This window comes from Zosterops lateralis (assembly GCF_965231275.1).
Source record: "Zosterops lateralis genome assembly, chromosome: 26".
Classification (NCBI taxonomy): domain Eukaryota; kingdom Metazoa; phylum Chordata; class Aves; order Passeriformes; family Zosteropidae; genus Zosterops; species Zosterops lateralis.
Window position 1 is genome coordinate 2,372,658 of NC_139786.1, and position 121,499 is coordinate 2,494,156.

The 121,499-nt window shown below is 47.8% G+C and overlaps 6 protein-coding genes across 13 annotated transcripts; 4 read left to right on the plus strand and 2 right to left on the minus strand.

Moving 5' to 3' along the window:
* The first annotated feature begins 495 nt into the window (after window positions 1-495).
* Window positions 496-18,056, plus strand: PTPN22 (protein tyrosine phosphatase non-receptor type 22). Its single transcript, XM_083878501.1, has 21 exons — window positions 496-644; window positions 3,413-3,521; window positions 4,481-4,557; window positions 5,510-5,605; window positions 6,086-6,124; window positions 6,539-6,610; window positions 6,690-6,749; window positions 7,128-7,270; window positions 7,995-8,061; window positions 9,049-9,126; window positions 9,633-9,725; window positions 11,041-11,117; window positions 12,059-12,780; window positions 13,748-13,834; window positions 13,957-14,087; window positions 14,740-14,767; window positions 15,119-15,205; window positions 15,515-15,618; window positions 16,285-16,315; window positions 16,985-17,062; window positions 17,353-18,056. The coding sequence occupies exons 1-21, from the start codon at window positions 558-560 to the stop codon at window positions 17,415-17,417; spliced, it is 2,331 nt and encodes a 776-aa protein (XP_083734627.1). The 5' UTR covers window positions 496-557; the 3' UTR covers window positions 17,418-18,056.
* Window positions 18,057-18,870: 814 nt separating this feature from the next.
* On the plus strand, window positions 18,871-37,547 carry RSBN1 (round spermatid basic protein 1; the record flags this gene model as incomplete). Its single annotated transcript, XM_083878458.1, has 7 exons — window positions 18,871-19,234; window positions 22,763-23,433; window positions 29,260-29,397; window positions 29,785-29,927; window positions 30,807-30,974; window positions 32,034-32,142; window positions 32,770-37,547. 7 exons carry the CDS (start codon window positions 18,871-18,873, stop codon window positions 33,229-33,231), a joined length of 2,055 nt encoding a protein of 684 aa, XP_083734584.1. The 3' UTR covers window positions 33,232-37,547.
* Window positions 37,548-37,610: 63 nt separating this feature from the next.
* PHTF1 (putative homeodomain transcription factor 1) lies at window positions 37,611-51,281 on the plus strand. Of its 3 annotated transcripts, none has more exons than XM_083878481.1 (18): window positions 37,611-37,735; window positions 37,800-37,856; window positions 37,931-38,000; window positions 38,662-38,820; window positions 39,170-39,329; window positions 41,286-41,405; window positions 42,237-42,396; window positions 43,466-43,639; window positions 43,718-43,798; window positions 44,744-44,953; window positions 45,857-45,985; window positions 46,404-46,676; window positions 47,152-47,283; window positions 47,410-47,496; window positions 48,399-48,554; window positions 48,933-49,028; window positions 49,547-49,672; window positions 49,997-51,281. In XM_083878481.1, exons 1-18 carry the CDS (start codon window positions 37,697-37,699, stop codon window positions 50,015-50,017), a joined length of 2,250 nt encoding a protein of 749 aa, XP_083734607.1. In that variant the 5' UTR covers window positions 37,611-37,696; the 3' UTR covers window positions 50,018-51,281. The 3 variants fall into 3 exon arrangements, with proteins under 3 accessions (XP_083734607.1, XP_083734608.1, XP_083734609.1); XM_083878482.1 differs by having other exon boundaries at window positions 43,721-43,798; XM_083878483.1 differs by lacking the exon at window positions 37,800-37,856.
* An 8,296-nt stretch (window positions 51,282-59,577) lies between these two features.
* TBC1D22B (TBC1 domain family member 22B) lies at window positions 59,578-77,343 on the plus strand. 2 transcript variants are annotated; one of them, XM_083878391.1, is made up of 13 exons: window positions 59,578-59,701; window positions 63,390-63,446; window positions 64,390-64,709; window positions 65,518-65,697; window positions 66,178-66,248; window positions 66,646-66,774; window positions 67,167-67,232; window positions 68,092-68,206; window positions 74,640-74,746; window positions 75,086-75,161; window positions 75,436-75,563; window positions 75,750-75,845; window positions 76,314-77,343. In XM_083878391.1, exons 1-13 carry the CDS (start codon window positions 59,646-59,648, stop codon window positions 76,440-76,442), a joined length of 1,530 nt encoding a protein of 509 aa, XP_083734517.1. In that variant the 5' UTR covers window positions 59,578-59,645; the 3' UTR covers window positions 76,443-77,343. The 2 variants fall into 2 exon arrangements, with proteins under 2 accessions (XP_083734517.1, XP_083734518.1); XM_083878392.1 differs by lacking the exons at window positions 59,578-59,701; window positions 63,390-63,446 and adding an exon at window positions 63,934-64,039.
* A 1,031-nt stretch (window positions 77,344-78,374) lies between these two features.
* On the minus strand, window positions 78,375-102,939 carry BRPF3 (bromodomain and PHD finger containing 3). 5 transcript variants are annotated; one of them, XM_083878387.1, is made up of 13 exons: window positions 102,717-102,939; window positions 95,540-96,942; window positions 94,441-94,597; window positions 92,916-93,047; window positions 90,871-90,999; window positions 90,203-90,515; window positions 88,865-89,128; window positions 88,213-88,713; window positions 86,671-86,767; window positions 85,524-85,621; window positions 84,128-84,225; window positions 82,557-82,711; window positions 78,375-80,530 (listed from the first exon to the last, which is right to left on the minus strand). In XM_083878387.1, exons 1-13 carry the CDS (start codon window positions 102,759-102,761, stop codon window positions 80,347-80,349), a joined length of 3,576 nt encoding a protein of 1,191 aa, XP_083734513.1. In that variant the 5' UTR covers window positions 102,762-102,939; the 3' UTR covers window positions 78,375-80,346. The 5 variants fall into 5 exon arrangements, with proteins under 5 accessions (XP_083734513.1, XP_083734514.1, XP_083734515.1 ...); XM_083878388.1 differs by lacking the exon at window positions 102,717-102,939 and adding an exon at window positions 101,869-102,211; XM_083878389.1 differs by lacking the exon at window positions 102,717-102,939 and adding an exon at window positions 97,776-97,932.
* A 6,081-nt stretch (window positions 102,940-109,020) lies between these two features.
* On the minus strand, window positions 109,021-120,119 carry MAPK13 (mitogen-activated protein kinase 13). The gene is made up of 12 exons (XM_083878393.1): window positions 119,554-120,119; window positions 116,442-116,571; window positions 116,028-116,086; window positions 114,870-114,978; window positions 113,827-113,856; window positions 113,350-113,397; window positions 112,318-112,432; window positions 111,902-111,973; window positions 111,350-111,429; window positions 110,833-110,911; window positions 109,782-109,958; window positions 109,021-109,487 (listed from the first exon to the last, which is right to left on the minus strand). Exons 1-12 carry the CDS (start codon window positions 119,670-119,672, stop codon window positions 109,408-109,410), a joined length of 1,098 nt encoding a protein of 365 aa, XP_083734519.1. The 5' UTR covers window positions 119,673-120,119; the 3' UTR covers window positions 109,021-109,407.
* Between the last annotated feature and the right edge of the window lie 1,380 nt (window positions 120,120-121,499).

The window sequence follows — 121,499 nt, forward strand, 5'->3', positions numbered from 1 at the left end:
AGTGTCCAAGGCCAGGTTGGATGGGGCTTAGAGCAACCTGGGATAATGGAGGCTGTCCCTGCCCATTGAGATGAGCTTTAAGGTCCCTCCCAACCCAAACCATTCCGGCATTCTACATTAAAAGTGTGAAGGGGAACTGTGGATTTTTCCATCCTGTTTTATGGATTCTTCCAGTCCCATTCCAGGTTTGAAGCCTTCCTGGTGGAGCACAGCCCCTTGTTGATGTGAATGCTCCACAGCTGCCCCCTGGGTACCCCAGGCAGTGATGGCTGGACACGGGGCTGAAGGAATTGGGGTGGTGGGGGTTTGGTCCCTACCCTTGTCCTCAGTGCTGCCCACCCTGTGCCAGGTGGGGATGGTTTGAACAGAGGGAGCCAGAGCCCTGAGCTCTGTTGTGTTGTCTGACCAGGATTATCTGCTACGCACTAATTTCCTTTGGGGCTGTGATGAAGTCAGAAAACCACAGGCAGCGCTCCCCGCCGGTGCCTTCCGCTGCCGATCACTTGACATGTCCCTTCCCAGGAGGGCCAGGCCAGCCACGCTCCAGCTCCACCACCATGGACCAAAGGGGGATCCTGCTGCACAACCTGGAAAGGGCCCAGAGCAAGAAGAGCAGCCCAGGGGAGTTTGCAGAGGAGTTTTTGGTGAGTTCACTCAAGGCTTGGCTCAGTGTTTCGGTTCGTTGCGCGGGGAATCACTCGGTCGCCTCTCAAACCTGTGACAGTGAGGTTTTCTAGGAGTTTTATAGCAGACACCCAGATGTTAGCTGGGCTAAGAGGAATGTAAAGACATGATAGGAATTTAATAGTTTGCATTTGAACTGTTTGCTTTTTAGCTGATTATCCAAGTGCTTCCTGTTTTCTGCTGGTTGAATGCACTTGTCGGGACATGGTTTCACTTTGCCTGGTAACAGAACTGGGGGCACAGGGAGGAATGTGGAGCCTCTTCCCCTTCTCCCCAGTGCAATCTGTTAGACCTGTGGCACATGAGCTCCTGCCTGGGATCTCTGGTTTTGCCTTGGCTTAGCTTGTCCTTGTTTCTATAGAGCACAGGGTGCCAAAGGCAGCTGTGGGTGCCCCATCCCTGGCAGTGTCCAAGGCCAGGCTGGACAGGGCTTGGAACAACCTGGGATAGTGGAAGGTGTCCCTGCCATGGCAGGGAGTGGGATGAGATGAGCTTTAAGGTCCCTTCCAACCCAAACCATTCTGGGATCTCTGTGCTCTACATCCAGCAGTGCCCCTGGCCCCTCCTGGAAACTACTCACTCCTTGTTCCCTCGGGGCAAAAGCTGCACAAAATGCTGATGGCTCCCACCACCCCCTGTGTTCTGCCTGGCCCTGAATTTGTGAGCTCTCTGATACATTTTTTGGTTTGGGTGGCAGGGGTGAGGCTCAGATGCCAATGCACCATCTCATGGCTAAAGCTGGTGGCTGGAGGTGGCATCAGCTGGAGGCAGGTGGCTCTGACAGGCTGCCTGGGCTGCTCTGAGAGAGGCAGAGACATTGCCCAGCTTTCACAGACACAGGGAAGGGTAAAACTGGTACCTCTGTGGGCTCTGAGATGTGTCAAGCACAGGACTGACCCTGGCAGTGAGCTCAGGGTTACTGAGGGGTCTCCACAAGCTCCAGCCCTGCTCTGTCACACCAGCAAAATCTGGCACTTCAAACACTTGGGGAAAGCTGAGTGCTTGGTTTCCAGGTGTCTGGGGTGGAGGGAAGTGATTAATCTGAGCCTGCAGTGACAGTCTGTTGTTCCATGGAACAAAGCGCTGTCACAGCCTGCTGAGTTTCCCCTCTCTCTGCCAGGGTGTGTGTGAGGCACAGAGCTCTGAGCCCTGGTGCTCAGCCTGCCTCCAGCAGCCTGATGTGTTAATTTCTGATCAAAATGGCAAGTAGAAATGGTCAAGGCTGCATTTTCCTGTTGGATGGGACAAGATCTTCTCAGGGTTACCTGATATGAGGCCACTTTTGCAAGGCAGGCTTCTGCTCCCAAACATGATAGAAACATTCATTCTCCACCCCAATTCCTGCCCTCTCCTCGTGGGACCAAGCATTTTTATGTGCAAATTGTGGTGATGTTGTTATGAAGGATAAGGGTTTTGTTAGGGTCCCTCTTTTCCCTCTGTGCAGTCTCAGAGCTGCACACTGCCCAGGCTCCCCAGGGAACAACCACAGCCCTGAGGCTGCCAAAGCTCCAGGAGTGTTTTGTCACCACTCTCAGACACAGGGTGGGATTTTGGGATGTCTGTGCAAGGCCAGGAGTTAGACTCAATGATTCTTGTGGATCCCATCCAGCCCAGGATATTTATTCCATGGTTCTGTGATTCCCACCTCCTTTTTCACACCTAGGCCAGGTGGTTTTGGGTTAGATTATTCAGGGAGAGAAAAGTCAGATGTTCAATGCCTTGGCTGTGGGAAGACTGGCTTTAGTATGGAGTGATGGCCCTTCCATGAAAGCTTTCCCTGGAAGCTGGGGGTGCTCTGGAAGGAGGTCCAACACCAGAATTGCTCAGAAGGTTACAGGGATGTGGGACATTTCTATCCCACTGTGTCTGCCCCATGTTCTTAATTAATAGAGACCGGACATATGGACTGTCCTGAGCTTCCTGCACCTCCTCCCTGACTCATTCCATCAGATCTCTGAGATTTAACTTCTGTTGTGGCTGAATTTAGTGTTTTAAAACTGCAGTTTAATATTGAAACCCAGCAACCTGGACATAAAAATACAAAAGAAAAAATACAGTGAGAATGGTGCTTTTTGAAGCTGATGGTAAAAAATAGTGTGTGTTATTTAGAAACTAGTAGCAGTGAAATAAAATTCTATGCTTTGCCAGGAGAAAGATGCTTTAACTCTCTGTGAGTGCCACAGCTTTATCCTGAAAATGAAAGAGATGAGAGATTTGCAGCCCTAGGGGTCTGTCCCAGGACTCCTTCTCTTTGATCAGTCCATGGAATCCCTCTGCTCCAGTTGCTTGTGCTGCCTTAGTGACTTGAGCATCGCTGCTTCCCACTACAGACGGGAGCATCCCTACCAAAGTGAGGAAAATCAATAGATTTACCTGTCTTTTCTGGTATCATTTGTTGAAGGTGCTTTGACACTGTCACTGCTCTGATTTGGGTGCCATTTGTGCTGAGAGTGGCTCCCCTGGGCCTCGCTCACTTGTGAGGGCGACGCTTTGTGTCACTTCACAAGGAGACGTGTGGGCCCTGCTCAGCACACACTTTCCATTCTCCAGAAAGTCTGTGCTGGGGCTCTCAGGTGGTTCTGTCTCTATTCTTGCACTGAGGAAAGAATTAATGGTGCCAGCCTTGCTTTGCAGTAGCAAACGTGACCCCTCGAGACCTTCATGCACTCCCCAGCAGTGCGCTGGCTGTGGCACGTCTGCTGCAATTTGTTCCACTCTTTTATCACAGAAGCTGAAGAGACAGTCAACAAAGTACAGATCGGATAAAATCTACCCTACAGCAGCGTCTGAGCAGCCAGAGAATGTCAAGAAGAACAGATACAAGGACATCTTACCTTGTAGGTTGGGGATGGCGCGTGTTCCTACTCAGTTTTTTGTTTTTCTTGCTTTTCTTGTTCTCCATCCTGTGGTGCCCACCTGCATGGTTGGTGTATGTGAGCATCTCAGTGCTGTCTGTTGGCTTTGAGTCCTGCTGCTCAGATTTAGGGCTTTGGCTGCTGCAGTGCCTGCTCTGGAGCACTCTGGCACAATCAACACTGTCAGGCACATGGTGGAATTTTGGGGATGTCCCGTGCAGGGTGGGAGTTGGACTCGATCCTTGTGGGTCCTTTTCAACCAAGAATATTCTGTGATATTTCTACAGACAGAAAAGTTTCTATTCACTAGGAAACACATCCTCCAGTGATTATCCTTGCGAGCTTTCTGGTTAGCACTGCAACCCCCTGCCTCCAGTGGCCTTTGGACAATGATGTCTCTGTGATGTACAAAGCAGACAACAGGCAAACCTTGCTGTGGTTTGCCTTGGCTTGGTGCAATGTTCTCCAAAGGACACTGTCCCAGGGTCAGAGCAGACTGTCTATTTTGTCCATTCCAACTTGGAAAAGAAAGTAAATCACAGAGTCATTGAGGTTGGAAAAGACCTCCAAGACCGAGCCCAGCTTTCAAACCTTTGTATCCAACCCCACAGAGCTGGTTTGAGCCTAGAGTGGGGTTAGGTGGTTTTGGGCTTGGCTTGCTGCATGGTCAGAGGGGATCAGCCTTGCACTGGGGTAATGGCAGCACCTGAAGTTCTCCCCTAAAACCTCCCTCACTCTCCACAAGGGCCTTGTCCATCCCCTGTGTGTGCAGGCAGCAGGGCTGTGGGCGGTGTGGGAGGGACACCAGCTGCTTGCAAAGCCACCCACCCGCCCTGGATGAGCTCTCTGACATGAATACTCCCCCAAAGCTCCTTGTGCTGCCCTCCCTGGGCTCAGTGACCATGAAGGACAAACACTGATTGCTTTCCCTGCCTTTGCAGTTGACCACAGCAGAGTGAAGCTGTCCCTGATTACATCGGACACAGATTCTCATTACATCAATGCCAACTTCATCAAGGTTTGCCTCTTTTGTGGCTTTTTGTCCTGCAAAGGTGTTGGTGGTGCCACCTCAGTGGGTTGTGCCAGGAGGAGCAGGTTGGGGGCTCTGCTGAACCAAAGGGCTCTGCAGCAGTTTCTGGGCTGTGCTCAAGGATAACAGATGTGAGAAGAGGAGGGAGCCCCCCAGAAACCCCCCGTGCAGCACAGAGACTGGGCTGGGGGGCAAGGGCTGCACTGATGCCGGGGGTGGAACAGTTTGTGGTTCACAGCCCCAACTTCCTTGTCGCTGTTGCTGCCTTTGGTGGGTGACAGTGGTGCTAAACTGCCTGTGGCCAGGGTCGCCTGGGCTGAAAGCAGTGCAGAGGCAGGAAACCTTGCAGTGCTGCAGGGCTGGGACCTGCTGCTGGGGTGAGAAATGGGGCAGGTCAGTGTGGGACACTGCTCCATCCACAGATTTGTGAGGTTTGGGATTGTCCTGGGCCTACAGCCCTTCTCTGACTGACAGAGAGATAGATTGATGATAGATAGATAGATAGATAGATAGATAGATAGATAGATAGATAGATAGAAGGTTCCCTTCATTCCTCATGACAGCGACCAGTGACCCAGGACTCTGTAACCCGTCTGCAGAAGAACAGACCATCCCAACAGGATCACAGTTCATTCTTTGGCCATCAGCAACATCAGAGCTGTGGCCACATCATCTCCAAGCTCCCAGAGGCACTGTAAGAACTGGTTCTGGTCTCTGGGAGCAGATCTCAGCTCAATCCCAGCTCCCCAGCTTGGCCCTGTCTTTTTTGGTTTGCACACCAATGCTTGAGTTAATCTGTGTGCCCAAAATTCAACTATATGAAAGTCCTTCTAAATCCTTAATAGGCTTGCTGACAGCAGAAAATTCAGAGAGAGGAATGACTTTATTTATGCTGGTGAACTGTGCACAGATGTGTCCATGTCTGGTTTGAATGTTCCAGGGTGTCTATGGGCCAAGAGCATACATTGCAACCCAGGGTCCTCTCCCCACTACTGTCATTGACTTTTGGAGGATGATTTGGGAGTATGAAGTCCTGGTAAGGTGCAGATTTATATTTAAATATCAACTTTGTATGGTTTTTTGTGGGTTTTTTTGGTGGTTTGTTGGGGGGGGGGGGGCGGGTTTGGTTGGTTGGTTGGTTGGTTGGTTGGTTGGTTGGTTGGTTTTTTTAAAGTTGCCCTTACAGCCAGAAGAACTCTGTGAGCCAGTGAGAGTGTCAGGGTTTCACTCCAGGTGTTGTGTGTGTCCCACATCTCTCCTGTCAGCCTCCTCCCCCTTGTGCCAGGGCAGGAGTCTGCTGGTGGCTGTCCCTGCCTTTGGGCTCTGCTGGGGAGATCCTTGTGCCAGGCTGTGGGTGGTGTCCCAGTGTCACTCATCTGGCAGTTGGGGCTTGGGGGGAAAGACAGCCCAGAGAGTTTCCTTATCACTGATAAGTACCCACAAGAGATGAGTTTAATTTTGGTGCCTGGATAAGAAACTGGTGTTCAGACTTTTCTAAGGAACCTTTTCCCTGCAGGTCGTGGTCATGGCTTGTATGGAGTTTGAAATGGGGAAGGTGAGTAGTGTGTCACAGATGGCCCTGAGTGCCAGGGTGAGAGATGCAGATTTTTATTAAATCCCATTATTGACAGCCAGTTTCTGTTTGATTTAAGCTGGGCTTTGGGTCTCCAGCTGCAAATGGTCCCATGGGAGATGTCCCTGCCCATGGCAGAGGGTGAAATGAGATGATCTTTAAGGTCCTTTCCAACCAAACCAGTCTCTGATTCCATGAAATTCTTTAGCCATTTCTGATAGCACAGGGAATCTCTCTGGAAAGGGAAAACCACCAGTGGCAGCTCCAAGGAAGGGGAGGCTGGAGCTGGACAGCAGCAAGAGCTGAGCCTCTTTCCAGCATCAATTTTGTCCTGAAAAGTGAAAAAGGAGAAGGCACAGCTGGGAATAACCAAACACACCTTGCTTGTCCCAACAGAAGAAATGCGAGCGGTACTGGGCGGAGGTGGACGGCTCCCCCCTGCACTGTGGCTCTTTCTCCATCACCTGTGTGAGTGCAGCCACCTCAGCACCCTGTCCCACCCCGGGGCACCCGTGGAAAATCTGACTCTGACCCCTTTCCTCTGCAGGAGGCTGAGGAGAAGAGGAATGAATATGTGATTAGGACTTTAAAGGTGACCCTGAACGAGGTAAGGAGGAAAGGTCAAGGCAGAAAATGCACCTGGGCTGGCTTTGTTGTATAAATAATATATTAAAATATGGTACATTTTGTGCAGAAAATGTTACATTGCTCAGGCTGCTGAATTAGATTTGACAGTAGTTGAGGGAACAAAGGAAGTAAAAAATTCATTTACTCAGATCTGAGTTTCTGAAGCTGTTTGTCAGTCATGGCAAATCAGACTCCGGGTAAGCGAGGCCAAGAATGTCACAAAACATCTCCTGCAGCAAAACCAACTGCAAACTGCTGCTCTGCCCTTTGCCTGCTGATGCAGATGGGGATGGAGCAGAAATCCAGCTCCCCTTGCCGTGCTGACATCCCTGACCCTGCCACTGCTCTTCTCCTGCAGGCGACCCGCACCATCTACCATTTCCACTACAGAAACTGGCCTGACCACCACATCCCCTCGTCCATCGAGCCCATCCTGCAGCTCGTCAGGGACATTCGGTGCTACCAGCCCGATGACAGGGTCCCTGTCTGCATCCACTGCAGGTGGGTGACACAGCCTGAGGGGTCACAGCCTGAGGGAAGCTGGCCAAACCCATAGCCAAGCTCCTCTTGTAGGTAAAGGGTTCTTCTGAGGGCAGCCAGCACAGTTAAGGGGCAGGGAAGGAGGCAGCAGCAGACCAGCAACAGAATCACAGAGCCGTGGAATTGTTTAGGTTGGAAAAGTCCCTTAAGATGGTCCAGTTCAACCATTTACCCAGCACTGCCAAGGCCACCACTAAACCACATCCTCAAGTGCCACATCTACACATATTTTCAATGGTGACTTCACTACTCCCTATGCCAATGCTTGGCAATGCTTTTGGTGTAGAAATTTTCTCGAATATGCAATCTAAATGTCCCCTGGGGCAACCTGAGGCCATTTCCTCTTGTCCTGTCCCTTGTTAGTTGGGAGAAGAGACCAACACCCAGCTGGCTACACCCTCCTGTCAGGGAGCTGGAGAGAGTGAGAATATCTGGGTCAGAGGCCACCGCCACTGGGCATGTCTACATGTGTCTGGTCACCTCAGGAGGGCTGAGAGCTGTTCTCAGGGCATGAGCTGTGCCTCCAAACCCTGTGCACAGAGCCCTGCGTGGGCTGAAGCTGCAGCATCCTGCGGGTCTGCAGGATGTGTGTGGGATGGCAGGGTCACAGGTGGCTGTGGGGCTCCTCCAAACACCCCAGTCAGCACACTCAGTGCCCACCCCGTGCCCGGGGCTCTCATTGCAGTGCTGGCTGTGGCAGGACCGGCGTCATCTGCGCCATCGACTACACCCAGAAGCTGCTGAAGGATGGGGTGAGTGCCAGCCCTTCCCTGCCCTCAATGCCCCCTGCACCCCTCTGTCCCTGCCCAGCCTCCCCTCTGCCTTTCACCCTCTCTGACTGCACCTTTCAGGTGAAATGGGAGCTCCCCATGGCCTGACTGGAGCACAACAGTGGCCAAAGTGCTGATTCCCCAGTGTCAGTTTGTGCCACTCCTCTCTTCAGGCACTGACAGCATCACACCAGTGGGGCAGAGTCCCCCCTGCACTGCTCCCTCTGGCCAGGCCTCCAGCTCACAGCACATGGCCTTGTGCTGACCTTCACTCTTCAATACATCTTTACTGTCACATTCATCTCTCTGCACTCACACATCAGATATTCAGTGTTTCCAAACCACCTCCTTGCTTTACTCTGACTCTCCAATAATGGTACAGGCAGTAACCCCTGGCCCCAGGGCAGGTGCTGGGACTCAGAGGAGAGCCTGCTGTCTTCTGTTCTACAGTTCCCTGAACCCACCCAATGGGAAATCACTGTCACGTCCTTCGTGCTGCCCACAGCTGTTATAAAAAGAGTATTTTGTGTGGAGTGTGAGACAGGAGAGAGGAGGATGGTTTGTAATAAATAAAATAGCACTTTAGGAAGGCCCTTTGTTAAGAATTATTGCAGTAGTGGATTTCAGACAGTGCTCTAAACTGCATCATGATTTGGAAGCTTTGTGGAATTAGACCTGTCTGTGATTATTTTATCAGAAAAATCGTAGAAATCATGGAAGGTTTTGGGTTGGAAGGATCTTAAAAATCCTCTTTTTCCAGCCCCCTGCCATGGGCAGGGACACCTTCCACAGGCTCCAAACCCTGTTCAACCTGGCCTTGGACACTTCCAGGGATGGGGCAGCCACAGCTTCTCGCCATCCTGTGCCAGGGCCTCCCCACCCTCACAGGGAAGAATTCCTTCCCAATATTAAATCTAAATTTCTCCTCTTTTACTTTAAAACCATTTTTTCTTTTCTCTTTCTCACCAGATCCTTCCAGTGAACTTCAGTGTTTTCAATCTGATCCAGGAAATGCGCACACAAAGACCTTGCATAGTGCAGACCAAGGTTTGTTTGCCACCAGCTGCTCCACGCTGGGACCTCACCTTTTCCCCAGGAGGGTTTGCAGCAGGGACACCCAGAGCAGTGGTGCTGGTGGGAGCTGTTGTGCAAAGTCCCTTTTCTGAACTGAACAATGATTTGGCAGAAATTAATTTGGTAGCTGAAGGTTTCCTTGTGGAGAGCTGGGACAGTGCTCACAGCGTGATTTATCAAATGCTTATGCTGTGAAACCAGGGACTGTCCTGGCAATAAAGTGGGAACTTTTCTCAGCTGAAACAGCCTGAAGAGGAAGCTCAATGCAGAACAGTGTTGTTTGCACACCCAAAAACCCCCCAAAATGCTTCACTATGAACCCTGTGAGAGTTGTGGCTTCTGCCTCTTCTCAGACTTCACACCCTGCACATGGACAGGAAAGCAGCTTCTCTCTGGGGTGGTGCTTGCTTGGGAAAAGGTGGCCATTCACAGGCCCCACCGGGGCTGCCTGTCACATTTTTTGTCTGTCTGGAATGCAGGAGCAGTATGAGCTGGTTTACGATGCGGTGATTGAGCTCTTCAAAAGGCAGATTGAAGCACTCGATGCTCAGAAAGATTCTGCTGCTTCACAGGTAAAACTGCCAGGACAAACATCCTGCCTCTTGCAGCCTGGGCACTCCAGCTCTAACCTCAATTCCTGCTGCAGACCTGGGATGAATCCTCGTATTTTCTGCTCCCCTTGATACCCAAATTGAGTTATTTTGATGTTAACCCATGAGAATCCAGCTTTTCCCCTGAATCACAAACAAGAGCTAGATTTTCTTCAGTCTCAAAACCATTTTCTATTTTCTATATATTTTTATGGTTGTTTAATGTCATGAGTGAATAGAACAGCGTGAATTTTCTATAGGAGTGACTGATTTCCATGGGGATGTGCCAATGAAGCTTGTCTTCCTGGAGTGTTTGCAAGGGATTTTCAGACCAGGTTGGGAAGGTCCAGGTTGGGAAGCTTCGGGATCACAGGGCAGTGATGCTGAAAGTGTTCCCTCATGTGAGGGAATCAGCACTACAGCCTGTCTGTGGCAGGGCACAGGGGGAAATATCTTGTGAAAAACATGGCAAAGTCTCACAAATCTGTTACACCTCTGAGGAAAAGAAAGGTGGACTTGGTGTGAAGTTGCATATTAGGAATAGCCAAAACGTCTTTAGTTGAGGCTTTCTTTGCTCTTGCTGTTCTGTGACTGCTGACATGAACCTCACTGGATCAAATCCAGGAAAGTAATTGCATCACAGCAAAGCCTGGAAGGTCACAGTGAGCTCATTTGGTCAGAAACTTTATCTAAAGAATTGGGAAGGGGATCCTGCGATGGGACTCGTGCCTCAGTCCTGCCATAGGATTTGCAGGATGTTCCAAGCCAGAGCTGAGTGAGAAAAAAAAAACTGGGAAAAGTCTTTTTGGACTGATTAAGGACAGTCTGTGAGCAAAGGTCACACAGGGCTGGGCTGACACAAAATGCAGAGGACGTTTCAAGTCAGGATGTGGTTTTGTAGCTCTTGCCCAAATCTCTCGCCCCCCTAAACCTCCCTGTCCTCTGAGGACACTGTGCAGAGCATGGGGATGGCCACGAGCTGGTGTCACCAACAAAAGCAGCACCAGCTCACCCAGTGTGGGCTCCTGAAGGCAGAGTGTCTGCACAGGCTGCCTGCCAGCTGTTTGGCACAGCTGGATGGTTGTAGGGCTCACTGTACTCCCATTACAGAAAGGTGCTGTCAGGATTTACTCTTCAGGAAGTTCAGTCTGCAGTTTCCAGCTCCATCTTGGTTTCATTTCCCAAGTGCTTTAGTAATTAGAAGTATTTGGCAAAAATCCTCACTCCTGAAGCAGCACATTGATGTTTTTTGCATTCTGCCTCCTCACTCTTGTTTGCAAACTTTTCCTTTCCCTAGGAAGGAGCAGGACATCCTGTAGCCAAGCCAGTCCTGACTCCAGTGGAAGACATTTATGGCCTGAGTTTACTCACCTGGTAAGGCCTCAGCACAAATATCCCTGGTTGGTATTTGCAGTCACCCACACGATTTCAGAGGGATGAACTTTTAGATGTGTGCTTTGGAACGCTTTAACTCTCAGGATCTGCTGCCTCCCTTGAGTCTCACTTTGACTCTCATGTCTGTTCTCAACATAATTCATCAAATCATAAAGGTTGGGAAAGTCTCCTAAGAGCACTGAGCACAACCATTAACCCAGCACTGGCCAGTCTAACTCTAAGCCACGTCCCCAAGTGCCAAACCTACATGTCTTTTGAACATTTCCATGGATGGCATTTCCATCACTTCCCTGGGCAGTCTGTTGCAATGTCTGATCACCCCCTCAGTGAAGAAACTTTTCCCAATTTCCTAATAATTCCTGCTCTTCTCACTGATGTGTCTCAGCCTCTTCCCTGTGTGTCATTATCTGTCTCCTTCTTCTGCCCTGGGCTTTGTGTCACGCAGTGTTTCACATATGAACTGAAAACAGTATAAAACAGCATAAAAAAGTCTCATGAACACGGAGGCTGGGTCATCCCAGCCCTCTGCCTGGAATGCAATGCCCATACACTGGTCCCATCTTCCACCTGCACATTCCACTCTTGCTGCAGGAACTGCAGTCCTGAGGATCCACCTTCCCAATATCAGCAGCTTCCAGGGCTGGTAGGATCTCTCTGGGATGGCAGTGTCTACTTTCTGTAAATAATTTTGCTTTTGGGTTCAGTTTGCTGACATAAAGGAGGCTCCTCTGTTCACCATTTAACAGTGTTGGAATAGAGCACAGTCCTTCCCTGTGCTCCTTGCTTGAGGCTGGGCAGGGCTCTGTATTCCCAAGGGAATTGCTCCTGGGAGCAGCGCTGTGGGCACTGTAACTGTGCTCACACTTTCTGAGCCCTCCATGGCTTTATCCCCACACCACTTTTTTGTGTTTTTACCGCAGCTCAGAGCCACAGGAGGAGGCTCCACACCAGCAGCAGGACGGGCACCAACACCTCCCTCCCTTGGCACAGAGCAAAGTGTCCCTGCCCTCGCTGTGTGCCCTGGGAGGGCAGCACAGCTCTGCCCGGAGAGTGCCCCCCATCAGACAGGCCATCTCCTTCGGGGCTCTGAACTTCAGCAGCTGCAGGAAAACAGCTGCCAGCAAGCCCTGGGGGGCTGGGGATGCCCCTCAGAAATGCCACAGCTGGGAGCTGGAGCTGGAGCTGGAGCCAAAGGGAGCAGGCAGGAGGGGGCCTGGTGCCAGAGCACCTCTGGCATGGACTGTGTCGACCCCTCTGGAGCTGGGGCAGAGAGGAGAAGGATTGGAATGGGATGCAGGGGATGCCAAGCCTGTTTGGAGTCCGCAGTGGCCAAAAGCTGGTCACTCGAGCCTCCAGGATGGATTTTCCCCTGTGGACCTGAAGCCCTCCAGACGAGCAGCAGATGGCCCCTCAGGCCACAGGAACCAGAGGCAATGCCCTCACCCCCACCTGTGCTCAGCAGAAGACCCCTACTTCTCATCACTCTCTCCAGATGACCCCGTGTCCCCCGCGTTTCCCTTTCTGGAGGGGCAGGATGAGCTCCTTCCTTCGTGCTCTGCCAGTGCCCCACTACAGCCCACCACAGGCAGCTCCCCATCATCCCACCACAGTCCCCTGAACCAGGACAGGATCCTCCCCTCGGGTGAGTGCTGCTGGGACAAGGGGACATGTGGGACCAGGTTACTCTGGACTTGGGCATGTTGGAGGGAGTCGTCAGTGTGGTCATCTGGTGTCCAGGCAGGGCTGTAGCTGCTCCTCAGCTACAGGGAGGTGAGGGAGAAGCTGGTTTCATCCTCACACTCTTTTCATCCTGCCTGGATTTTTTTTTTCCCCTACAAACATTTTAAGAGCAGCATAATTTTGCTGTTTGCATTACCCAGCTGCTCTGAAACCACTGTGTCACCTCAGAGCAGCTCTCACAGGGAGGCAGGGGATGATGCTGACTAATTCTTACACCAAGATGCTCCAAAAAGCATTCAGAAAGCTCCCAGAAATGGGAAATTCCACTCTTTGCTGCAGCGTGTCATGCAGAGGACACTGAAATCCCTCTGAGATTGAGAGATCCAGGATTTCAGGGGCCCTGAGCAAACTGGGTGACACCCCTGTCCATGGTGGGGGTGTTTGGTCTAAAGGGTTTTTAAGGTCCCTTCCAACCCAACCCATTCCATGATTCAACACAAGTGTTTTGCCCAGACCTGTAGTCTTAAATCCATCACCTGTCATATGAGGAAGGTGGAATTATTCCTTGTTCTGGTTAGTCCTGGTCCATTTGGACATTTCCTATTGTCCACAGCTTTGGCACTTGCTCCACTTTGTCCTGCCCAGGCTCCTCAGCATTCAATGTCACAAAGACATGCTCATTATCCCTTGGGAAGTCCTGGGAATTGCAGCCCAAGCCAAGCAGCAGCAGAACCACCAGCTGTGTGCCGGGCTCTGTGCTGGGTTCTGCTCATTTTCCTTGTGCAATCAGTGCTGGGAGTTATTTGGATGTTTACACACAGTTTAGAGGTGTTGAACATCAATCTCTAGTGCGTGGCAGGACAGGAGCAGCCCCCTCCCCTACACAGTGCCCTGCCATGCCAGTGACCTGTCTGTGTCTCTCCAACCAGCCCCTCTGCCACAGCCTGATGATGATGATGCTCCTCCACCCCTGCCCCAGCGCACCCCCGAGTCCTTCATTGTGGCCAGTGAGTCTGGTGAGTGATTAACAACATTAAATGTGGCTCTGAGCAGCACTGAGGGCTCATCAGGGTGGTTCTGTAGCGTCTGGCAGTGCCTGGGGTGAGGAATGATCTCTCTCTTGTTCAATTGCTTCTAGGACAATTTCCTCAGGCCAGTTTGGATCTCCAGCTTCCAGACAGAAATCCAAATATTGGAACATCCCGGGAGTGGAGTGGCGAGTCTCACTCAGAGGGGTTTCATGACCCTGTGAGGCTGAGACCATGTAAGGTAACTGAGTGGCTTTTTACCTCTTTTCCAGCATTATTCCTATGCCAATCTCCTTACTACATTCCCTTCTGTGAGAAAGACTAGTTTTGGCACTTTCTACTTGCCATAAATTATTTCACTGAATGGTTTGGGTTGGAAGGGATTCTTAATAATCCCATTCCACCCCCCTGCCATGGGCAGGGACACCTTCCACTAGAGCAGGATGCTCCTGGCTTTGAACAGTTCCAGGGATTTCAGGGCTCAGGATTGGAAAGAAGACATGGCCTCAGTCCAGCCCTTTCTTATCAACATCTACTTTACTCCAAACATTATTTTTTGGGATTCTAAGACCAGTACAGGGTAATAAACACATTGTCCCTCATTTAAAGAAGGATAATGAAGACAGGACATTAGTGTTCTGGTGAGACTCACACAGCCCTGTGGACCTGACCAAAATTTAGGCCTCTCTGGGTCATCCCACAGCTGAGTGACAGCTCTGTGAAGTGGAAGAATGAGGCACAAGTCTGTCTTCCTTTACATGAGTGTGGAGGTGTATGTGGGAGGGTGTTTGCACATCACATCCTTTCCTCATCTTCTCTGGCTTCCTTGTATGCAAGAAAACAACATTTGGATGTGGAAATTTTAAATACCTGCCTTGTTTTTTTGTTTCCAGAGTGTGAAGCTTTGGAGCCCACGAACAGGTATGAGTTTAACGCTGGGATAATTTTTGGAATGAAGATCTGCTTGTTTTTCTGAAACTGTTTTATTTAGTAAAAGTGTTTAGTATCTGTGCAACAGAAAATTGTTGCTTAGTAGTTCTGCAACTACATACCAGAACTAGATAGCTCTGCAACCAAGTAAACTGGTAGTTCTGTGTTTCCTAATCAGCTCCTGCCTTATCCTGTGCATGAGGATGTTCCTTGGAGCCTCCTCTTTGTCTGCATGTTGTGTGTTGCCTTTGAGACAACTGAGATAAGCTGGTTGCTTCTAACATAGATATAGCTATCTTATTTTAAAGCTAGTGACCAACTCTTTTATCTCTGCTTTCTCAGAGACAAAGAGAACCCAGGATCGCTCTAATTCTCCTCCTCCGCTTCCTGAAAGAACCCCGGAGTCGTTTGTTCTTGCTGAGGCAGCAAGTGAGTGCTGAGCTTTTTTCTCAGGATGTAACTGAGGTTTTACACTCACACCTAAACCTGTAGGTTTCTGTGAGCGTGGCCCACTTCTTCAAATAATTGCCAGGTAGTGCTTCAGCACTTCCCTGCAGGAGAGTTCAGCAAATACAACTCACAAGTAGGGAACCTGCAGAAAACACAAGTAGGGAACCTGCAGAAAATTTCTAGAAGTGCTGCATTAGAGGAGATGAAAAGAAAGAACAAAGCACTTGGAAAAAAGCAGGAGGATTTGTGAATGACCATTGAAAATGTATGTATGATGTATGTTCCCAGGTCTGCAGCCTGCAGCAAGAAATTCCTCAGTTCCTGCGGGTTTGGAGAACAAGGGCTCAGAAACATCATCCAAAGAACTCATGAAATGCTTCAAGAGGAGCAAGGTAAAAGAAACAAAAGGTCTAGAAACCATAGAGGGAGAGAGAAGAGCTCTGGCACAGCTGGTGCTGCTCTTTCACTGGTCACTGGGGGAACAGGGCCTGCTTTGAGAGCACTCGTGTTTAGGGCAAGAAAATAAGAGTAATAAAAATATTCTGGTGTAGAATTGCAAACACTCACCCTGTCTGCACCGGGAACAGAGTAACCCAGCCCTGCCCGTGCCAGAGGTTGTGCCTCCATCCACCTGGAGTGCCAGTTGCTGTGGGAAAAAGTTGCTCCAGTGGAGTCTGAGTCTGTTCTACCAGGACAGAACCATCACCAGCCCTCTCTTGTTGAGCCTCCTGTTAATTATCCTGTGAGATTGTACTTTGGGGTGTTATGCTGGGACAGAAAAGCACTTGAGGAAAACAGCAAGAAAAATACAAACTGGAGGCATTTGGGATGACAAGGAAAAAAACCAAAGAGAGTGGCACAAAATTTGCTTTTTTATGAAATGTGATAATTTTACATTTATCAGTGAATTCCCACAGTAGCTGATCTATTTCTACATCTACATTTATCAGTATTTTTATACATGTGCATTTACCAGCAAATTCCCTTTACCACAGTAGCTGATCCACTGCTTCACACATTTTTTTCTAACACCTTTTTTCCTTTTTTTTTTTTTTCAGAGCTTGAGAATATTGAAAAATGTGAAAAAAAGTAAGTCTTCCAGGCTAATATCTTCCCAATGGATTTAGGCAAGTATGTGTGGGACAGAAATACCAAGAACCTGAACTTTTCCAGTGTGAAATTCCCTGCACTTTGGAGCAGGACATGCAGAGCTGTGATAACTGAGCACCTTCTCACCCAGAGAGCTGTATCTGTTGTAGGAAAGTCACAAGGATGTTGTGCTTCCCTTTGAGGACTTTGGGGACAAATTATCAAATCCTTCAGGTTATTTAAACCTACAAATGGGAGATATGGGTGCTGGGAGAATATGAGCCCCTCCCTAAATCCTGACCAAGCTATTTGAAGCATAAATAAGGAATTTCTCATCAGAATCCCTTTGATCTAAAATTAAAACACTCATCTTGAAAACAGGGCTGCTAAAAAGGGTTTAAAGCACTTCTGAGCAAACATTTTCTCAGCAGATACAGCTGCAGGAGTAAATCCACTCCCTGTAAATACAGGATTGCACAAATTAAGGAAGGAATTCTCCCCTGTGAGGGTGGGGAGGCCCTGGCACAGAGTGGCTGCCCCTGGATCCCTGCAAGTGTCCAAGGCCAGGCTGGACAGGGCTTTTCCAGGCTAAAGAATTCCATGATTCCACAAGTTCAGCTCTGGAATTACCAGTGACCAACTGCTCCAGCCTCATTTTTTTATTTCTAGGTATCTGCAGTCCATCTTCACTGACAAAATCATCAGAACCTGCCCCGACAAACTCTTCAAGGTCTTTCCTTAACTTTGGTATGTTTTCCTCTTTGTGTTTTGGTAGGAAGAACCTGGTTTTTGGAAGTCTAAATGCCAGGCAGAACACTTACAAACTACAATTATTTAAAATAATGCTCATTGGGCTTTACATATTTAGTTTTTACACATTTACAACTTTATGTTGCTTTTCTGTCATATCTTAAAGCTTGGGGAAGATCTGAAATTACAAGTATTTTCAATCCCTGTGTTATTTTAAGGGATTACATAATCAGCATCTGTAACATGCAGGATTCGTTGCATTAAAAATACACATAATTTCTTCCTAGGCTTTGCAAATCGATTTTCAAAACCTAAAGGACCAAGAAATCCACCCCCAGCATGGAATATTTAGATCTATTTTATAGACTTGGCATTGCAGATTTGTGAAGCCATCCTGAAATACTTGGAATGCCCCATCCCAGTGAAGCTTCCACCAAAATAAACACATCTAAAGCTGTTACACGGTGTTGGCAGCTCAGGCACTACTTGCACATTCACTGAATTTAAATCTGGAGTTTTAAAGTCGAGAATGTAAAAGCACCAGCAGCCTTCAGTTAATTCACAATGGGATGGAAGGTAAACCTTGGAATACAAGTTTTTTTCCTAAGGAGGGACATAATTTTGTCGTGTTTTGGAATGTGATCACTTCAAAAAGATGGATTTGAGCATAAACTGATGATGGGAAGCAGTGAAGATTATGGAATGAACTGGAAAGCCACTGGAGCAGTGAGGTGGATCAAGAGCCTCTCTCACCTTTGTGGGTCTCCTGCAATCAAAGACACTGAAATGTTTACATTGCTTGGACTCAGTGGGAATTAGCAGCCCAAATTTTAGAAATAATAGAAGCTTTTGTGGGTTTTTTCCCCCCATCTGAGTGAATCAGAGCATTTGTCTGGATTTTGGGGCAATAAGGCTGAAGATGGTGAATTGATCCCATAGAGACTAAACTGGTGTAACTGGACTGTACAATTGGCTGACCCAGCTGCTCTTCTGTCTGGGATAAAAAAACCCAATAAATCCCAAAACACCACGACAGCAAGAAAAATATTATTCTCTTTTAAAACAATGCTGTTTCTAAAGCTTTGTGATTGTCCAGCACAGAATTTCAGGTGGGAAAAGGGATGAATGAGATTTCTCACCAGATTCCACCAACCAAGGTTGGATTTGGGCAATTTGGTCAAGAAAAAATTGGAATGGAAAACGCAGCTGGTTTAAAGCTGGGGGAATAGCCAATATTGCCTTTTTTTATTACTGTAGTCACAGCTTTTCTTAACAGCAGAAAACAGTGAAAGCCTTTACCCAAATTATATTCCTGTTTTTTCCCAGGCTGTATGGGGTTTGGAGCAACCTGGTGCAGTGGAAGGTGCCCCAGCCTATGGCAGGGGGTGAAACGAGATTTTTAAGTTCCTCCCAACCCTTAACATTCTATGACTCAATGATTTTATTCCATCCCACTGCCATGGGCAGGGATGGCCTCCTTAGGCTCGCTCCAAACAGCTCCACATCATCTCCCTCACGGGAAATGCCTCCGCAGCACATCGCAGTCGGTGTCTGGTGGGTGAAGCACTTTAAAACAAGCGACAAACACCATTAAAATAAAAGTTTTTTATCCTTCCCCACTCCCTGCTCCGCTCTCCCTCAGCGCTTTCCCGCCCTTCCCCCGCCGCCCCACGTGACCCGCGCCGCGCGCACGCGCCGTGGCCCCCGCTCCCCCGAACTACAAATCCCAGGGTGCCCCGCGGCCGCGCCTGCGCGGCGGCGCCCGGCGCTCGGGCCATTTAAATGTGTGTGAGGGAGCCCCTGAAATGGCCGCGCAGGTCGCCGCGGTGCCGCGGGCCCCGGAGGAGCCGCCGCCGCCCTCAGCGGACCGGCCCGGCCGGCCCCGCGGGCCCCGCCGCCGGCGGGCGGCACCCGGCGAACCGCCGGCCGCTAAGCGGGCCCGGCCGAGCCATCCGCCGCTGCTGGCGGGGCCCGGCCCGGCGGAACCGCTGCCCCCGCCCGCCCTCCCCGCCGCCGCCGCCGCCGCGGGGCTGTTCACGTTCTCCCCGCTCAGCCTCCCGCCGCCCGGCGAGCGCCGGCACCACCACCGGCACCACGGCGAGCCCGCCGGACACAAGGCGAGGCGCGGCAGCCCCGCGGACGGCGCGGCGGGGCGGCCCAGCCAGCGAGGTGAGCTGAGCGGCCGGGGGGAGCGCGGGGGTCGCGGCTGTTCCCGGGGGGGTGTCCCCGGCCGGGCGGGCTCGGAGCTCCGGGAGCACCTGTGGAGGGGAGCGGGAGGCGGCTGCGGGCTCGGCGGGCCCCGCTCCGGCCGTGTCGTAGCGGGCACGGCGGTGCCCGGCCCCAGCAGGGAGAGCGCGGGGTGGCCGCGCTGGTGGTGCCGCTGTCAGAACCGCCCTCATCGCCGGTTCAGCGTGAGAGTGCTGTAGGAGTGGAGCTTTCTTCTCTCTATGTTTGCTCCAAAGCGTGAGGAGCTGCTGATGGTTTGGTTGGGGTTTTTTTTTAATTTTTAGTTGTTGGTTTTAATAATTGGCCTGAGAAGGGATGTTGTGATTCCGTACAAATATTTCCGAGTGGAGTGTCAGAGGATGGTGCCAGGTTCTTTTCAGGCGTGCCCAGCAACAGGATGAGGGGGAATAACCATAAGCTAAACCACAAAAAGTTCCTCCTTAACGTGAGGAAGAATTTCTTTCAATGAAGGGTGGCAGAGCTCTGGAACAGGTGCCCAGGGAGGTCCTGGAATCTCCTTTTCTGTGATTATTCCAACCCTGCTCCAGGTGACTCTGCCTTGGCAGGGGAGTTTCACTGGATCATCTCTACCATTCCATTCTAACCCAAATTATTCTGTGTCTTTTTTCATTAAAAGGCCAAAATATCTCTGTGTTTTGCTGTGTGTAGTTTTGTTTATTTTTTATTTTTTTTTCAGCAGTACAGGGTGATTGTTTTGGTTCTGCTCAGAGATTTGTTATAGTAAAAAGCTTCTTGGAGAGAGCAACATAGATAAAAAAATAACTGCAAAAAGCTGCTGTAATTAAAAATACAATGTGGTGAATTGTGCTTGAGGAGTGTATGGGTGAGTTTTATGCCAAAGATGCACTTGCTTACAGAAGTCAAGTGTCTGTAGAGTAAACTCTAGATAGGATTGTCTTAAGAACAGACAAAACTATTACTTGGAGAGGCTTTTCTCCACTGGTTAATGCTTCCACACCACTGTGCTTAAATAATGACTATAAAAGCTTCCGATTGTAAACTTCTGCAGTTTTATCAGTGTTTATCAAGCAAAAGTTTAGAGCAGCGTAACTTTGTAGACTGGAGTGTCACTGAGCCACTTCTAACGCAGAATTAAATTAGGCCTCTTAATGGAGGCTTAAACAGCGTGAAAATGAGCATCAAAATTCCAGATTTGCAAAGGGAAAGTGTTTTCTCGTCTGAAGCTCTTCACTGCCTTTTGGGATGGGGCTGTATTTCTTTTCCTATCATTTTTTATTTTGATATATAATCTAATTAAATTACCTATTGCTTTGACTATACCGTGCTTTATCTGTGGCTCCAGGTGACAGTGAACACTCTCACTGTTTTCTGCTGTTTAATGATGGTTCTGGTTCTGTTGTGGGATGTCTGATCATTTTACAGTAGTGGAATTATTGGCCCTGCTGTCACTTTGCCTCTGTGCTGAGCCCATAGTTTAGTGACCTCTCCACAGCTTTTTCTTTTTGTGTTTGAGGTGCTGGAGGCTTTCTATTTATTTAAAGGAATAATTAAAACCGTATTTCCTTCAAGATTGCCATGCATTATTGTAATGTCACTGTTTAGCTCCACTGAATACAGCAATTACTCACTGCACTAGTGGGACTCTGCTGTGTGCAGTGGATCCAGGGCAGCTTTTATCCTGAAAACACACAAGTGTTCACTGGAACCTCCCAAATGCAAGGATTCCCCTGTCTGTTATTAGGATATGGCTTCAAACAGGAGGATACTCTGAATTAAAAACTGTGAGGTTTTAAAAATCTACCTAAAAATCAGAAGGGCTTTAAATAAGCGGCCTGTACTGATCAAATGTTCTTAGAAATGTGCATAGGGAAGTATTGCCAACACCTCAGTGGTTGCATGAAATTCTTGTTTAGTTTCAGTTTGGGATCTCTGGTCCCAGCAGGACAAATCCCTGGTGTGTGAATTGAGCGTTCAGTCAGTGAGTGAAGCAGTGTCTGTGCTGGAGAGCCCAGTGACTGAGCAAACCCTGCCCTCCTCACATCCGAGTCCTGCAGAAAAGCCCATTCCAGGAACCGTTTCAGTTGACTTCAAGTGATACCGCCCTGCTTTTCCTGGTTTCTCTGAAATAGAAACATCAGGCCCTTTGCTGTTTGCAAGGGCTGCAACAGCGCTGTGAAAACTCGTATTTCAGGTCCTAAGACTATTGTACGAAGTGAGGATTAAGCAATCAGCTTTTTCTTTGCTCCGTGAGTAACTCTGTTCCTTACTCCGGGCTGTTATGAAGGTCAACCCTCTCCTGTGAGCTCCGAGAGCAAACCAGTAATGATCCAGTTAAACACTGGTTACACTGGGGAACCTGGAGCTGCCCGTGTTTATCACTCATAAAACAGTATAACATGCTTTTTTATGCCTTTTTTTTTTTTTTTTTTTTAACTTAAGTGCTCTAAGAGAATAAAGAGGGAATACCCGTGTGCAGCTAAAGAAAAGGAATTTTATTAGGACAAAGCCCTCTGCTGAGGGGAAACGGTAAAACTTCAGTTCCTGCCTCTTCAGGCAGGTGTTGCCTTCAGCAGCAGGTTGTTCTCGTCCCCAGGGCCATCCTGCTAACGCAGCTCCTGGAGATTTATGGGCATTGTTGGATGAAATGGTTCTTTTGATTCAGGCACATTAAAATCTTGTATTAGCAATTGAGTTTTTTACAGCTGGAGCATGGAGTTTTCTAATTACCTTTACCCTGTGCTAAATGTTATTTGAATTAGTTTTTATTCTTGAAAGAAGAACAGCTTAAACTATTCTATTTTCCCTGACAGAACTACTTCTTTACATTTTATCTCTCAGCCTTTTAGAGGTTGATTAACCTCTAAAAAAAAACCCAAACAACTGAAACAAGCTTTTAATTTCTTTCTCTCCATTAACTGAATCATTAAGTCTAAGACTGAATCTGTTGCTGTCATAATTTGGGTCCTTTAATTTTAAAAGATCAGCCATCTAAGGTTTACTTAAGTGTTTTTACTTCTAAATGTAAGTAAAGCTTGTAGCTCTTCAGTGCTACTCTGTTTTCTTCTGTATCAAGTGTCCAAAAGCAGGGAAGTGTTCCCTAATGAAAGTCTTAATGTTTAAATGTTACACATACTTGTTTATCCTCTTCCCCTGTGTGGCACTGCCTTAAATGTCAGAAGTTATTAATGTACTTAATTATAGATGCTCTGAAATCCAGACTTCTTTTAAAGGTATTCTAATAAATCTGTTAAAAATGGAAATATTTCTAAAATATTGAGCTAGAATTTTGGAAGTTTTCCTTAATTCAAGGCTTTATTTGTAGAATTATAGATACCCTGATTTTTGATTTAATTGTACATCCAAAAATGCAATGTTTTACAATTGGTCAGTCTCCCTGGGAACAGATCCCTTAACGAGAGGCCTGAATTCTTTTGGGGTGAATTTGCTGCAACTGCACAACTCTAATCTTCTCTTTATTGTCGCCGCCAGAAACTCCAGATGAAAATGGCAAAACCCAGCGAGCTGACAGTCTTATTATGAAGAAGATAAAGAAAAAAAAGAAAAAGAAACACCGGGAAGACGTGAGGGGGAAACGCCTGAAGATGTACAACAAAGAGGTGCAGACGGTGTGCGCTGGGCTGACTCGCATCGACAAGGAGACTCTGTCTCAAGGACAGTGTGACAACCTGGAAATGAACAAAGAATCCTTCAGGTACCTGAAGGATGAGCAGCTGTGCAGACTGAACTTGGGCATGCAGGAATACCGGATACCCCAGGGAGTGCAGACCCCCTTTGTGACACACCAGGAGCACTCTGTCCGCAGCAGTTTCCTCAAGACTGGCACTAAATTCAGTAACTTCATTCACGAGGAGCACCAGTCCAATGGAGGTGCCCTGGTCCTGCATGCTTACATGGATGAACTCTCATTTTTGTCTCCAGTGGAGATGGAGAGATTTGCAGAAGAGTTTCTTGCGTTGTCGTTCAGTGAAAATGATAAAAATGCAGCTTACTATGCTTTAGCCATAGTGCACGGAGCAGCTGCCTATTTACCAGACTTCCTGGATTACTTTGCTTTTAACTTTCCAAACACTCCAGTGAAAATGGAAATTTTGGGCAAGAAGGACATTGAAACAACAACAATTTCAAATTTTCACTCTCAGGTAAGAATTATTCTAAAGCATAAATATTGCACAATACCTAGATCTGATTAATCTCAGTAACCCAGAGCAGCCACGATTTAAAATAAACAACTCACAAATTTGTTTTCTAAGCAGACGCAGAAAGGTGATGTTAGGACTACACTTTTGTGCTGTTTATTTCTGCTTTTGCTTAAAGCTTTTCTGTGCTCCTGGTAGTTGGTGAATCACATCTCAGATCTGTGACCTGAGCAAAAATCTGCACTGAGCATCTTTTTCTTCTAAACTCGGAAAAACACTGAGATTGTTCAAAACAACAGCCAAGTCTGTCTCAAGAGTTGCATAGACTGCAAATGCTAGCACTGCTTTTCTAGTCAGCAGAGCTGGGGTTTGTTTTTGGGGTCTTGGAGTTGTTGTTTTATGCAATGACATTATTTTTCATGTTTTAGTATATCTGATTCACAAAGTTTTAACATCCTAATTGCCTTAGTACCTTATGCTGTTTAGACTTTCTAATTTGAAGGCATTTAGAGGATCTTTTTAATTGCCTTGGAAAAGAAATTTCATTTTGTTTACTCCCTTGGTTTCCATGGTAGGCTTAAGCTAGTTTAAATTCTGAAACTGTATCTCCATGTAACTTAAATGGATGCAACAGTAAAAACTAAGCTAATTTTAAGATTCCCTATGAAAATCTCTTGGATTTTAGTATTGTGATCAAACTCAGAAGTATCTATGAGTATACCACAAGATTACAGTTTAGATAAATTTCTTTTTGATGGAATAAAGCTTCTTTCTGTTTAGTCTGAGAATGGATCCAAACTGCTGATTACCTTTAAGGTCTTTACTCCAGACATTAATTACATTTACTCGTTCACCTGTTGGGAGGATAAACCTGAATCTCTGTAGTGGAGTTCAGTACCACAGGAACACACCTTTAACAACAAACTTTGGGGTGTTGGTGCCTGTGGATGGGCTGTTTGGATCTCTGAAAAGTTTACCAAATGTTCATAAGCAAGCATTGGAAAAACAATTTGTGCTTTGCAGAAAGTTACTGCTGAGTCTGGGTGCAGAGTACCCCAAATCAGGCTCTGGGCATCTGAACCACTGCTCTGTGCACAGCACACACCTGTGTGAAATGTCCACAGATCAGGCCTTACAGTCTTGTGTATTAATGATTTATCTGTGTTCTTTAGTGTCCTGATTGCATTCTGGCTTGAGTGCATGTGGTGACCCCTGAAATGGCTAAACAGAGCCTCTGGAATGTTTAATAATTGCATTTTTCCTCAGTGAACGTCCTGTGAACACGAATACTGGCACTATAAATACACGTGAGGAATGTATGGTAATAAATAAGAGGCTTTGCTGGGTTATAGTCTGCTGGTACTTCAATTAATTCTATTTTAAGTACTGTCTAAACTTGATTAAGATTGAGTCATGACATAAGGTTGAGTTGGTCTAAACCACTTCTCTAAACCCAGCTCCAGCATGACCTGGTTAATCCTCTCTGCCTGAAGTGTGTTAGTGCAGCTCTCCCTGAGCAAACAGAGCAGGGGAGCTGCCACAGGCAGCTGGAGCAGGGCTCTTCAGAGGATACAGATGATGGAAAAGCTGAAGGAAACATTGAAATTAGTGGTGGCTTCACCCAAGTTTTGCTCTGGCTTGTGTTGGAATGGAGAAGGCTCGAGGGCCTGGCCTGAGGAACCTGGATGTTGTGCTGTTGTTCCTTGGCAGTTCTGCTGAGGGATGGACAGATGGGCCAAGCTTCACTTTTCACCCTTCTCTGTGAGAATTGTACAGCACAGAAGCACTTCATAGTTGTGCTTTTGCAGATTGAACATGTTGCACTATTGTAACAGTGATTATTTATCATTAAGTTGCTCCCATTCTGGGTTCCTTCTCTGTTCATGAGTTTGTTTTCTGCACTGACCTGTGCCGAGGGGATTTGGAGCATTAGGGAGTCTTGAATCCTGAAGATTCAGTGTCAAGAAATGAGAATTTGTTCTGTAAACTGCAACCTAATGTGGCCTTTGCACAATATTCAGCTCTTTTGTGGTTTTAAAAAAACTGAATTGTAGTATTCAAAACAAGGACTTTAATCTGAAGGACTTGGTAAATCTAGTGATAATTAACTGCCTTGCAAGGTGAATTCCTTTGTTCTCAGAGCAGTGAGTTTATAGCAAAGCACTCCAATGTGTATTTGTTACATAAATGTTTGCTTTCAGCATCTTAAAATAATTAAGCTTTGGTGTCCTCTGTATTTTTTTTTTGCTTGCATTGGTTCTAATGCTTCAGTGCTGGAGCTCAGCTTTAATGTGGAGCTGTTCACTTGGGCTGAGAGCTTTCAAGACTCAAATCACTGAGCAGTAATTTGTAAGCTTCCCTCACATAAGGGCACACTTTAATTTGGAAGCTCTTTGCAGTGCAGCTAGAATGAACTCTTATTTTCCTTATCACTTGTTTCAGTACAACTGCTTCCACTCAGTGAATGGGAATATATTTAGAGTTTTAAAAAAACCCCTCCACTTCTGCTTTTTTTTCCCCGACTGATCAACTGCCTGATGAATTCTCTCTGTGATCCAAAGAACAGTTAGGCTGTCACAGAGGGTGTGTGGGGGTTCTGGGAAGAGGCCAGGAAAGAGAATTGGGGAAGTAGGTTTTGCATAAGCTGCTGTTCCTTCTGGGAAAGAAGGTGGGAGCAGCAGCCAACAGGTGATAACTGGGTATGTTTTCTTACTCCTGCTGTTCAGAACAGGTTGCTCTGTCCCTGACAGCTTTGCTTCATGAACCACATCACACTTTGATTGTCTGCCCCATGTGAACTTCTCTGATTCTGGAAGGGTAACTTCTTTTTTTAGCAGTAGCTACCAAAGTATGAAATGGAGAAATTATGCATCTGTAGTGCAAACTTCATTTGGTTTGTCACTAAAACCGTATAAACAATGCTCAGTGGTCCTGGACTGTGTCAGATTTTAGTCAAACATGTCACCCTTGCTGTGCTGGCGTGTCACTGCCTTGTCCTCTTGCTTTCTTCCTTGTAGCCAAGTGTTTGTGTGGTTTGTTTCATAGCTGACTTGGCACGCTGAAATATTGTTGCTGTCAACTGATTCATGCTTTTCTTGCAACTGGAGAGAAACTTCTGAGACCTTAACCTCATTTGTCTCCAGCTGATGCCTCATCTGTGTGTCCTCCTCTCACCCTGTGCTGCTCACTTAACCCGTGCTGAGGCTGGGGTGGCTCAGGAACATGCAAATAAAGCACCAGCTCTGGGCCTCTGACAGGAAACACTGCCTCTGTCTGCTTCTGTTCTTACCCAGGTGTGGAAACACTGATAGGCACACGGTGCAGCTGAGAGAAAATGTCTCCATGAGCACTCGAGCTAAATTTAAACGTGCCCATACCTCCCTGTCAGTGTGGAGTGTGTGGGGTGGGGGGTATGCACAGCACTGATGGCTGGTGGCATTTGAAAGGGCACAGGCTCCCTGAGTGCTCTTACTGGCCCCATTGTCCTTTTGCAGCAGGAAAAACAGTGGCAGCGACTGCTCGTGATCCACTGCTGCTTTCAGAGCAGCACAGGGAACAAATTACAGCAAGGGAGGTGCTGTGTAAATAAGTTACTGACTTCTGGCAGCCAGATGAACTGGAGTGACCCCGGCTAAATTCCTAAACAGGAGTTGAACTTTAAACAAAAATAAAAACCACTGAGAGAGGTCTTAATGGATATAACAAAGTGACTTCAGCTATTTCACGGTGTCAGCTTTCTTCCCTGCAATGAGGGGTGCAGGCAGGTGGCTGTGGAGGAAACAGAGCTGAGAGGGAATCTGGAGCACCTGGTGAATGAAAGGCCAAAGCAGTTTGCAGTGCAGCAGGCAGGGTGCTCAACTCATGGGACACTAAACCACCCAGCTGTAAAGTCAGAGCAAAATTGCCCTTCTTTTAGATATTCATTACATCATATTCTCCAGACCACTGGCCTAACCAGGGGTGTTGGTGTTTGCTGCTCAGAAGGAACTAAGAATGAGAGAGAAGCTATAAAAAAATTGAAGTTTTTTATGGCATATTAAACTAGTAGACTACATCCCCTGTGATTGAGATGCTTGAGATGAATAGTACAGCCTGCTGGGGATTGCTGTGAGTTTGTGCCTGTTTTCAGTGTAAACATGTCTGGAGTTTAATTCTCAAGTCTGTTATATTCCTTTAATTTCTATTAAAAATGAGCAAAGCATTGAAATCCAATGTTTCCCTAAAGTGTTCTACTGTTTCCTTTAAAATTCCTGAGTTCTTGTCTATTTTATTCATTGTCCCAGTGCATTAAAGAAAAACAAAGCTTCTCATTTTTCATATCCTTTGAAAGCATTACAAGGAAGAACAGCATATGGAATTATAATTAATTTTAACTCATGACAAACACCTGTAAAATGCTAGTGACTCTCACCAGGTGGTTTCAGTAGCACAGAGCTCATCTCGAAGGAGTCTGTCTGCACTTACACAAACAGTGCCAGGCAGTTAAACTTCACTGGATAAGGACCAGAGCACTTCAGTCCTTAGTTTTTCTGTAGTTACACAGAACTAAAATATTGCTGTGGTGTTCTAGTGCTCCTGCTCTGAGCTGCATTCAGCGAACAGAGTGAGCTAAACTCCTGTAATTATCTATAGTTGCTGCTGGAGGATAAAATTGCAGCAGTAACTCTATTCTTCCTTTATTAGTCTCTCCTAATTTATCTTTAGCAACTGCATGGAGTAGTTTAGTGACATCTGGTTTGCTGGCTAAACATGCAAAACTGAAACTAAACTTAAAGCTGAGCTGCTGCATCCATGTGTCTGTAAGAGGAGTTATAAAATGCATCACACTGTGTGAACATGACTGTTAAACTGCAGATTTACCAGTAATTGTCTGTACTGTGCCACAGTTCTCAGCCGTGGAGAACAGCTGGAGTTTTTCACCCCTGGAGCACTGTAGGGTGGTGGAAGGCTGGGGCTCACACACAGCTGAGTGTGCAAAACAGACTTGTCCTCTCTGGAGCTTGTGCTCTGTAACATCAATTAACTGTGGTATCTACAGAGCCTCCTCTGTGGCCATATGGCACATTCCAGCTGCTCTCCATAGGATGAGGCTGCACAACGCTGGAGTCTTGCCATTGGCTCTCCTCTGGGAACAGGAAATGGGTAAGAGAAGTTTCCAGATGACCTGGGAAGTGAGACAGTGTGTGTTCTAGGGGATGTCCACAAGCTGTGAGATGAAAGTGTTTCTGGCCCCAGCACTGACAGCAGGTTCTAATGCAAATGGTTATCCTAAAATTCTTCTCCATGAGCACTGACACCTCTTATTTCCTCTGGTTTTCGTGCAGTTTTCTGTGTATACTATAACAGTACCACCAGAACCAGTGCATGGAGGACACTGAGGTTTTTCACTGCAGTCCCAGGGGAAGGACCTCAGGGGCAGGACTGAAATGAGGAATGTGCACGTCCCAGGAGCATCCGGTTTGAAATGTAGAAGCAACAATCCAGCTGCACAAACTAGTGGAGAGTCAAAGCTTGCTGGTGAAAGACTGAGTCACAATGAAACCTTGTGTGGTTGTTTTCTCAAGTTACCGTGGAAGTGTTGAATTGTTCCTGAATTAGTCAAATACTCACTTGCTGTTATTCAAACTTCAGAAGGATTTCCTGTCAGTACAGGCAGGACTCCTTTCTTTCCCTTCTGTTCTAAACAGCCCCTGTGTGCATTCCCAAATGCACATCTGCTGAAACAGATGTGGACAAGTCCAAGATCCCTCCCAGTTGTGTCAGATTAGTTTAGATCTCCTGTGAGAGCACTAAAGCTGTGGTTGTGTTGTGTCCCCTGTGTGTCCCCAGGTCAATCGGACGTACTGCTGCGGCACCTACAGAGCAGGACCCATGCGCCAGATCAGCCTGGTGGGAGCAGTGGATGAAGAAGTGGGGGATTACTTCCCAGAATTCCTAGATATGTTGGAAGAATCTCCATTTCTTAGAGTAAGCAGTAACTTGTGGTGTGTTCAGAGCACTCTAGATGTTTAAGCAGTTGTTAGGTTTCCAAGTAATTAGGGACTGTAAGATATTTTCTGTATTGATGTGCCTATTTCAGCTTCTTTCCTGTGTTGATTGAAAGGCACAGAATGAGGTGGCTGATTTTAAAAAAATCAAGTTTATTATATATACATGCAGTTCTACTTCCCTAAAAACTATGCTTGATAAAATTAGCTTGGAATACCTTTTCCCTCTCAAACTTAGTTTCTATACAATTCTTTTGACAGCAGATTTGAACCAATTTTACCAAAGGCATCATTTAATTTTTCTATCTCACCCAGTGTTTTGTGTTATGTATGTTTTGTGGGTTGTTCTGTTCCTATTTTCTTTTAGATGACTTTGCCCTGGGGGACTCTTTCCAGTCTCAGACTGCAGTGCAGGTCTCAGAGTGACGATGGGCCCATCATGTGGGTGAGGCCGGGAGAGCAGATGATCCCCACAGCTGATATGCCAAAATCACCCTTCAAACGGCGCCGGTAAGGTTTGGGTTTCCTTTTGTACTCGAGGCAAATTCTCTGACACTCAATTCTGTGTCAGATTTGAGAACAAAAGCGAAGTATTTGATGTCTAACTGGCTCTTTAGAGGACTAATTCACATTTAAGTTTCACTTTCACTTTGTTTCAAATTGGCTCAGCAGATAAAGGAAATGTTACCCGTGATGGTTATTTTATTTCACTACTTCTGACAGTATCTTTCAGTACTTCTCACATATCCTAGATCAGGGCTTTAAGATTAAAACCTTTTTATTATCCTCCAGGAGACTTAATTCATCTTATTTCTGTGGCAAGAACCAATTTGGTGCTAAGGGCAGGTGGAATGCTGTAAAACAGCGGAGATCCTTCTACTGCATGTGCTGCATTTTAATGCTCAAGCACTTGTAGCACTGCCTGCCCAGGAATTATTGTGTAGTCTTGCTTTCTGTCTCTGAAATTTCAGAGTGTTGTAAAACAAATTTCAGGAGATTTGGAAGCAGGATTTAGAATTTGGAACCAATATTCTAATTGTCGTATCAAGAAGAATTTTTGGATGTACTCCCAAATAACTGAAGCTCAGGTTCTGTAAGATAGCTCTATTTTACATAAATACAGTCTATTCATACAATACATCCTTGGAGGAAGTATTTCAGCACAAGTGAACACAAAAATTATGTGATTTGATTTGTAAAGTTTGATCCCATAACCTGAATTGTACTTTGCTGGTTTTGTTTCAATCTTTCACCAAATAAACACCTAGAAAAAAATCAGCGGGAAGTGTTGAAGCCTGCACCACCCAGAATTATAATATTATTTCAATACAAACATTAATTTTTGAGCAGCAGGGACATTTTTACTGTGTGGTTTTTTTTCCCTTGCAGGTCCATGAACGAGATCAAGAACCTGCAGTACCTACCTCGGACCAGCGAGCCCCGCGAGGTCCTGTTCGAGGACAGGACCAGAGCTCACGCCGACCACGTGGGGCAGGGCTTTGACTGGCAGAGCACAGCTGCTGTCGGGGTGCTCAAGGCTGTGCAGTTTGGGGAATGGTAAGTGCTGCTGGAGTCCACCTATTCTATTTTATTTTTTTTTTTTTTAATAATTCCTTGCAAAACAAACCTAATCAGAAATGGTTTAAAGCTGAAATCGCTGGAATCGTCTGCCCAGGGAGGTGGTGGAGTCACTGGTTTAAAAATAAAGCCTGGACGTGGCACTCAGTGCCTTGGTTTAGTTGATGAGGAGGTGTTAGGTCATAGCTTGGACTAGATGATCTTGAAGGTCTTTTCCATCCTAGTTCATTCTGTGATTCAAAAGCTGCACAGAGCTGAAAACCTCAAGCTGTGTACCTCCTGTTTTTCCATCTTGAGGCAGTAAAAATATTGTAACAGCAGCTTGCAGAATATTTTTGTGATATACAAAAGCCTTAAACTTGGACCGGACCATCAGCCTTGATTATTCTTTTCTTGAGCACATACATTAATTCTACCTTTTGTATCTGTAGTCTCAGAGCTCAGTGTAATTAATTTCACAGCTGCAGTGCTTTCTCAGGTCATGTACCCAGGATATTGCTGTTGACCTTGCAGAGAAACTGGACTTGCATGATTGTAATAGCTAGAAATTGGATAGCATGATATTGCTAAACATTAGAATAAAAGATGCCAGGATTTCCTATACTTCAGTTCACAGCTGTTGAATAAAACTCTTCATTGCTTCAACTTCAGCATTACTTTGTAATTTTACATTTTTCCCTTAAGGCAGAATTATTCTGTCCAGTTATAGAATGGAAGAATTGAGGCAAATTGTGTTTCCTAGAACACAGAGAACTTTGATAGTGGCAGTTTGAACCTGGTTCTCAGGCTTTTCACTATACTGTCCATGCAAACATTACTTCTGTTGTGAGTGCAGCAAAAATGGAGAAAGAAAAAAGGGAAATCTATGAATTATCCCTCTTTTCCAAAATAATACACTATTGAGAAGTGTTGAGACTTTGTGCACAGTGTAACATTGGAGCAGGTCATTGGTTCAATGAAACTTTTTGCTGGGGAGAACAGGAATGCTCTGTGACTCAAATACTTCCAAAATTCTTAGATTTCTCTTGTTTTTCCTAGGAGTGACCAGCCTCGTATAACCAAAGATGTGGTTTGTTTTCATGCTGAAGACTTCACTGATGTTGTGCAGAGACTTCAGCTGGACCTGCATGAACCTCCAGTGTCACAGGTATCAAATCTGCCCTCCTGACAGCTCATTCCTGGTGTTTTGGGAGGAGTTTCTGACAGATCCCAGCTTCTCCCTAAAGTCAGCCCCTTTGAATTCCCTCAGTTCTCTTGGGTAAATTTCCTTGTGTTTCAGGATAAAATTGTTCAGCTGGAAAGGGACTTTTTTGTTTTCCTTTTCCCCCAAGTTGGGGTTCATGCTGTGAGTCCCAGGGTGTGCTATAGAAACAATCTGTTCATTAAGCCTTGTGTGCCTGTTCCTGCTTTTTTTAATGTCTGCTGTTGTCTTAGGCTATGGAAACATCTAAACTCAGTCCTGCCAGCCCAAACAATGCAGCCCATTGTTATTTATAACTATAGAAACCTCTTCATTCTCCTCTCAAGATGTGCATGTCAGAAAAATTGTATTCTAAGAGTCCAGTTCTTTATAACTATAGAAACCTCTTAATTCTCCTCTCAAGACGTGCATGTCAGAAAAATTGCATTTTAAAAGTCCAGTTCTCATTTGAATTTGAAGTTTTACCCACAAAACAGAAACATTCTGATTTAGACATGAATTAACTTGAAAACAGGAAGATGCCGAGTTGTTTGAAGAGTTCACCACTAACTTTCCCATCTCTCCTTCTCCCAGTGTGTTCAATGGGTGGACGAAGCCAAACTAAACCAAATGAGACGGGAAGGCATTCGCTATGCCAGGATTCAGTTGTGTGACAATGACATCTACTTCATCCCCAGAAATGTCATTCATCAGTTCAAAACAGTGTCAGCAGTCTGCAGCTTAGCCTGGCACATCAGACTCAAACAGTATCACCCCGTGGGGGAGACTTCTCCAAAAGCAGAAAGCAATTCAAGCCTGAACAGTGATGCTCCTGGAAACACAGAGGCAGAAGGTGAACCCCAAGGTGTGAGTGTAAAAATAGAGTCTGAAGAACCAGGTATAGAAATTCAGCTTACCCCAGGGGTGCTCTCCTCCTCTGTTTCTTCAATATCAGGACTTGTGCAACCAGATCAGGTGGCCCAGCCCCTTCCAGGTTTTAAAATAGAGTCTGATCAGCAACACAATCCACAGGATCATGCAGGCTCTTCTGTGTGATATGTATATATTCAAACATTTTTTAAACAACTTTTTAAAATTTTGATGTGAAGTTATAGTTTTATAACTGGCTTATGTTTTATTGGAGAAATCTTGCCTATAATTCTATAAAGAAAGGTGACATTCCAAAATGTCAGGCATATCTTTTTTACACAGATTATGCAAAATTCAAGTTGTATTTTAACCCCTTAGTACAACCTGTAACAGTGGTCTACCACTTCTTTCTGTTTAAGTAAAGAGATGTTGAATATCTTCTCAAAGTCAGATTGAAATCCCTCCAGGAACATGAAATGATTGAACTCCATTGGTCAGTGTTATTTCCCTACTTTTACTTTATCTCTAATCTTCACCAGAAAGTGATGCTTTTGTAGAAGACTTGCAAAGTGACTTCCCCATCTCATTTTAATTGCTTGAAACAGTAAAAAAATGAAAAAAAAAAAAAAAAAAGAAAAAAAAAGAAAAAAATAGAGAAAGCACAGCACTTTTGATGATTTGTGGAATTTTTGGTATGTCTGTTCTTGACATGTTGGTTTATATACAAGCTGTAGAAATTGATGTTTCTTACAGTTCCTACAAGGGTGACCTGTAAAAAGAACTGAAGCAAGTGTCTGATTCCTGTTGAAATGCAATGACTTACTGACCTAACACTTCTCATAGCACTGCTTATGTTGTTTGCCGTGAGGGTTTTTGCTTCCAAAATCCATCTTCCCTGAACGTGACAAATGCTAGTGTCAAAATTAGAGAACCTCTTGGTAGTCTTGTGGAGGAAACTGCTATCTTTGAGCACTTTAAGGCTTTTAAAATACTTAACCAACTTGGCAGCTTGTTTTGATCGGGTCGTAACGTGTCCAATGGATCCACACTTTTCCCTTGTACTGATGCACTTAATATAATAAGCATTGAGCTGATACCTGACTTCCTAGAATATAAGGACAGCCTTACTGTGTAAGTTCTGTATTAGTATTTCACAATAAAAAAAAAAGTATTTTGGCGTTGGACTGCTTTTTCCACGTGTAGCTCCTGGGTGTCCAGTTACTGTGGAAAAATCAGCAGTACGTGCTCAATGTGTAGAGTGTCAGCTAGCAGCAACAGTTTTTAAACAATCTTTCAATATTTCTGGATGTTAACGTGTAATCTGTATTTGACTTTCACTCACCCCATTTATTGCTGCCCTTTCCAGTCATCAAAAGGAAAAAGTCCCTTTTCCCTCTCCCTCCCCTCCCCCTCCCCACATTTAGAGTACAAGTTGGGGTTTGGTGCAACTTAAGCTGTCTCCAGATAACTTTATTTGTTCTAATCCTCACTGGGGTAGGAAAGATTTGAAACACTATGTTAGACTAGACAAAAGCAAAGATGCTGTGTTAGTTCTGGATGCATCTTTTTAATATCAATTATTACTCTTCTCTTTATAAGGGTCTCTAAAATATGTTACTCTATTATAAAATCTTACTTTGTGCAATATTGTTTGTGTAGGCTTTTATATACATATTAGCACCTCAGTGTAGAGGTCACTATTTTAAACTGATAGAGAAATAATCCTCAGAAGATACTGCAGTGATTAGTTAGAGCCTGTATTACTCCTTATGTGTATGTATGTATTGTCTTCGGTACAAAAATGAGGACTAGGAAATATTTCAATTTAAAACTAATTTACAGATTGAAGTGGTAGTGACTCGTTTAGTAATCTGTGTAAATAAGGTGTTAGAATGGAAAGCTTTTATGATGAGAAGTAATGTGATTCATGCAGGGGTGTAATTTAATCTTAGCAGAAATTCTAGATGACTCAGCGCGGCTCAGGAACGAGCCGTCGGTTCTCTGGTGGGTTTTTTTCCACTTTTTATGTTGAGAGGAATTTCATAGCTTTAAGGGTTGTGCAAAGTAAAATTCCTCACAGGCAATAGTGGTTTCAGTTCATCCTTCACATTCAAAGATTCCCCAGGGGTTGTTCTTTCCTTTTGACCAAGTCTGCGAGTCTTCCATGTGCCCGTTCCGCGCCCCTCCCGTGCTGCTCCCCGGCCCTTCCCTGGCAGCCAGCACTGATCTCTCAGGAACTGTCACACCTGCAGGGGCAGAATAAACAGAGTGAGAGCCCCCAGGCACCAACCTGGCTGTTTATTGGGAACATTGGGATGGAATTAAATCCATTTGGAAGTCTTCTGTAAATTCTAATAGCATGTTTTCAAATGGATGAAGGGAAGACTAGGGTGGTTTGTGCTACTTTCCAAGCTGTAGCTTTAGTGAAATCTTTAGTGACAACAGCCTGAAAATCAGCCTACAAATAAGGAAAATGCTCTGACTTCCTCTTGCATGGAGGGACAGGACCAATAGCATCATGCTCTCTGTGCTCTGCTCAGTTACTAACTTAAAACCTAATGTCAGATTGAAATGCACATAAATAAAGGTATCTTTGAATGACCTGAATGTTGCTGATGCTATACTATTTTGGAAGACTGAGGGAGAGAGGAACAAGCTGTTTGAGAATCTTTTACTAAATCCATGCTCAGCTTTGCTGTGCTTTAACCAAACTGGCAGACTTTCAAATTCCACCTCAACTCTGGATGTAAAGTGTGAGAGGGATTGCTCTGGAAGCTGCTCATTCTCCAGCCATTGCTTCAGTTGCCTGGAACAAAACCTTGATGGGAAAAAGGCAAATGTTTTCCAGCCCAAGACCTGTAGAACACTGATTTTTTTTTTTTTTATGAACTCTAGAGCAGTTTAGAGAGGAAGCAACAAGTTCAAGCCACTTAGTGTTTGAGCAGAACAAAACCAGTAAATATTAGTGAATATGTCATGTTAAATAGCTGCTATTTGAATTTCTCCAAGATTTCGTAAAGCAGGGTCCTTAATGAGCTAATCAAACTTTGGCACATTTGATGGTTTATTCTAAAGCTGAGAAAGTTGGGGCTGTTCAGTGTGGACACCCCACAGCCCCTTCCAGGATCTGCAGGGAGGCTGGAGAGGGGCTGTTCATCAGGAACTGAGTGACAGGACAAAGGGGAATGGGTACAAATCAAAAGAGGAGGAATTTAGGTTAGAGATAAGGAAAAAAATTGATGGGTGGTGAGGATCTAGTTGCCTAAGGAGGTTTGTGGATGCACCAACCCTGGAAGTTTTCAAAGCCAGGTCGAGCAGCCTGGCCCAGGGGGAGGTGTCCCTGCACATGGCAGGGAGTTGGGACTGGGTGATTTTTAAGGTCCATTCCAACATGTTAACATTCTGTTATTCTCAGTGGAAAGCAGATACAGAACAGTTTCTAAATATGAATGTGCTGGTCAGTTACTGCAAATCCTCCATGATCCATGTATGTGTCTGGTAGAAAATGCTCCAGAGCCAGCACTGACCAAGTGCTATGTCTGTGAAACAGAACTTAAAAGAGGCTGAGGCTCAACTTTAAATCAAGTGCTGGTGACTAAAATATCCCAGGGCTAAAGGCAAGTGGCTCAGCTGTGCTAGCAATGGACTCACAAATGCAGTGTAAAGCTGAAATAGCAGCTGGCTTTGGTTTCCTCTCTCCTCTAGACAAACCCCAGGTCGTTTTGTGCAGGTACCTGCCACCTTCTCTTCCAGGCAGGGGGGACACCACGAGGTGTTCCCAGGGGATTATAAGGGACACTTTTCACAGGGGCTTTTACTGCCCGGCTTTACTGCGTATTACAGTTCAGTTCCCCTGGGCAAGGCAGATTGTCAGAGCTTTCCCCAAGTCTTTCATCCAGCGTGATTTGGGGTGTGAATCAGGCGAGTGATAAACTCTGCAATTGCAGCTCCCGAGGAGTGCTGAGCTGAGGGGCTGGGAGAGGAGCTTTCCTCTCCCCCAGAGCCTGTTCTGTCCCTTCCCGTGGGCTCTGAGCAGTGCCCAGGGCACCCCGAGCATTCAGACAAACAAACACCCGCTTTCTCCTTGATTTCTCTGTACAACATGTAAAGATACCGACTCCTGTATTGCTGTTTCGTGATTTAATTTGATTTGATTGGCAGCTACGATTATTATTTTTTTTTCTGTGGTTTTAATTTATCTAAGGTCTCTGCCTCCAGAGGACGTGTACAATTGCCTGGACGACTGTTTGCTTTGTGCGGCCTTAGTGTATTTATTGACATTCGCGCGTGTGCGGGGGCGGCCCCGCACTGTCGGTAGCTGACTGTACACCAGTGTCAAACTGTTAAGCTATTTCTTTGTAAAATAGTCCTGCGGAATGCATAGAATTTTTTTCCTGTAAAGTATTTTTTTAATAAACAAAAGTCTGATTTTGTCCTTTACCCGCCTGGGCGATTCTTTGCAGCTGGGAAGGGGGGGGGGGGAGGGTGCTCGGCGCTCGGCTGGCGCTGCCTGGGCGGGTGAGAAGGAGGGGGCGGCAGGCGGAGCCAATCGAGCGCCGGGCGGTTTCCACGGTAACGGGAGCGGGGTCGGTGCCGGGTTCGGTCCCGGGCCGGGGTCGGTACCGGAGCCGCGCCGGTCCCGCCGCCCCCCATGGCCTGTCGCGATGCCATTTCATGGTACCAGAAGAAGGTGAGTGCGGCGTGGGGCGGGCGGGCGCGGTCCCGGCCGTGCCCTCAGCCTCCTCTCCCCGCAGATCGGGGCCTACGACCAGCAGATATGGGAGAAGGCCGTGGAGCAGACCCAGATGAAGGTACCGGCGGCGGGGGAGGGCGGGCGGGCCCCGCGCCCCTCGCCGCTAACCCGGCCCTGTGTTCCGCCCCGCAGGGCTTCAAGAACAAGCCGAAGAAAAAGGGGCACATTCAGCCCGATCTGATCGATGTGGATCTGATCAGCGGTGAGCGGTGCTGGCTCTGTTCGCTCCTCTCTGGGGCAGGGATGGCACCGGGGGAGCGGCTGGAGCTGGACCAGAGGAGGGTTAGGTTGGATATCAGTGCCCAGGCACTGCCCAGGCTCCCCAGGGAATGGGCACAGCCCCGAGGCTGCCAGAGCTCCAGGAGAGTTTGGACAACGCTCCAGGGTGGGATTGTTGGGGTGTCTGTGCAGGGACAGGGGTTGGACTTGGCCAGCCCTGTGGGTCCCTTCCAGTTCAGGTTCTGTCTGTCCCTTCCATGGTTCTGTAGGTGCATCGCAGCTTTGTGCAGGGTGGGAGAAGCAGAACCTGCCCTGCTGCCGGGGGAGCCCCTGCTCGTGAGCACTGAGGCAAAAGAAATATTGAAAACCTGAGAGCAGAGCAAGAGGAATTCAGGGTGGCTCTGCAGGGGTGGGAGCAGGGTTGGGTGGGCAGGGAAAAATCAGAACCAGAACTCTGAGAGAAGACCAGGAGCTGCTTTAGCTGTGTCTGCTGGGACTGTGTAGCTTTGAATGATGCCTGAACTGGGCTGCTGTCGCCCTTGCTCAGCCCTGTGGCAGGGCTGGGGCTGCCCAAAGGGCAAATCCAGCCGGGGAGTTGTCATGATTCACAGTTAATGATGGCTCATTTCCCCTTTAATTCCAAGGCTCTACCTTTGCCAAAGCCAAGCCTGAAATCCCCTGGACCTCACTGACGAGGAAGGGAATTGTGAGAGTGGTGTTTTTCCCCTTGTTCAGCCAGTGGTGGATACAGGTCACTTCCCAGCGCATTTTTATGTGGCTCTTGGTGCTCTATGTTATGCAAGGTGAGGGAACAGGCTGTGCCTTAAACCTTCTCCTGCAAGGAATGTGACATCAGTGAATGCATGGATATATTCTCTTGGGAGGAGATGGGTTAGGGGGGAACCTGGCAGTGCTGGGGGAGAGGTTGAACTCGATGGTCTCAGAGGTCTTTTCCAAGCTTAGTGACTCTATGATTTTGTAGCCCATAATCTAAAGCATGAAGATCTTGTCTAGAACCTACTTAACATGCATTTCAATCTGTGTGGCACTAATAATTGCAGAAATTAAACAATAACACAACAAAGCAGAGTAAAAACAAATAGTCGAGACAGACTTTTTAAATTTTGATGCCATTTCCCTCTTCCCTTCCAGTCGTAGCAGTGGTGCTGTACTTCATGGTGCCTGCTGTGAGTGCCAGTGAAGTGATGGGACCCCTGTGCCTTATGCTGCTGCTGGGGACAGTTCACTGCCAGATCGTGTCCACACAGGTGAACAGACCTGCAGGGAACAACGGGCTCAGCCGGCGCCGCAGGTCAGTGGCTGTTGAGAAAGGAAGGACTTATGAATATGATTGTATGGTAAAAAAATACTGCAGATGTAAAACCTGTGAGTGAAATAGAAATGAAAGCTAGTTTTGAGATGTAGGCATGGCAGGCAGGAAGACAGGAAAACAAAAAACTCAAGAATGTTGCCTTTCCGCTCTCCAGAGGCATCAGGTAGAAAACAGGTAAGAAATGTGGCTTTTAGAGTTTAGAATATAAAATGACGTGGTAATGTGGTAGTTCTTATAGGCTGCATGCAAAGTTTGTAGGTTTTGTATCTCACACTGGTTGGTCACTGTAAATTAGAATATTCAACACAAAAAGAGATAGAATGGATTGTAACAAGGTGATCGCTCTCTTTACTTGCTCTCTTTTGCCCTTCCCCTCTCCTCTCTCTCACCTCACTTGCTCCTGCTTTCTCCCCATGCTTTTCCCCTGCTCCTGCCCCGTTTTTACCCCTTAGCTCTCTTCTATCTCTCTCTCCATTCTCTCTTTAGGGCTTTGCTCCAGCCCAGGCTGGTGGCTGAAGGCAAAGCCCTCTTTACCCACGACCCTTGTAATAATAAAGCCACGTGTTTCTAGAACATCTCAGGTCTGCAAAGTTCCTTGTCCCTGCCATCCACAGAAAATTTCTACAAGAGGTGCCCTGATTTTTCTTGCTTTCGAGCGTTTTGAGTCTTCACAGCATGATTCTCACGGAGCTTGATGTAAATTATATGTATTTTTAGAAATTATTTATGTGTTTTGCATAGTTCTTCTCTGAGAGGAGAATTTGATTGATAGGGAGTGACCAATGAGGGCCATGAGGTTGTAACCTTCTTTGGCCAATCCTGGCCTTCTGTAAAAAGTATATATAAGTTGATAGAGGCAGAAAAATGAGGAAGCTTTCCATGTCTGACCTGCTGCTGCCTGCTTGTCCTCTGTGTGGGTCTGCACCCATGTCACAACTTGTGACCCCTCTGTGTGAGGAGGTCACAGGTGAGCACCTCGAGGCCTTGGTGAGAATGAAAATGTCCCTGAGGAAACTTGCACTGGACTGCACCAGTCTGTGTTTCTCAAAGCCTGCACCTCACACCCAAAAGTGTCATCTTCACACCTAAAATATTGAAGGGCAGCTTCATTATTTTCTTTCAGCTGCACTAATCTCGTGTCTTTCTACATCAGCAATGTCAGAACCTGTGAAAGTGAAGCTCTCCCTCCTCCAGGTTTGATACAGGTTAGCATGTGGTCAGAGTCTTATAAACTATGCACTAATGTATCAGCCTCTGAGGGTCCAGCCTTTGCAGAGAAGTGGCAAAAATCAATTAGCCTGACTTGCTCTTCAGAGATGTTTCATGAGGCAAAAGGTTTAATAAATGAAAAATGACAAAATAACAAACGTTACAGAAAAGAAAATGATAAAACTCCGAGAAAACTCTGACACCTTGCTAAGACACTCCAAAAAGCCTTTACTTCCTTTTGTGTTTCTTCCTAAATACTGAATGTTCTGGGAGGGACAGTCTTGCTGGCTGCCAATAAGGTCACCAAGAGGCTTTGAGTTACACTCTCAGAGCCCAATCTGTGCTCTTGTGCTGGCACTGAGCCAATTAGATAAGAGGAAAACCACAGAATTTTCTAGTTAAACTTCCTAAAATGTCTTAAAGCTAAACTGAAACTCTTTCTCTATTTGGAAACACTTGCTGGAGGTGTGTGGGATGCATCACTACACAGGTTGCTGCAGCAAAGATTCCCTCTGGATTTTTGTCCCTTATTCCCTGTGGTGCCTTGATATGCTGGAGGTATAAGCAGAATTATTTTTTTTTTTTAATTTAGAAGTCAGTATTCTGTTTGCATGACTTCAGAACAAATGGCATCCAAAAAGCTGTTTAAATCTCCTTCAGATCTTTTAGGAAAGACCTTAAAGTAGCTTCTTACACCAATTTAATTCTCCTTGTCTTAAAATGCAGGAAGTTACGCAAACCCGTGGGTGCGGATGGGAGCAGTTGGTCTTCTTCTGACAAAACCAGCAAGGAAGAGCAGTCTGCATCTCTGCTGACCAATTTATCCAGTCTGCTCTTCCAGAGGAGGTAAGTGATCTCTGCTGGGTTTGTGCTGCTCGTGACACTGGCAGCAATTTGGTACCTGGAGGATGAAGGCACAGCCTGTGCTGTCACTGACATCCCCACAGCCTGTCAGTCTTTTTTTGAATTTAGATTTTCGTGGTAATGTGGGAAGCTGGTTCCTCAGGAATATTTAGTATCTCCTTATTAGATCATATAAAATTAGACTGTATAAAATTAGATCATGTGAAACCAAGTGTTAGATGAGCTGTAGAATGTGGTGAAGTTAATTTTTGTTTATCAGATAAGTGACCTTGTTTGAGGGAGTGCTCAGATTGTATTGCTGTTTTAGTTGATTTCCAAAAGTAGTTGTGCCTTCTGGTTTGGACAATTGTCTCACTTTAGCACTTTCCTGCCCTAAAAATAACTCAAGGAAAAGAAGGAGAGATTGTATGGGATAATATTTCATTGTTTTCTCCTGTTTTCCCAGGTGAATTTCCTGGTGAGTTTCCAGCTCACAGGTGCTTTCTCTTCACAAGGACTTTTTATCTTCTGAATTTTTATTATTATACCTTCTGACTTTTTTTTTTTTTTTTAATAAAAATAATTAAAAAATTCCCCTTGATTTAGAAACTTTAAGATACTACTAGAGTTAAAAAAGATGTGTTGAGTGAGGGTGAAGCAGATATAAATCTTTTTAAAAGACTCAGCACACAAAGCCTGTCAGTCAAAGAAAATTATTTATCCCTTAAGTGTTTTGTTTGATGTTACACCTGCGTGACAAGGGAAGATCAGAATGTTTTACTCCAAAGAGTTTTTCCCTGGCATAAAAGCATTTAATTATATTTTCTCCCCTAGGAATACAAGAATAAAGCTGGTAGCTGAGAAAGGGACCGAGACAGAAAGTGGTGTGAATGCTGTGGGTGATGGAATCAGACTCAGACAGGCCAGATGTGAACACAGGCTGCTGCACTCCAAAGACAAAAGTAAACTTTCAGATGGGGAGAAGAGCCACCAGGTACTGCCAGGGGAGATCCTTTGAAATCACAGTTTCAGTGTATTCTTTGTGTGCCCAGAAGTGTGTTGATATTTAACTGTGTGGTTTGATCTAATACAAGATATTCCCTCCTTCTGTTAATCTTTGCCTGCATTAGGAAACTTAGAAACCCCTTTCTGCCTCTCACTGAGCAGCTGAAAAGGTGCTGCTACTTTCTTTTCATAATCATAGAACAGAATTCCAGAATAGTTTGGGTTGGAAGGAATCTTAAAGCTCATTTCACCCTCTGCCATGGGCAGGGACACCTTCCACTATCCCAGGCTGCTCCAAGCCCTGTCCAACCTGACCAAGTGAGGTCAAACACAGACACTGCTGGAATCTGTGTTTTACCAAAGTGCTCTGTTAATTGTTGACACTCCTGATCACAAGGTGTTCAGTTAAGGGGGAGTGCTGATCATGGCTAAATAGATTGGCCATTTTCAAAAGCAGTTCTGTAAAATATTTTGTCTTGCAAGACTGAGACATCCCATGGGGAGAGAGAAAGAGATAAAGCATTGTGACCTCTGTTGAAAGCTTTGAAACGTAAAGATTTTGGGAATTACTCTTGAGTTTCCTCTGGGACAGTTCTTCCACATGAAGAACTTGGAATAGATCCTGTGTGGAATTCTGTTGTACTGTGCCATCCCACCTCCTCTCTGTGAAGGAGTTTGGAGAGGAGCAGAGCTTGGTGGAGGAGCACAGCCCAAGATTTTGGGTTTGTTATCCCCCAGCTTGCAGATACTGGGGCTTAAGGCTGCTGGTAAGACACAGCCAAGAGCTGCTGCTGCCTCCTCCTCTTCCTGCCCTCACCCCAACTCCACCCACCCAAAATTCCCTCTCATTACCTCTGGGGCAAGACAACAGCAAGGGAATAGAGTTAAAATCTGTGAAGTCTCTGTGATACCAAGAGAATTCTGTTCCTGTGTGTCCTTTGGGGATCATGAGCTGTCTCTGCAGACATTGAGGGCTGTGCCAGCGGGGCAGCTCTTCCTCTGAGCCTTTGATGGGACTCAGGCTGGTCCTTGGTGTGCCTTTGGCTGTGCATTTGTAGGATGATGGCACCAACAGGGACGGGGTTTCTGATGAGCTGTCGAGTGAGGAGGACGCCGGGGCCATGGCACAGAGGATCCTGTTACGGCACAGCGTGGAAGGGGCCTCCAGTGACAACAGCTACGAGGAGAAGAAGAAGAGGCCTCTGGTTTCTCTCAACCAGGCTGTCTCACAGGTACCCAGGTGGGATTAGTGCTGGTTTCCACACCTTGTTCTGCTATGGATAATGAGGTGGTTTTTCCTTTGGTCTTAGCAGGTCAAGCAAGCCCTGAAAGGCGCCAGAGACTCTGACAGTGTTGTGGAGTCTGAGCTGGAATCCACATTATACAGGCAGGTATGGTTGTAAAGTCAGGAGAGGGAGTTTTCCCAGGCCTGGCAGGGCTCACAGAACCAGAGAATGGGCTGGGCTGGAAGGGACCTTAAAGCTCATCTTGTTCCAACCCCCCTCCATCAGAACAGTTATGAAATGATTGTGCTTCAGAATCCTCAGGTGCAAGGTGTGACCACCTCTCTCTCTGCTGCTTGGCAGCTTTGTAAACCTTCACAGTGTTCACAGTCCTGATTGTGCTGCTTTGTTAAACAAACCACAAACAAACAACTAACTAAATCTGTTGGCAGCAAAGGACAGTCCAGGCTGCCTCTAATTGCTCCTGTGGAATTGCTGCAATTGCTCTTGTGGTTGGGAGGCAGTGCTGTGCTTGCAGCTTTTAAACTAATAAATTTTGATTTTAAAATCACAGACTATCCTGAGTTGGAAGGGACCCACAAGGATCAAGTCCAACTCGTGTAATGAAGGAATAAATCTGTTCTGTGAGATATACTCAGTCACTTCATTATTTTGGTTTTTTGACCCTACCTGAAAATAAAATAGAATTATGTGAATATCAAGTTATAAATATGGAGACATATAAATTAATACAAAATAGAAATTAACTATTAAAACAGATTATGCAAAAGGCATAAAAAAGGACATTTTTGTAGTAAAGTGAGTGCATCAGTTTTTATTTTGTAGGTTGGGAATGGAGGTGGGGAATTAATGAGCTCTATGTGAGTTCTGGTATAGAAATGCTTTTTCTCCAAACATTGTCTTAAATCATTTCAACCGTGTGGGTGCAACTGGGAGCACGCGAAGCTCTGGGGAGCTGGGGGAAGAGACAAGGAGGGAGAGGAGGAGGAGAAGGAGAATGAGAAGGAGTAGGAAGAGGAGGACGATGAGGAGGAGATGCCGGTTTTACAAACCGCGCCTGTGGCTGTTCCGGGTGACTGGGCTGCCCTGCAGGACCCCAGGTCGTGCCTGAGCGCGGCACCGCGGAGCTGCAGCGGGAGCCGGCGGGACTCGGAGAGCACCCGGCAGGACTCGGAGACCGAGGACATGCTGTGGGACGATCTCCTGCACGGCCCCGAGTGCCGCTCCTCCGGCACCAGCGACAGCGAGGAGCGCTCTGCCCGCGACTCCCGCAGGGATGTGAAGGAGGACGTCTTCCAGCAGGTTGGTGGTTTCCATCCAGGAGCTGGGAGGGCTTCTCCCTCTTCCCCCATCTTGTGTTTTATCTTCTTTTTGTCTGGATCTGGATTAAATGTACCAGATGGTGTTTCTTGTTCGGACTCAGATGTTTATTGATTCTTATCTATGTTACAGTCTCACAAGGTGTGAGTTCTACAGCACTTCTGGCTAACAAACTAAAAATGGAGCTGTATCTCTCTCTCTACAAGGCCTTTTAAGGATAAACTGACTGATTAAGAAATGACACCTAAATTATTTTTACTTTTAACCCAATAACCAACTACCCATGGCCCACAATGAGGACTTTTCTATCCAATTACAAAATCCCACCCAGACCCGTGAAAAAGAAGGATTCAGCCTATGCCCTAAAACCTACATCTTGCTTTATATATATATATAATTATATTCTAAAACCTTAAACTCTTAAGTTTTCCACCATGTGATATCACACACTTCTATTCAAACTCCACACCCACAATCCCAGTTCTATCACTCAATTTTGGAAGCTTTTTCCACGGCCTCGGGTGAAATGCAGTGTTTTCTTGGAGGTCAGTGCCTGTCAGCACTGAAGGTCTAAAATTCTCAGTGCCCAGGGTTCCAACACTCCCTGTCTTCTCAATATGAGTGGCATATGAGGATTCTGTTGGTATAAGGTAGACAACCTGGATGAGGCCAGAACCACAAGGAAGTCTGGAGTGCTCTAAACAAAGTCAGTGATTCAATGATTAAGTCCATCTCTCCACTCTGCACCACTGCTTATCCCAAAACAAAGTATTTCACTCAAAATGGAATTCCCCCTTCAATCCAATTGCATCCTGGGCAGAGGCATTACTCACAGGAGGACAGAAAGGGCTGACTCACCTTTTGCACTCCTCTCTTTTTTTCTAGAACCATCTGTTTTGGCTGCAGAACACCAGCCCAGCGTCTGCCAAAGTGAGCGCTCTGATCTGGGAAGGGAATGACTGCAAGAAGGTGGACATGTCTGTGCTGGAGATCAGTGGGATTATCATGAGCAGGGTAAGGGGGCTGTGTGGCATTGCAACCTCTCCCTCACACTTTAAAAAACAACCACCGAAACCCCTGGCAAGAGTTACACAAGCAAATATTAGGGGCAGGAAGAAACTGGTCCCTCCCCAGCTGCAAAGATGGTTGTCCCACATGTTCTTACTGAAAAATTGCCTAATTCCCCCAATTTAGGAGGTCTCTTGAAGACTGACAAGTGCTGATTATCTCTGATTGCCTCTGCAGAGTGCTGAAGGTGGGGGGTTGATTATTTGGCTGATTGGTTTTGGGTTTGGACTGAAATGGGTGGAATTATTTTAGGCTCTGTCCTGTCAACGGAAGGGGAACCCACTGCTTGATATTACCACAACAACAGGCCTTTTCCTTGATGCAAACCCCAGGTAATCATCCCAGTTTTATTCCTGCTTGCCAGGTTAATGCCCACCAGCAAGGAGTGGGGTATCAAATGCTGGGAAACATCATCACCATCGGATTGGCTTTCCTGCCATTCCTCTACAGACTGTTCCGCACAGATAACCTGGAGCAGCTCTGCTCCATTTCCCTCATGGAGCTTCTGCACATCTTCTGTGGAGCCCCTGCCAGCACCCCTGTGCTCATCCTGTCTGCCATCAACTTCCTGGAAAGGCTGTGCTTAACCTGGATGTTTTTCTTCATGATGTGTGTTGCTGAGAGAACCTACAAACAGGTGGGTTTAAAGGTCCTGGTGCCTTTCAGGAATAAAAATGGGATCACGACCTTAAAGCTCATCCCAGCCCTTGCCAAGGTCAGGGAGAGGAGTCTGGGAAGGTTTTTATTCATCAGTCACAGATTATACCTATCAATACCATTCCTGACACCCCTATTCCCCCCCTTAGCTGTCCCCAAGGTCTTACTCTGTCCCCTCTCTGTTGCCCAGAGAAGCTGTGGCTGTCCCATCCCTGGAAGTCTTCAAGGCCAGGTTGGACAGGGCTTGGAGCAACCTGAGGGAGTGGAAGGTGTCCCTGCCCATGGCAAGGGCTGGAAAAAGATGAGCTTTAAGGTCCCTTCCAATACAAACCAATCTGGAATTCTATGAAAACAACTCCTACTAGAGAGGTTGAGCACCCAGGTCTCATGCTGGGCTTCCATGCATGAAGAAGTTCTGTTTTACATTAATTTATGGTTCTGATTTTAATTTGCAGAGGTTTTTGTTTGCCAAGCTCTTTAGTCACATCACATCTGCTCGGAAAGCCAGGAAATATGAAATCCCTCACTTCAGGCTCAAGAAGGTGGAGAACATCAAGATCTGGTTATCCCTTCGCTCCTACCTGAAGGTAAATTCAGGGGTTTGCTTATTGCAGAGTGTGACAGTGACAGTGACAATGACAGTGCCAGCTGTTTGTGGTGAGTTTTGGCTGCACACTGCCCTCAGCCCTGACCTCATGTCCTTGTTTCTGCAGAGACGAGGCCCCCAGAGGTCTGTGGATGTTGTGGTGTCCTCAGTCTTTTTACTGGCTCTTTCAATTGCTTTTATCTGCTGTGCCCAGGTGAGATTTTAACCTCTGTGGTTTATAAAGTAGAGAAAACTCTCCCGAGTGCTGGAGGCTTTTCTTTCACCAGCCTACAAAAGGCTTGAAGTGGAGCTGTTTGACCCCAGAGTAACACAGAGAGTGTAGCATTTTTTAAGAGCTTTGTCATTTTTAGTTGGAGGAAGAGGTTCATTCTGTGCTTGCAGAGCAAGGTCAGAGGTTTTATAATCATTAGGAAAATTTCAGAACATGACCAGTGGGGCACAAAGGAGAGGAGACTCTGCCCAAGGACCTCAGGTGACACCAGAGGTAACCTGTAACCACCATGTAGAAAAACAGGTCAAGAACTATAACTTTAAACCCTTTTAACCCTTGACTAAACCTGTCACAGGCAGCAGTGCCAATGCTGGAGCTGTTTTCTGGGTCAGTGCTGTGTTCAGGCAGGTCCTTGATCCCCTGAAGGGGCAGCTGCAGTAGCAGAGGCTGGTGGTTTGTCAATACTGTCACTGCTGTGGCTGTTCTTGTAAGCCACAGGTTTCCAGAGGAAGGAATGGCAATCCCAGTCCTGCTGTGTGAGCCCATACTGGGAAAGGCAGGAGAAGCTTAGCCTGGCTAAGGCTGTCAGTGGGACAGGACAAGGAAAGGCACTTTGTTGCCTGTTAGAGGGGAGAGGAGGAACAAGGCTCCTTTTCTGAGCAGAAGAAAAAAAAAATCCAATTTCAAGCTGAAGGCAGGTTAGAAATGAAACCTTTCCCTGTAACCCCATCACAGGAATGATTTCCACTTCCTGGGAAGAGCTGTCAGTGGCTGTAGAGCACACAGGGCTGGGCAGAGGAGGAGCAAGGGCAGTGCTTGTGCACTTGTCCCAAGAACAGGCACTTTGTCAGTGACATTTGGTGCTTTATTTTCTCCCCATACAGGTTCTTAAGGGTCACAAAACCTTTCTGAGTGCAGCTTACAACTGGGAGTTCCTGATGTGGGAGGCAGCTCTGCTCCTCTTTCTGCTCCGTCTGGCATCTCTGGGCTCTGAGACCAACAAGAAATACAGCAACATTTCCATCCTGTTAACTGAGCAGGTAATTCCCTTTAGCTTCTTCTCCCCTGGGCTTTGTGGTTTGTTTAGATAGAATTATTGTATTTCAAACCAGCTTAAATACTGGAATCCAACTTGAAAATGTAGGAATCAACTGTTGTGTTGGCCAGAAGACAATAAAGCACTGGTCAGCATGGGAGGGATGAGCTGGTTCCTGTTGGGACAGACTCAAACTCCAAAGTTCCCGGTTATTTTGGTCTCTGGGTTAATGTGTGTTAGCCAAAAGAATTGGAAAAGAATGATGTTATCAGTGCTAAATTCACTACTTCAGGAGTGACAGCAAAAATGGCTCCAATTTCCCTTAGTTAGGAATCATTTGGGGGCTGGAATATCAACCCCTGGCCTGTGGTGTCTGTCACAGATAAACTTGTACCTGAAGATGGAGAAGAAGCCAAACAAGAAGGAGCAGCTGTCTCTGGTAAACAACGTGCTGAAACTGTCCACAAAGCTGCTGAAGGTGAGATGCTCTGCCTGAATGCTGGATTTCATGGAAGCAGGGAGTTCTGGCAGTGCCTTGTGGCCCTGCCCTTCCCTTGGCTCTGGAGTTAGGGCTCACAAAGCTGTGACAGGAGAGGGAGCAGCACAAGGCCAGTGTGGGTAATTAGTGCTGTGAACTCTTGATGAGCAGTGGTTTCACTAAGTGAGAGGAGAGGTTGGGGTGAGCACAGCATCTCCTGACTGCTCCAGTCTTGTTTTCCTTCAGCAGCTCTGATGCTGGAGCTCCCTGCCAGCAGCAGGGAGAAATTTGGGAAGGAGTGAGCAGGAGGAGTCCATGGATTGGGCTGGGTGATTCTGCAGCCTTTGGGTTCAGCAGGAGATGTCTCTGGAACACTGGCAATTCCTGTACATTATTTAAGACAGGACCCAGAGGCAGCCCAGTCTGTTGGAGTGCCAGTGCCAAGCTAAAAGTCAGAGGATGAATTCTTTGGTGTTGGTGAGTGCTAATGGAGCCCCGTCCTTGTCCTGTCACTGCAGGAATTGGATAGTCCATTCAGGCTCTATGGGCTGACCATGAACCCACTGATCTACAACATCACACGGGTTGTCATCCTCTCTGCTGTCTCAGGAGTGATCAGTGACCTGCTGGGATTCAACATCAGGGTAAGTGTCCCTGTCCCAGCCAGCAGAACAGCTCTGGGGTCACTTCTGGGGTCACAGCCCCAAGAGTTTGGGTTTGCACTGGGAACCAGACACCAGAACGTGCTGGGTGTGTCCCCACCTCCCTGAGCCAGCTTTGAGAAGTTTCAGTTCCTTCAGGTGAAGCTGTGAGAATCCAGAGTTCCTCCCTTTATCCCAGTCCTCCTGTGGCTCATCCTGAAACTGGAGCTCACTGAGCAGAGCAGGATGGGCAGGAGACACAGAGTGTTACCTGGAGATGGAGACCATTTCTGTTAGACCCAAACTCCCTTTCTTGTCTCTTTGCAGTTATGGAAAATCAAACCATGAACTGGCAGAACATCAGCCCTGGGCATCTCCACCACACACCAGAGAACCAGCAGTGTGGGCAGAAAGAAGAAAACTGACAGAAATCTGTAATTCCAATTTTTAAACAGATTCCCACAGTGTGTATCAGAAGTTTTCTTTCTGCTTTACTGCTCTACAACATCCAGAACGAACTGGTCTCATCAGTGATGTCATCCCATGGCATGCACAGAAAAAGTGGATTAATGGGGCCAAATCCTGGCAGCTGGCCCTGAACCAGCAGGAGCTGGTGTGGGACATCAGACACTAAAGCCATACAGGAGCTGCAGCTGGGGGGACACCAGTGACTGTGACTGGGGCCATGTTTCTGTCAGAGCTGGGCATGAGACAGGAGGGACTGAGCCCTGCTGGCCCAGTCTGCCTTCCTGGGGCTGCACTGGAATATCCCAGGTTGAGAATCCTTTGCTGCACTGACCTGGCTGTGCTGAAGAGCTTTTTCTTCCCTTAAAGCTCTGTGTGCTCAAGGCTTTGCCTCCATCCTGAAGCACCTCAGGTGAATTCCCCCTCCTGCTGCCAATCCAGCAACACCCAAATCCTGCTGGTGGCTTGTGCTGGGGCTGCTGCAAAGAAATTATCAGTATTTTTTTGAGGACAATGGTTACATGAGAAAAACCTTTCAACACACACTACAGACAAAGTGTTCATGGACTGGAGAATGTTTTGCCACGTCTGTTCCCTGGAATACTCAGCTCCATCCTGTCCTGGCTGTGAGAGCAGCTCTGCTCCAGGGTGTGAGCAGCTGTTACAGCCCCACACTGCAATAGAACCTCACCCTGAACACCTGGGGAGGAAATCTGGGGGGAAAAAACAGCTTTGACAAAGACTTCCTCATGTTCGTGTTTAAAAAGGTCATGGAGAGAAAGGAAATATTGGAAGGCTTCTGTAACATTTCCCTTCACTGGCTCCAATGGCTTCTATTTATTAGTAGTGAAAAGAGCAAAAACTGAGGAACTTCTCGCTCCTTCACAGGAGGGTAAAATAGCAGAGGAATTTTCGGTAGTAAATTGTTTACAGCTATTTTCTGTACAAGGAAAAGTTGTGAGATGTAAAAGGAGGTGACAGTTTTATAGAGCAAAATGTGCAAATAAACCTGCAGGACAAGCACTTCATCATTACCAACGGTTTCTACAGCACTTGATGATTTTTATACCAGCTTTTTGAACATCTGTTACTGTGGAATGGGGGGTCAAGGAAACATCCAATAATAAATTGCATTTGTTTTCCAGAAGAGCAGCATGTTTGTGGGTAAAACCTGGGCAACACCCCTGAAAGCCAACCAAGAGCCTGGTTTAGACAGTGCAGAACCAACAGGCCATGAACTGGAGTTGGGTTTTAAGATCTCTGTAAAAATAATGAGTGATTTGCAGGTCTCTCTCCAGTCAGAACCTCAGGAGTCTGTGTGAAGGTGTGAAGATAAATATTTACAGCCAGCACATCCATCCATTGTGTGGCATCCCAAGGATGCAGGAAGCAGAGAGAAAGGGAAGGGGAAATCCCACACAGGTAGGACATTGTCGAGTCACATTCACACAGGAAAACAGGAGGGAAATCATTTCAGTGCTGCCAGTTCCTCTGGAATTAAAGGTCTGGATTTGTCACTGTCCTCAGTGGTCAGAGTGAGGACACACAACATTCCCAGGCTCTGGGAAAGAACACAGAATCAGAATGATTAGGTTGGAAGAGACCTTCAGGATCGTCAAGTCCAACCCAACCCAACCTTAACTAAACCCTGGCACCAAGTGCCACATCCAGACTTTCCTTAAACACATCAGGGATGGTGAATCCACCACCTCTCCAGGCAGACCATTCCAATACTTTATTACCCTTTCTGTAAAAAACTTTTTTCCTGATATCTACAGAAATATCTGCACAGGCTACTCAGAGCATTAAATATTTCACAGCCCTTCTCCTGCCAGGGAGGATTTGTACGTGTTCTGCTCCACAGCAAACCTCAGTGGATCACCCAGCAGCTGAGCCAGTTCAGAGCTGCTTTAAAGCCCTTTGAATTCCCAAAGTCTTTGTTTTAAAAGCTGTTTGAGCAGCCAGCTGTCCTCGTGAAGAATTCCACTCACAACTGCCTCACTGTGCTTCATTAGCCCTTAAAAACATCTAAAGTTTCAAAGCCAAAATGAGATATTCTCTTTACTTTCAAAGAGCAAATCCTATCAGTTTGAATTTTGAGTAAGTGAAGCTCAGTCTTTTACTCCTTTCTCCTTCTGCAAACTGGACCAAGGGGATCCTTTTCCCACTTTGCTGCTGTCATTCTGCACCTCAGATGTCAGGAAATCATCACTAAATCATGAATAGAATAAACCCCTGCAGTCTGTTGTTGGGACTGATGTGTCAGTGAGTTCTGGGGGTGACATCCCTCTGTAAAATATCTCTGCCAGCCCAAACCACAGGTGGGAGTCCCCTGTACCCTGTACATCAGCACTCCTTGATCACTCATTCAGAGAAAACTGGGGAGAGCTCTTACACACACAGGCAAAAACTACACTGAGGAAGCTGCTCTGGCAGCTGAGTCTGTCCCAAGGTCAGTTTTTACCTCTATAGAGATAAAAAATCCAATTCCTAGTTAGCAACAAATAATTAAAGATGGGACTTCAGTCTCAGCTCTACACCCAGGCTGAGGATGTCATGGTGTTACAAGTGAAACCAAAGGAATTTTGTTACTGAACAGAACCCAGAGTTTTCTCTCCTCACACAAACCAATTCCCCCTGAATCAAGGAACTGAAGTGATTGTGCTGAAATCAATCAGAATTGAAAATTTCAGAAATTTCAGAAAAAGCAAAATTACAGAATGATGTCAAATATCATATTCAGCTCCAGGATTTTGTGTTGGATACAAAAATCCCAGGAAACAAACCAGTGGAGCAGCATCAGTGGCTTCTTTGCTGCCCTGGGACTGACAGAACCAACTCCTCCTGTTCTCCCTGGCCCAGCAGGAACACGAGGGACTCCTGATGGAAACATGCACCAAGCTCTGGAGAAAAGCCCCATTTCAGCCCAAACCTGTGGCTGGAACCCACATGGGAAGGATTAGATGGGCTGGACACAGGAGATAGCCTGGCACAGGAGCAGGAAGTGAGTCAGGATCACACTGGCAGCAGAGGCAATAAATAACTTTGTTCAGAACTCCCAGCACTCAGAGAGGCAGAGCTGGAGCAGCAGATGTGGCCTGCAAAGGGACACAGGGACAGCAGCTCATGGCAGAGTGTCCCTGAAACCATCCACAAGGTCCCTCGTTTAGATAAGGACAAATCAAATACTTTACTCCTCTAACCAATTTCTGAGAAAAAGAAAGACAAGTGTGTGAAAAGAACCAATGCTTTAAATGAGCCTCATTGGAAAATTGATGAGAACATGTTCAGTCAGTCAGAGCCATTTTCCAGCCACTCCTGCTGCTGGGGGACCCTCCATGGCTCAGGAATTACTGGTGTTTTCCTCACTGGAGAATTCCCCTCAGGCTGGGAAGTTCCAGCTCTGGTTTCATTGGGTCCCTCTCAGTGGTGTCTGCTCACTGTCACCCTCCTGTGTCTCCATGGAAGGCACTGGGATACTGGAAAAGCTGGAGATTTTGAATTTCTGCCTTTTTCAGAGCTGGACCTGGCCAATGAATCACCCTCAGAGGTTTTTCTCCTGGAGCTCCTGAAGGGAAGGTTATTCCCATCAATCACTGGGTGGTGTCACTCAGCAGAGCACCCTTCTGCCTTTCCTGGGCTTTTCTGCTTCTGCTCTTTCCTGGTGCCTCCTGGTTTACCATTCCCACCTTTCAGCTGCTCCACAGTCACCAGTTGTTCTGCTTTGGATCCTTCCTGCTGGTTCTGCCCTTCCTGGCTTGCTGAGATGCCTTTGGAGACCTGGCTGACCTTCCTCCATTTCCATGGAAAACTCTTTCTTGTCATGATTTCTGTGGTTTTCCTCTCACTCCTGGAACTGTCAGATTTATGTGGGTTTTTTTTTTCAGGATCCCCATTCCTGGTGCTGTGGAATCCCATGTCGGGGTGACCCTCAGCAGCCCCTGGCTTTGATCTGTCCCTTCTGGTCCCTTTAGTGATTCCAAACTCAGGTCTGGAGGGACATTCCCATCTGTTCTGTGTTCTCTGAGGTTTATCTTGTCAGGCACAGCATTCTCTGCTTGTTCCACCTGGTAAAGCTTCTCCTGGTGCTGGTAAATAACTCACTGCAGATGGGGAAGAAGCAGAATGGGAAGATGATGTTGCCTGTTCCTCATAGATTACATTTGCTAAGCTGGATTGTTGCTACCTCAAACACCTGGAAGTGAACAGCGAGAGATTTGACCAAATAACTTCACAAAAAGTAATAATCACTAAATATTTCAGAATTTCAGGACCTCAGCAGCAAATACTGAGTTCAATTTAAAAACCATAATGGAGTGGCATATTCTCAAAGCCTTCTTTGCCAGGTTTCTGTATTGTGTTTTTCTAAAACCTCCAAAAACCCTGAGGATGTGATTTTGGAAAAAAAAAAAAACCCTGGTGCTCAGAATGCTGGATCCCTGCAGGACTGACACGGTCTGGGATCAAAACAATTTCAGAGCCTACACAGCAAAATTGCAAAAGAGAAACTCCCTGACCTACATTGTTTAACAAAGTGAAATGAACTGGAACTGTTATGCTAAAAAAATTCTGAAACAGTGAAAGGTTGAGGTTATTCACAGCTTTCCAACCTTTCCTGATATCCAATCTTTCCTGATATCCAACTTTTCCCTGATATCCAACCTATTCCTGATCCAACCTTTTTTGAATCCAACTTTCCTTGATATCCAACCTTTCCTGGTATCCATCCTATCCCTGATCCAGCCTTTCTTGATATCCAACCTATCCCTGATCCAAGCTTTTTTGATATCCAACCTTCCCTGATCTCCAACTTTTCCTTGATATTCAGCCTTTCCCTGATCCAAACTATCCCAGATCCAACCTTTCCTGATATCCAACTTTTCCTGATATCCAACTTATGCCTGATCCAAGCTTTCCTGATATCCAACCTTTCCCTGGTCCGACCTTTCTCTGATTTAGCCTTTTCTGATACCAAACTTTTCCCTGATATCCAACCTTTACCTAATCTAACCTTTCCTTGACATCCAACCTTTCCCTGCTCCAACCTTTCCTGACCCCCAGCCTTCCTCTGATCCAGCCCTTCCCTGTGTCCTGTCCCTGGGGAGGAGCTGCAGACCCCACTGAGGTTCTCCTCCCTCCAGCTGACCCTAGGCTTGCCTTGCCCACAGAGCCAAGCCCTGGAGGAGGAACAGAGAGAAAACCTCAGCCCTGAATTCCCTCTGGAGGGGGAAAAGCCAATTCCTGTGAAGAATGGGATAAGGGGAGTCAACAATAGCAAGAATTCCACATCCAGTTAAGCCTCAGCCTGCAAATGCAGCACAAAGAGAGGCAGAGCCTGTGCCAGAGGCAGGGGAGCACCAGAGATGAGGGAGGATGATGGAATCTCATGGGCACCTGGCTCAGCTCCACACTCCAGGGCTGGCAGGGAGAGAAGGGACCCAGCACAGGGTTTGGTGCCAGGCTCAGAGGGCAAAACACCAACTCTGCCAGGGTTTGTGCCCAGTGAGGCTCCACAGCTCCCAGCAGAAAGGACATTTTGGGTTTTCTGGAGATGCATCCTGGGTTTTCCCAGCCCTGGGAGCTCTCCCTGACTCACCCAGCTCACTCTGGGTTTTCCTGAGCTCTGCTCCTGCAGCTGCATCCAGAGGGATTGAAAAATAGAGATTTATTCACTCTCGTGGAACAGGCTCTGCTCCTTTCTCCTCACTGTCACAAAATTATTTACATCTGAAACACTCAACTTCAGCTCCCCTGAGCCACAGATTTCTTTCTGTCTGATCTTCACTCTGGTTTTACCACCTGCTATTGAGGGGTTTTTATTCCCTCTCTTTGTTGAGTGTTCTCAGGTTTTATCTCTACATTTCAGCTCCAGAGCTGTAATTGAGGCAGTGGGAAAGGTTTTTACACAGAGTCCAGGTAAGGTGGTGCATAAATCATGTCTAGAAACACAATATTGAGAAAACTTAGTTTGGAAACAAGTGAAAGATGTCCCTGCCCATGGCAGGGGTGGAATGAAATGAGCTTTAAGTTCCTTCCAACCCAAACCAGTCTGGGCTTCAAAGATTAAAAGCTGCAGAGAAACAAATCTAATTTAACCAACTCGAACTTCAGCAGCTTTATAATCACCCTGGGCAACTGCTTTGAAGTGTGGCCCTTCAAACTGGAATGAATCAGATTTGATAAAAATAAAAAAAAAAATCTTAATAGAAAAATAACAATTTATAGAGTTCTCTTTGCTTCAAGCATTAACAAAGAGGAATGTTAAGTCTTTGAAATTCTGTGTAGCAGGCTGAGGTGGCATGTTAAATATTTGAAATGAATGTGAAATTACAGAATCATCTGCTGGCTTTAGTCACAGTCTGGCTTTAGGTATTTATTATTTAAAAGGTGAAAAAAAAAAAAAAAGTTAAAAAAATAATGACCAGGAGTTTAATTAAACCCATAAGCAGCAATCCAGAAAAACACAGGGCTGGAAAACAGCTTTTCTCTCCAAATGATTGAATTTTACATATTTCCATTTTTGTTTAGGAGCAATACCACAGTGTTGTGTGGGAGCTGCCATTAAACCCCAGGCTGGGGATGGGACTGTGCAGCCCCCAGGACTCCCTTTGCTGCTCAGGTCACACTGCAGGGCTTTGCAGGGGAAGGATTTGCAGGGGAAAAAAAATCTCTCAAGGGTTTTTTCTGACAAAAGAAAAAAAATTGTGACCCTTTTCCAAGGGGAAGTTTTGGCACAGAGAACCAGGAGATGTTTCTGTTGTATCCCAGGGATGCAGCTTTGGGGAATTTGTGTGGTTTACCAGGGAAGGAAAGGAAAACTCAGAGTTTAAATGGAGATGTTTGGAGAGCAGGAGCACCCTGGGAGCTCCTGAGAAGAAAGAGCACCAGAGCCCTGAGCAGGGGGAGAAGATTTTCTCACTGAGCATCATCCCATGGTCCTCCAGCCCCCTCAGGAGGGCTCATCTCCTCTTGGCTGGAGGACACAAGGTCTGGACAGGACCAGTTTCTGTGTCAGCAGCACTTTCCCTCCCTCACACAAGGGAATTTCTCTCACTTCACACTGTGTTGTTAATTCTTGTAACTCCTTTTTTGGCACAACCACCTCGGCAGTTGCCTCTCCCTGCCCCACCTGCCTCCAGCCACTGCAGGGCAATGAGCTCCCAACTCATTCTCCTTCCAGGAGCTGATGATCCCACCCAACTCAGGTTACTCTGGGATTCACTCTCTTGAATTCTGAACATCTTAAGACACTCCATTGAAGCAAATAAACACCAGCAGTGACAAATGTGAGACTGGCAGTGTGATGGCACCTTCCTCACCTTCCTCAGCCCCCACTGGGAGGGTCTCCAGGGTGCCCCATCCCTGAGGAGCTGCAGGAAGGTGCCATGGGAGAGCCCCACCATGGACTGGCCAAGATCCAATCCCCCACCTTCTGCTTCCCCCTCTGGCCAGCCTTGATCACACAATCACAGAATGTTTAGTTGGAAGAGACCTTCAAGATCATCGAGTCCAACCCAGCCCTGACACCTCAACTAGATCATGGTATCAAGTGCCACATCCAGTTTCCTTTTAAACACATCCAGGGACGGTGACTCCACCACCTCCCCGGGCAGACTACTCCAGTATTTAATCACTCTTTATGTGAAAAACTTCTTCCTAATATCCAACCTCCCAGCCCTGTGAGGAACCACCTGAGCCAGGAGCAGCCACAGCAATTTTATCAGGACTCGTGGAATGCTGGAGTGTCCTGAGTGGGAGGAGATTTACAGGGATCAAAGTCCTGCTCCTGGCTCTTCATGGGGCAGCCTCGGGAATCCCACCCTGTGCACGTCAGGGAAACATCAACCAGACCCAGAACTGCCACAGCCAGAGAATGATGGAATATCCTGAGCTGGAAGGGATCATCCAGTCCAGCTCCTGACTCCCAAAATCCCACCCTGGGTATCCCTGAGAGCATCATCCAAACTCTCCTGGAGCTCTGGCAGCCTCAGGGCAATGCCAGCACCCTCTGGGGGAAGAACCTTTCCCAAAATCCACCCTAAACACCCCTGGCACAGCTCCAGCCCTTCCCTGGGTCCTGTCCCTGCTCTCCTGCTCCAAAGGGTGGCACTGCTGGTACAGGGAAAACCTGCAGATAATGAGGGATGTTCCACTGGGGGTGAATGGAGACACCAACCCAGGAGTGTGGCCTTGTCACCTCCAGGCTTGTCCTGCCTGGGGGGAAGGAGATGGGTCATATCTGCAAAGGGATGAGTGAGCCCAGCCTCTGGAGCAGCTGCTTTTGCCACAAATAATTCAGTTTTCCATTTCAGGCACGGAAAGGGGTGGTACAGAAAGGTCTTGCTGGCCTTGAGCTCCCATGGGCTCCAGTGGGTACCAGAAAGATGAATAACAAACTGAACAGAAAGGAGACAATAAAAAAACAGATAAGAAAACTATAAATAGAGAGAGGACTAGAAAGCAGATATTGGCATGATTGATAGACCATGGATACCCAGAGCACAGACACCTAAAATGTGGAAGGAGCCAGTTCCAGGCTGACACTCTTTGTTTCTGGTTTTTTCTCGATGGTCCTGGAGCAGTTGCTGCCTTTTGAATTTTTTAGTGTGGTTCAGGTTTTGACTCTTTTTATGCCATTCTATTATTTTTGTGTGTATTTGTTTTTCATTTATCTTTGCTTTTTTTTTTTTTTTTTTTTTTTTTCAGTTCTTTGTGCTGCAGCTGTTTGGTATTGGTTATGGAGAGGCAGTGGGAAAAAATTTTGTTCTCTAATTTGCATATACAATAGAATATTTGCATAATTACTCATTAATAATTATTCTTCAGCGCTCCATATGGGAGTAAGTGGGGTGGAGAATAATAGTAATAATATGAGAGGTGTTACTCCAATCTGGAGCGCTATTTATGGGCTTTATACACTAGAAATAAAAAGACAAATGATAGCGTCTGGTGCAGAAAACACCACGCTGCCTGGAGGCAATTTTTAATTTATTTAATATTCTTAATTCTAAAAGTCCAAACAGAAAAAAACAGCTCCTGTGTCAGACCAAAGCAGCCACTTCAGCGGACCTAAAACACCACAAGCTGGACGCAGGGCGGGGATGAAACCGCGCCGAGAATTCCCTGGAAAATCAAAAATCCCCAAAATCCCCCAAAACCCAGGAGGTGTCACTGCGCTCCCCCGGCAGGAGCCGAGTGGTGCCGGCCCCCCCTCTCCCCCCCCCAATAATGGTATCGCCCACCCCGCCAGCGCGCAGACCCCGCCCCCTGATTACGTCACGGCCGCTCCCGTTCTCTATTGGTTGATCCGCGACGCCTCGCGTGTAGCGACCCAATGGCGGCGCTGGGCCCGCCCGGAGCCAAGATGGCGGCGGCGCGGGCTGCGGGCGGGCGGCCCTGAGGCGGCTGCGGGGGCCGCGCTTTGCTCCGCGCCCGGGCCGGGGGCCGGCCGGGGGTCCCCGCTCCCCGCAGGCGGCCTGGCCGGCCCGCCGCGCCCGCCCCGCCCTCCGCCATGGCGGCCGAGAGCGGCAGGCAGTTCTGGAAGAGGAGCGCTAAGCTGCCGGGCAGGTGAGAGTCGGGGGAAAGGGGTGCGAGGGCCGCGCCCCCCGTCGTTGTGCCAGGGGAAGGGGCGGTGAGCCGGGCTGGGTCTGGGGGTGAGGGGAGCCCTGGAAGGCTCGGGGGATACCAGGGGGATCTGTGCTAGTTGGGGGGCCGGGGTTCTGCCCTGAAACAGGCGGGGTGCCAGGGCCACGCCGGGCTGGGGGACGGGGATTGTGCTGGGGGAAGGTTTAATATAGGGGACAAGGGTGGGGTCAGAGCTGTTCCCTCATCTCTAGGACAGGGCGGGTGTGTGGGGGCTGCGGGGACCCCCGTGTGCCCCCATGGAGAGCAGGATCGGGGTGCTTTGGAGGCCTCTCAGGGGTTATCCCGGAGCCGGGGCTGTTCCGTCTTCCTTTCCACAGATACTGGAGAAAACTCATCCTTCCCCATGTCCTTAGAGGTGTCGCCTTGGGTGGCAGCAGCTCTGTCCCAAAGGATGTCCCTGATAAGGCATAGAACACCCACATTTCCCTCTCCTGTGTGGGATTTCCCTCCTGGCCCCTCTCTGCCCAAGAGGAAGGGCTGTGAGGGTTCCCTTTGTACCTCCCCTGCCTCAGTTCCTCTGGTTCCTCTCAAGGCACCTTTACTCACTCAGGGATGGGAGAAACCAGTGAAATGTGTGATTGATGTAGTTTTTAGGGATAAGAGGCTGGTGTTGATGAAGGAGCAATGCCTACAATGCATTGGGAGCAAGGCTGACATGGAAAGAGGAATCACCCTCTCTCAAGTGCTTTTCCTGCCTGGTGCTCCTCACTTTTGCTCTCATTTGCCTTATCTGAACGCTGCCCTTCGCCTCCTGGGGTATGGGTGCAGTCTGAAATGCTTAGCTGGCTTTAAATCCTGCTGGGCCAGTTCAATATCTCCTTCTAATGTACTTTCACTCATCTGCTTGTCACTGTGCAACTCCTTCAGGTCGGCTGGACAGTCCATGTCTGTGGTGAGCAAAGGGAGCTCCCTGTTCCTCCTCTGCTGCTCCTGTGGGAGGACAATCCTGTGCTTTCCCTGGGTTATTTCCTGACTCCTCCTGTGTCTAACCCCGAGGTCTGAGCCTTGCCCTCAGCTGGTGGTCCAGGACAGCACCTCTCTTGTGCATTTGGTGATTCCTGAGCTTTGCCTTGGAAAGCTCAAACAAACCAGGTGAACCGGTCTGGCCGGCAGGCGGCCCCTGCCTGTGACACTCTGCATCGGGGAGGTTTTGGCAGGGTTCTCTCCTTCCCCTGCCTGCCTGCTTGGCACACATCCTGCATCCAGGAGCCTCCTCACCTCCTGTGTGCTGCTGGTTTCCAGGGACAGTCACCAACAGGTCTCCAGCAGCCTGACTCAGAGGGTGGAGATGGGATTGTGCTGCATCCATGGTCACTGGACATGAACCTCCTTTTTTTCCTTTTCATCTGAGCTTTGAGAGACCCTCCTGTACAGATTCTTGGCTCTGTCCTTTCTTTCCCCTGACAATCTGGCAGGGAGAGGCTTTGTACGGACTTGGATACTGTGTTAGCTTCCTTTTCCATGACACTTTGTGCGTTTGGTCACTTAGCTGTATTAGCTTTTATTTGCTAATAAAGTTTAATTGGCTTTTGGTCCCTGTAGATTTAGGGTGGATTTTAGATGTAGATTTAGAACTGGCAGATGCTGTTTTGTTTTTTTAGTTCTGTCTTGTGGTTTTTGCACTGGGAATTCTCTGCCTGGTAATTTCCTAGGGATGTGTTGGCTGAGTGCTCTGGTGTGTTGTCCTCTGTGATGTGTTGTTTATTCCCTGCTATTTGGAGAGATGGGCAGCCAGGGTCTGCTGGGGTTATTTAAATGCTGTTTTAAAAGGGGAGAAACAGCCTGCTGGAAGTAAATGTGTTTTGTGTCCAGAAGGGCAGGGGTGTTTGATTGCTCTGCTCTGCTGCAGTGTCAATAACCCACACCCTGTGATGGGCCTGTGAGGTGTCACACAGGGAGCACAGCCATTGTCCCTCTCGCCATGGCTCACCCCCTGTGTCCTACACTGAACATCCAGGTAACAGGAAATTCCTGTCCCAAGGAGTTTAAACTGGGACAGAACAGAGGACTCATCCAGTCAGGCTGGGGGCACAGCTTAGATCACCTTGAGATTCTTTCTTTGGGAGTGTCTGGGTTGTAAGACTTTGAAAAGAGCTGTGTGCAGGTGGGAGCCTCTGCCATTGTATCAAACATTGATTCAGAGCCCCAGGAAAGGGTTTCCTCCCACAGCACTGGCTGCCACATCCCCTCCTCTCTCTAACACACATCCCTCATTGCTCTTGTGAAGTCCAGGCCTTCACAGGGGAATCAAAGCAGTTCCCCACAGGCAGCCTGTGGGTCCCTGACAGGGAGGAGGAGCCTTGTGCTGGATATCCTGGGACAGTGTGAGTTTGGTACTGGGCATGGGAGAGGCTCTGCTGGAGAGGAAGCTGCCACATGTCACTGGAGAAGCAATGCTGACCTGGAGGGCTTGTTCTTCTTACATCTCATCATCTCTTTGCTATGTCTCCACTCCTGGAAGTGCCTCTGCTTAATTGCTGTCCTGACTTCCAGGTGCTCCTTAGTCATCACACTCTGTCCTGTACAAACTCAGTGAGGACTTCCAGCCACTGCAGTGGTGAGCCCACCCTTAGCTGGGCTGCTCCACCAGGCTCTCTCTGTGCTGTGGTTGTTTCCAGCCTCTGCCTTGGCTCTCTGCATCTCTCCCCTGCCAGCTGGACCTGTTGCTTGTGCATCCTCAGCTTGTTCCCAGCTGCAGCAGGCTGCCATCCCTCTCTCCATGCCTGGGCTCTGCTGGTTTTACTGCCGGGCACCATCTGCAGCTCCTAGAAACCAGGCCAGCTCTATTGACCCAAGGGGAGCTTGTTCCTTGTGTGCCAGCTCTGAAAGGGCCTTTGTCTCTGCCATGGCATTGCAGGACTTGTTTTCCAGAGGTTGTTTTCCAGGGTGGGATGGCTGTGAGTGGTTCCTCCAATGCAGGTGGATAACTCAGGATCCCTGTCTCACCTCCAGAGTCTGTAAAAACAGCCCTGAGCATGTTTTTGGTAGCTCCTTTCTGAGGTGATGCTCCTCATGTAGTCCTGGAGCCCTCAGGCTCCTTGTCCCATGAATTCCAAGGAACCTGGGACTGAGATGTGGTGATTCATTCCAGGCCACATAGGAAGTAGTTGATTAAACCAGGATTTGGACCTGAGTCAAACCATGAACTGTACCAGGCATTCCTTCTCCGTGGCATTGGCTGTGATCCTGAGAGCCAGCTCCATGTCACTGTGTCCCCAGTGTCACTGCCTGGAGCCCTTCCCTGTCCCCCAGGGCCTGGCAGGGTCACTTCCCCAGTCTGGAAGTCCCCTTGCTGGGAAGGAGAAGGAACATCAGTGTTTGCAGCAGGTGGACTGAAACGTGTGGTGGTGCAGGCAAGAGCAGATCTCAAATCCCAGCTCAGGCTGGGCTGGGCCTAAGAGTTTCTCTTTGTTACTGCAAAGAACAAATCTTCATCTGCATGTGGCATTTTGGATCTAAGGCTTGTAGGTTAGAAGGTTTTTGAAGCTGCTGTTGGTCTTTTATTCAGCTCCCAATAGCAGGCAAGAACCATGACTCGAGTTTAGGCTGAGATTATTTGTAGGATCTGTTTTTACAGCATCTTGGGATTTTTCTTTTCCCTTTCCTGCAGCATTCAGCCTGTCTATGGGGCACAGCATCCTCCACTGGATTCCCGGATCACCAAAAAGTAAGTGTTTGTCTCCTGGAGGTGCAGGCCACAAGGCCTGGCAGGTTTGGGGCTCAGTTCTGCAGGAAATGGGGATCTCCAGCATCCCTGGCACTGTGATATTGAGAGAAGGACAGCACTGGGGTGTGGTGCTGCCTTGAGCTCTAGGAAAGCTTGCAGGGAGAGCTTATCTGCTGGTGTCCTTTATGGCCAGAAATCCTTACAGTAACACCCACATCAAAGGAAACAGACTTTTAAAATTTTTTTAGCAGTGTCTGATCCTTCTGCTCCTCTTTGGAGCTGGAGGAATTAAGGGAAAGGGAGGTAAAGCTGCCCAGCAGCTACAAGGCTGGAGAACTGCAGCAGCCTTCCCAGCAGGAAAAGGCAGAATTCCTGGTCTGAGCTGCCTCCTTGTCCCCGTCCTGTGCTGTGTAGTGGCAAAAGTTCCCTGCTTCAGGTGGTGGACTTTGGCTCCTGTAGCTGAAGGGTAAATTCCTTCTGTGCCTGAGGAAAGACCCAGACTGGTCTGGCTGCTGGGAACAACTGCAGCTGTTTTGGGAGTGTCCATGGAAGGAGACCTGCTCTGTCTGCCCCTCTGACATGCCTTTCTCCAGGTTCCAAGACCTTTTTTGGATGTTAATCTGCCTGTTTTGTGTAGGGTGGGGGAAGGCAGAGCAGGAGGATTTTTACCTGTCTTCTCTTTGCCCTTCCCAGCCAGGAAGGCTGGCACCTCTCCAGCTGTGTGCTGCCACTGTGGCCTCTGAGACTGCTGTGACAGCAGCCTGTGACAGCCACTCCTGGCAGCGGGCAGCCCAGAGAGACTTTACACATTCCTTAGGTCTGGGAGGAGGAAAAGGGAAACTGGAAAAAGGGATTGGCTGATTGGAGTGAAGGTTTGGGGAAAAAGGAAAGAAAATGAACTCATCCAACAGCAGGGCTCTGATCCTGTTCCTCTGGCTCACAGCTTCATCAAGGACCGCTCCAAGGCCGGTGGGCTGCCCATGAAAAGCAAGAAGGCCTCCAGCTTCCACGAGTTCGCCCGCAGCACCAGCGATGCCTGGGACATCGGGGATGATGAAGATGAGGACTTCTCCTCCTCCTCCTCCTCATCCTCTTTGCAGACTCTGAACTCTAAAGTGGCCAAGGCCACGGCAGCTCAGGTCCTGGAGAACCACAGCAAGCTGCGGGTGAAGCCCGAGCGGTGCCAGCCCGCCCTCGGGGACCTGCCCACCAACTGCAAGGTCATCAAGTCCAGCAGTGAGGCACAGCTCTCCAGGACCTCTGGTAAGAGCCATCTTCAGGAGCAGCCTCCTGCTCCAGTGCTTTCTTACTTGGCCACTGAACTCAACTGCTTGTTGTTACTCCCAGTATGGGCACAAGGCTGTGATACAGCCTGTAAGCACAACAGAGGCTTTTTCTTCCTTTTAATATCCTGTACTCCAAGGAGCCATTTTCAGAGGTCTGGCTTTAATGCTTGTGTCCTCAGCTGCTCAATATCCTGCATAGAGGCATGTCTGTCCCAGAGTATTCCATGATCTGGGTGCTAAGTCAGTTTTGAGATCTGTTAAGTTCTTTCTGGGACTTGCTCTGCTGCTTCCACAGTGGTTTGGTGTGCTACTCTTAGCAAAGGTCTGGGTGAGGTTGTGTTAAAACAGCTTGGGCGGGGAATTGGGCAGCAGCAGCTCCTGCTCACTCTGCCTTGTCTGCCTGTACCTCAGGAGATGGCACTGGCAGCCCATCAGCTCCTCTCTCTGCACTAGCAATTAGCTTGATTAAGGTTTGGATCTGGAGAGCAGAGCAGATCTGAACGTCAGTTCTGCCTTGTGTCCTACCCACGTGCAGAGGGAAGTCTGATCCACTTGCAGCCAGGTGTCTGGATGCAGGAGGCAGAAATGGGGGGAAGTGGTGGAAGAGCCACAGCAGATGCCTGTGAAGTGCTGATGCATTGGAGTGGGCCAGCAGTGCTGTTCAGTGGTGCTGAGGGAACAGAAGGGTGAAATCTGCAGTGTCTGACAGTGGCTGGGGGAGCGAGGTGGGGCTGGAAAGGTGGAACCTCCTTCCCCAGCTCAGTGCAGCATCTGGTCCTTGCTAGAGGAGGGCTGTGTGTGGAGCCCCCTGCAGAAGCAGCAGTCCCTCCCCCTGAGGCCTGTCATTCCCCTGGTGGCTCGAATCTCTGACCAAAACGCCTCCGGGGCTCCCCCCATGACCGTGCGGGAGAAAACGCGCCTGGAGAAGTTCCGGCAGCTCCTCTCCAGCCACAACACCGACCTGGGTGAGTGGGGCACAAGGAGGGTGGGCAGGGGAGGGCAGAGGGGGCCTGCTGCCTGGGTCAGCTCTGCTTTGGGGTGGGAAAAAATCACTGCCTGCAGTTGTAGCAGATGGGTATTTGCAGGAATTGCTCTGTTGGCAGATGGTGATACCCTCCAACCCCACCCTGTCTGTCCCTAACCATTCTCCATCTTGCACATGATGGTTGGGATCACTGTGGGTTTTTGGACTTTGCAAGAGAACTGAGGTCCTGGCACACTGGTGATCCTGCAGCTCCCAGTTCTGTGCCCGAGCTGGGCTGAAATCACCTCTACTCTCCTTGCAGCAGCCCCACATCCCCAGTCATTGCTAGTGTGGGAGCCTTCCTGGAGGCTCATTGTCTCCAGAGCCTGCAGGAGCAGACTGGGCTTTCCTCTCCTTCTAGGTGTAGTGGTGCCTGGACGTGCCTAGGATCTAATCCATTGCCACCACTGTCCGTTTGCAGATGAGCTGAGGAAGTGCAGCTGGCCTGGTGTGCCCAGAGAGGTGCGGCCTGTGACATGGAGACTGCTGTCAGTAAGTACTGGGAGCTGTGACACCCGAGTCTGGGAGCACTGTGACACCTCAGGGACATGAGCTCCTACACCTCCCTGTGTCCCATAGCCAGCTTTGCTTGTGTGTTCCCAGTGCCCAGGTGAGCTGTAGGGTTTTTTGATCAGGGAGTGCCATTGCTGCATCCTCTTTTAGCTCAAAGCCCAGACCGGTGTGGAGACTGGGTGGTTCACTCTTTTGGGGAACTGAACCTGCTGGAGTTGGATTACTCCAAGATCAGGAGCTGGGAAGGCCAAATTCCATGAAAGCTCTTTCCCCAGCTCCTGAGTTGTGTGCCTGATGCTTGTGGGTGCACAGCTGGCAGGATTTCAAGGGCTGGTGAGGAGAGAGGGTCTGCCCTGAGCTGAGTTTCCCAACGCAGGGCTATCTCCCCGCCAACTCGGAGCGCAGGAAGCTGACCCTGCAGAGGAAAAGGGAGGAGTACTTTGGCTTCATCCAGCAGTACTACGACTCCCGGAACGAGGAGCACCACCAGGACACCTACAGACAGGTAGGAACACTCCTCCTGCCTTTCTGCTTTGGCTATAGCCCTCCCCTCTCTCTCTTGCTGCTGCTTGTCCCCATGGGTGGGGTCATGCCAGGACTTGCTCTGGCTGGAGCTAGGAAGAGTCTTCTCTTTGGGAAAAAGGCACCATGGTTCTGTCCTTGCTAGTTTAAGCTTTTCCAAAATCTGATATTAAATTTCAGCTCTGAACTATCTGCCTGCACAAGAGCAGAGCAGACTGCAGATAACTGTAGATGATTTTCTCATCTGTAGCCCTCACTGCTTGTCAACCCTTGCCTGGGGGAACACTGGTGGTGGATTTCCCTCTGTTAGCCTGTGACAGGTTATTGTGCCCCTGGAAAGCACAGCTGGTGTGTGTAACCCACCTTCTTTTCCAGATCCACATTGACATTCCAAGGACCAACCCACTCATTCCCCTCTTCCAGCAGCCCCTCGTCCAGGAGGTAAGGGGATGTGTGTGTGGAGTGAGGCCAGCACTGCTCCCAGGGGGTTAACTTTGTGGGGAAATCTCCCTGCCTGACAGCTCCTGATGCAAATACCTCCTGGAAATGTCTGGTCTTGTCCCATGTTTCTGAAAGACATCAAACTTGGAGCTTGGGGGTTATCAGATGATCTCTTCTTTGGCAAGATGTAGCCAAGAGCTGGTAAAAAACCTAAACCTTTTGTTTTGAGACAAGTTAAAGGCAAACAGGATAGTTGAACCAGAACACAGAATAGTTCTGTTTGTTTCAAAACGTCTTTTATGGGAGCAGCCTGGGCAGGGATGGGTTCAGGAGGTGCCCAGGAGGTGTGGGCACCTGTCCTCTCTGGAAACAAGCTCAGTGTGTGTATGTGTGGTGCCAGAGCATGGTGTCCAGGGGGTTGAGGCAGTCTGGGAATGTTGGTTGTTGTGAGGGAGGCTGCCCTGTTGGGAAATATCCTGATCTGTGCTGTTTTTCTGGAAGTACTTGTGCTGATACCACATCTTCCCACCTGATGTTCAGCCAAGGAGGCTGCTCTGCCAAGAGGCAGCCTTGTCCTGTGGATATTAAGCTGTCTGGACCTTGAAAAGTTAGGTCTGCATTTCTTCAAGCAGAGGTTTTGATGAGGAGCCTGGACTGTCTTGTCTGAAGAGTGGGCTGGCCTGTGTGTGGGACCTGTGGATGACACACGAGTCTCTCCTACCTCTTCAATGCTTCTAACATTACCTTACTGCTCCAGCAAAGCATGGTCTGCACTCCCTGAGCTTAGCAGTTATGCTTTTCTGCCTCCCCTTCGTGCATGGCTAATGCAGGTACCTGCTTTTCCCTGGTTCTTCCCTAGATTTTTGAGAGAATCCTGTTTATCTGGGCCATCCGGCACCCGGCCAGCGGCTATGTGCAGGGCATCAATGACCTGGTCACCCCCTTCTTTGTTGTGTTCCTCTCTGAGCACGTTGGTAAGTGACACTTGCTGCTCTAAGCACTCCTGGCCCCGGTGGGGTTTGAGGTGTGAAATGCTGGCACGAGGAAAGGGGATTTAGAAGGGGATGATTTGTTCTTCCTTCAGAGTGCCTGAGCCAGGCTGGAGTTGTATTTTGACCTCTTGCTGGATGAATTGACTTCGGTTTTATAATCTTGCTGAGCCCCACAGAAGGGGAAGTGCTAAGGGTGGGTTTGCATTTCAATGCACTTAACAGCCTCACAGCTTGGAGGGGAATGGGATCTTCCAGGCACTGAGGGAGCTCTCAGGCATAGCCCTGATATATGGACTTGGAAGAGGGTCTTGCTCTCAGAGCTTGGACTTGGCAGACAGTTTCTAGGAAGAATGAGTGAAGTTTAAAGAGACCCTGCCGAGAATGTAAAATAAACTGTTTAAATACAGATTCCCTCCCTTGCTGCTAGTACAGGTGTGTTTCTCAAATTGAGAGTTTCAGAAAGCAAACTGACTTCTCCCTGCTGCTTCTGGATTTCTTGTCAGCCACTTGCTTTTAGCTGGAGATCAAGTCCTTTCCACCCATGGCGTTTTTATTCTTTCTCTGGCTCTAACTGTGTTTTGGAGTTGACATTAATAGTGGGATGTCATAATCCCTATGTTTAAAGTATCTTAGTGTTCACTATAAATAGAAGGAAAAAGCAATTTATAAGACTATATTAGTGACACAAATCCTGTTGAATAAATATTTTTAAGGTCTGATCCAAAAGCTGAAGTGAGTGGAAGCCTTCCACTCTCAAGCTAAGGCTTTGTAAAGTAGTCACAGATCTGCCTTTGCTGAGGGCCTGGTGAAGGGCTGAGCCACCTTGTTTGCCACTGACACATCCTGTGTGGTCAGGGCTGATCCCTGGGAAGGGCTGTTGCTCCTCACAGCCTGAAGGAGAAGGCACCAAGTGTGGTCTGATGGCAGCTGGAGTGAATTCCCTTCTGTGGGAAGAGCAGATCAGATCAGACCTGAGCAGGTTCCCTTTGAGGGGCTTCTCCCGTGGCCTGAGCAGCATCCTTGGCATTCAGTGCTGGCAGAGGCCACTTGCTCAGGGTGGATTTATTGGGTTGGATTGATTTATAGGAGCAGAGCTGTGTCCAGTGAGTGACCTGGGCAAGAACAGAGCTGGTGTGAATCATCAGAGCTGCCTGTGGGTACCTGCTGTGACTTCCTGCAGTCCTGTACCCTGATGGGTGTCAGGGATTAGCTCTCCCTGCATGTGGCAGCAGAGTTTATGCTGCATTGGCCCTCTTAGGCTCCGTGCTGGGTTCGTGCTTCTTACCATCTTCCAGGGCTGTTTTCATCCCCAGCTGAAGTTTCTCTCCATCTTCCAGGGCTGTTTCCACCCCTGATTGAAGCTTCCTCTCTTCCTGTTTCCAGCTGTCTCTGAAACTTGGGTTGCAGGGAAAAACTCCTCTTCAGGAGAGCAGTTGTGCTGAATTTGGCCAATCTGTCTCCAGAGCCTGGGATTCCAAGCCAACCATTAGGTCATGAGCTGTTGTGGTGGTTACCTGCTCCCTGGTCTGTGTAGCAGTCAGAGTTAAAATACAAATCAATAATTGCCTTTAATTTCCATGGGGAAGAGCTGGCAGTGGTCAGTCCCTCATTACTTCTCTGCAACAGGATTTAAGTCATTGATTTGGAGCCTCCTCTCTACAGCAGAGAGGCCCCTGAGGAGCTGGGCAGGGCAGGGCTGAGGGCTCTCCATGCTGGATCACTGACTCTCAGCATCCCTGGAGCAGCTCAGTCTGTGCTGCACCCAAGTATTTGCAGCAGGAGAGGCTTTGCACAGTTTGGTAATCCCTGTGCAGCAGGGACAGCTCACTTTTGTGGGAAGTCTCTTGTTCAAAGGAAATTTTCCTTGTATTTTTCAGGGAAAGAGAACAGGCAGTATGGCTCAGGCAGGCACTGAGGGCTCACACACCTGTGTCACCTGTGGCTATTCCCATGCTCACTGTACAACTGCCCTGGAAAGTTTTCCCTGACATTTTCTGCAAATCTTGCTCTGGGAAGTTGGCACCAGCACTGGCACCATCCTCAAATCTCTCGGGTTTGCTGCCCCTGCTCTCCTTTCAAAGCAGATGTTTTGTGTCAACAAAACAAGATCTCTGAAGGAGCCCAGTGTGCTGCCAGCTGGCTCCCATGTCCCTGGGATGTTATCAGAGCTCCTGAGGGGCTGTCCCCAACAGCAGGGACCACTGGGGACTCTGTCCTGTGTGACAGAGGTGACAGCCAGAGGTGGGAGATCACAAGCTGGTGATGTTGCTTAGCTGTGAAACACAAGCCAGGATGACACCCTGGTCTTCTCCTGCTCAATCCAGGGGCTTCTCATGAAGCTGGTCCCCACTGCCAAGGTCATTGTAGACTTCTGATCCATCACCCCATGCTTTGGGCAGGTATTGCATTTGCAGACAACAAATCATCTTTCCTACAGACCAGTTAAAATCTCTCTTTGGAGCTCACCAGCTGATTGATGTGTGTAACACTATTTTTGTTACCAGCCCAAGGCCTGAAACATCCTTCAGGGGCTTGTCTGGCATCTCCTCCAAGGGCTGGAAAAGGGGAAAATGGGAATGGGGAAAAGGAGGGTGGTTTGGGCAGGGAATGGTCTGTCCCTTGGCAGTCACTTCCAGGGAACAGTTTGGCAGCTTCCTTTGTTTGATGTTGACACAAACAATGACACAGTCAGCAGTTACCCAACAAACTCCAGGCCCTTGTGTGCAGAGGCATTAAATGCAGCTGCCTCGGGGCAGGGTGAGGGCAGTTTGGCCTTGGTGCCTTTCCATCATCACCATGGAAGATGCAGGGAGGATGTGGATCTCTCCAGGTCCTGGAGGAGGAGAACTGAAGGGAAAATATTCACAGGAAGCAGTTTGTCCCAGCTGCCCTGGATGCTCTGGGGACTGGATGAGCCCATTATTAACCTGCATCCCACTGACACTGTTTGCCTCTTCTTTCTGAGCAATGCCTTGAATCCAGTTTGTGTGTGTACCTTTGACCAGCTTCAGGAAACACCAGCTAGGCTGAGGCAGGAAGAAGCTTATCCCCAGAGTTTTCCAGTCCTTGTCTGAATTCCCCAGACCCCTTCTCCCAGTTGGGACCAGTTGCTTTTCCCACCCAGTCTGGATCCAGACCTGCTGCTTCTTCCAGGGGCTGGGCAGACTGCAGTGCCCCCTTGGCAGGTGGGATGGGTTCAGCTGTGCTGTTTTCCCCTTTGCCCCAACATGGCAAACTGGCTCATCTCCTGTGCTGCTCTCCTGCCTCTGCATGGACAGCACTGCCTCAGCTACTTGGCAGCAAGCATGGAAGCTTTGGGCCCCTGCCACTGACTGATCCATAGCTGGAGTAATTCTTCCTCCTGACTGATGGCTTCTGCTGCAGGTGCTGCTGAGGAAGAGCTTCAGGGAGGTGTTGAGGCTGCAGGAGCAGCTGAGCTTGTTGTTGGTGCCCTCTGGATGGGCACAAACTCATCTGGGGAGGATTGGGATGTAGAGATGGTCTGGCAGCTGAGGAATTGGGGCAGGAATGACAGCTCAGCACCTCCTAGAGGAAAACCATATCCCTGTTTTTTCAGGTCATCAGAGAGGGTATGACAAAGGGATACTGAGCTTCCAGTCCCTTCTGCTGAGTCACTCCCAGCTCTCAGGGCTTGTGTTTGCATTTAGGATGGCAGTGACAGAGCTCAGAGGTGAGCTCAGCATCCCCAGGTGTGTCAGTGCTGGCCCTGCAGTCTCCCCCAGTGCTCTCTGTCTGTGTCACATCACTTCCATCCCTGGTTCCAGGCCTTGCATAAGAGGTTGTCCCAGCTTTGGGACCTGCTTGGCAGCACTCCAGGGCTGTGGAGGGGAGCAGTGCCATGGAAAGTATTGATCTTGTTTGCTTCTGGCTGGCTTTGTCACTAAATCCTAATCACAGTCCAATGAAGACACTGTTGCCCTGCAAGCAGGAGCAGAAATGGGTGAAGGGAATGGGGACACTTGTGTCACCACTCATCCTGACCTCCAGTTCTATCCTGGGCCTGGGGCTCACTGCAGGCAGTGCAGACGTGCCCAGAGCTGTGGGAATTTGTGAGCTGAGACTGGGCTTAACTCTCCTCCAGCTGTGCAGTCCTGCCCTGAGCCCCCACTGCCAGAATATGGGGAGTCATTAAAGGCTCCCTGTGGAAAACAGGGATGGGAGTACATGGAGCCCTGGCTTCTCTGGTCTTTGCCTTCTCCTGTGTCCTCCTTGAGCCCTTTGGAAACATCACTCAGAGGAACTTTGCTTTTGTTGAGCCCTCGTTGCCCTGGGCTGCTGTAGGTGGCCATCACCAAGCCAGTGGATTACTTTCAGTCCCTGTCAGAGCCATATGTTGGATATCTCCTTTTCCTGAGGCCTCTTTAGTGCTGCTGCTGAGCAGATGTTTGTGCTGAGCCACACTCCAAACACCTGAGGTTTGATTCAAAGCCTCTTGCAATGTGTGTTGGCTCCTGCTGGGGATCTCCTGCCACTGTTTACTTTGACAGGGGGTGCTGGCAGAGCTGCTCCTCCTGTCCCCGTGCTGGTGCAAGCAGCAGGGTGTTCCCCATCAGCTGGGCAGGTCTCCACAGCCCCTTCTCCACCGTGGTCCTCCATCCACAGGCAGGTCTTTGCTCATTCCCCCAGGGCTGAGCCTGCCCCTGCCACAGTCCTGGGTGTCCACATGTCCCTGTCCTGCTCCAGTGCCTGTCCTTCCACCTTCGCCTCTGCAAGACCTCAGGAAGGAGATGGACACCAAACAGATTTTTCCTGCCATTCTCCCTACCTGGACCATGTGAGAGTGGCTGTAGAGAAGCCAGCAGCAGAGTGACAGTTTTGGATGGTGATGATGATCATGTGCAGCTTGAAAACAGCTTTGCTGCTCTTTCTGCAGAACAAGATTGTGAGATTAGTGGGTTAAGCTCTTGTTTGTCCCTAAAGCTCCTGGTGGCAGTTTGCTCTGGAGCTGAGCTCTGCCTCAGAGGAGAAGCAGAGGTGGGAGCAAAGTTGGAGTCACTGGCTCTGTCCTGCTCTTCCTCCTTCAGGCAGGATCTGTTGGTGTTGGTTTTCCCCAGCCTGTGGCAGTGTCTGCAGTGGATCTGAGCCAAGAGGGTGGCCTGGCTCCAGCCCTGAGCCCCATCTTCTCCTTCTCTGCTTTTTTCCAAGGAACATCAAAGATGCTTGCCAGGATTTCTGAGCCTCTGAAACTGGAAATGGGCCAGCTTAGCTCTGTTATTTGATCTGATTTAGTGGCATGACAGCAGCGTGGTGGGTGCTCTCTTCCCAAGGAGAAAAGGGAGGGAACTGCTGGGTCAGGCAAGCCAGGAGGGCCAGACCTGTGTCTCCTGTCTCCCCACCTCAGTCCCACTGCCTTCCCATGCCTGTTTCCCCCTCCAGCCACCAGGTTAAGGTGAGCCTGGCTTGGAGCAGGTGCTGCTCCAAGCTCCACTCTCATTCCCTCCTTGAGGCATCTCTTCCTTACACACCCTGGGGGTTCACAAGCCCATCTAAAAGCAAGGAGCCTTTTTAACTCTGTGAGAACCCTTTGGGGACAGAGCTGCCACTGACCCTTGTGCTGTCAGACTCCCACTGGGTTTGAAAAACAAACTTGCACAAATCTCTGCTCCCTCCACACCGAGGCTGCACACATTCTGTGCATGGGGCAGCTTTTTTTGTTTGCTGGAGCTCTCCTGCCAGCTGGGCTCCAGGAGAGGCAGAAACCCCACGGAGCTGAGCCCTGTCTGCCACATGGCCCAGCTGTCCCTCTGCTGGATTTAACTCAGTGCCTTTTCTGCTGCCAAAAAAGATCTTTGCATCTTTGCTTTTGAGTTCTTGCAGCTATGCCTGAGGGTCCTGCTGTCCTAGTGAGGTTCCTGAAGTTTTGGCAGTTCTTCCTCATGAGTCCTCAAAGCTGGCAGCCTCTGTTGTGCTTTGTTCCTGGGATGATGCTGATGAATCCAGCTGGGAGCAGGAGCTGGCAGCTCCCTGTGCTGCCCCAAGCCATAGGCTGTGTTTCCTCTCCTGGTTTTTGGTTGCAGTGAAGTTTTCCCCGCTCTCAGCTCTCCCTGTGGTGCTCCTGCTGTCCCCCAGGGCAGGTGTGCTTTGGCTGAAGGGGTTCCATGGTGCCAGATCTTTGTCCCTGCATAGCCCTTATCCCAGAAGGATGGCAAAAGTGCTGTGGGATCCCTCCCATGGTTCCCTGGGGAGCTGAGATGGGTTCAGGGCATGACCAGCAAGTCTTTTGGGGGTTTTCAGCTCAGGTGGAGAAATAGGTGAGTGCATGGGTGCTGTGACTGTGCCAGGCACACCCCTAACACACAGGGAGTGTTGCAGTGCCTGCTGCAAAGCTTTGGCCTGATAAAGTCTCTGGGATTGTCCCTCATCTCCCTGATGCTCTTCCCTCTCTGTTTTGCAGAGGAGGATGTGGAGAACTTTGACGTGACAAACCTGTCCCAGGATGTTTTACGGAGCATTGAAGCCGACAGCTTTTGGTGCATGAGCAAGCTGCTGGATGGGATACAGGTGAGCCTCTGGGGCCACAGGAATTCCTCTGCCCTCACTGGGGTGGCAGTGTGGTTGTCTCCTCTCCTTGTCTGGGTGAGTATTCTGCATGCTCCAGCATTAGGGAGGTTTTTCTGCTTCACTGAGCTAAATCTGTTAGTGAAATCCTGAGAGATGTGTGCTGTGGCTGTGCAGATGGCCTCTCCTGAGCAGGGAAGTCATAGCAGGAAAACAATCCTGGTTTGTGCTCAAGATCCCTGTCTCCTTGGCTCAGGGTAATCTCATCCCAACTACTGATCTGGGTTTGATTTCCAGCTGTTGGTAAAGCTGCTGCCTCTGACTCAGGGCCTCTCCCCACAGGACAATTACACCTTTGCACAGCCAGGGATCCAGAAGAAAGTGAAAGCCCTGGAGGAGCTGGTCAGCAGGATCGATGGTAGGTGACACAGGAGCCTGGTCAGGTTTGTCACAGCAGAGTGAGGCCTCCTTTGGGACAACTCTCAGGGCAGGGGTAGACACTTCTTACAGCACTCATGGAACCAGAGCAGGGCAGGGTCAGCCAGAAACCTCCTGGTGACAGCACAGGGTGAGGAGAGGAGGAATTTGGGAGAAGAAGGTCTCAGCCTGAAAGTGTGTGAAAGTCACTGTGCTGCGTGCAGGAGCTGGGGCACTGTGAGCCCCAGGTGTGTAAGTGAAATGTGCTGTTTCAGAGCAGGTACATAATCACTTTAGGAAGTACGAGGTCGAGTACCTGCAGTTTGCCTTTCGCTGGATGAACAATCTGCTCATGAGGGAGCTGCCCCTCCGCTGCACCATCCGCCTCTGGGACACCTACCAGGTATGCACTGCCCTCCCTGCCTGGCTTGTCACTGTCACTTGTGTCCCTGTGGGGACAGGGGGTGCTGAGGGAAACAAAGCAGTGTGGCCCCAGGGTGTTTACAGCCAGCTGGGTGGCTCAGCAGTGTCTGGGGGGTTGTTCTCCAGCTCAGCTGCAGGAGTTCACCCAGAGTTTTGCTGTCCACAGTCAGAGCCAGAAGGATTCTCCCATTTCCACCTGTACGTCTGCGCTGCCTTCTTGATCAAGTGGCGGAAGGAGATCCTGGATGAGGAAGACTTCCAAGTAAGGCCCTGAGGTTGGGGGTGATTCCCTGGGGGAGGGAAGTAGAGGGGAGGGAATTGCTCTGGTTGGGATCCCAGTGTGGACATAGACAACTGTCAGAGCTGGCTCCAAGATCATCTGGTCTCAGGAGCTTTGCCTAGAAGTAACTTGAGCCTTGGTGATAAGGACAGAGAACTGAGCTCTTGGAGGGTTCAAACATCACACTCCAGCTCTGATCACAGTTTGCCCTCCTGTGTCCAGCTGTAACCCTGTAACAGCACCCTTTACTCCAAGGGGCTTGGGGTGCTTTACTGGTTCAGATCTAGACCCAGGCACATCTTGATGTTGTCCCTGAGCCTTTCAGACCTGTGAGTGTCGTGAGCACAAGTTACTGAGCGCTGCTGCCACTGCTCAGGGTGGCCCCAAGCCCACACTGGATCTGTGCTCTGCCTTCAGCTTCTCCCAACTAAGCACCTTCCCCTCTTCCAGGGCCTTTTGATGTTGCTACAAAACCTGCCCACGATACACTGGGGTAATGAAGAGATTGGGCTGCTGCTGGCTGAAGCCTACAGACTCAAGTACATGTTTGCAGATGCCCCAAACCATTACCGCCGATAGGTGCCCAGACTGGCTCCTCTCTCCCGTGCCCGCCCCTCGTCCTGGCCCGATCTGATCACTGTGGCATTTCTGTCATCCCAAGTCCTCAGACACTCCAGCCAGGAGCTGCTCCTCGCTGTACAAAGCTCACCTGAACTCTTGTCTTAACTCTGAACGTGTGCCTGTCTGCCACTCCATGCGCCTGGATGTGCCATTTTGACGACTCTCAGTATTTCACTCCGTGCTGGTGGCTCACGCCAGGAAGGGAGGCTTCAAGGGGCTGAGGGAGAACATGGGGGAAACTTTACAGATAAACTGAGCCGGAGGCAAAGCCCTCCTGTCCTCTCCACTCCCTGTCCTGGGCTTGTCTGGCTTGGGACCACTTCGGCTTCGCTGCCTCCCGTCGCCCTGCGCCATCTGCTCCCTCCTCTCTTCCGACACCGTTTGCGCCAAGTCCCAGATGAAAATGCCTTATCAGAGACCTGCCTGGCCGCAGAATCCTTCCCCACCAGGGTGGCAGGGCAAGAAGTTTCTCTCAGGGCCTACCTTCGCTCCGAGGGTCCAGAGACCCCCCAAGCACTTTGTGGGTTCACAAGAGAGTCCCTCGTGCCTGCCCTCCCTCCTTCTCTCCATCCTCTTGGCCTACCTCTCCTCCCCCAGGGCAGCAGGGCAGGCACGACCACTCCATCCACACACACCTGGAATGATGCGTGCCAGCGTGGTGGAACTTTTGGTGACTGATGTTCTGTGAGTGCAGCCCCCATCCAGTGTTGTGGGGAAGGCAAAGGAGGGGGTGCTGGTAGGGGAGCAACATCTCTCAAAAAACCTCCTGACAATGTCCCCACTCCTCCGAGGCGTTCTGTGTATATTGTGTTCTTGTGTATATGGGTCAAAGATGTACAATATATGTCTTCTCTTTGTAGCAGATTTTATATTTATAACATGAACCCCCCTGTTCTCCCCATCCTCTCCACGCTGAGGAGGATGCCTGGCTGTGCTCTTGTAGGGTTTTGAGCCCCTATGGAGGTGGGGGGTGTTCCAGAGCTGCAGGTTTCCACCCCAAGGGGTTCTTGCAGTGCTGGCTCTGCCCGAGGTGTGACAGAAACACCTCTAAGGGTTTGGGCAGGAGATGGGAGCTCCCAGCAGAAGGGAGAGCCCGTTGGAGACACAGGGTTTGCAGTGCTGGCAGTGCCTCCCTGGGCCCTGCAGGGCAGGGCAGGGCTGTGCTGGGGCAGCACTCCAGGGAGGGACAATCCTGGCTGTCCCCAGCAGCCCCGTGGGCAGGCCTGGCTGTGGGTGCTGTTACCTCCCAACAGCTGGGGATGTTTTCAGGGGCCATTCCCTCTGTGCTGTGCCATGGGCTGTGTTTGGGAGGGCCTGAGGGGAGGGCTCTGGGCCACCCTGAACTCTTGCTGGGCCACCAGGGCTTTCCTGGCAGGGGGTGGAGGCTCCCAGTCCCTCCAGTTCCCTTTCTGTTCCCAGTGGGGAGAAAGCAGCAGGCACTGAGGCTGGGGCCAAGCTTGTGACAGGCAGAAAGAACCTTGTTGCCAATAAAACTCCCAAGAATATCCCAAAAAATCACTTTCCTAAGGTGGAGCTGGTTTTTTTTCAGGCATTTGGACTTTTATGTTTGTGTGTGCCTTTTGTTGTTTTTCTCTGAGAAAACAGAGTGGTCCTTAGTTTAACATCAATTAAAAAAGGAATTTAAAAAACCCCTACAAACAAGAAAACCCCACAAGGTGGGACCTCCATGCAGCACCCAATTGCTCTTCCCACCTGCACCTGGGACCACAAAGATGATTAAAAGCCATCACGGTAAGTTCTTGATTTCAGGACAACAATAGCAAGGAAGAACTCTTTCTGAGGGTGGTGTTTTGTTGCTTTGTTTGTTTTTTTTCCCATACATTAGAACATTTATTTCTCAGAGAGAAAATATAGTCTCAGACAGTCAGATTATAGTAGGTAAAATTAGCTTTTTTTTTCTTTACAAGCATAGATTTTCTTATTACTTCTCTTATACCATCTGATATAAACAATTCTAGAAAGCAAATAAACTCACTTTCTACAATAAATAGAGCAATCTGTGCTTTACAGCAGACTGACAGTAACATTTAGATTCTGTAGCAACAACAGGATATCAGCCAATCCAAATTCTAAAATCATTTAAAAAACCAAACAAAACCAAAAAAAATAAAATACCAACTCCCAAGACCTTAAAACATTTACACAGGTCACTAGTCCACAGCTGAGCTACCACCTGAAAAAGTGTATGTTCCTTTAAATAAATTACACTGTGTGCATATAAAAGACCCAGCAACACAACTGAGGACTTCAAGAATGGTGACAGTAGGTCTAAATAATTTAGAACATTTTACAGCTATATACACAACATCCTTCCCTAGCCACACTCCATGGGCATTATTATCACTATTAATATTTTTACAAACTCCTATGCCCCATCTCTGTATGTTACAGGAATCTTAAAATTCCTTCAAATGCAGTTCCGTGCCCCAATGCATAAGAAGTGGTATTTTAAAAAAGTAGAGCAAGTAGAAATGGCAGTGATTACTCCCTACTATTCATTATAATTAATTATTATTATTATTATTTTGATTCCACATTCTCTTCAGTATGAAAAAGTTAAAAATAATAAAAAAATACTGAGTTAAAAAGCAAAATGATGATATTCAATCTATAATCCTGCTTTGCACCTTTGGCTCTTTAAAATGGGAAAGCAAAGAGGGATATGCAACAGAAGAGATCAGAGAAATCATAAAGTCCTTGGCTAATAGAAAAGATTGAGTCACCAAGTTCCCAAACATCAGTTTTGTCACCCTTTTTTTAGCAATGCAAACCCAAACCAACAGGGAGTGTCTGGGTTTACCTGGGTGACAACACTGGAGACCCACACACCAGGGAAGGATGTGCACGTGTGGGAGAAGGTGAAACAGCAGGAGGGTTGTGTGCTCTGGTCAGTGCTTGGTTTCAGTCCAAAATGTGGCAGAGGAAAAACAGGGAGACAGAAAAGAGGGGGGGAAAAAGGAAGAGGAGCCTTACACCAAATGTGCATAAACCAACACAAAAGATGCATCTCCCTCCAACCCTGATCAACCTCAGTGCCTGTAGAGCTGCTCCAGCTCAACAGACACCTCCAAAATTACTCCTTAAAAAAGGAAGTTACCTTTTCTTAGGTACTGTGCTAAGTCATGATATGAAATGTTACTGCAACAAGCAGAGTCACAGAAATCAGAACTGAAACGTGAAGCTACAAAATCAATTTCTAGGACATACAGACAGACACACATCAGGTAATTTGATTTTCATCTTTAAAGCTCTGTGCATCTGTGCATGAAACTGTGCAGGGGGGAAAGGTTACCAAAATCTCAAGCTTTTCTAAATGCAGTGAGAGAAATCTAAACATGAAAACACGATGTACGTAGGCAGGAGAGTCACAATCAGAGCTCCCAGCTACGATTCTGTGCAGTTTTTATGTGATAGGACAATGTCATTTAAAGAAAAATGAAAAGGCCAATGACGGTTAAGAATAAATTTGGCACAAGAAAGTCCATCTGGGATTTCTGTAAAGAATCCTGGTGGTGCCAGGTTCCCAGGAATTACCTGGGACTGGCTGACAACTCAAACCCCTGGCAGTACAGGGGAAACAGGGAGACAGTGCATGAGGTCCAAACATCCAAGTGCTGCATGCTCTGCTCACTGCAGCAACTCACCTTGGCTCCTGTGTCACCTGTCAGCTTTTCCTACCTACCTTACTCCCTGTAGACTACATTTCATCTCCTGCCAGCTCTTCAGAGAGACACATTCAGGAAGAAGCTGGACAAGGGGGACTTTTTGGCACATTTCAGGGTACTCTGAGGAGTGCTGACAGCTGCTGGAGGTGAGGGGGAGCAGGAGGGCCCAGCAGCTCTCACAGGTAGGTGGCTGGGATGAAGGGGTTGTCCCCCTGCACTCGGCTCAGGTGGATCATGGCTCTGTCGTAGGCCACCTGCACCGACTTGCGGATGCTGGTTTTGCGTCCCTCCATCATCTTCAGCTTGTCCACGGTGTCATCCACGCCCAGGGGAAAGACTTTGTCCCTTGGCAGCCACTGCCTGCAGCAGAGAGGAGGGCAAAGACCTGTCACCTCCTCCCCAGGAGCATTACCCTCATGGAATGTATTCATTTATCATTAACACCCCGCAATGATGGTACAAATGTTTAAATCCCTGCATTTGACATAGAAGAAGCCCCTGCAACCAAAATGCCTTTTGAGCACAGTCTTCTCTCTCCTTGGAGTCCTTACTCAAAGCTTTCAATGCTCAGGGCAAAGTTAGAAATTCTTGTGTTCCACACAGCAGCAAATACAGGGATGTCCATGGTGCACAGTGAGTTTTTATCCCTAAGAAAGCTCTGTCTTGTTCCCAGAAGCTGAAAGCATTAGTTTAGGTGGGTACAACTATCTGAGTATCACCCAGAACCAGGATGACACATCTCAGGCCCAGCCTAACCCCAGAGGATTATTTTAATTGCAAATGCCTTGTCTGTAGCCAGCTTTTATTGTGTGGTCATTTGTCCAGGTCAACTGGACACTGAGAAATGTGTCACCCACCTCTCCTAATGACATCCAGCCCCTTGGAGCTCCACTGCTGGCACAGCTCAGTGCACCTCCCACTCAGCCAATATGGGCAATCTGGTGCAGCTCAGCTTCTCTTCACACAGAGATAACAATTTCAGTCTTTGCCACCCTTCTCCAGCATCATTGAAGTCAATCAAAATAAGATCTGACTTCAAGAGGGGTTTTTAGTACTTTCCTGAGGCACCTCAGCTTCCCACAAACTGCAAACAAGGCTCTGAGTGGCTTCTGAAGAGAGTAAACATACACCAGAGCTTGTATTCAACAAGAGCAGGGCAAAGCCAAGGACATGTTTACTTTTATTGTGAAGATAGCTTCAATTACAACCTTGGATTTAAGATTTTGAAAACTGATGAGTACAGCAACAGGAAGCATGGCAGTGCCATTGATTTTCTGCTACCAATCATTAGTCTCTCTTTGCAGAACATGCTCTTTATCAAGTGTAAATCCTGTAATCAGGAACAGGGGAACAATGCAGTGTGCTAATTAAAAGCCTCAGGACTTTGTCTCCCCACACCTTTTACCCAGAGGACACAGACACCCTCACCAAGTGATGTAAAGCTTCCCAACTTCCCAAAGCAGATGGCAAATACTTATCCCAGCTCTCCTCTGTTCCCACAGCATCCCAACAGTCCAGCATCCACTTTGTCCAGAGCATAAACTGTGTTTCTGTGATCTGCACACAGGTCCTGCCTCCTGTGTCACTGTTCATGTTCCCATATGGGATTTATTTGCTGGTTCAATATTCCAGTGGGCTCAGCATGCAGCTGTCACCTCTTCAAGCATAAATCTTCAATTTTACAAATTTCCCATTGTTCCACACACAGATTTCAAAGATTTTTTTGGTAGTTTTAAGGCTCTTCACTGGTTTTTGGCTTATTATATCTGGCTGGTTGACTTTACCATGTGAGCCTAGTCAGCAACTAATCCTAAAATCAGCAGATTCATCCTGTCAACAACAGTGCAACAACAAAAGGCCTTCAGATATTTTTCTCACTTTGAACCTATGTGCTTATACCTATATTTTCCATCTTAGATAAAAATCTTGATTTGAAAACTGCTGGTAATCAGCACCTCTGAAAAATCAGCCGAGGCTAAATATGAAATAAACCCTGCATTTTGAAAATGTTAGCCTAGAAATTTTTTGGCAAATCTTTTATGCAGCACTGCAATAGACTGCTGGTGTTCTGAAGTCAAATGCTCTCTGTAATTTGCTGTGAATTCTCTTCATGTGGGGATTTCATGTGATTTTTGTGGTGATGTGAGCTCTGGGTGAAGGATGCTGGACTGTTCACTGTGGAAGTGGAGCTGTCAGATGTTGTGCTCTCTGGCACAGGAAAAGCAGGCTGTCTTCCTAATTTAGACTCCTCTTTCCTGCTGCATGTTTAAATCCCCCAATTTACATGTAACATCATCATAATCCCTCTGTGCTCCCACATCCCAAAGACTGTGTTAAATCTTCTCGCTCACACTCACTCAGCACAGAGCTGTCTGCACACACTCACCAGGTTCTCTTGTTGTCAAAGAAAAGGACAAGGAAGAGCTTTTCTCCTGCCTCTGTCTGCCTCTGCTCCCCCAGCTTCAGGACATCCATGGGGGGCACAGGGATGGGGACTCCGTTGTGCAGCAAACCCTCGCGCGGCATCTTGGGGTCGATGATCTGGGGACACAGGGGGAGGATGTTTAGCACAAAACTCTTCCCAGCAATGGACAGAATGCATCATTTTACTGTTCTTTCAGGGTATCTAAGCTAGACAAATTATGTCTGCTTTGGGTGGGTAAGAAAATCTGATTGTTTTCAGTGTTTCTTTTTAAAAAAATACGAGCCTGAGGCTCCCCCTGTGGGAGGGAAGCCAGTCAGTCCCAAAGCCAGGCACCCCACCTTGAAAAAGGGATGTGAGTGGTTCTGTGTGGCTGTAAATGCATTTACACTGATGTGTAATTCACTACAAACTCAGCACTATTCTGTTCAGCAAAGGATTTCCCTCCCTCACACCAAACTCCAAATAAATGTGATGCTCCTGCTGCAGTTCACAGGCAAAACCTGATTTCACAACAGCTCCATTCTGGAACAACTCAGCTGACACCAGTGGCATTGCTCAGATTTACACTGCATTAGATCAGAACCAGGACAAATATTTTGGGAGTTGACAAGCAGTGCTGGCTCCATGAAGCCAGGGGAAGAGAGGTTATAGTAATTCTGAAGATAAATCACAACAAATACATCAATTCTCCCCCTATAAAGCAGAAATGTCCATGTTTGTGCTATGACAGCACAGGAGGAGAAAAAAAGAGCAGAGGGTGGCTGCAATACTCAGTCTGTTCTTCTGACCCTCTTAAGGGCTTGAAAAAGTAAAATTGGCTTTGACATTGGCCATCTGTAGGAATTATTAAGACACTTTGCCATCACAACAGGCTGCTATTAAAAAAAAAGCCTTTTTTTGAGGCAGTCTCAGTGGTTAAATCCATTCTAAGCCACAGTTTAACTCTGGCTGTAGCCACATGGAGAACTAAAACTGCGTAGGATGGGCAGCAGATCCATGGGTGTTCCCTCTTTGGGCTCCCATTTGGATGAGAGTCACACTTCCAGCAGAATCTGCCCTTTTTGATGCATTAATAGATAAATATCCAAAGGCAGATAAACAGTAAGAAATCACATTCAAGGGACATGCAAATATGCTGATATTTAAATCAAACATATGGTTGTTCAAGAGGATGTAGACATGACAGGGCCAGCTGAGCTCACCAAAGAGGGAAATGTGCAGGCAGCAGAACTTGGTGCCTGCATTTATAAAATTTAGGTCTTCTCATGCCCACAGTACTGATGACTTTCCTCAGAGGAGAGTGAAAGAGCTCCTACCCCTGACAATGAGAGACCAGTGTTTTATGAATCCTCTGCAAAGCTCTGAAACAACGAGCACAGGGAAAATTCACTGTGCAAAGGAGAAAAAAACCCCACATATTACATTATTTTGGGAAGTTTTCCTTTTTTGTCTGGTTACAGTGCACAGCAGAACTGTGTTGTGGGCCAGCTGAGCTGCAAGGTGAGGCTGTGGCAGAGCCACAGGGCACTTACCAGGGCAGGGTAGGAGGGATAACCACGGCACTTGGCCCACACCAGCTCCAGGGGCTCCAGCTCAGCCTGGCTCTCAAAGGACATCAGCAGAGGTCTGCCTAAGGGACAGCAGCACACACAGCTTAGGAGCTGCTACCAGCAAAAGAGTCATGAAAATACAAAAGGAACCACAGTCATTTCACCCAGGTCTCATTGTCTCAGCAGCAATCAACTAAAACAGGTGAACTACTGTAGTACTTAAAGCACACTGACAAGACTAATAGGAAAATCACTTGTTGTTTGTATCTATAGGAACTGGGTGTTTATGATAAAACTCAGCAGGTACCAAACTCCAGCCCTTATGTTCTGTCAGTACAGTCAGGTTCAGTACTAAGATAAAGCCACAGTCTCCTAAATCATGGGCTTGTGCATGGATGAGGCTTCACATGAACTCTTCAACACAGAATGTTCATCAAACTGAGTCACTGAAATCAAATGGCCCCACAAGAGATGGGTTTGGTCATAAATATGAAACTGGCCAGTCCTGGTCCTGGAGAAGGAGCAATCTTCATTAATGAAAATTTTACAGCAGATACTGCTTGCTCTGAGGAAAATGGTTAAATATTGGCATTGAAAACTGAATCTAGAAAATGCTGAGTACAACCCAGCTGAGCACCCTGGCAAGACAGATCTGATGTGCTTCTCCACTACTGCACTCCAAATGTATTCTTTCAGTAATGAAATCATATTCCAAACCCCAGAACTGTCCCACTGATTCCAGTTCTCATGGCAGCAGCCACACTCTGTGAGCTCATCCCCAAAGCAGACACACAAGGTCCAGGATAATAACGATTCTCAGAGAGGCACGACAGAAAGGCACAGGAGTACCAGGGCCTCCAGCATAAACCTGCAATAACTCTACCACTGACACACCCTAAGAAACACAACAGTCTGGTTGTGTGAGCACAGGAGGATGCTGCACTGCCCTGGGGAGTGCTACAGCAATGTGACAATTTTACAGATGTACAACACAGCCTGACAAAGACAACTTTATTAACAAAGACCCTGCAAGCAACACAAGAGGGAACAGCTATGAAGTCATCTCCAGAGAGACCCCTCTTTATAATTACGATTTCCTGTTTGTGTTACAGCATAATTAAAGAGAACTAGTCCCAAAACAGGAGGAAACAGTGACAAGCACATTACACACTCCAGCCCTCCAAGGAGAACACAGGGCACAGGCAACCAGGAAAGGTGGAAGCAGGAAGAATGTTCTATGCAATAACTTAAATCTGTAACAAGGCAGGTAACAGTGCCCAGGCAGGTCCAGCTCGGGTATTTAGTGCAGGACTGGCTCCTGGTGTGCTCTGAGATGTGTTCCCCCTGGTTTAGGTGGGTGCTGGGCAGCAATTCTCACCTGAGCCACTGAAATCAGAGTCTCCATTCACACCCTCCAAGAAGGGCACCCGAGACAGAGCTGGCTTCCCTCGACTCCGCTTGGGAGGCATCAAACCACTGCCAGGGAGATGTGGAAAAGTAGAGCATTAGGAGAAAACAGATTACCCTGGACAACAAAGACAATGGATTCCTCAAACCAGGTTAAAGTATTGAAAAAATACTGCACTAGTGCCTCACTGACATGAATATTTGTGCAAAATGTGATCTCTTCTGGTGAAGGCACACTGGGCATCATCCCAGGCTTGCCATGAAAAGGCCTCACAGAAACACAGCTGTAAATCTGAGGAGGAAACCCAGTGAAGACTTCACACCTGAGAGCTGATGTAACGATGCCTGGAGATTGCAGGAGCTACACTAGTTGTGCACAGGCTTGAGAGATGACACAGCAGCCCTCCAGTACAACTCCAGTATGAAACTGGACTTTGTCAGCCCATATCCTGAACATCCTTTCATCCCCTTACTACAAACATTTCAGAAAATGGACTACACCTCCACCTCAAGCAGTCATATTTTTTTGCACATTGTAACTTTATTTTTTCTTTTACAGCTTTCTAATAAGCAACCTTTTGTGAGTGATTTTGGTGCTGGAAAAGAAAGACTGGAAAAAAAGTAAACAGAGCTGCTCCTGAAGAGAATAATTGCACAAGTTATCCACCAGACATCAGAAGATGTCAGGTGCTTGCTTTAAGTCTGTTCAGCCATGTTTGAAGTGCTCAGTTCTGCTCTGAAACTTCTGAGAGGAAGAAAGCAGCTGTTTAGTAGGTGGTAAAAGTTCAGCTTTACCTGCAGTGCTGAACTGAAAATCTGAATTCAAGTTTTTCCAAGTTTTGGTTCTCAAGAACTGCATCAGCACAGAGGATGTGCATGCACTGAGAAAGAGCAGTGCAACACACACTCATTTGCTTGAAAAATCAATCACTGCTTTTGGGACCTGCAGCTTAAGAGGACAGGATGAAAACTGAGCAGCTTTTTGTCTTTTAGAGTCAACACACAAATAAGTAACAGTCTGGGCTGGATTTGGAGCTAAGAAGTCAAAGAACAGGATCAGGGAGATTAATCCAGACACAGAAGGTGTTCCAGGGAACAGTTCTGCCTGGGGCACTCACCTGCAGGCTTCAAACACCAGCCCACTGCCCAGGGCAGAGCTGCACTCCGAGTCAGAGCCACTCCCTGCATGTTTTGCAAAGCCATTGGTCACTCCTGCTGAGGAGACAAATGAGAATGACAAGGAATGACCCCTGAGAGCATCCCCAAGCCCAGAGCAAGCACAGGAACCCAGGTGACCCTGGCCTTTCCCCAGCCCATGGACCCAGCACCCTCACACTCCCACGGGCTCAAAAGTCCAACAGCCACACAAAGGGCAAATTCATGGCAAAGCCTCTGGTGTGTTTTTTCTGGCTGTAAATATGGGCCTGTCACAAAGAGCACATTCCTGGGAAAGACCTTGTTGTGAATATCCCCATCACCCTGACCTGCTTCTGCAGCAACACAGATTCATCACACCAGACACTCCCTCTAGTTAGGAGAAATCAATTGTGTTTGAAATTGTGAAAAGAGCTGGAGTTGAATCACAAAGCAGTGGTGTAACTCAGAAAAAAGCCAGCTGTGCTGTTTCAGCAGAGGAGAAATGTCACTGCCTATTATCAGTGATTTTCCAGCACCCTGCCTTTATTATCCCTCTTTTTAAGTTCAGCCTCTCATTCTGACCTCTCCCCAGTGTGGATGACAACTTTCTGCTTTAATTACCAAGAGATGATGATGGAGAGTCCCTCCACTCTGTGGAGAAGTCATCTATGTTTCCTTTACCCTGTCCTGACAAGTCAATCCCCACATTCCATTGCCTTCCTCCCAGTCTCAATATTCTTGCAACCTCAGGACAGCCAAATAACTATAAGATAATATTTGAGGTGTGGGCAAAGTCCAACCTTCCTGATGGGAACTGTCCCACAATGGCTGTTCACACAGAATTAAAAAGAAATTACAGTGCTGTCACTCAGATGTTCTTTTCCTCTTCTGTCTTTCCAAATTTCATCTCAGCTGCTTATTCTCATTTGCAGATCTAATCTAAAAAGGAATTTGTGTGGTATTTTAACTAATTTTATTTTAACTCCAGAAGTGATTTCAAAGTAATGTTTAAGTTACTCCACAGCACTTAACTCCCAGCTGGGCACATTGGCTTGCCCTATAAAAAATGGAAAAGTCTCTCTTACAGCAGCCTGGCAAATGGGAGAATTACTTGTGACTGCCCTGGTACCTTTAAATGTCTAAAATGGAGGTAATTAGAGATGAGCTACAATACCAAAACCAACATGTACAGCCAATGGACAAGTGCAGCTCATTATGGACATGTCTGCCCTGTTTACAAACATGTGAAGAGATGCAGCTTTCACCAGGCACATCTGGTTATGAGGACTGTGCTCTCCTCTAAGCATAAAGTCAGTTCTGGGTGTGTAGTTTGGATGCAGAAGTTTTTACTCAGCCCCAGGATTTTCCCTTCCTCAGCCTCATCTCACAGCTTCCAGAATGCAAAGGAATCCCAAGGAATTACAGAATCAATTACTAAAGACCTCTGAGATCATCCAGTACAACCTAGGACCCAACATCATGATGTCACCTGGCTCTGAGTGTCACATCCAGCCTTTCCTCACCTCTCTGTGCTGCCTGTCTGGGTGACTTCTCCCCGCTGCTGTCACTGCAGCTCCTGCTCTGGGGCCGTTTCCGCGCCTGTCGCTCCCCGTCGGGGCGGGAGGGTGAGCGCTGCCCGCCCTGCTTGTGCTCCTCCCCGTTCTCCAGAGGGCACTCCAGACCCCTCTGCAGCTTCACACCGTTCTTGGCTTTTTTAAAAAGGACAGATGTCCGCCGGCCCACGCTGCTGAGGGCGGGGCTGGCAGGGCTGTCTGCAGGGGGCAGGGCCAGGCCGTTGAGGCCGTTGTTGGACAGCAGGCGTTGGAAAGCCTGGCTCTCCTGCTGCAGGGTCTTCTTGTCAAAGAGCTCCCTGTCCGACACCATCCTCCTCTGCAGTTGGTTCAGGGGCCTGCTTTCATTGATGGGTTTGAGTGTTGGAGGGTCCTGCAGAGAGTCCAGCTCTGAGAAGGTGGGTGCAGGTCCTGTGGGCTCCAGGGTTGGAGGTTGTGGGAGCTTGGCACCATCTAAAAGAATAAAAAAATCTGCTTGAACATTTTAGCAAGAGTCATTCCCAAAACCACCAACAGCCATTCCCATCTTTCACTAACGCCACAGGAGAAACAGCAGGTTTTGACTGCTGACGAGACACCTGGAATCAAAACCCTGCTGGCTCACCTTTCTCCCCTTCCTCATCCCCTTCCCTGGATGATGTCTCCAGCCCCTCCCGTGGCACAGTGTCCCCGTTGGGCAGGGCCTTGCTCTGCTGCTGGGCCAGTTTGTGGCGGATGGAGTTGATCTCGCGCCGCAGGAGCCGGATGCGCCGCGTCCGGGCGCCGCTGGAGCGCATGGTGCTCACCGTGTCCAGCTTCTCCAGCAGCTCCTTCAGCTGAGCCTCCAGCGACAGGTGAGCCCGGTTCTCCGGGACCAGGATGTTATCCACTGCAGCACAAGAGATGGGACAGTCAAGGAAAAGGGATAAGGCTTCTTGGAGAAGCAGTTGGGGCCAGTGCCAGGCCTCGTTCCCTTTGATGGTGTCTGTGAATCAATCGCTTTAGCCTGGGGATTTAGCAGTCAGTAATCTTGGAATTTGGACTTCCTTCCTTTGGATAAAAAGCAGCTGGTTCAACTTGCACTGTCCCTAAGTTCCTGCTGCTACCCCAGGGGCAACAGTGAAAGGACATGTCTGCACCCACACAGAACAGTTTGTGGTCTAGGCCCTTGTTAGAAACTTATTTCATTGTTAGATTAAATGACAAATTCAGACTACAAACATAAGTGGCCAAATGTGACATATTTGCCATTCCTCTGGCTCTGCTGGAGGGCTGGCATCCATGAGAGCAGGACAGACAGCTGAACACCTACACAAATTTCATAATGACCGTCCATCTGCACCCAAGAGGGCTTCAACATTTAGGAACCAGATGGCACACTGCAAGCTCTGTGTGCCTGATGGCTGTACTAAGTTTAGCCAAGTTATTCAACCAATGCTTTGGAGCTGCATCTCAAGAGGGCTGTGGGAATGGATGGGGTTGTGCTGGGAATGGAAAGTCTCAGCTAGAAGGATTGCTTAGGTCCCAGTACCTTCACCCCTCATCACCTCCTTTCAGCCCTCAGTGCTCCATATAACCCAACTGCTGTACATCTTGCCAGTTTACAAAGTATGAACTGTCCCCAGAGCAAAAAAAAATCCCAGACCCACCTTTGCAATGCTCTTTAAAATAGAGAGTTCATAGGATATTCCTGGCACAAATCAAAGAGCACAGGCAGTTTCAAGGCTGTGCCAACACAGACATACACTAGGAGAGCTGGAGCTAAGCTGCACCTAACTCAGAGTGCCCAGCTCACCTGAAATCCCACTCTCTGGGGTTCTAAAGGAGTTCTATATGTGCCTAGGTCAACACACAGATAGGAAAATTCTCCTATGCAGAATGGCTACAATTTCCATGCAGGCTGAACAAGACGTGCTCAGAACAAAAGCTATGATCTGCCTGACAGGGGGAAAGAAAAACTCACCATCCTCCCAAGAAAAGCGGTAAAAGTCGTGGGGCTTGGGCGACTCAGGCAGGTGAATCCCCACGCCAGTGTCAAAGCCGATGCTGTCGGCCTGGCGCCGCGCGTGACGCAAAATCGCTCCCCCGAGGTCCCGGAGCCGGACAGCTGCTCGGTGGAAAATCGTGTCTTTAGCATTATACCTCATGCAGTTGGCAACTATAAGGTTAAAGTCTTCCTCAAACTCGTCCAAGGTTCGGTACAGGTGGGATTCCAGCTTCCGCCTCATGGTGGAAAAATCCATTGGGTTGGAAATGAATTCCAGGTAATCTGGAACCTAAACATATAAAACCTGTACAATTACAAAAACCATTTACTAGCCAACCAGAGCGCACCCATCACAAGCACTCTTAATGCCCTTTCCACTGGCAAGGGGCAGCAACAAATGTTCATTTCTGTGTCACCCAGGCAAGGCAGACATGCCCTGGCTCTGCAATACATTACTCAACCAAGATGTGCTAAACTTCCAGAAAAAAAACACCCTTTTTTTTGGCCTGGAAGGATACACACATCATGAGCTCTTTTTGAGATAAGTTTTTAGTCCACTAGCACCTTGGGACAAGGTGGTTTATGCTCCTGCCCAGCAATATCTCATCTACAACCCGTTAAACACCTCTAGGAAAGAGACTTGCCTCGTTCAGGTTAACAGGCTCTGTGAAGATCTGGGCAGCATCTTTCTCCTGCAGCAGGTCCAGGGTTGTGCGGAGCAGGACAGTGAAAGGGGTCAGCTGCAGCTCCATGGCAGCCTGCTGCACCTTCACCTGGCAATGGGAATACAGCCATGAGGACACTCACTGAGGGCAGGATCTGGGAGTGGTGTCTTCCTCCACATTCTGAATCATCCCCCCAGCTTTACTCAGTGGTAGAAACCTCAGGTCAGCATTGTTGTAAAACTTTTGGCAAACTCTCCATGTGCAGGATGTGCATTGCCCAGTCCAATCCTTTTACATGGAGAACTCCTGTTTATTTAATCTCACAAAGTCAAAACAAGAGGAAACCCCAGGAAGTTAAAGGATACTATAAATTAAAAAGGAAAACAGGCTTTTCACGCCTGGTAAATTATCCTGGAGAACTCCCTGCCTCAAGATACTGTTAATATGCCAATTAGCAACACTACATAAAAATTAAAAGTATGCAGGCATTTATCTGAACAACAACATCCATAATTAGACTAGAGAGCAAAAACAAGGTTTAAGACATAAGCTCTCAGACTTCAAGGCAAAAATCAAACAACAGTGGTTAGATGTCTGCAAATTCCTAACACAGTTCCTTCTATCCTTTAGGAAGTCTCTAATACTGTTTGATTTCAAGCAAACAAGTTGTAGCACTGAATATCTCTTGCACTGAAAATCTATTCAAAGAAGACTGGAACAAGATAAAAGTATTTATTCATCTTGTAACATCCTCATATCTTTGATCTTATAATCACTCGTTGTGTCATTAAATCAACACTTCAGTAACAAAGGTAAGCAAGTCTGTTTAAACAAAGCAAACTGTATTTGATGTGCTCAGCAACAAGACAGCATCAATGAGAGAATGAATATAGACAGATATAAAGACTACACTTTCCCCCAAAAACAGGAAAAAAGCCAGAGATGCACAATTTCTGCACTCATCTAACAGCTGGGCTGGGATAGAGCCCAACTAGATACACTTTTCTGTGGTGTTTTATCCTTTTAAAAAGCACACCATAGTTTCCATAAGCTTTTATGGATTTAGCCAGCTGTGATAAGGTTATATCAAGATATCAAAAGCAAACAAAGCCCAAGAATGATTTTTGCTTTTTTATCCTCCTACCTAAAATATGTTCACACAGCAATGAGGGCTGAGCCACTGATGTAAATCAAGGATAATGCAGTAAATGAACCATCAAGAGGACTCCAGGAAAGCTGTGGGTAGTTTCTGGCCAGGAAAAAATTGCTCTCAGAGGAGGTGTGATCACAGAGGATGCTGCTTTCCCTCTTCCTGCAGACAGCCTGGAAGCAGCCAGGCAAGGCCTGAGGATGTGTATAAGCTCACAGTGTACCCAGTGAGCCTTTCCTGGAGCTGTCCTGGAGGATACTCCAGCTGTGGGTGCAGCAACCAACAAGGTAAGGACAGCAAAGACAGGCAAAGCTGGCAAGCACTGGAAGTCACTGGTGAAACTTTGGAGATGTGCACATAGGTCAAAGGAGAAATTGGAAAATTTAGTAAATGGTCTCCATCTTAAAACTTTTACTCCTGAAAATGTCATTAGAGGACAAACTACGGGAATTTTTAGCTTTAGAAATTAAGAGCTGAATTGTGATTTAGATTTCTCTCTGGAGAAGGTGTTACCAAACTCCTGAAATAATCATGTAAAAAAACCTAACTTCTACTCTGCAAAACATTTGGTCCATGCCCAGAAATAGAAGGGGTTCTGTAGGCCAGAAATCAAACCCACTATTAATGATGCAAATACATTTTGCCAGCCCTGGTTCTGAGGGCAGAGGCTGCACAGTGCAAACCCACAACTGGCACAGGGAGAGGTGGCTCTGCACACCCAACAGTCAGAACCCAAGAAAAGAGGAAAATGCTCAAGAAAAACCGTCGTGCTTCTTCTGTGCCTCCTGCAGCACAGAGAGCTTGCATGGGACTGAAGTTAAGAGCTCATGGGATTGAAGTTAAGAGCAGGAACTTGACAGCCAGAACTCCCTACCTGTTCCCGTTTGAGCTTTTCCCGCTTTCGGATGAGCTCGATGAGCAGCCGAGCCCGCTCCAAGTCATGCCGGAGCTTCTGCCAGTACTTCAGCTCCTCCTTCACTGCACTTGTCTTCTCATCCTGCTCCTTCTGCAAGATACAAGTGGGGTGAGATAAAAAACACCACAGGCTTCCTGTGTTTCCTTCTTTTGCTAGGAAAGCTCTGGGAATTGCTCTGAGTCTTCCTCTTACTGCCTTTTCTCTTATTCAGATCATGTCCCCTCCTTCCTCCAGCATTTAGCTGTCTAACAGAGAGAACATCAGCTTTTCTAGATTTTACCTTATCTGTGAAATTACCCCAAATTATCCTGCAGCTTCACCCTGGCAACACACTTCAGTGCATGCTCATTTACACCCTCCCTGCTTTTACATCCAAGTTTACTACAGAGGCTGGGATTTTTTCTGAGAATTGGAGCAGCAGTCCAAAGCATTTACAGTCTAAAGGGAAGGCAACCAAAATCAGGGGGGAAAAGAGCTATTCTGTAATCCATAAAAATAGAGCCATGGGAAGACATCTGCCAAGAATGGCCAACACTGGGAGATGAGCTCACACCTTCCAAGACACAGTTCAGTGGCTTCACAACACAATCATCCTTCCTCTCCCAAATCTGTAGATTTTTTAGTGATTTGGATGATATACCTCAAGTGCATACACTTTCACATGATTGCCAAGAGGACAATTGCTTCACAAGATCCTCATGGTTTATATTAATGGGACATTTGTTCCTAAGAGCTTATGGTAAATTGCCAATGTAATACACCAAGGAAATGCTGCACTTTCCCAAGCTCTGCATTGAAGAGTAGGGAATAATTTTTGTATTTAGCACCCAGAGCAGTCTTCTTGCAAACCAAAAGCCTATAAATTCCTCCAACTACAATAAAAATATACATGTACATTGTATACAATCCCTACTGACAGGCTGTGTTAGAGGGTAGAGTCCTACTGCTTCATTACTTCAGCAACTACTTCTCATGCCAAATGTAGTGCTGCTTAATAGCACCAAGATAAAGTGACTACAGATGCCAGCTCAAAAGAGGAAGCAAAAGAGTCCAGAGCTGATGATTATGTCCAAAAGTGCATGGGATTGAAATTGAAGCTGCAGGAAGAATGACCCCAACTGGAATTCGGCCATAACTCTGGAGTTAAAACCCATTTTCTTTACTCACTCCAAGGAATGTGTTTTTATCATTCATATATGAGATCATTCCACCAAGAGCCCATCACACCCTTGCACAACTCTGGGTCTTCTGACTCAGGGAAAAAGCTCCTACCTGCTGCCTCACCAACCCCAATTTTAACAGCATCACGGATATCCCACTAACACACTTAAGTCAGTTCTTCAGCACACCAAGAAGAGACTGAGAGAGACTTAAATCTGATTTTTTCACCCTCCCCAGGCATGTGTTAAGCTCATCTCCCCCTGGAAGGCAAGCTGTGTGTCCTGCCATGTCTCCTAGGGCACCCTGTGAGGTCCCTGGGTACCTGCTCGGCGTTCCTCTGGGACTGCAGGTGCGAGTGCAGCCGCCGGATCAGGGGCACCCCGTTCCTCGCCTGCCGCTTCAGCAGCCAGTAGTTGTGCAGCCTCTGCATGAACTGGTTCTTCCTCTGCAGGGAGAGCCCACTGCAGATCTTGTTCAGCCTGAAGGAAGCATAGAGAGTCATGGAGCCCAGCTGCAAAGCAATCGTGGCTTTGCAGACCCTTGGGTGTCCGTGTGATGAAGCTTTGCAGTGTTGTGTCAATGCTCACTCTGAATTACACATGAGCTGGGACAATCTGGGATCTCCTCACATGCAGATGGATGTGCCCCCTTTTCATACTGGAGGGTCCCAGAAAGTTCTTGCCACAGCACAAAGTATGAAATCAGCAATTCAGCTCCAAGCCTTCATTTCAAAACTACTTTCCGTGTCAAGAACCTTCCAGGGGCCATTTAAGTTTGATGTTATTAATCTGGAGCCTGGAAAGTAACTTGACAGGAGTCCAGGAATAATAGATCTCCTATTTTAACCTTTGCTTATCTTACACACGGTGCCTTATCAGCCTATCTGTTAAAATAGACACATCAACACACTTCCTAAGGCACCAAACAAAAATTCAGCACTGCCTAGTTCTGCATGAGGGAGAGCTGGGAGAAAAATACAAAAATATAGATAAAGTCAAAGGTGCTTGCAACACTGTCAGGTTTGACATGCTCTGTAATAAAAGGAGGAATTAAGAAACTATGAAATGAGATCTCAAAAATTTTCGTAGTGGGGTGACTGCTACCTACCTACTAACCTGTAATGCCTGAAGTATTTTAAAAATGCCTTTATGGTAGATGGGTGTTTGCCATTAGAGACCACCACAGAGTCTGCATTACACAACAGCTTGGGATGGCTGCTCAGCAAAGCCAGAAAACCACAGTGACACTCAGAAGAAACCCAGCCACAAGTTATGCTGGAGAGCACTCTGAACACAGTTATTGCTTAGCCTTGACTGAAGATTCAGTGTTTCCAAGGTCAACAATGAGAGGGATTGAGTCCTTAAAGCAGACCCTGTTCAGCTACAGCTGTCCAACTCCTTCCCTAAACCCACAACACTCACCTGTAAGAGGGAATTTGTGCAACGGTCACCACGGGCACGGACGAACGCCCTCTGGTCACGTCACCAGGCTCTTTTTTGATCTTTTGCTTCAATTTCACTTGGTTCTTCTTCACAGACCCTTTGGGAGGGCCAGAATGGGCTTCCTCCTCTTCTTCCTCCTTCACAGTGACCTCCAGCCCATCACCACGAGCAGCTGGAGACCCTCTCCTCACCGTGCCACGCGGGGAGTGGCTCTCACAGTAGGCAGTCTTGCGCACGGTGAACGTCGTGCCGTTGATGCTGGTCTCCCTCATGGGCTCAATCTTCATGAAGAGACCGGCTCTCTGTGCACAGGTGACGTGGAAGGCAGTGTAACAGTTCACCTTGTGGCATTGGATAGCAGCTCCCATGCCCTTCTGCTTGCAGATACAGCATGTGAGCTTCCACCGAGCTGGAGGGATGTTATTGATCCCTTCGATGGGCTCCAGGAACACAGTGTTTGCAAAGCAGACCTCTGGGATCCAAATGGCACAGACCACGTGGGCCCAGCGGCCATCACTGGTCTGCTTGAAGGCTCCCCCTTTGTTTGGGCAAAGGACACAATCCACAGGGCGAGAAGGGGACTGTAGGCAGCAGCGACAAAGCCACTGCCCCTCGGGGATGTAGGGCACACCGTAACACTCCTGGTGCACGGCCAGATTGCAAATGTCACAGAACAGGATGACATTGCTGTTGTGACACTCGTCGTCCATGCAGACACAGCAGAAGGCATCCTCATCAATGAGAGACTGCTGAGCCCCGTTGTTCCGGCTCTCGAGGTACGACTCCTTTTCCAACCGATCCACCAGCAGCTCAAAAGTATCAGCAGAAACTGACCCATAACCATCAGCCCTTCTCTTCTCGTTGACCATCTCCAGCCATGCCAGATCCTCCTCATCCATGTCATACTCCACTTCTACGTCGAGGTCCTCAGGAGGCTTTTCAATGTACCGGTAATAGGCAGCAGGGAGGGGAGGGGCCTCTGGCTGGCTGAAAGAGTCCACCACACGGAACTTGGGCTGGGGCAAGTGCAAAGACAACCCCGGCGCATGTTTGGAGCAAGACTCCTTCTTCTTGCCTTTGGAAGGCGTTTTCCTAGATTTGGAAGTGAAGAGGGGCTGCTCGCTGTTCTCCTTGTTGCTGTTGCACTCGGTGATGTCCTGGGCCGTCAGCTCGTCCTCGGTGATGAGCTTCAGGGGGTCGTAGATGCTGATGCGGTGCAGGCGCCCGTCGATGTCCACCTCCACAATGCGCTGGGCCTGCGCGTAGGTCAGCGTCTCGCGGGTCGGGGAGCACTTGAGGCTGTAGGGTGAGGGAGATCTCCTCCCCTCCAAGTGCTGCCGGCACCTCCTCCGAGGCTTCCTCATCCCTGTGGTCCACAGAGCCTGGGGCACAGCAGGACAGAGGACAGGGTAAGATAAGGAGACAAGCAAGAAGCGGCACAGACCGAAAAATTCACTCAATGCTGCAATAGAGGGAACTTCTACCAGAGACTCCAGCAAATTCAAGATCATTGGGTTTTTACAACTTAGATACAGGTAGGTATTTGATATATCAGCCATTTCTTGCAATGTGTTCCAGAGCAAGGCACAGCACCCTCCAACTTCCTCTGTTTGCACCTCAGATGTACATTCCACCCCACCACCAGTGAGAAAAACTCAAAGTAATTTGACAGCACAATATACAAATTGTCTGCTGTGCACCCAGATCAGCAAACTATTCGGCTCCCCTGAAATTCAAACAACATTGTTCACATCTTCTTGCACCATTCACATATTAAGCTCACACAAACCAACAAGTTCCTCTCTAGTCTCTTCCCTGCGACTTTTACATCCCCAAATGTGCTGGATGTTTTCCAGGTGAAAAGGAATGCACCATTCAGGTCTTGTGAAAGCAGTTTCCAATTTAATTTTTTTTTGTCACCTCCAGATAAGAAAACTAATGGTTCTCCCTCAGACCAGGAGGAAGCTCCTCCAAGTTTCACAGCTTAGGGCTGCCACCACCAATCCTTCCACTCTGACTGCAGATGCAAAAAAAAGCCCAATAACGAAAAATCATTATCCAGCTTTGCTTTTCCTTCTCTCAAGGGTCACAAACAGAACCAGAGGATGAACTGAGCAATGTAGCAGAGACCAGATGTGCATCTCTTCTGCTCTTCCACAAGGAAGCAAAGAGGGATAAACATGGCAACAAGCAGCACGGATCCCAATGGACTTACAAGCTCTGGAGCCACAATTCCCACTCATCCACCTGAGCCACTTGGCTATGGAGAGTCCACAGGGCTACGAGCAGGAAACCAGCAGGACAGCTTCCAGCACCGGGAGCTGTGAAATGGCATTTGCTCAGAGCCTTAACAAAAAGCCCCAGCCAGCTCTGCCCGCACAAACTGCTAATCAGCAAGGCAGATAATTAGCTGAGAGTCGCTGCTGACATTAAGGAGGTGCCTGTTGGAGGGGAGCAGAGGAGAAGCCTGGGGAGATGGTCTGGGGGAGGATTCAGACATGGTGGCAGCAGCTCGGTGCTTGGGGGGAGAAGGAGGGAGCTGGCAGAGAGGAAGCCAAGTGAATAATGCAAGAGAGAAGGGCAGAGTCAAGGATGGGAACATGACTTATGGGAATAAACAAGCTGAGGCTGAAAGAATTCGGAAAGGAGACAAAGAAAAGCAAATGTAAATTCTCTGTGAGAAGATAAGCCAGCCCAGAGCTTATCTGTTGCTATGCAGAGGCCTGAAGCAGCGCCTCACCCTTATTTAAAGCAATCCACACACTCAGCCTCTTTCTGTGGGACCTACAGACAAGGAAACACAGCACAAACCCCCAATTTGTACTCAGCCAATGCAGTATTTGTGCTCCATGAAGGACATAGTTCCAGAAACTCTCAATTGTGTGCCACAGCAAGCAGCATCTCACAGGACCAGGACCTACAAGAAGTCCAAGCTTATTCCAGAAAGGAGCAAATTTCAGGAGCAATACTTTTTTCAAGTATTGGTTCTGTGAACCATGACATTAAGCCATGACAGCACCTGTGTCTTAAGAGACAAACAGGCTCTGGGAGAAATGTCCAAACTCTTCTCTGCATCCACAGAAATAAGCTGCAGATACCAGTTTCAATATGCACACCCATAATGATGGAGCCAGTAAATGCAATTTTACTTCACATGTAAAATAAAAGATGATAATTTCTACCTGCAAATATAAGTACCACAAATTTTGGTGGTACCTTTGCCTTAAAACTTTCATCAATCACTTGATCCACACACTGCAGACATCCAACTGCACTCATCCTAGCTGAACTCCAATGGCTTCAATCAGTAGGAAAAGAGAATTTTTAAAAAGAGGTTATAAAGGCAACTTGATCATCAAGTGAAAAACAAACAAATACCAAACCAAAAGAAAATCCTGCTGACAAATAGCTCTGTTACAATTCAGGCTGGTACAAGCAAAGGGGATATTGGAGGCAAAAAGACATATGGGAGGATAAAGTAATTATTATGAGCTGACTACACACATCATTAATATTGTGTTCAGGAAAAATGAGGCAATAGCTAATTGCTTGGAATGCTGAGGGACAAGGAAATTTCAGTGAAACAAGCACCTGAAGGAAGGGCTCTTTTATCTGTTAATGGGGAAAACAAGCATGCAGAGTTCCTTTAGTGAAACAATCAGTGTATTTCTAGACAAATTACCCCAAAGTGGGCTTTGCACCACAGCAACCAACTGTCATAAAACAACCCATTTGTAAAACACACAATTACTTAGCACGATGAAGAAGCATCTAAAATGGCATGGAAATTGCAGCCAGAGAGAGCTCAGTGCCTGGAATGAGACATACACCTGGATATTAGGAGAGACACCTCCAAAATACCTTGAAAGCAGCAACAAAATCAACTCAGATGTGCTGAGCTGAGCACTGTGACCTTGTCTACAACAAAAGAAACTTCTAAGAATGTTCTGATTCCCTTGGCACACTTGAAAACACCTCCCAGCTACACATAAAAAGGAAACCCTCTGCAAACAGCACCTGTGCTCACTGAAATGCTAAAGATACTCAACATGAGTGGGGTTAAATGTTATTTCAGCCCACACTGATCCTGTCCTGCATTGGACAAAGGTTGCTGATGTGAAAGCAGAAAGTTCAAACAGACACCCCTTTGCCATTGCCACAATATGCTTAAGGCATTCCAAAAAGCTCCTGTCACCCATTTTTTCTAGTGGGGATTACAAAGGGAGCAGGAGGTGAAGTTCCCAGAGAGTACAACTGAACAAACAAGGTGGCTACAACTCAGAGAGCTGCTGGGAACGAATTTAACTCTACCCCAGGAGATCCTTCAGGAGTGGACTGATTCTCCTGAGCAGCAGCTTTCAAACCTGTGAGCAATAGCTGTAATAGGTGACTGAAAAGCCAAGCCCACCATCAGGATAATTAAATTTACTACAAAGGGGTCTAAAGCTCTCCTGGAAAAAAACAAAGAGATCAACATGTATGGAATAACATCACAATACAGGCCCCTATTATACACACAGCCTGGAATATTGAACAGAAGTGCGTCCTCTAAAGGAAAGACTGATTTCCACACATTCAGTGCTGCCTTGGCCACCTCCAAGGGTCAGAAATCCTGTTCCTCAGTCTCCTTCCCAACTCTCCTTCATGCTGCATTCCTTCCCTCCAGCTTTCCCATGCTGAACTACCAAGGAGTCATTTTACAGCACCAGGTTTCATGCAAGGCTGGAGCTCAAGGTAGTGCAGCTGGGGGAGTTTCCTGTCCATTTCTTTTGGCACAGCTTGGTGATCCCAGTGAAAAAAACAGGTCCATCAACAATGAAGAACTTCAATGACCTGCAGCAAAAAGGCCACTTGGGTGTGCAGGAGAAGATGGGAACAACATGGTTGGACTCTGGTACACCATGACTGCTGGCAGTGGCTACAGCTCCTATAGTCCTAAAGCGTCTGGGGTTTGTTGTTACCAAAGGCTGCCCCTCTTTGGGACATCAAGCCAAACGTGAGGTCTGGAGATGTTCCTCAGCCCCGCTCCCTTGCACCAGCAGCCCCTGGGATTCAAAACCTGCTGCTGTGCAACGGGGAACAGACACCCACAGAGCTATTTAGGAAACAACACACCTGTAAAATAAAACTGATGGATGGCAGAGGAAACCCAGAGCACCCTCTCCATCTCTTGCCAAGCAGAACACCAGCAAAACTCCTGCTGCCCTCAACAATGTCCCTTCACCTTCCTGCCATGTCTGTGCTTGCCATGGTCCCCTCACACACCTGCCAAGGGTTTATGCTTCTCACACCCACATTGAAGCCTACAATGAAGCGTGTCGGTGCTCAACAGATGTCAGAGAAAGCTGCCTGCCCTGGCACATGCAGGGACCTTGATCTTTATCAATGCCCTGATACTTCTGTAACCAAGTCAAGCTGACAGGAGACGCACCGGCCTCGAGAGAGGCTCTCTCTCTGGAATGGGGAGGGTGAGAGACAGGCTGTGAAGTATCAGCTACAAAGTCTGGGTTTAGCAACAGATGAGATGCGCCATGAGCTGTTCAGAGCAGCGCTCTGAGGGAACTGTGATAAACCACGAGCTGCGTCCGGCCACAGCAGCCACTGAGGGAACGGTGACATGCCCTCAGCTGTCAGGCGCCCCCGGGCGCTCCTCTCAGGAGCTATCCCGCACACCGAGAGCTTTCCGCAGAGAACCCCAGTAGCAGCCAGCGGTCTGGGCCAAGGCACAGCAGCGACTGGGACAAAAATGAAGGCACCCCGGCAGGAGCGAGCCCCAGCCCGCCCCCATCGCTGCCCCCTCTCCCCTCAGAACTGCCACTCTCCAGGGGGAGGGAGCGGGCGGGGGCGGGCAGCGCGAGCGCAGCAGGACTGCAGTGCCATTGGCTGCCGCCGCCGTCCATCACAGCGCCACCACCAATAGCAACGCGAGGCTCTGCGGGGCTAAAGGCGGGTGCGCTCGGCCCCGCCTGGGCCAATCGCGTGGGAGAAGGTGGGCGGCACCCCCGCCGCGCCGCGAAGAAGGGGGGGCCAAGATGGCGGCAATGGGGGGGCCCGGCTGACACGGTGCTGTCCGTTCCCCGTTCCCGGGCGCTCGCCGCCGCTGCCCCCTCCTCGGCGAGGGATCGCGGGCCGCTCTCGCCGCACGGAGACGGAGCGGGTGCGCGGGAGAGGCCCGTAGGCTGCACCGGCCTCCCGCAGCTCCTTCCCGCCCGCCCGGTCACCTTCCCGCGACCCCGGCGCGGGGGTGTGTGAGGGAGGAGAGACCCCCTGAAGGAAAGGGTGTCGCGGCCTCCCGCGCAGAGCTTTACCTGGCCGGCTCAGCGTGCCGCCGCCGCGGCTTCTCCACCGTTGCCGCCGCCTCTTTTTTTTTGGGGGGAGAATTTTTGTTTTTGTTTTCCTTTCTCTTTTTTTTTTTTCCTTTTTTTTTTTTTTTTTTTTTTTTTTTTTTCGCTTCTAAATTTTCTCCGCCTCCCCCTCCCCTCCCCCCTGGGGCGGACGGGCTCACCCAGCCGGCGGCGGGAGGGGAGGGCACAAGATGTCGGCTCCGTCCGCTCCGGCTACCGCCGCCTCCTCAGCGCCGCCTCCTCATTGCCGCTGCCTCTCCGCCGGCTCCCTCCGCTGCTCCCGCCGCTCGCCGCTCCGGCCCCGGTGCCGCTTCGCCCCCCACCACCCTCAGCTCCCCCCCGCTCCCCCCCGGGGCTCCAGCGCCCCCGACGCTCTCGGTGCTGTGGAGGCGGGGGGGCGGCGGGCGGAGGGGGGGGAGCAGGGGACACACGCTCTAAGATGGAGGAGGCGGCGGCGCGGGCCGGCCGAGAGCGGCGGGGAGAGGCAGCGGCCAGCCGGGGGAGGGGGCTCGGCTCTCCGCTCCCCCCCGCGGGCAGGCACCGCCCGCCCCTTCCCCGGTGCCTCCCCACACCCGGGAGGCCCCCGGGGGCTGGTGGTGGCGGGAGGGCGGGGGGTCCCTGAGCGCTGCCCTCATGGTTTAAGCGGGGGCCGGCGCTGCCTGTCTCCCTCTTTCCGTGGCTGAGGAGGCAGCAGCAGCACCGGGGAGCAGCTGCCGGAGCCGGGTTACCCCTGTCCCCCCTCGTTATCCGCGGGGTTTGGGGTATGGGAGCTCGGCTACAGCCGTGCGGGCCCGTCCCACCTTACATCCCACCTTACAGCCGCGGGAAATGAGGTGGGATTTTTGTCCCAGGCTCATTTTGGGGTGTCTTCGTTTTGCAGCCCACTTATTTTATATTTTTTTGGTCCCAGGAAACAGCCTGGAGCATTGCCAGGTGCCAGAGTCCAGCCCGGCTACACTCCCAGAGAGAACCTTTGCTTGCTACAGTTAGTCTGAACAAGCAACATCAAACAAACGGTGTAAACAGCAGGAAGCTGTATTTATTTTGTAGACCGATATTTCAGGTCCAGATGGCCTCTTCTCTTCACGTAACAGGCTGGAGGGACAGTGAGATAGGGACTGAGGGGATTGAACAAGGAAGAAGTTAAGTTAGCAACTGAGATAAGAATTGAGATAGGAATTGCAGAGGCTCCCACTCTTACTTTTTATAGAGCACGCCACATAGTTGAGCATATGTGTGTTCCACCTCCCACTCTGCGCAGAGTATTGCATAATATCACCATCTGAATTTATAGAATTAACTGTTTTAGAAGGAAGCAATGAATGCTGTTTTCCCTCATTTACAGTCCAACTGGAGATCTTTTGTCTCTTAACGTATGTTAACCACAGAATCTGAGAGCAGACAGTCTGTGACAGTCTGTTTTGCAAAGCACTCAGGTTGGGCCAGAGCTTGTGGCAGCTTTAAAAGCAAAGGGAAACATGTTACTGCTAAACAGAGTTTACATATCACCTTTGAAATACATGCTGTGTATATATGGTGTATACTTTCTTACAGATTATTTACATATCAAAACTTGAAAATAAATAATAATCTATTCTTGTTGTGCATGAAAAACAACATATCAAGGATTTAGAAATAAAGTCCCAGTGCTCTCACTGATTTACAAAGGATCTCACTCTCAAAAGAACAGCTGTTGAACAGTATGCTCCAAGCCATGAAGGATAAAATCAGCCCTAAAACAATCTATTGCTGCATTTGCTTCCTGGTTAAACAGTAAATAAAATAATTTCCAATAACTGATGAGTGACTTCAAAGGCTGAGAGAACTGGGTTTGTTCAGCCTGGAAAAGAGAAGCTTTGGGGTGACCTAATTGCAGCCCTTCAGTACCTGAAAGGAGCCTGCAATAAGGATGAAGAGAGACTTTTTACAAGAGCATGTAGGGACAGGGCAAGGGGGAATGGTTTCAAACTAAAACAGAGGAGATTTAGATTAGGTAATTGGGAAAAAATTCTTCTCTGTGATTGGTGGTGAGGCACTGGAACAGGTTGTCCAGGGAGGCTGTGGCTGCCACATTCCTGGAATTGTTCAAGGCCAGGTTGGATGGAGCTGTGAGTAACCTGCTCTAGTGAAAGAACTGCAAACATGTTAAGTCCCTTCCAACCCAGGGTATTCTGTGTTTTTTCCTTCTTTATGTGGGAATTTTAACTGGGTTTTACTTGAAATTTTTTTTTTTTACTTTTTTTTTTTTTAACATGACCAACTTCTGCAAACTTTTCTATTTTTGTCCTCAGTTTTGAAGCTTTATCCTCTTAAATTTGCACTGAATTAGCTTATTATAATCATATTAGATTCCCTATTAAGAACAGTGGGATGTCTTGTGCACAGAGATGTCCAGATGTCTCTGATGACTGAGGGCCATGTCTTACAACACCAAAACAAGTTATTCATCATTTAGTTTTATATCAAAGCTGTGGAACTAACATGTTATTTGAAAAAAAATCATTCTGAACTTCTCTCAGATCCCAGAGGCAACAGCTTAATTCAATTTCTTTGCTGTCCCAGTTTTTAAAGGGTGCAAGTGCAAAATGAGTGATGTTGCTTCAAATGAAAGCAGCAGCCAAGGCACCTCAAAGTTGGGCACCTTCATTCATATTACAATTTCCTCCATGTTTATTCAAGCATATAAGACATACTTCAAAAAGGGAGAGAATTATAATTTAGAATTGAGAGCTGACCTTTTTCTTTGTTGATTTATTAAGCCTCAAAACTGAGCTGTGTTTGTATCTCTCTTCAGCTGTTTGTTCTGCTGCTGTTTTCTTCAGAACTGCTGAAATTACAGCAATTGCTAAACAGGTCCCTTGTGCATTAAAGGTTAAAACCTGATATCTCAAAAGTGATTACCCTCAGTTTCCATGTATTTTCACTGGAATTTTATATATGTATTTATAACCCTCTTCAGCCTCACTAACATCAGAGAGGTTACACAAGCACCTAGCACTACCTTCTCCAGTGGTCCTTATTATTTTAATCTCAATGTCCTCTAATTTTAAAACTGGGAGGATTTTTTTGGTTGAACTCTTCTGATGACAGATCTGAAATGATGCTTTATGGTAGGAGAATTTTTAATTTTCCAGCCAAACTTGGCTTAAAGAAGTTAACTCACTTTCATGTAGCAGGAAATCAATGAGGGTTGCAGATATAATATACTAACCCTTCAGTATCATTTAATGGAGTGCATTCCAATGAAAAAGAGGAGCTGACTGAATCAGCTGTGAGCCAGCACCAGCTGAACATCACATTAAAAGCTGTGTAAGCTCATGTGCTCAGAAAATGGCCTTGTAGAGAGAAATCAGGCAAAACATCCCCTAAATCACATTCACCTGGAAACTCTGACATTTTCAATGTAGATTTGGGCTCAATGATCTTAATGGTCTTTTTCAACCTGAATTATTCTATGATTAGTACAATTAATGCAACGAGTGTCCATCCATTTGGGGGGGAAAGCAAATTAATACTGGCTATTCTGGTCTTCATTCAATTTTTCATGTTGTTTCTTTCAGCTGTGAAAAGAAAAACAGCCATGATCACGTTTCCAGCCAACACTCTGCTGACCCATGATACAGGAAAAATGCAGAGGATTAGGAACGCTTTCCCTGGTTGCTCAGGCAACAGCAAGACATGGGAATATGAAAAGGTATTACCATCCTTTGTACAGAATCTCACTAGAGTTCTCAGATGTGTTTATAATTTTCTATGTTTTTTCTTCTTTCCCATTATCACATACTTGAACATTATTTGTTTAGTCTGCTACCTAGAATGTGAAAATGTTAAATATAAAAACGGATCATCTGTATTTTCCTACAGAATAAAATAAGTAGTTTTCTAAGAGGCTGTGAAAATTTTCAAAATTGTGAACTGAAAGGTTTCTAGGTGGTATCCAAAACACAGCTACTATTATTTCTCTTAAGAAAAAAAATCATCTAATTTTGTGGCATCTCTTAAGAAAATAATCATTCCTTCATTTGCTTTTTCTTTCCCACTTACATGTGCAAGTACCTAATAAATATGCCCCATAAAGTTGTAACTTCACAGACCTAATTAACTGTCAAAATAAACTTACAGAGAAAGATTGTCTCTGAAAGCTTCATTTTCTAAATTTAAAAAAGATGCTTGGAAGTCAGAAATGGATGTAAGACTAGCAAATAAACAATATTCCAAGTTAAATATCTGTATGTTATCTGAGACAGGCACAAAAATTCCATCCATACATCCCTGTAAAATTTTATTATACAAACAGCAATCATTTTTTTGGCTGTCCTGATTTATTAAATTTTGGACCACTTAATGAGGGACTGAGGGATTTTTATCAGCTGGTTTTCTGTTTTTAAATATGCAAACTATACTTGTAATGAAAGGAATGTCCATGAATTATGTGTGAGTGTGAGTCATCCACCAGGCACGGCCTGCACCTCTGCATGAGGTAATTTCTGCTTTGACTCACAGTGTCTGTCAGGGTCACACACCCCCTCTCCTGTTCTGGTGCTGATTTTGAAGGATTCCAGCCTTGGCCTGAGTCACTGGCTCTGTCAAGCAGATGTTTTCCAAACTCCTTTCAGGAAATGTCAATAGAATTTCCCCCCACCTCTCCCTTCTGGTAGCTCGTTGCTGTTCATTGAAACTTGTCCTCAGATGCCACAGGAGCACTGGGATGGTTGGTCTCTACAGATACTCTTTCCACTACCAACCTGCTACATTTTCTACTCTCTATTTTGAGTTCTTGGATTATACATACCACAAAAAACCAAATAAACATACACCTCCAGGCTTCCTGGGCTTACAGAGCACCTGCTCCCCACATTTGTTGGGGCATTGGGTAATCCTTTTGCACAGTGTTCTGTCACTGTATAGGGCTGGTGGGTGAATGAATGAAACCAGAGCATGGAGCCCACACAGCAGCTGTTGGGATTGCTCCTGCAATTTCAGAGCATTCAGGGTAAGTGTAAACCTACTGAGAAACCCAGAAACCCAGTCCCTGAAACTGGATGTATACTCAGCAGAAAGACTGATGCCAAAGAGCCTTTATGTGCTATTCCTAAAACAAGTGAGATATTTGCAAAATCTGTGTACCCTACTTGGGTTATGCTCACAATTGTTCTTCTCACACCTATTTGTATCATGTGTCCCCAGTGCCTCTTTATGCTTGTCCTCTGCTCAGACACACAATTCCCAAAGGGCACTTTAAATTATCCTTTAAAACTATCCAAGTCCCTTTTCAACTACCAGGAGACTGCTCAGTACATTCCTTTATCATGAAGATGTTTTCTTCCTCAGCCATCATTACTGAGACAGAAAGCTTCAGGTCTACCTATCCTCTTTTGAAGGAGGGCAAGATGATTAAGAAATACCTCTGTATTCCCATTTACAGTGGTTTGAGTTCTGCCTGAATGGGTTATTTGCCTTAACAGACGACTTTGACTTTAGAGATGACTTTCTGAAAGAAAGCTCTCTACTCTAAAGGTCTCCATAGATGTACTCAAATTTGTCTGCAAGACTGGGTTTTTAAGACTTTTCTCCCTCTCCATGTCCAGGGTTACATATAACCAGGAGGGCAGCCTGCTTCACCCACAGCCCTGAAACATCTCCCTGTGCACTCACAAACACTCACCTGGACAGTGACCCTCCCCTGCAAAGCACCAACCCTCATTTTACCCTGGCACAGGCAGCTCTAAACCTCTGCAGCTCTCTGAGATGTTAATGGCAGCTGCAGGGAGCTCCTCTCCAGCCTCTGTTCAAGATTATGCACATGGCAGCCCAGATTCAAAGGGACAGTATTCCAGCTGCAGTTTGGCAGATGCAGCTAGAACTCCCTTCTGTCATTCAAGGAAAATGAAGGTTGTTCCTTAGCAAGAGAAAAGGATGAAGCCTCAAACTCATCAAATTGTGTTTTTCAGGAGAGAGTCAGCAGAACATCACTGCATATCCCCCAGCCCTAGCTCTTTACAAAAGAGTGCTGGATAAGGAAACACTGAATTTCCTGGATTGAGGACACATCATGACAGTTCTGTGCTCACTGTCCCTACCTAAGAGAGAAGTGAAGCAAAAGGCTTGTACATGACCCAGATAGATTTGAGCCAAGAGAAACCTCATCTTATCATCATGGACCATGTTTGCAGCTACAGCAGGCAAACATCAACACCATGCTATCAATAAGCTGCAGTCACTGCAGGATTATACCCTGCCATGATCTGCAACAGGGAGGCAGCCAAGCAACATGACATCACTGTGTCCAGTTCCCAATGGAGAGATCAGAAAGTTCTGGAAATGTTGCAGTTTTCCCTTACTTGTGGTCTGTACAGCAAAACTGAACATTACTTTAAAAGAAAATTAGAGAGTACTGAAAACAAACATGACCTGGCTAAACCAAACCAAAATAAGTCAGCAGCTACAGAAGAGGGGGGGAGTTGAGAATCACTGTATATATTAGTGAGGTCAAATACCTTCTCAATACTTTTCTCTAGTCCTGGGGACTCTGAGCTCTGATACAGAGAAGGCTCTTGGCCCATATCCCTTGGGATGGACTTTGGAATGATTGGCTGAATCTGCCTGATCACCATAAGGGAAGAACATTTTGCAGTTCAAAGGTGTTATCACATCGAGCAGCTGTGCCAGCACTATCAAGTGACTGTATTGATAAGCTGTGGATCTGCAGGTGCTCCAGTTTCAGCACAGGCTGGAACACTTCCTTGCAGGTCCATATTCAAACTAACTTGTGCAGCTTCTTGGGACTCCCATTCTGTCACTGTGGGAAGTGGCCTTGAATTCCCAGGCAGTGAGGGGGAAAACACTGATCAAATCCCAAGGAATGAAATAAGCAGGGGAAAAATAAATTTAAAAAAAAAGAGGCAGTGGCTCTTTGGAGGGGAAGCATCTGAGCAGAATTGTGTGTATAGGATGAGAGGATGAGTTTGTAGCTGCTCTGAACACAGGCTGATCCCCTGGTGCCCTGAAGCTGACACCATCCCAACAGCTTTGCTCTGCTGGGTGCTCTGTGACTGCTCAGGGAAGCAGAGTAAGATTGGTTAAGGTCTTGCTATATTGAAATTCAGTATTTCTGATCCTTTTGCCTAGGACTCACTTCCCAGTCAATTTTACCTTTTTATCTCATCCACAGTGTACTAAACCCTGTACTTGAAAAAAACTAATCAGAAAGAATGAAACTCCTCTTCTCTTAAGTGGACAAATACAGGGAAAAAAAAAAAAAAAGAACTAGGTAAAATTCTCCCACTTAAAGTTTGAACAAGAATATATTTGTCTTTTATGTTGAAAACTGTCAGGGGTGCTTCCCCTTTAGTAGAACAAAGTCCAATGCCCACAGCACGGTGTCATCCTTGTGTTGGCACATGGAGAAAGGTCCCACAGGCCAAAAGTTGGCCACCAGCAATGCAGTGTGGAATGAATTTGATGTCATCAAGAACTGAGTCCCAGCCACAGCTGCACCCGTCGCTATAATGACATCCCACTTCTCTTCTTTGAATCCTTCCGCGCAATGGGACTGAAGGTCAAGATCTCCTTGTAAATGTGCTCTTGAAAAACAGAACAAAATAACCATCAATGTGTGATTTTAGAGGACACAAATAAAAGTTGGAGTGTTGGATGTGCAGAAAAAGGCATTCATTGGCAGCTGAAAGAGACAAAGGAGAGAGACAAAAAAAGTCTGCCTGAAGAGCTGGAGGGATCTTTGCTGAATGCATAAAAGCAGGAGATCTGTGCACTACCACTGAGGCAATCACAGCCTTACTCAGCAGCTGTACAGAAAAGAAGGACGGGTAGGAAAGTCCCATGCTAGACAGGAACCTCAAAGAAAATAAACGTCTTACTTTTCCACTCCTCTATAGAAAGCTTTTCATGTTCCAGAGAATCATCATAGGAGTGTTGTGCCTCTGTCTCCTCCTCGATATCTCGGAACTGGTCGAAGTAGGGGTGAGCCAAGGCCTCTGTTGCTGTAAGGCGCTTTTCCACATCCAGCTGCAACATCTTGTCAAGCAGGTCCACAGCTGCAGAGGAAGGGAACAGGGCTAAGCAAGGTGCAGGGGAGCACAGGCACCCTGTGCATGAACCCTGCAATTGCGGCACTGGTATTTCCAGTGTTTCATCTCCAGACCTGAACACTGAAGAGGTTCCTCAACCTGGCCAAGGCAGCAAGGAGCTCCCATCAGTGGAGATACAGAGTCTGCCCAACAGCAGCCTCAGGGAGCCCTTACTAACAAAAGTCAAATTGTCCAGAAATAACAAATTAGGCTTGAATAGGCCTTGCTGCAGATTGGGTTGCAGAAACATGAGGAGTAAGCCAGTAACCTCAAGATATTTTTCAGTTTTAATAATCTGCTTTCATTCAGAGCCCTGCATCTCAAAGGAGTCTTAACAGAGTAATCTATATAGAAACCTATACATCCCTGGAAAACTCAGATGCTGACTAATCTATCAGCCCCATTCCCACTTGGTTTTAACATTTTAAGACTTTCTTCCATTCAGTTTCTAGAAGAGTTTTGCTTGCTCTCACCTCTAACCTACCTGGGAAGAGAGCTCTTTCTAAGAGATCATTTCTTAGCCTGAAAATTCACATCAGCTGTCTGTTACATATTGCTAGATCCAGGTATTCAACAAACAGGATCTGCACTGCATTTAAAAATAATTTTAAAAAAAGTAAATGGCCAAGAACAGCAGAACATTTCCATTGTAATGCCAATAAAAGATAATTCTGCTTTTAAGGGATACATATTTTTTCCTGAGGAAGGACAGGGGCACAAACTGCAAGGGAAAAAAAGTAGCAAGAAATTATGGGAAGGAGAAATAAAATTAGGGCTGTGGCAGTCAGCTTGTCTCCTTTCCAGCTGTGAAAATTCATGAGAAATGCTGGAGGTTACTTACCCAGAGGATTTGCTTTAGGGAAAAGCACAGACAAATCCTTCTTGGGGATTTTAGGAAGGGACTGGATATAACTCTTCGCCTGAAAGAGCAAGGAAAGCACAGTTACTGCACGTGGACAGGTGTGAAATACAGACAGCTCTCAGTCTCATGGCTCCCATGAGCAAAGGCAAATGAAGAGAAAAGCAAAGCATCCCAGATGTCCCATTTCAGCAGCAGTTTACAAGGAATCATTTTTATCAGTCAAGACAGAGAAATACTTCTGTTTGAAGAGCCAAGCTGGAGAGCAGAGAAGATTGGTGGTTTGCTGGGGCACCAGGCACCTCACAGGGGAGTCCCTGCCAACCACAGCCGTTCCCAACGCAGCACCAGGTTCATCAGATGTGCCACCAGCACAGAGAAATGCCTTCCTTGCCCAGGGGAAAAGGCTGCATTTCCCTGCTGCAGTGCCAAACACAAGTCACCCTCTTCCCCTGACACCTCTGCCAGCAGGACCCAAATCCACAGGGAACTTCCTTACCGCTTTGTCCTCCAGCTTCTCCAAGAACTCCTCTCCTGGATGCCCTGTTACTTTCAGGATCTGGGTCAGTTGATCCAGGTCTGGCAAGCTGTGTTAAAGATCATCCTTTGAGGAGCAAACCCTGCACACCCCCACCACAGCTCAGCCTGTGAGAGTACAATCAGCTCATGATACAAACCCACCACAGTCACACAAGTAGAGATTCATTAATGTGACAAAAAGAGCTCCAAGCCCTTCTTCCATCAACAGATCATTTTCCTGGCACAGCTATGCCAGGACACACATCCATGGGCTTGGAAGGATTTGCAAAGCTTTTGGAATGGAGCTATTGCCACACAAGGTTGAACAGCTGATGAAGAACCACGCCACCACAGAGGTGTGTTTCTGAGGTGCCCTTTTGTTTTCCTCCCCAAAAAGACTGGTCCTTGTGATTATCTCCTGATAAACCAGACTGACACCTGCTTTTCTCAGTAGCCTCATTGATAAAAAATCTTCCACACACACCAAGAATTGTTACTCCGCTCAGAGAAAAGGCTAGCCTTGAAAGGATACAGTCTCTTCCTTTAAAGAGTGTTTTCCCAGTCAGCATTTCTGCCATGATACAGCCAATCGACCAGATATCCACTGTTCAGAGAGAAAAAGGAGGGAGCAGGGTAAAGGAAGAAAAAAAATTAATTAAAAAGGCAGCAGTGGTTGCTGGGTCTGTCATTGTTGCTTGCAGCAAGCACTGATTTCAATTTCTCTCCCTCCCACCCTCCTCTGTTCTTTCTATGCTGCTAAACTCTCTGCTTTCATCATTTCCTGCAAGCACCAGCTCTGGGAGTTGTGTAACACCTCTGGGACCTGCTCTGCTCCAGGGAGCACTGATGATAAAGAGGAAAAAACGACCGGGCAATTTTGTGAGATTTGAGCCAACAGGATCCCCCAGCTTGTCACTAGGGAGTCACAGCTGGGGCAGGGCTGCTCACCTGTCTGGTTGTAATGCATCCAGTTCAGGATGACTTCTGGGGCTCTGTACCACCGTGTGACCACGTAGCCAGTCATCTCAGCATCAGCCTGTCTGGCCAAGCCAAAATCCAGGATCTGCAGTGCCAAAGGAAGAATAAGGAGAGGAGAGGGCAGGAGAGAAAAGAGAAATCCTATGGGCAAGTGAGACTCTACTTCTAAGAGAAAATGGAGTAGCTCCAATCAGATAATAACAAAGCTCCAACTACACCACAGACACGCATGGGATGGTTCAAAGAATTAGTATGTCTTAATTTCACTGTAAATTGCAAGCCAGCTGCAAACCCCATTGTCATGAGAAGACCCTGCTGAAAGGATCAGTGCTTTGTGCTCCCTGGAAGGTCACTGCCTTTCTTGAAGCTTAAGTTTTGAGTTAATGAGCTTTATTGGAGTTGGTCTGTGACCTGGGTGGTGAAGGCATGCTCCCAGGTCACCACAACTCACCCTTTCCTATAAGAACACCTTGCAGGTGACACAGCATGGCCTCTCCCTCAATGCTGAAGATGAGCAAGCTTGACCCAACCTTTATGGGCAGCAGAGCCACTCCCTGAAATATATATTACAGAAAATGCATGCTAGAGCACCACACCAGCCAGCAGCAAGCAAACCCTTCAGAGCAACCCTGAAAACGACTTTGGAATCACAGCCACAATGTCCACGAGAACCAAAGGGTAACTGCAGTTGAATCCAGTTACCCCTCAGGGATCATTCACCTGCTGCAAGTATTGCTCAGCAGTGCTGAATTTCTCTAGGAAGTCATTACACACTGCCATCCCTGAGGATTACAGTGACAGGAGGCTCATTTGAAGGCTTGTGTCCTGATTCAGCAAGTGACATCAGCAGGGGAGTATTTCCCACTGCTGCAGCCGCCAAGGAACACAACGCCTGGAATGGAGGCTTGGGAGGGAAGAGGAAACATGACAGTGCCAATTTCCTGCTGGCAGAGCAGTTCCTCCACGAGCTGATGTGCTGCAAAGGGCTGCTTTGCCACCTACCTTCAGCTGGCAGTCTTCGTTCACAGCCAGGTTACTTGGCTTCAGGTCCTACAACAGACAGGAGCAGAAAAATGGGATGTTTCAAGTTGCAATATGTCAACACAACTCTCAGTTGAACCTTTGTTTGCCTTTGATGTGGTCCCATAACACCCCAGGTTCAGTATCAATTCAGCAAATGACTAAATAAACACCATGTACAGCTTTAGTCACAATTTGATTCTTTTATGAAACAATTTTAATTCAAAAACAATCATAAAATGCTTCTCAGCTCATCAGAAAATACAGCATTTTCTCAAAATGCTGCACAAATCAGCAAATCCAAACATATATAGGGTGTAGGATGGAAAAGAGAGCAGACAGGACGGAAAATTAGAGCAGACAATGCTATTAGTGAAATGATGGTTAGGAATTTATTAACTTTATAACTATGCTGTGTTTCTCAGAGAAAAATCAGAATAAAAGCACACGTGAACTTACCCTGTGGACGATGCCAGCTGAATGAATATACTGAAATAAAAAGAGGAGCCACAATGTGATCACCAGCAGAGAAACAAGAGCTACAAACAAGAACTTGCTGAGAACAAAACTCTGCAGCCTTCTACAGGTCCCTGGTCCCTAGGGCAGCAGTTTGAAAAGAAATTTCTGCCCCAAATTTACAATTTGGGTATTGCAGTGTTTACAGTATTTATGATGCTATTGCCAGTCTAAAGACGATGCACAGAGCAGAAGAGGAGGGATGAAGCAATAGTTCCTTAGAGCAAGTACAACAACAGCTTCAAACTATCAAAGTCATCAAGGTTACAGCAGATGACATGAGAACACGGTTATTTTGGGTTTTCAAAAACATCATCTCAGCCCAAAAACATAAAATTGCAAAAACTGACTACAGGGGTTTTAGCAAACCGGTCAAACCTTCTGTGTGTTCTTCTCTCCTTTATTTAAACTCAAGGTAGCTGTGACCTGGGGAGAGGTGTGATTTAGGTGAACCCATTGATGCCTGTAAGCCACTGCTGTGACTCCAGGTGGAGGATGTGAGAGGACAGCTGGAAAGCTCTGTCTCTACATCCCAGATTGCTTTCAGCTCCCTCAAAGCCAGTCACAGAAACATATTCCTTCCTTATGCTCCTGAATAGAAAATCATTCCCTCTGTGTTCTCCCCTGAGCCCCTGTGACAGGTTCAGAGGAGCTGCTGCTGCTGCCAGTGTCTCCCTCTCTGAGCAGAGTTTTGCTGAGGGTTTGGGCAAGGCAAAAAGAGAAGCAAGTGCTGCCATGGAAAACCCATCCCAATCCCTGTGATTGCTGATTACTTTGATACCCAACTGACTGATGTAAGCAAACACTCCTTTTATTGGTGTGTGCTGGAACAGGAACGGTTCAACAATCAATACCTGTTCTGAGGGGATGCCATAAACTCCCCACATCCTCCTGGTACAGTATTGGAGGGGAGTTTAGTTAGGGTCAACCCAGAGGTGACACGCAGAGAAGACAGGGAGTCACTAAACTCCTCCAGACCCACCTACCTTCAGCCCTTTCAGCATTTGGTAGACCAGGTACTGGATCTTTTCATCACTGAATTCATGTCCCATGATCTTTTGTAAATCTGTCCGCATGTATGGCATCACCAGGTAGCTAAAAGGCAGTAAGACAAGGCCCTGAGTCTGGAAGAAAAATGCAGGGGACCAGGCTAGCCTTGTTCTCACTTGGTTTGTTTTTTCTGGCTGTGTAACTCCCTGTAAGGAAGATGAGCTGTTGTGACAGTGTTCCTGGCTAACCAACACATCCTGCAGAGAAGCTGGAATTTCAACCTGTTCTGAAAATTGCTCTTTCTCCTCCCCTGAAATCAGATATCTGATGTCAAGTAAGAACAAGGATCTTCAGGATCCTGTATTAGTTTAGACCTCAAGTGAAGTTCAGTTTTGGATGGCCTTTCACCACCCATGAGCTGAAACATCTTACACAGCAAAGCAGCTGCATTGGCTCCCAAATTTGTCATTGTAATGTTCTCCAGCCCTGCCTCAGAAGACAACATCCAGCTTCCTTCAGTACCTGCGGGCTGAGGTGGCTAATTAATTGATGGTTTTCCTGCAGGAACTGCTCTGAGAACCTTCAGATGCTCTTCCTGCAGGCTGCTAACACTCAGCCATCAGCTAAACCCCAAACCCAGGCACACACTGCTCATCTGATGGGGAAGGGAAAACGACTTGTCCAATCTGACCATGAAGGGGAAATGCCAAAAAAAAAAAAAAAAAAAAATCAAGAGCCAGAATCAAGAGGAAAAGAAGGACAGATCTTTGAAATTCTAAATTTAATTGCCCTGAGGCCTGATGAACAATCCTTCTCCCATTCTGAGTGCAGCACCTTAGCTCAGCAGTCACACAGTGATCATGGATCACCCTAGGTGTGATGCAGCATGGAATGTCACACATCCTCATTGCACAGGTTGCTCTGTGCACGCTGTGGTGTCCCAGCTGTGAGCAGGGCTGGGATCTGGTTACGTGTTCTGGGTGTGTCAGCCATGGGAGCTGATGTGTGCCCTTGGTTTTCTCTGCGTTATTTGGGGATGCCTGGATTCCAGTCTGGTCCCTTTGCACCTCAGCCCTCTCTGTTATGCTGCTGCTGAGACACAGCTGTCTTGGAAAATAGTTAAGTCTACACAGAGCAAACAACTCCAGACTTACAAGTCCTGGAACCCGTGGTAGGAGGCAGTGGAGGTGAAGACATCAAGCAGCCCAATGACCTGAGGAAGGAGAGAAGGCCACATTTAAATCTGGAAAGCATTTGCTGTGCACATGGCACTCATCGGCTCTCCGCTGGTACATGCACGTGGGTGAACACAGAGAATTCCATCTGAGGAACCCAGGGACTCCTCACTGATGCTGAAGAGATGTTTTCCCTCTTACTAACACCTGGGCTCACCCATTCCACACCTGCTCCAGCCTGGGCAGAGCAAACAGGCCACAGGTAAACCCTGAGACCGCCTGGACATACCGAATGTCAATTATAACACAGGTGATGCCACCAAGAAGGACTTGCTCCCAGGTGGCAAGGGAACACCCCTTGTGTCAGCAGGAAGAGGAGAAATGGGCACTCACATTCTCATGCTGCATGTGCTTCAACAGCATCAGCTCCCTGTAGGCTCTCTTGGCAAAGATCTCTGACTGGAAAGGCCGGCACAGCTTCTTGATGGCCACTTTCTCCCCCGTCTTTTTGTCTATGGCTGAACTGCAGCAGGCAAATAAAAAACCATTCTGATGTCAGCAGCCTGTTTTAACAGATCCTGCAACCCCCACAGGCCATCTCCTAGAGAAGAGTTGATTCCTGTGCTCACAGGACAGCAGAGAAAGGTCCTTTGAGGAGCTCAGTGGAGCTCTGCACACAGAGGTTTTACCCTGTGTGGCTTTGGGCAGCAGATCACAGCCTGTGCTCTTTGAGGGGTGAGGTGGGACACCCAGAAAAGCATGAGTGGCTCATCTTGAGCAAAAGTGGCTCATCTTTATTCCCTTTAACCTACAGAGATGAGCTGCGAGGTAAGAGCTGTTAGAAAAGGGAAACACAGATGGTTAAAGGTCAGAACTAGTTTTAACTGCCTTCTCCTTCCCTAATGCATGGAGATAAGAGAATAAAGATATGGAGAAATCTGCTTTCCCTATCTGCTTGGAGATTGTATTCTAGGGCAGGCCAGCTGCCTTCACTGTATTCTGGAGCAAAGACAGTGGATGTCACATGTTGAAAATTCTGCTGCAATTAATCCTGCTGTGTTCAGAATCCTTGATTACACATTTGCTTCTGTGTAAGAGCAGGTCTGGCTGAAAATGAGACTCTTCTGTAAAGCCAATGAAAACCTGGTGCAGCAGCCATTGCTGCTGATGTGCTGTGTTATTCCTGCTGGTCACATTGGCTGTTTGCAGCTGGACACAGCAATCCTGTGACAGTTCCTCTTCCTCTGGAGGCTCCTTGCTCAGATTGCAAAGGAAGGAAGGGAGGTCCTCAGACAGACAGACAGACAGACAGACTGACAGACAGCTGTAATTCAGGGTTCTCAGTGCTGTTTTCCAGGGGTGTCTCAGCCCCTCCTTGACCCCTCCAACGAGGCAAACAGATGAAAAAAAATGGAATTTTCCCTGCTAAATCCCACTGTGGATTCCCAGAGCAGTTCCCACTGCTTCAGAAATCTCTATCCCATCTCCCACAGGAACAAAGTGCTGTAAATCATCGTGTTCAATCCCATGGCTTCCAGCTGCATCCTCCAGCCTTGCACTGACAAATGAGTCAGGAGAAGCAAAGGAAGTGCAGGAACAGCTACACAAGGCAGCAGGAGCCCTGAAGATGCTGCAGGGTGTCCTAGGAGGACTCAGTGAGGTTTTGTCTCTGTTTCAGGACTTCAGCAGATGTCAACAGAGGGGACACCACTGTGTAAAATTTTTGGAGGAGCCAGGAAAATAAGAGGAAGGGACTCAGACCAGGGAGCCAAACTGCAGAATCCAAGGCAGATTTCCCAGATTTGTCCTGCTCTGCTGACCTACAGAGCATCTAACCCCAGCACCCAAGACAGGAGAGCTGCTGGTGCAGCTTCAGCCTGCACAGCACAGACAGAGCTGGTTCCAGCCTTGCCATAATCACAGCCCAGAGCCAGTTCAGTCACTGCAGCTGGGAGAGCCCCCAGTGCTCTCACAAATTCAGTGAGCAGATGCAGTTTGGGCAGGCAAAGCTGTGTCCCTGCCCTGGCTGGCAGAGATCAGCAAGAGCAGCGTTGGAGGGGTCAGAAGATTCTTCTTTCACAATTACACTCAGCAAATCACTGCGGAGTTCAGTAAATTAATAAGGGGAGAAAACAGCCTTTGCTGTTTCTCCTGAGATACTTTCTCAGCTGCTCAAGAAGGTGTAAAAGCCGCTGCTGCATAACGTGGGAAATTTTCCCAACAATTCCCAGCAGAGGACAGCAAATCCTAACTCCACATTTTCTGCCTCAGCTTTGTACAGGAATCAGCATCGAGCTCTCCCTGCTCAGCTCAGTCCATTCAAAACCACCACGAACCTCCGGGCTGCTTCAGCCTCCCCCCTTGAGAGCTCCAGAGGAGCTGAGACTTTTACAGGAACCAATAAAAATTTCTTTTGATGTTTGTTTTTTCTGGGTGGGCAAGAAAACTTTGAAAGGATTTCTCTCTTCCTTTTTTTTTTTTTTTTTTTTTTTTGTCCTGTCTTTATTTTTCTTCTCGATTTTCTCTGTGATAAAAATCAGAGAACACTGTACAAATAGAAATTAAAAGTCGAGTCTAATCTTGTCTGATTTTGCAGGACTTCGTTAAGAATCTAAGAACCATAAACAAATCTGGGCAGCCAAGTGGGTGCCTCTCTGTAAATTGGAAGTTGAAGGAAAAGGGCAAAACTTTCAGGATTAGTGCCAGTGGCAGGCCAGACTTTGCCCAACACCTGTGAAAAAAAATGGACACACCTTTTTTATATATATAATTATTTTTAGCTCAGCATGTTATGAAATAAGGGCTCTTTCAGATACCATCAATGGACTGTTTCATATTTAACCTTTCCGAGTTGTCCATCTCTGGTTTGTCAGTGTAAACCCAGCACAGTCTGACTTGTGCTTGCTCTTGCTTCAGGCACCTTTGCCCGGCCCAATAATTAATAGCAGCTCCTGCTGCTCTCTCGAAGCCTGGGGTTTATCATTAGCCATGAAGGAAGTCCCAGTCTGTTACTGATCCTGGTTTACAGTAACTTCTATCCACTTTATGATTTCAGACTGGAAACAGTATCAGGGTGGAGTTGTTTTGTCCAGCTGCTTCCCCCAGGCAGCCCAGCATCATCTGCCGGGGGCTGAGCACCAAAGGACGGACAGACAGACAGACAGACAGACAGGCAGCCTGTTCCAGCTCCCACCTCTGTTATCACCGACAGATCTCTTCCAGACACTCAGGTATTCCCCCACCTGTGCTGCCGGACAGGAAAGTTAACGCAGCTCGAGTCTAAAGCAGCTGGAGATCTGCCTGTCCCCAGTGCCGAGGTGACTCTGCTGCCCCTGCCCTGCCCTGCCCTGCCCACCCGGGCTGACCAAAGGGGGGAAACATTTTCTTCAATCGAGCGAGTGGAGCAGGAGACACCTGCCCCCATCACACATGCAAATATCCTTTTTTAATGGCGGGGTGCTGCCCAAGCGCCTCCTCGTTTCCCCCCCGGCAGGACCCCACTCACCACACGGAGCCGTAGGCGCCGGAGCCCAGCGGGTGGAGGGCTGTGTATCTCCTGGGCAGCTCCCAGAGCGTATTGTTCACCTCCTGTCTGTAAAAGCCTCTTCTCCTTGCGATGTTCATCGCCCGACGGGTGCGGGACAGCCACCCCCCCAGAGTAGTGGAGTACGGGAGCGCTCCTGGGGTGAGAGCGGGACAGGGAGGCTCCCTGCGCTGCTGGAAAACGCTCTAGCAAGTTTCCGTTTCTGTTTTCAGCTGTTGAGAGCGTGAAGGGACATGTCTTTGGGCCCTCCTCCCTCCGCCTCCACATTGGCAGAGGTGAGGCATCAGGTTTCCTGACACGCCTCGGTGCTGTACAGGTGCCCCTGGGCTCGGTTCAGCAGGGGAGCCGCCGGCCCCGCTCGGGCACGCCTCTGGCAGCCCCTGTCATGCACAGCTCCCGCTCTGCTGCTCCATCAGCCCAGAAATATCCTCACGGGGCTCGGGCAGGGGCGCCTGAAATCCCTCCTCCAAACGAGGGGATGAGTAAGGAGTGACTCGTCCAGCCGGGGAATCCGAGGGACAAGCCACAGCACCGCGTCAGGCAAAACGTCAGGGACATCCTTCCAAAGGCCAGGTCCAGGCTCGTGACAAAGGACAGCACAGGGGCACAGGGGTGGCGATTTTGTCCCAAGCCCGGATTCCCAGCAGGGCGGGGAGGTGCTGAAAGCAGGCTGAGCTTCTCCGAGGGGCTGCTGCGAGGGGGTTCAGGAGCAGCTGTGAGACGGTTCGTGCCCCGGGCTCTGCTGGGTGCTGACTCTGCTGGTTTCAGCTCCGGCAGCAGCTCTCAGCCCTTCCCGGCTCCTCTTGGACAAAACAAAGCCGGTGTTCGCTGCCGTGTCTGTGACCAGCCGCCCCACCAGAAGCACCTCAATATTTCACTGCAGCCGGAGGAGGCTCAGGTGGGGCTCCCACACTGTTGATGCATCCTCCCCACTCCCCAAAGGAAGTGACTAAGCCGAGCCTTACCGAGCCAGCCGAGCTGCTCGGACAGTGTTCTATCTACCCCGGCACCCTCTACCCTGCCCACAGCCTCAGGGCAGCTGCAAGGGTGTCCCGACAGGAAAAGCACAATCGGGGGCAGGAGAAATTCACTGCCTGCTTTGTGTGCAACCACGGCCTTGGCCCTTGTGCTCTCCAAGCAGCCCCAGCACAACCTGCTGTCCATAAACACAAAACAGGGACAAGGAACTATGGCAGGAGCTGTGGACATCAGTCCTGACTGCAGCAGAGCCCGGAAATAATCCACAGCTCGGCTGGGTCTATAAATACACCTGTGAGCAAGAGGAGGCACAGCAAACGCTCCTGCTCCTTAAGCAAACATGGAACTCCGGGGTTATTTGATGAACACAAGCCTTGCTCAGCGGCTGGTGCACACTCAGGCAATCAGTGCCCAATTAGGGAGGCCTGAATAGCTGGGGCATGTCTGGGCTGTACCGAGATGAGTTAATTTCAGTGACCAAATCAAACAGGAAACTTCAGGATCGTGGAAACCTTGAGGTTGGAAAAGACCTTCAAGGTCAAGTCTAACTGTGAGCCCAACTCTGCTAAGTCCACAAAAAGTGGGGGGATGACCCAAAAATCCTTTTCCAGACACTCTACAGTGCAGCTGGGGATGACAATCAGGGTTACAATTTTGACCACACTTCCCTTCTAAGTAATAAACATTTCATCTTGGGCCTACCCTAACTCCCAGCATGTTGTTCCCATCTCTGATGGCCCCACCACTGACTGGAGCACAGTTTGACAATAATTTAAAAGTGTTAAGCTTCATGAGTTAAGCAATTTGATTTTATAGATGTAGTCTATTTTTTTCCCACCAGTCCAGTTCTCACTGATTCTAGATTTTTTTTGCTGATCAGGATATTGTAACAGCACATTCTGGAATTGTAAGTCTCGGGTGTTGGTGAT

What these genes read in the sequence shown, in the direction of transcription:
- PTPN22 (XM_083878501.1), top strand. Translation starts at nt 558, where the DNA reads ATGGACCAAAGGGGGATCCTGCTGCACAACCTGGAAAGGGCCCAGAGC. An exon ending in CATTGTGGCCAGTGAGTCTG is followed by an intron (nt 13,835 to 13,956) that starts GTGAGTGATTAA and finishes AATTGCTTCTAG; the next exon opens with GACAATTTCCTCAGGCCAGT. An exon ending in ATTGAAAAATGTGAAAAAAA is followed by an intron (nt 16,316 to 16,984) that starts GTAAGTCTTCCA and finishes TTTTATTTCTAG; the next exon opens with GTATCTGCAGTCCATCTTCA.
- PHTF1 (XM_083878481.1), top strand. Translation starts at nt 37,697, where the DNA reads ATGGCCTGTCGCGATGCCATTTCATGGTACCAGAAGAAG. An exon ending in AATCCACATTATACAGGCAG is followed by an intron (nt 43,799 to 44,743) that starts GTATGGTTGTAA and finishes GCTGCCCTGCAG; the next exon opens with GACCCCAGGTCGTGCCTGAG. An exon ending in CCATCCTGTTAACTGAGCAG is followed by an intron (nt 48,555 to 48,932) that starts GTAATTCCCTTT and finishes TGTCTGTCACAG; the next exon opens with ATAAACTTGTACCTGAAGAT.
- TBC1D22B (XM_083878391.1), top strand. Translation starts at nt 59,646, where the DNA reads ATGGCGGCCGAGAGCGGCAGGCAGTTCTGGAAGAGGAGCGCTAAGCTG. An exon ending in AGCGCTAAGCTGCCGGGCAG is followed by an intron (nt 59,702 to 63,389) that starts GTGAGAGTCGGG and finishes CCTTTCCTGCAG; the next exon opens with CATTCAGCCTGTCTATGGGG. An exon ending in GCCTCTGGGACACCTACCAG is followed by an intron (nt 75,564 to 75,749) that starts GTATGCACTGCC and finishes TGCTGTCCACAG; the next exon opens with TCAGAGCCAGAAGGATTCTC.
- BRPF3 (XM_083878385.1), bottom strand. Translation starts at nt 97,119, where the DNA reads ATGGCTGATATATCAAATACCTACCTGTATCTAAGTTGTAAAAACCCA. An exon ending in GGATGAGGAAGGGGAGAAAG is followed by an intron (nt 88,714 to 88,864) that starts GTGAGCCAGCAG and finishes TTATTCTTTTAG; the next exon opens with ATGGTGCCAAGCTCCCACAA. An exon ending in CTGGTGTTTGAAGCCTGCAG is followed by an intron (nt 85,622 to 86,670) that starts GTGAGTGCCCCA and finishes TCTCCCTGGCAG; the next exon opens with TGGTTTGATGCCTCCCAAGC.
- MAPK13 (XM_083878393.1), bottom strand. Translation starts at nt 119,672, where the DNA reads ATGAACATCGCAAGGAGAAGAGGCTTTTACAGACAGGAGGTGAACAAT. An exon ending in GGCGCCTACGGCTCCGTGTG is followed by an intron (nt 116,572 to 119,553) that starts GTGAGTGGGGTC and finishes TGCCTGCTGCAG; the next exon opens with TTCAGCCATAGACAAAAAGA. An exon ending in TACCACGGGTTCCAGGACTT is followed by an intron (nt 114,979 to 116,027) that starts GTAAGTCTGGAG and finishes ACTGCCTTTTAG; the next exon opens with CTACCTGGTGATGCCATACA.